Source organism: Magnolia sinica, chromosome 11 (assembly GCF_029962835.1).
Source record: "Magnolia sinica isolate HGM2019 chromosome 11, MsV1, whole genome shotgun sequence".
In the NCBI taxonomy this organism is placed as follows: Eukaryota; Viridiplantae; Streptophyta; class Magnoliopsida; order Magnoliales; family Magnoliaceae; genus Magnolia; species Magnolia sinica.
In genome coordinates this window covers 59,437,437-59,581,615 of record NC_080583.1, presented here as the reverse complement: position 1 = coordinate 59,581,615, position 144,179 = coordinate 59,437,437, and the positions used below count along the sequence as shown (strand labels likewise).

General features: G+C 40.6%; 2 protein-coding genes and 1 non-coding gene across 4 annotated transcripts; all 3 read right to left on the bottom strand.

Annotated features, from left to right (window-relative positions):
* Positions 1–27,616: 27,616 nt before the first annotated feature.
* LOC131219205 (2-oxoglutarate-dependent dioxygenase 33) lies at positions 27,617–90,197 on the bottom strand. 2 transcript variants are annotated; one of them, XM_058214218.1, is made up of 12 exons: positions 90,042–90,197; positions 75,011–75,126; positions 55,827–55,945; positions 55,644–55,707; positions 55,415–55,482; positions 39,807–39,865; positions 39,431–39,596; positions 39,292–39,311; positions 35,083–35,129; positions 28,562–28,642; positions 28,074–28,163; positions 27,617–27,992 (listed from the first exon to the last, which is right to left on the bottom strand). In XM_058214218.1, exons 1-12 carry the CDS (start codon positions 90,073–90,075, stop codon positions 27,864–27,866), a joined length of 993 nt encoding a protein of 330 aa, XP_058070201.1. In that variant the 5' UTR covers positions 90,076–90,197; the 3' UTR covers positions 27,617–27,863. The 2 variants fall into 2 exon arrangements, with proteins under 2 accessions (XP_058070201.1, XP_058070202.1); XM_058214219.1 differs by lacking the exon at positions 75,011–75,126 and having other exon boundaries at positions 90,042–90,066.
* Positions 90,198–96,514: 6,317 nt separating this feature from the next.
* On the bottom strand, positions 96,515–96,622 carry LOC131219674 (small nucleolar RNA R71). The gene has a single exon (XR_009158320.1). It is a non-coding gene; the product is annotated as a small nucleolar RNA R71 (small nucleolar RNA).
* Positions 96,623–110,840: 14,218 nt separating this feature from the next.
* LOC131219204 (uncharacterized protein At5g01610) lies at positions 110,841–123,263 on the bottom strand. Its single transcript, XM_058214217.1, has 3 exons — positions 123,074–123,263; positions 113,577–113,631; positions 110,841–111,472 (listed from the first exon to the last, which is right to left on the bottom strand). The coding sequence occupies exons 1-3, from the start codon at positions 123,158–123,160 to the stop codon at positions 111,093–111,095; spliced, it is 522 nt and encodes a 173-aa protein (XP_058070200.1). The 5' UTR covers positions 123,161–123,263; the 3' UTR covers positions 110,841–111,092.
* Between the last annotated feature and the right edge of the window lie 20,916 nt (positions 123,264–144,179).

The window sequence follows — 144,179 nt, the reverse complement described above, 5'->3', positions numbered from 1 at the left end:
GTGGGGCCACCCTGATATATCTGTTGTATCTGCACCATTTAGAACGCTGGACGGTGAGATCTTCCTTGATGGCATGTGTGGAACGCACACCGTTCAGATCATGGGACCACCATGATGTATGTGCATCATCCTGGACCGTCCAGCTTGTTGGACGGTGGCTGGGCGCTAGACATTTATATTATATATATATATATATATATATATATATATATATATGTATATATATATAAGGTCTGTATATATGTATACAGAGGTATATCTGCACATGTGGGCCCCATGTGGGACCCACCTTTCTAGAGATATTGGATGGCTGGCGTGCGCTGATCAGGAGTTAGCCATACGGCGGCTATACGTGGGATAAATCCACACCGTCCATCTATCTGGTGGGACCCACCACTATATGTGCTTCATCTGCACAGTCCATATGGACAGTGCCATGTTCGGCCTCACCATGATGGATGTTTTCCATCTAACCGTCCATCCACTTGGCAGCAATCTGGCCGTCCATCTGCTGGACGGTCAGCAGCCTCACCATGATGGATGTTTTCCATCTAAAACCATTATTCGTATGGTGTTGACATCCTAAGGCTTGAGACAAAAAGAAAAAAAAATAGATAGATCTAATATCAAGTGGACCACACTACAGAAAAAGTGGGATGAACGTCCACCATTGAAACCCCTTTTGGGTTACAGAAGTTTTGAACAACATAATATTTATTTTTCCTCACTGTTCAGGTCTTTACGAATGAACAGTCTGGATAGGAAATAAATGCTATGGTGGGCCCTCTAAATTCTAACAGTGGGAATTATTATCACCACTATTATGTGTAGTATGGTCCAGATGATCCTTTACATATGATTCTTTTTTTTTATAATGCTCTAAAATGATCTCTAACAATGGATGAATGGCCCATTTGAATCGGCCCATTGATTCGGCCCATTTGATTCAGCCTATTTGAACTGGCCCATTTGTATCGGCCTACTTGATTCGGCCCATTTAATTGATTCGACCCATTTGATTGATTCGGCCCATTGATGTAATTAAGGCACATGATGATGTATATTAAGCCCTTGTGCTAGGCCATGGGCCCCTATCCGATTGGCCCTATGAGCGTCATTCTTTGGGAGCAATGTTGGTTAAATGACCATATTGATGGGCAATGATTGTTGAATGCCCACATTGTGACCTTCCATTAGGCCTTGTTAGGCCCTTCCTCATCATTCTCTTGTGGCTTAACCCAAACGCTTGGGCCCCATTAATTTTAATTGGTCCATCATCGGCCGTCCATCTATGGACCCCGCCTTGCGTCGAGGTTGATTATCGATGCCGATTATCGGTGCCGACTACCGTTGCCGATTATGAGTTTGTGACAACATAGCATTGTGATACATGCCCACACGCATCATCTGTATGTTTGTTATAAGATGTGATTGGCCATTGCATATGCCATAGTGCAGGTAGTTTATGAGACTCCCTGATAGGCAGAGTTACCCCACATGAGCGCACGGTATGCGCAGGATTGATGCATGATTGGACTGCGTGACTCATGCTCATTTGCATTTGTATGATTGAGATTACTGTGCGCCCTAGCGATATCAGGGCTGTGGCCTCCACAGACACATCGTGGGTGGCTGGATTGAATACCGAAAATGCTGTTTCTAGCATTGGAGCGCCATAAATGTCCCTAGGTGAAAATTCTTAAACCCGATGGTACTAGAGGATGACTCCAACGTTGAGACTGAGTGAATATATGAGTGCAGGAGGGCCGAATACCAGAAGGCTACGTCTCCCACTGTGTCGTGGTCAGTTGGAAAAGAGTATGACCTTACCCGCCCAAGAGTAGGGGGCATTACTAAGCTGAGTTTGACCAGCTCATGAATGGGTCCACTATCGATGTGCTGAATATGTATTGACAGACTATTGGCTAGGCAGATAGTGAGGTTTCTTATGCTCACTTAGACTGCGCGCCTGGGAAAGGAATAGTGTCATTTGGAGTGTACTAAACCCCGGTAATTATCCAGAATGAGAACTGTACTGATATTTGATACTCGAGTGATGAACTGCATTGATATGTGGATTTAGATGAGGATTGACATACTTGAGTTGTATCTCGCATCGCATGGTCTTAATATAGCCAATAACATTCATATCTTGCACCGCATAGCCTTGGTATGGCTGATTGCATTCATGTACTCATCAGCATGATTCCGCATTACTTTGACATTGCATTCTGAGCACATTTATATTATGCACACACTTAAACCACCCTCTAAGCTTTTTATAAGCTTATGTACGATTAATGCGTGCGGGTGATGTCAGGACGCAGCCGTAGCTTCGCCGTAGTAGAAGGCGGTCGAGCTTCAGGAGTTTCCGTTATTATCTTGTAATTTTCTTTATACACATTGTACCTTAAAGTTTTTTATCATAGTGGATTGTGTGATGGTTTTCTTGTGGTTATTGTTTGTGAGTTATGCCTATGTTTATGCTTGTACTGAATTAAAATCATGTTTGAAATCCTCCTTGTAGGATCCCAGGATCGGAACCTGGTGTATGGGTGCCGGAGCCGAGAATGGGGTACTATGGAGGTTGTTGGCGCCGGATTCGGCGATCCGGAATTTTGTGAGCCTGGTTTCTGAGTTTGGGGCGTGACAATTCTGCAGAAGCCGGACGACATCAAATTCTTCGGGTTAATGAGCCCAAACCAGGTGTGTTGATCTGCAGGGATCACTCGGGCCCAGTCCACCTGACGCTTGTGGAAGGCAGAGAGGTCAGGGGCCCCCTTTGGTTAAACTGCAAGCATAAATGAATAATAAGACTGTGTACAAGAAAGACCTAAATACCCAATATAATTACAAGAAGTATCCAACGACCTGGATTGGCGAACTTAGTGGGGACTCGAGTCCGGAGCTGATCCAATTCAGAGGCCGGGGCCTCCCATTCACCCGAGGCCCAGAACCATTTCCCCTTCTAGTTTTATTGGAAGAGGGAAGCTGAGTTATTAGACCTGGGAGACATGGGGGCCTAGCCGAGAAGTACCACCAGGCCTTGTCCGTGATATTATACTTGGCCATGTACAGGAACAAAAACTCCTTTGGCGTCAATCTCTGGTTCCCTACCTGATGCCAGTGGACAAAAGTGCAGGCCAGAGTCCTCCAAGAGTTCGGGACAAACTGCCCCGACGCGATTCCTAGCCGCACTGTCAGCTCACGCAAGAAAGGATGGAGGGAGAACTAAAGTCCACACTGAAGGGCGCAGACGAAGATGGCGATCTCCCCCTCTGCAGGAGACCCTGCTTGGTCCGTGGGGGGTGGGGCTCAGATGCGGACTGAACTGGGGATCTGATAATCGTCACAGATCTGAGCCATTTAAGACTCAATTATGACCGATCCCACAGGGACCATTGACTTAGCTCTACCTCCCCTGGGGCCTGCTTTCGACCACCCTGTGGGGTCTTGGAGAGCCCTCTTTGCTCCTTTGCCGTGACTCTTGGCCCTTTAACTTATGGATCCTTGGGCCAGAGCTGGGTTATAGAGGGGTACGACCTCGAGATGACCTTCGGAGTCTTCGGATCCCGAGGTGGTAGTTTCTCGTTCAGCCTCTGAACCAACTCCCAGGACCGAACTCATCTCGTCAGAGTTGCTCAACATAAAAGAAAAATGCGGTAAGTATTGGAAGACTCACAACAATGCAGTCGATATCCCCCAGTGAAAGTTGTTTCCGCTCCAATGTCTTCTCCTCCGACAGTCGGGAATCCTCTGTCTGGCGAAGGCGATTTCCAACGAAGGTGATTTTCAGCAGAAAACGATTCAGAAAGGGGGGACAGGAAAAATGGAATGCAAGAAGTATGAAAGCAAGGGAAGGAGGGGTTTATATAGCCACCTCATCGCTCAGCGCCATCATTGCTAGTGACCGTACTGAGGGCTGATACGACTCAAAATCAGTGCCATGAGACACATGGAAGAGTACGATACGTCCGAGCCCGTGCTTTAAGGTGAGAATCTTCTTAGCATTTAATGATGCAAGCGCCTCCTCGATCCTCTGGTACACGTGGCGCCATTCCCTTCGCCCAACCATCTGCAAAACCTAACCATCGCCACGTGTCCTCTACTGAGAGGAAGGAAACCGAAGGGATGCAGCCGTTGCGCTGCACGCAAGATCAGAGAGAAGCGAATCACATTAATTACGCCCCGATCATTCCAATCAACAAGCAGAGATACGACGGTGCCATCCCATTTCTCCAGGCATTTAATCTCTAAGTCCGAGCTCATACTAAAAGAGTAGGGGGCTTCTGTTATGGGGAAATCCAATTCAACAAGCTAAGTCCACTACCTACCTCGGAGTTCAGAAAGGAGACCTCGGAAGTGCATGATTGACAAGTGAAACCGAGCCCACCCTCAGCCCCAGGCCGAACTCGTCTCGGCTCCTAGCCTCTATCTTTGTTAACAACTAGTCGGGACCGAGGCTTGGGGTGGAAGCATCTTAGTTCGAAGACCTAGAGACCAAGGCCGAAGCTGTATGTATACATTCTGGATGCTGAACTAAGAAACTTCCTTATGCGGACATGACTGGATATCTTGCTCGCAAATATGCTCCTCTAAGACACGATACTCTACGTAATCCCTGGATTGCGGTCAAAATCTCCATGATCACAATATCCAACTGATTGAGTAAATCGTGCCGAGATTAACGGACGCAGATCACCTAACACGTAGGTATAAATATGAGAGGGCCCCATTGATACGGGTATGCAACATCTCGCCCACTCTCTCTACATTCAACTTAGACCCAGATTCCCTTGACTTGACTTAGGCATCGAAGGGTCCCCCAGCTCAGCTAGGGTCTCCTTTGCTCACCACTTATGTAGCACCAGGGTTCGTCGGAGGTTCACCGCATTGAGTGGAGGGTGGTCCAGATTTTGACCTCAACAGAAGACATACCCTTTTTAATCAATTTTAGGTAACTTGGCTTTTAGAAATTTGATGGGTTGGGGTCTATTGAATTCTTAATTCATTTCCTCACATTGATAGGGAATTTTGCCTTCGTGCCAAAAAACTATTTAAGATTGTTTAGCTCTTCACTCATCGGAAGGGTGTTCGGATGGTACGCATCATTGGCTATGTACTCCATCCTCTCTTAGGAATAGATGGAGGATGTTTTCATCGCATATTTCTTCTCCTCAGAAAGAGAAGTTAGCTTGACTGAATTGGTCGAGATAAGAGACAAGATGAGTCAGCCCAACAAATCATTACCCATTGGAGGACCTTAAGCCTTGCTTGTCGTTAACTCCCACTGAAAGAAGAGTAGGTCTAGCTATGCTTAATGAGGATGAATAATAACATGGCTTTCAGCTTAGCAGGGTTAATATCACCACCTTCCGTGAGCTAGTAATGACAAGGGTAAAACGTTAATAGTTTTCCACACTAACATTGCCATTCACAATTAACGTCTCAAACCAAGCATGCCAAGATGTCAAGAACCTCCTTACGAACATAAAATGATTGTGTAAGCGCGAATCGTCCCCGCTCGATTTTCAGGAGTGGAGTCCCCATTAAAACATCTTCTCAGATATGTGAAAGATTGCTCACCTAATGGCCATGGCCCTTAGTTGTTGTTGTAAAATTTTTGACATTCATTAAAAGGACCAGCCAGAGCACAGTATGACTCGGGAGTATTGAAAAGGGTTCACACCCGGGAGTAGTTGCGCAATTTGTTCCTACCATGATTCTGTATGCCAAACTGAGCTATATCTCTACCAGTGCTAGATGAGATATCTTTTTAGGAGAATGCTCATATCGTTATATATTAAAGTGGAGGAACTTGGCATATGTTTCTCCTACACTAACAAACTTCCTTGAACATGATCTCATGAAGGCATGCAAGCACAATGCTAGATTATATATGGAGTGAAGATGCACTCAATGCTCCCTCATCCAACTACTAAGAGAGGCAGCTAATGTGGGGCATTCGGATTTGAATACTCTCCCGACTATCATGCCTCCAACGAAAAACTATCTTACACAAGAAAAACTCTAAATTGGCCCATGTTTCAACTGTTTCGGGAGGGAGAGTGCTCCCCCATTGATATTCTTTTTGCATATGAAAGTGTGGCTTAGTCATTGAGAGAATTGTTGCAGGACTACTTACTCTCAGCCTTCCTTACTCGCTTGTGCTACTGGGCCACGTAATGGCTTGATACCTGAGTCTGCCAGAGCAGACTTTCTAGACATGGACTAAACCTCAAGGAAGCTTTTGTCTTGCGCTTTCACCAATACAATGTGCAAGTCACAAATAAGCAACTTCGGAGGTCTACCCAATACCTTGAGAAGGATGTTCTTGACTTCGTATGCCACTGGTGGAATTTGCAAGGCTATTGCATCCTTAATACTATCACGGAATCTGCTATGGACAAGGAATGCATTGAGGCTATAATATTTAAATGTGGCATGTTTCATTCGATAACAAATATACTAAAGATACTTAGGCAGTTGTTGAAAACACTGCATGAATTTTACCAGTTTGCCTCAACAAGGGGCAATTATTTAGCAGAAACTGACTATATTACATTCTGTTCAAGGAGGTGACTTCCCGGACTAAATGACGGTACACTGCTGCTAGTATTATAAACAGATAATGCACCTCTATTATAGCCTGTAGCAATTAATACGTCCAAAAGAAGTCCCACCCTAAAGGAATGATATATCCACGGAAGGGGACGCTGGTAGCCTACAACATTTTGGCACATCTTAAAAGAATAACTGGCAAATTGAGTATTTATGATGCCTTCAGAGTATGCAAACTCTCTAGGCAAGCTTTAGTCCATGCCCTTTTAGACGATGATACGCACAGAGTATTTGTAGCAAGGGTAGATGTAACAGAGCATGATGATGAGAATTCCATCTAGATTGTGCTCATCGAGATAGCCAAGGTGGCCAAAGGCGTGCTACTATCACCTTCATGGAGGTTGAACTGATGTTAGGGGAATGAGAGCATAATCGCCCTCTAATGATGACATATGTCCACGATATAGAGTTGTACTCGATAGCGGTTCCACGGTAAATCCCATGCCCTAAAGATGCTACATAAGTTGGGTTCTCAACTCTCGTATCTACATAGGAGTGGCATGATAATACAAGGGTTCAACCAAGATGACCAGCATGCCTTGAGAGCAATCACAGTAATCCTGTAAATTGGTGAGCTGGTTGCCAAAGTGAATTGTCAATTTATTATGTAGTGACCACTTGCAATCTACTTCTTGGGAGGCCATGGATGCACCATTATGTACTTGTACCCATATGGCACAAATGCTTCAAATGTTGTGTCAATGACTAACAGAAATGGGTGGTGGCAAATGTAAAACCATACATCGTTGTAGACTCCTATTTCATTGGCGCTTGATACTATAATGAACATGTTTTGAAAGAAGAACCGAATCTTAGACCCACAGAGGCGAGAGATAGTGATAATAGCACTAGTAGCAAGGTGTGACATGGTAAAGGCGTGCTATTGGCAGGCCCTAAAGAGATCGAGGATGTCGACAGGAAAGGAACTTGACTGATCCATAAGATAAGCGAAGACTACCTAGAGAAAGAAATTCTATTTTATACCTACAGCTGTACACGAGTCAAACCGAGTCGAGCTCGGCACCGCTCGGCTCAGCTCGGCCAGTAGCTAGCCCCAGCTCAAACTTGGCCTGGCTCGGTCCTCGAGCTTGTTTGGCCAACTCAGCTTGGTTCGGTTAGTAGCTTGGGCCAGTTCAAACCGAGTTTGAGCCTGTGCGGCATTTTATCAAACACCTGGAATGCATCTTAAATTTCTCATAGAATGCAAAACAGTAACGACACTTTACAGGTATTTCATCAAACACTCGGCGTGCAACATCAAAATCAAGCAAAATCAAACACCCGACATGCAACATCGAAATCAAACAAAAATCAAACACCCAGCAAGTAGCATCAAAATCAAACACCCAGCAAGCAATATCAAAATCAAACACCCAACTTATCCATTCTTTCCTCGCCAACACTTCATTGAGTCATTTCATCAAACACTCGGCGAGCAATATCCATATCAAAATAACCAAATCACCGATCTGATTTGATCCGAGTCGGTTCAAGTTGAGGTTCGATCCGAGTTGAGTCAAGCTTGGGCAAGCTCGAACTCGGCTCGAATTGTTTTTTTTGAGCTCCAAAAACCAGCTTGATTCGGTCCGAATCCAACTTCGAGCTGAGGCGAGTCGAGCTTTTTCGAGTTGAGCTGACCGAGCTAACTCGACTCGTGTATAGCTCTATTTATACCCATGAGTATGTGGCAATCAAGGTAATCAGCATTATGTTGGTCTTCCTAGAGACATTGGATGTGTTAGAGGCCAACTATACGATGCCACTGCCATAAGTCGAGGCGGCTAAGCTCTTTCGTAAAACCCCAACAGTCGGTATGATACAGAGGGCATCGACAAATTGTTTTTGAACCCAATGAATCATAATTAGGGCAAATAGTTAATGATAAATTAGACCTGTGGAGTTATAACGGTACAATTCTGCAAACAACAAGATGATAACTGCCATGTGATTTGATTGCATTAACCTATAGGATTAGGTAATGGTTGGTGTATGTAAATGCCATTGTGAAATGATCGAAGTCGCTCGCAGTGTTGCCTTCAAGGCCCCGCAACCAAGTGAGGCTATGGGGTAGACCTGGTTGCAAATTAAGCCATAAGTGATGGTGAATTTGATTGTTAAACATTGATCGATAGTGATCCCCATGCCAGACTAAGCGAGGCTTGATTATGTTTTACCTTTAAATGTCACTAACCTAGTGCCCGTTAGAGGGGATGAGGCAGCATATATATAGAGCTCTATCACATGAGAATAAATTGCTGTAAAAAAACAAAAGAAAAAAGAAAAAAACAAAAAGAAAAAAAGAGGAGAAATACAAATATCCAAAATTGTATAGTAAATATAGTGTAATGCTTACAATACGGCGAAACGCCTACACTATGCTTGGTGCTGTGTCTCGTAACATACAATAATGCTGCATAATCATGACGATGGCTTGACTGTCACCTGATCATGACGATGACTCATTTTAAAGGCCCTTGGCACATGACATAACTCCAACTAAGGATAAGACTTGAGCAGGCATTGTAGCTTAGATTAAGAGCTAATTCTCATTGGTTTGTGGTACACCACTAATAAGTCTGTCAATCACTGTGGTCGAGGTACCCCGTTCTGAGACCCTTGATAAGCGTCACTCTTATCCCGCTACAAACCTTTGGATTAGAGTAGGCTTTGTCCATTGAGCTTCATATAGGGATTTGACTCTGGGAGTTTTATCCCCAAGGGCATTAAGAGTTCTAATTATGCTCCAACTATTCATGAGCCTAAATTGTGGTTTTACTAACAACTCTCAAGCTTAGCACGAGTCTAAACTAGTGTAGCATCTAACCCATTACCTGCATCTTATGCGTCACAAACACCATATGAACCATGTAGGATATGCACATTACCTTATCTGCACTCTGCACGTTATGATTTAGAATGCTTCGCACAAAGGCGATCACAATGTTCATTTTTATACTATATACTACTGTGGTAATGTGATTACAATATTAATGATTGTATTACGTATTATGATCATATAAATATTTAACATTTTCTTCATAGAATAGTAGCAATAATAATTCAACTATGCATGAAAAGTAAAACAAGATGACTATATTTCATTCATTCAAAAAGCTTTACATTAGGTATGGTATAAATAAAATTTGAATCAATTGAATCAATTCATCATATAAACTTGACGATTTTACTTCCTCACGGGCTATTGTAGATATGCTAGTGCATGTAGCTTCATCCTCATCTTCTGGCTTTCAACATTTGCTTCAAGTCTTCTATTCTAGGTTGATTGGCCTCATATATCTACCGTAGTTCAGTAATTTTGTTCAGCTTGAGCCACTGAGTCAGCTGCAATTTGATGTTTTGGTTGCATGTTACTCTTCTATCTCTAAGGCTGCCAGCTAGTGCCTTTGTCCTTGAGCAGCCTAGGTAGCAATAACCTCAGCATTTAACCTTTTCAATTGATTTGTCATTTACGAGGTTTCATGATGAGTTTGTTAATACGAGCAATATCTATGCCAACACTACCAATGATTATTAGTAGCAAGTTTTGTTAGGCATCTAGACCAATCTAATTGTCAGGATCAATAAGTTTGTCCAAAAGAACATTTGCCAATTGTCGGATCGATGCAATTAAGCATCAACTGTTGAACAACTGAAAAAGACCGCGTAGTAGTGTGGCTTGATTCAAAAGGGTGCATGGTTGAATTGTTAGAGCCCTCCCTGCCAAAGGGTCCTATAGTACAACCTTTTGCAGGGGATAATGCCACTACAACAGTGTCAGATCCTTTAAACGATGGGGTTAGTTTAGTAGTCTCATTGGTAGAGGGGCCATAGAAGCGTTGTGATCATTAACATGAACTTCGTTGGGAACTCAAATAGACCGATATTGCTCACTGCTCTCCTGTATAACTATTTAGGATCTCATCTCCATTTCTATTTTTACACAGACTACTTGTACACTGGAAACAACCTATGTTTCCTCATTTGCATGAGATATTTCTATGGGAGGTCTACAGAGGCCTAAGTTTGAAGAATCACACCACTCATTGAGTGGGGACTTCCTTGCTTATGAGTAAATCCAAAGATCTGGAGCTTCTTCAGAGATATGCACCTCCTCTCTTACATTTTTTGCCACCATCATTTCTCTTTCCCCTGTTGGCATGATGACCAGCGTAATGGATTCAACACCTATCATATCTTCTTGTGCCTCTTCCGCTTGTCTTTTCGTTTCTTTGATCGGGGCATGATTGCTTTTGCTTTCTAGTAACGATGAGAAAATTCATTGCAATTCATTTATCATTATAATTAGATTCCATCTTTGGTTCTACCTAGTCACCTTCAAAGTCACCAAAACCTACTCAAGGGTGTTCCCTGATTTTATTTTATTTTATACTTTACAAGAGCTGTTGATATTAACAGGCACCACGAACCTTAGCTTGGTGCTTGCTCTTATGCCTAAGGAATGAATCCCACATTAGTTTCATGTGAGTGCTGTTAGGTGAGGGTTTCTAGATATTGCTTTTGGGGAAAAACCTCTTGTACACTAAATGAAATTGGTGCACCCACCACCTCATCCACTAGTAAGGAGTTGAATCCACTCAGTTGCGAGAAAAATTATGAAAATTGGCCCAGTGCAAGATGCAAGTAGATGTCTCCATAAATATGCCCAATTTGTGAGTCCAGTACCAAATTCATGCATATCCCAGGTGACTGGGCCCAAGGTTGTGGAATTCCTTAATCCAAACCAAATTAACAAGTGAACCTACTAGGGTAGTAGGGCTCGCACCTGAATTTTGACCCTTCTTTTAAGGGTAAATTGCAAGACCTAATTGATATAAAGTAACTTCTATCCATTCGAGTCAAATTCTTATCGTCCACGGTCTTTGTCTTCCTCAACTTGTGATATATAATAAAGTGGACATTGGTCCTATTCAAAATCATGTTGAACACTCCTCCATTAGTGAGCCCCACCATTGCACTACGTTGGAATAACTCCAGTGGGGTTCTGGCCTTGTGCTCATAAGCCTTGCTGGCTTCCCCATAGGTTCAGGTAAAATAGACACCACACACAGATAGTGGAGAGGAAAATGGATTAGTGCCAGTGCAGGGCCTATCAGGTGATTGCTTCTCTCCTAATCGGCAACAGATCGACCCTAATACTATCGGGGCCAATAATACTCTTGTACCTCAGCCAATGCTCCTGTCATGACAAATGTTTTAGGCCTTACAACATCTATAAACTTGAAACCTTGAGAATATCAGCTTCAGGCAAGTACCAACTAACAATAGTGCAAAAACAGGTATGGTCGTCTTTATCAAGAGATCCTTTTCTAGTTAGGAGATGGTGACAATGTAGCACCTTGCTTATAGTGATGGTATGATTTTCAGCCTAGTTTGGAAAAGAGAGACCATCGACCATCCCATATTCATAGAATCATTGATTTCCTTGGTTCCCTTATATATATATATATATATATATATATATATATATATATATATATATATATATATATATATATATATATATATATATATATATATATAATTTAAAGATCCCTGCGGATACACACAATCACCCACAACCACATGTATCGGGTAAAGCCAATGAGGATAATCGAACTCTCACTTATAGGGAGCAAACCTATGGTGAAGACCATTCGCCCAAACCTCATTGGATGGTTCCTTTGTTCTGTTAAAAGCTTTAGTCTTGTGTTGATGTGTTGATTGTCATGCTTGTGTGGCTTTTGAACCTTAGGGTGAGGAGAGTCATGAGCCAATGAGGCTGCATCGGCAAAGAGACTGGTGATGGAGCGTAACCATGTTTTTCATTCGCTTTTAGTTCCCTATTGTGGTGGGGCCGTCACTTAACCCTCACCTATTTCTAGTAGTATCCTCGGTGTCAAAGACTATATAGGGTTGGAAATGTATTGTATTAGTAGATGCGAAAGGACTTTCCTGAGGTGTTGTTGCTTAGAAGCGCGATCAGAAATTGACTCCATATGATCCGAATAGCTAGTGGGGCTTATATCTTCACCTATAATATTGGTTGATCGCATTGGCCATTTCACAGCCCACTTTGCGTGAACCATGATCTTGTAGCATCATCCAAGCAAAAAAAAAAAAAAAAGTTGATCTAGTGAATACAAATAAAGAAGTGCAAAAATCAACTAAAAGACAATACAAAGTTTAACTCTAGTTCGCACCCTCTTGAAAAGATATCGGCTTCTTGGCTACTTGTGCCTTCTGATAAAGACCATATGATTCTTAGGCACCTACAATTTAATGAATGAATTGAGTTCTGCGCCTTCTTCGATAAAAAATAAAAAATAAATTAAAAAAAAAGGGGTAGTTCGCTCTTTCATCAAATGTGTACCCATAAACAAAAGGCATGATAAAGTGTAAACTCTATAATCTCACGCTTGCTTGAGATATGAGATAGCATGAGCGGATGAAAATTGCAAGGTTTCGTGTTGACTTCAATAGGCTGAAGGCGCAAGAAGTTGATTATGGTTAAAGAGTATTCGAATAGCAAAAGAGCTGTGAGATGGGGTTTCTTGTATTTTCACCACAACCGAGACATCTCTCTCTCTCTCTCTCTCTCTCTCTCTCTCTCTCTCTCTCTCTCTCAAAACACATGTAAACAAAGAGGTGACTCCATTAATGATTGTTCCCAAGATCTCTAGTTTTGCTGCTACTTCTAGTACCAGGGCTTTTGTTTATCATTCCTCTTTATGAACATTCTTGGACATTGCCGATACACTTAGAGCGCATCACGTTAAGAAGCTTTTCAGTGCCAAACGATGCTAAAGAGGTGACTTCCATCGGGAGCATTCCTCCATCTTTTTTTTTTTTGTAGTGATAATAACTTTATTAAGAAAGGCCAAAGCCAAAGAATTACAAAAAAGATATAAAAAGACAACAAGAAACCAACTACAACTCTGAGCAACAAGCAATAAATTGATCAGAGAGCAAAACATTAGCTACTTAAGTCCAATCCATAACATTCAATTTCGCCCAATTGAAGACCTCCAAAATGAGACCCCTTCGATGTCTAAAGCATCGATTATTTCTTTCCAGCCAAATATTCCATAATTTTGCTAATAAACACATATGCCAAATCTGCTTCCCGAATTTACCCTTTCCTCCTTCGTGCCATGCTAGAAAAACTGATCAATCAAACTTAGCACAACCTATGCTAATCCAAATAAGAAGAATCTAGCCCAAATCCTTGATGCTGGATAAAAGATGATTAACTGATTCCTCAATTTGAAGAGATAATAAAAAGACATTTGGACTAATCATATACCACTTGTGCAAGTTATCTACAGCGAGGACCTTATTCCTGCCCACTAACCAAGCAAATGTTGCCACCCAAAAAAGGAGCTCTATAATGCACACATGAGTTGTATGACACTCAACTTGCTCACAGGACTCCCCTTCAATCATTGAATATAAGGATTTAACAAAAAATCTACCAGACTTTTCTTTTAACCATACTATTGAATCTAATTTCAATATAGATGGGTGATGATTTAAGAGCATTTCTAACAACTTGACCAAATCATCTTTTAAATGTCTTCTACATTGAGGCACCCAAATGAATTCTTCTCCATGGATAAGGAAGCAATGAGTGACAAAAGATTAGGCTCTAGGGATATATATGCTAATCGAGGAAATACCTCATTTAACTTTTGATTCCCAACCCATCGATTTTATTTTATTAATTTTATTATTATTATTATTTGGGGGGGGGCGCTATACAACCAAAAAATACTCATTCAGGTGGTCCGACAACATTAAAACCACCTCGGACTGCCAATCATATACCTTAAAAACTAAAAAGAAGAAACCTAAAATAAGTCTCATCCCTCTCTAAAGCACACTAGGCCCACATAGTCAAGGAGGTTCCCGTGAATGGCTCTAGGGAGATTGCATTGAAATTGGAAGGACCTCTTAACCTGAGACTTGTTGCCCAATTGGGCCAAGACATCCGTTACTACATTCACTTCCCTTAATGCGTAATCGATTACAACTTTGACATCCCTCTTAAGAGAATCAACTCGGGCCCACCAGTATTGCATCATCCACATTGTGGCATGCTCCTTGTTAAGCATGTCCACTATAGTTTTTGAATTGCTCTCCAACATTATCTTGGAGAACCCCCGATCAACACATTGGGAAAGGCCCTCCACCAACGCTCGGACTTCCGCTCAAACATTTGAGCCTAGCCCATACCCATTGGAAAAAGCAAAGATGAAATCGGCGTTTCACCATTTGCACACACACCCACCTCTTGAGGGCCCCGGGTTACCAATCATAGATCCGTCCACATTGATCTTTATCCTACCCTCTGGCGGTCTTTCCCATTTCAAAATCGATATGTTTTTTTCTTTCCGGTCTCAAAACAATTTCCAACTCCTGGATGGCCATTTGGCAAGATAGATATCTATCCTTTGTAGGAGAGAGGAACGGGCACAAGAGCCTTAACCACCTTTGAACTATCAAGATGGTTCTCCCCACACTCCCTTGAATATCCTTGAAATGACGTTCGTTTCTTTATAACCAAATTTTCCAAAAAATCAAATTCGAGATAAACCCATGCAAGGAAGAAAAGAAATCTGCAACAGAGGTTGCCCACCACCATTGGGAGGCATGCCCAACTGCTGGCTGACCTGATATAAATGAAATATCAAAAGGCTACTGAAGTGGCTTCATACCTTGGATGCTAACTCTCCCGACACAAAAAGGTGATTAATGGATTCCCTATCGATGCTGCTTCATCTAGCAACACTCGCATCCTGAAGCCAACTAGACGCCCCTTTGATGCAGGACATGAAATTTAAATATGATATGCAAGATTTCAGGCTTAGATCATACTAATTCAGAACAATCACATAATAATTCCACATCCCACACAAAAGCTCAAACATTCAAGTAAAGGGGAATCTGCACGGGTCCAGGCTGACATAGGTTAGGACTGGATCAATAAAATTATAGACCAAACGATGCTCAAAGGGAAATAGAATTCAGCCACACATGTACAACAATCAGTCCTTAATCCAAGGGATTTACCAATTCCAATTCAGAGAACCCTAGGATGAGAAAAGGGATATAAATTGGGGATTTAGGGCAATCTAGAGTTAGGGTTTATGAAAACAAGTATGAGAGAGTAAAAGAAGAAGGAAACTTGAACCAAAAAACAGCCTTCGCGCGCGGACAACGGTTGGGGCCTAACGCCCGTGCGTTAGTGGCCGGCCGCACGTGTGTGGGGCCCACATACCCAAAAATTGCCCTCTTGGGGCTGGTTGGCCAGGTATGGGCTTCAAAACTCTAAAGTTTCACATTCATCCGAGTTGCAGTCTGTGCGTGGTACTTCGCCAAAGTTTCAGCCATCCTGCAGGGTCAGATTCTGGACACTGGCTATAGAGAGCCGATTTGCTGCAAAAACTGGCAGATTCGAATCGAGGATGATTGTAGAAGGGGGGGGGGGGAACATGGATGATAGAGGGTAGGGGCGGATGGAGATAAATGTGGCTTTGCACTACGGTACTTTGCCCTTCGAAAAGGGAGGGCTTCGCACCCACTTGAATTTTTTCACAACTCAGAAACTCAGAGAGTAGGAAAAAACTTGCAAGAATTTTTATTAAACTTCAATAAATCCAAAGAACTACAAGGGGTGCCTATTTATAGGGAAAACCTTATACCCCAAAACTCGCGCCAAGCTATTACTTGGCGATAAAGTAAGCCAAAACAAAAATCAATCAAAAGAATCTAAATTGTTCATGATTTTCTACATAACATAAATAAATAAAACCTAAAATATGAACTTAATCCGACTAGTGGGTTCCGATCATGAGATCTCATGATGGGCTTTACTTGATTATCGAGCATATTCTAATGAATCAAAACTCCGTCTTCTAACTAGGAGGCCCTCCTTGGACGTCGTCATCGAGCCAGATCGACGGTGGGGCCCTCCCTCTCCTTCCATACGTGCGTAGGGGGCGGCATGCGTGTGCATGTGCGCGTAATGTCCCAATCACCCTTGCTTGAACATTCTCGTCGACTGGCACCACATCTTGCATAAATTTCTAGATGAAAACTGAATTTTGGGTGGCATTTCTGAATGCCAGGTCCACTTCGCCCAACCTTTGCACTTGATTGAAGCTCTACGAAATTCCCATGTAGATTTCACACTGGAAACTCCTAAAGAAACAACAGGCCACACACATCTTTCCTTGCTTTGAGTTGTGCAAAAACCTTCATAACAAATGTGCTCCAAGATCATATGTGGTAGGAAAGATTCCAAGGGTAGATTCGAGCGAAGCTATGCTGAACCCAAAACATCCTTAACCTTAAGCTGAATCAGACCCTGTCCAATCTGTAGACCAAAAATTGCAATCCCCATTTCCAACCAACAACCGCACCTAGGCTTGAAGGACTAGAAGAAGTTTACAAATACCTTTCCCCACAAGTTGTTACCTTTGTCAAAGTGTACTGACCACACCGGCTTCATTCTAAAACTTTTCATTACCTCTTAAAGATTCTCAATGCCAAGCCCTCCCTCCAATTTCAACAATGCAATGCTCTTCCAGATAGTCCAGTGGAGCTTTTTCCTCCCATCCTCCTAGCCCCAGAAGAAATCCGCAAAGTCTTTCTCCAAATTTGAAAGAACCCGCGTGGGAACGTCCGAGGTTGCCAAAGTGTGGACAGGAATGCTGTTAAGAACATGATTGATCAATACTTCTTTGCCCGCTTGAGACAAACATCTTTCCTTCCATCCTGTTGTCTGATTACAGATTCTGTCAATCAGCAGCTGAAAGAACACACATCTAACTCTGCCTTTGAATATAGAGACGCCAAGATAGATGAAATGCGTTGATGATACAGCTACACTGATCAATCTTTCAATAGCTCTTGCTCAGCTTGCCAATAACTTATTTGAAGAGAAGTACACACTCTTCAGCTTATTTACCTTCTAACCTGAAACGGCTTGGTATTTAAGTAGAAAATCATTCACCACTTTCAACAACTTGTTGCTGCCATTGATGAAGAGGACTATGTTGTCTGCAAATAACAGATGAGAGACTAGAGGGCATCCCCTACCCACCTTAAAGGACTAACAAAATCCCCTCTCAACTAGCTTCCTAAAGTCCCAACTAACGAGATTGGGTCCCTTAGCCTCAACCCTTTAGAAAATTTAAAGAAGCCACACGCTTCTCCGTTTATCAGCACCGAAAACTAGCAATTCAACCAACACTTTTTCGCTAGGTTTGTCCATTCATGGCTGAGGCCAAACTTCAGAAGAATTGCCTTGAGGAATCTACTCTATCATATGCCTTCTCCATGTCGAGCTTCAAAATGATGTTGTTTTCTCGCACTATCCTACCAATGTCCCCGTACAGTTCTTGGGCAAGAGTTCTGCTTTCTGTTATCGAATGCCTTTGGACAAATGCTCCTTGCTCTTTTGAGATAATCCCAAGAAGCAGTAAATTCAGACTATTCACAATAACTTTCAAGAAAAGTTTGTACACACAGTTACAAAGACTTATGGAGCGAAAAGCAGAAGACTTAGCTAGTGCGAGGATTTTCAGAATAAGATAAATAAGAGATGAAGTGAACGCATAGAGAATCTTCCCTCCTTTTAAGAGAAAGGAAACTGCATTCAAGATATTTCTACCTACAATGTCCCAACAGCTTGAGAAAGCTCCTGAGAAACCATCTGGGCCTGGCGCACCATCCTTCGGCAGTGCTTCCACTGCTTGCCTAACCTCCTCTAGAGAGGGCTCCAAGAGAAGACCTTTGTCGTCTGCTACCGATACACAAGAAGGAATAGCATCTAGAAAGTCTCCCACCTAATTGCAAATTTCTACCTCAAAAAACGAGGTGAAGAAATTTATAGTGCCCTCCTTAATCAAGGCACAATCAGAAATTTTTTCTCCATTCTCCAACTGAATTTCTAAAATTTTCGCTTTCCTTGTACGCTCACTAGTGATGTTATAGAAGAATTTCATTTTCCTATCCCCTTCTTCTAACCACTGATTTCTCGACTTCTATTTCTAGAAAACTTCTTCCCTGGGCTCGAGCTGGGCTGGTTCGTCTTTGGCCGCAATAAGCAGGTTCTGATTATGCAAGTTAGGAGACACTTGGTTGACCTCTTCCTCCCGAATAACTGCCTCTTCAGCTAACTTGATCTGATGAAAAACATTCCCAAACACTTCTCTATTCCAAGTTTTGATAGCCTATTTAAGAAGCTTTAGCTTAGAGAGAAGGATATGCATAGGTTGAACGGACTGACTAACCTTTACAAAATCCCAGGAAGATGTCACCAACGGAAAGAAAGAGTTGTGAAAAAACCACATCCTTTAACAGAAAAAGGGCTTGGGGAAGTTGGGAGGCACTGGAGGAAACGAGAGAAGTAAAGGAGCTCTTTCAGACCCCACTCGAGGCAAGTGGGTAACTTGGAATGTAGGAAACATATTAAGCCAATCCACATTACAAAGAATGCGGTCAGCCTAGCCCAAAATCGTGAGGTCTTAGCTTGATTGTTGTACCACGTGAACTTGTTTCCAATGAAACCCGCATCCTAGTGCAATACTATTAATATCATCTATAATTTCTGATGAGCTTGTTCTATCTCAGCCTCTACCTCCCATTCTTTCTAATTGCTCGACAACTGCATTAAAGTCTCCATAGATAGCCCAAGCCCCCGGTCTACCGCTAGCCAAGTCTACCAAGTCCACCCACAAGGATCTTCTAAGGATCGAGGAGCATTTAGCATAAACCAGAGATAACAACACCTTATCCACTCCTCCCTGGATGGAGACCTTCAAAGTGATCATTTGGTTAGATCATTTGGTTAGAGGCAGATATAAAATCTACTTGTAGGGAATTCTTGAAGAAGATCCAAACCTTCCCACCTTCCCCAACATTAGAAAAGGATGAATGGAACCCCAACTTTAGACCTGTTTGAACTCTTTTTTCTTCTCATAACATAGATTCAATCAGAGCCACAATGGAAGGACTGTGATTTCTGTTATACCTTTTAGTTGTCCTGATAGTAGAAGCATTCCCCACACCACGAGCATTCAAAACTAGGATTCTATCCATCCATAACACACCTTGAGTTCACGACCCTTCGTTTGAGTCTTCTCAGCCACCTTTACCAATCGACTAAAATACTACCTGTGCAATTTTCCTAGTCATAAGCTTCTTATCTCAATGTTCTACTGCCTGCTGATCCTTCTCTACCCCGGGGACATCGTTGTTGTCTTCTTATTGTTCTACCCTCTCCATTGCTTCCTTACCTCCTAGATCAACTTCAATCTCCCCCTCATCGAGAATCTTCTGCTGACTTGCCAAACTATGATCTGATAGTCTATGGTTGCTACTACCCCTCTGAGACTCCTCATTGCTAAAAACCTGGCAAGTGCCAGTGTCCCTGCATAAGGTCTTCTTAGAGAAATAATGAGATAGATTTATAGCCAGATTCAATTCTTCCCCCACACCCCACTGAGTCAAATTCTGCATCCCGCGATGCCTTCCTTCAGTCACTAGGGAATTCAAAACTAAGCTTGGAGACTGGATTTCCCCCCTGCTCTTAGGGGATTGCACCCCACTGATAGGGATCTAAATTTCCTTCTTTGGGGGTGCAGAAGCTTTTCTCTAAACTTTCACCACTTCTGTCTGCTCTGAAAGGAATAGAAGGTTAACATCACCAATAGTAGCTTCCCATAGCTGGAAACGGCGAGCTACCTCCATATCTGATGCCTTAGTAGCTAGCTGGTGAAGAGGATCTTAATCTGCTTTAAGCGAACTAACCTCCCGCTTGCCTAAATTCTGCACTGAAGAAGGTTGCTAGACAAGCCTTGGGACAGTCCTCTGGAGGGAGGGGCGTTCGAAAAACTTCCATTCGAACATTCTGACAAACATCTGGGGGTCGGTCATAGAGAGTAGCCTCAAGAGTGCCTAACTCTAGATGAGCTTCCTGCGAAGGGTTGCAACTAATCAAACACTCTGACAAACACCCTCTAGGTATTCGATAGAGGCATTCTATGGTTAATTAAACGTTCTTTTCACCCATCTCTTGGTGGTCTCTCCCCCTCCCCCCTTGATCGACCTAAGCCTCAAAGGCATCTACAACAAGCCCTGCCTCCATTGAGGCCCCCTCAATAGATGCAAAAACATGGTAGGATCTCCCTAATACCATTAAATCGAGCAACTTGTGGACATCAATTCCTGGACAAAGCCTGACTCTTGCCCTGACTAATACTTGAAAATTACCAAACCTAGATATGCTATCGATCTCAACCACTTCACTGAAATAGCTTCCAAGCTCGGCAATAACTGATTCCAGCCAAGCGTCGCAAGGATGCCGAATAACCATAACCAAATCCCATCATTACCCAACACTACTTCTGGGGACCATGCTTCCACACTCTCATAACCCATTTACTATGGAGGTTTCTGTCGGAGAGAGTCAATTAACTCTTCTTTCTTCTTAAAAAGAATAAGGAATCCGTTGTGAGTTAGCCTCACAAAGTTCAATGCCGAGGCTACAAACCTGGAAGATTGGGTTGCGTTGATCAACTATAAGATAGATACAGAATACTCTGTTATTGCGCCCACAAGGGCCACTCCAAATCCTTCCTTTTCTCCTTAACCGCCAATTTGTCTGCTCTTACAAAATAAACAATGTCAACTCCTACACTAGGTTCCCATCAACTCTAGCTAAGGAGGTGGAAGGACCATATCCTCGAGCAACCTTTAGGAATGATGTCCACAGGGGAGCTGCCAGAGGGAGACCCATCTCACTGGCTTTTAGAGCTCCCGTAGGGAATGCAGGAGCCACTAGCTTCGGGAATATATGATCTTTTGGTTTCACCTCTCAGACCGTAACAATCCTGCCATCAATCCGCCTATCGTCAAGAACCCCTCTCGTTGCATTTGCTTCATTGGCATACATGAATTGAACAAATGCAAATCTCCTGGGACGCGAGGAAATTGGATCCTTGGGTATATAAACATCCACCACCTTACCATTCTTACCAAAGATCTCTAATGTCCTCTTGAGAGCAATTGAAGGGGAGGTTCCCCACAAAGAGGCTATATTCTCCCACGCTAGATCTCTTCCTCTTGATATTTATCCAACGTAAGGAGGGGCTTCTCCTAACTAATCTTATGGAACCTCTTCCAATCCGATAAGCCGCTTTACCAAAGAGCCCTCTCCTAGAAGGGGATCTACCTCTTGGCCGCCCCCTCATTCACTAGAAACCCTAGAGAAGGAACTTTTTCAAACCCTACTATCATCATATCTGAAGAAGCTCAAGTGGGCTACATTCTTTCTAAAGAATTAAATGTTGGAAAGATTCAGAGGGATATTGGAAGGCAGTTGAGCTTGTCTTGGCCTGAAAACGATGAGGTGACTCTCTACATATGTCATGGATCTTCATCCCATCGATCCTCTTAAAAATGAACAATTTTGCCATTTCCGGTGGAAAAACCCACCCCTTCCCAAACCTTGAATTTCAACAATTTTACTAATTTCCATAATGATGAAGCCTTATATAAAGGAGAAGATTTTGTCCATCTACCCCCTTCCTCAACCTCATATTTTCTGCACAACACCTCTCTCCAATAACTACCCTCTTCAACCACAAACCTCCAAATCCACTTTTTCAACAATGCCAAATTCTCTAAACTCCTCATACTAACACCTACACTTACTTGAGACAAAGATTTATACACTTCTTTACACTTTAAGAGAAGAAATTTATGATTCTCTTCCGTCCCCAGACACACCACCTTGGAAAGACTAATTCCCAACAATTCATTTTTATTGATATTGACCTATAATCTTGAAACCACCTTGAAACATATAATAATTGATTGATTGAATTGTCCACATGAAAACCTTTCACCAAGCTAGCTGCAATCCCTTAATCTAACATTCTCCCAAAAGCCTCCATGATCACTACAAATAAAAAATGAGATAATGGATTAGCCTCCTATAGACCTTTAGAGGAAGAGCACTACCCTTTCGGTGCCTCGCTTACTATTATTGAATATTTAGCTGAATGGACGCAAACTTGAATCCATGCCCTCCATTTCTCTCTATAACCCAACCGTCCTAACATGTAGTCAAGAAAATTCTCATCCACATGATCGTATGCATTTTCAATATCAAGTTTACATATAATCAGTGTTTTCAGTAGTGTTGTAGCGTAGCGTGTAGTGTACGCTACGTAACATACGCAAGTAGCGTAACTCCTTGGTAGCGTAAGCTACAGTGCATGTAGCATAGCATAAATAGCGTAAGCCACCCAAAATCTCATTTTTAAAGTGTTTTTTCTATGTTAGTTTAACACATTTTAAAATGGTGATGACTTATACCTACGACACATGGCACTACATTAAACTAATCCAGACCATCCAAATTGTGGTCCATATCATGGATAGAGCACTTAGATCAATTTGGACCATCCAAATTGTGGTCTATATCATGAATTTGTGATGTTTCAATAAATTAAAAAAGAAGTCATGCTTAGAAATGTCTAAAGGCAGAGAGAGAGAGAGAGAGAGAGAGAGAGAGAGAGAGAGAGATTTTACATGGAAATAAGTGGTTGATGATCCAGATTCGTAGTCAAGAACTCATAGAAATTATGCATTTTGTAAATTTTATCATATTTTTGTATTATTTTAATTAAAAATTTAAGGATTGTGTAGCTTACGCTACATGCTATAGAGGGCCAAACGTCATGCTATACGCTAGACGCTATTTAAAACACTGCATATAATACCCATTTTTCCTTTGTTGTGACTATGATCTAAATACATTAATGTGCTATTAATGCACAATCCGCAATTTGTCTCCCTTTCATATATGCACCTTGAGATTTCGAAGTCACATCACTAAGAACTACACTAAATTTGGATGCCATAATTTTAGCTAAAATCTTATACGGCTACCTAAGAAACTTGTTGGTCTAAAATCCTTTAAACTTTTGCCTCTTCTTTTTTAGGCATTAATGCAATAAATGTAGCTACTAATTTTGATGCCAAGCAACCCTAATTATAAAATTCATAAATAAATTAAAATAAATCTTGCTTGACCAACTCCTAAAAAACTTGGAAGAAAGCAACAGGATAGCCATCTGGCTCAGGCGCCTTATCTCTCTCCCAAATTAGATATTGCTGACTTAATTTCCTCTTCTGAAATCAGCTTTTCAAGCGATTTTGCTGCCTCAGAAGACAATGATGCAAAAGAAAGATTATCAGGCCTTGGCCTGGCCCAAACTTCATTAGACGATCTTTGTAAAACTTAATAATTATTGCACATACCTTGTCCAACTGCAAAGACTTCATAACACTTTGAGCGCTCTCTACTTTCTATTGACCGATGACTCCGCCATGGTAAATACTGGCCACTCTCACATTCTCTATGACAACCAAAACCAATGTCGGTGCTAGAGTTGAGACTCTTCATTTACCTAAGGTTGCCCTGGTCATGAAAACATTTATGTAGGCCAAGCTCTACAACAACTAAGGCATTCACTGTGACTAAGGTTGCCATACCAAGGGCCGTGTTCTAAAGCCTTTTGAGTCTGCAAAATCCTTTGGCACTATAGCCTTTGTGAGTGTTGTCTTAGTCTCCTCCAAGCTGTGATGGGGCCCGTAGAGGTCGGTTTTTCCTGTTTCCTATGGTACTCATTGTGACGTCCATGTTGTACTTCACTTGGCCTAGAGACGAGCTCGATAGCCCTGGCATGCCTTGTATATTAAGTGTTGTGTCACCAAGAGAAGAATTTCAGGCACTCCTTCCGTGAAGCCTCTCGTCACCTACGATCAAACAAACTCTCCCAATTCAAGACCAAAAACAAGCAAAGAAAAGAGTGGGGAACACAAATATGGCCTTTCAAATTCGAACTAACAAAACAAAAAAGCTGATAGCTAGCAAAAACAAGAGCAAGAACTGCAGCTTTCTCCTCCCAAAACATCATCATTGACATTGCATTTCACTGGCAATTCTGTAAATTTCAGCACCTTCAAAGATTGCCACCTTTTCATCAATGTGTACCATCACAACCTGGGTCATCTTGGCCATGTCAATTTTTACTTGCAGTCTGTGAAAATGCCCACCAAAGTGTTCTCCGATACCACATCTTTAACTAGACCAGGTACTTGTCTAACACCATCTTATCATCATAGCTTCCTAAAATGGGCTGCCCTCATACACGTCGCTCTCCCCTATTACTCCCAGCCCCGCTGCATACCTCCCCAGACACCAAAATCACCAGCTCTGTCGACTGGAGCCCCATCAATGCTTCCTTCCTTTCAGCCTCATGGGATGGCACCATCAAGCACTGGGTCATCGATCAATGCAGCACCATACACACCTACAACAAACCCAAGGTTTTCTCATGTGCTGCCTGGAATCCCAATCTGACCCACCATGCCTCCACATCCAAGGACTGCACCCTCTGTGTTGGAGTTCTGGACAGCATCGTGCTCATATGATCACAGAGTGGCTCTGTGGGATTATGGGACAGAGGAAGCAGACCCAATAATAAGAAAGTATGAGCATCATAAGGGGTGTATTTGAGCAAGTGTAAGGAGAGGTTGTAGGCCAGCACTGGAATAAATGGCCCTGATCATTCGTGGCTGCATTTTTGGCTGAAGCATAAAGGAGTGGATTCAAACATCAGTTTTGTTTCGGCAGCTGCAGTGAATGTCTTTCATTTTCTTCTTTTTCTTGATATTCTTGAATTGATGCTACTCTTTCCTTTACGTACATACATGGATGCACACGTGAAATGAATTGGCTTTTGGTTTCTGATAGTTTCAATTTGTTCTTGAAATCTTGGTTTTTCCTTGTGACAGCTACCATTGTGCACAGGTTGCGCCCACCTTACAGTGATCCAAGCCATTCATCTGGCTGGCCCCACTTCGGATGGATGATGATGCATTAAGATTCTCCACTAAAGGAGAGCACTACCTTAAACTATGGTAGTCTGGACCTTGTGGAACCCACCATGATGCATGCATGACATCTTTTATGTCCAGCAGGTTCGCCTCCAAAGGTTCACCTTGCAGCCCCAAAATCAACACAACCAAATGTGATTTGGTGGAACTTGTAAAATGCAAAGCCAAGAAAAAAATTCCCCAGCAATGGAACCCTAGGTGTTCATTTGTATGCCTCCAACAAAAGGGATTCAATCATCCAAACATATGATTATTTTGAACCATGGCCCATTCACTACTGGAAATACCGAATAAATACTTTCTATTGTATTTTGAAAACCTGAAAGTTCGACTGGACTCGATGTTCAGCTGGGTTGGGTTGACTCATAGGGGTCAGGTTGACCTAAAGACTCAGATCTGAACCAATGTTTGATAATTATGAACTTAAAAATTTTGGGGTAGGAGTAGATATTTAACATAGTTAAGTAATATAAAATACAAATACGTAGGTTCAATGCCTGCTATTTACATTTTATTCATGCTCAATCGACCAGTTACTGTGGGACCATTTACATTTTATTAATGTTCACAGAATGACGCATGTTCACTCAACCACGTGGTCGGGTCAACTCAACAAATTCATCCTATGTCAGGATTGAGTCAGACCCAAGACTGATTTCATTAATGTTCACATTGTGACCCACTTGTGCTAATGAGTTGTACCATTCAGCATCGAGTCAGACCCAGGACTAAGTTTCCTAGCTACTGGGCTCAAAATCTCTCCAAGTCAAGTTGACTTGGCCAAGTTTCAAGTCGACCAACGGTTTCCATCTCGTCAATGTATGAGGAAATGACATGGAAGCATGAAAATGTCAAGCTTCCAGGGCACCCAATCTGCTCGTATGTTGTAACATCAAAGTTCCAAGTTTCCCTCAAGGGTTTGGTTCCCACTTAAAAATGAGTTCATCTCATTTTAGTTATTTATAATTATGTATTAAAGATCATATTTATTTTTGGTATGGATTAAAGTAATCTTGATAATGTACAATAATGATATCTAATAAATAATTCAGTTAACTAAAATGAGATGAACTCGTTTTTAAGTGGCAACCAAATAGTCCCTAATATTTTAAAAACATTTCCAACACTACCCATATTTTTAGTAAACATTGCTTATACTAAATAATAACCCAAAAATCAAATCATCTCCAAAGCTCTAACTATATCAAGATAATATCCCGTTGTTTACCAAATAGGACCCAATTTCACTAAATTCTAGGCATATTGGCACACTCTTTATTTCAAATCAACAATCTACAAGTTTCTCACAATTTCTATTAGCTAGCAAGCTGCCGACATGAAAATTTCATAGAAGAACTTTCCATCAATCAATGAAAAAAATAAAAATAAAAGAAGAAGAAAAGACTGGTGCTCAATGCTCATAATTAGTTCAATAACTCAATTGAGCAGGAGGCTGGTTCCTCTACAATTGTTTCAGGTAACTGACTCTAGAACTACCTGCACATAGGGCCCATGGTGGGGTGCATATTATGTCCAAACTGTCCAGCAGGGTTGCCCCACCATAGATATGGGACACAGCAAAAATCAGGCCAATCCAATCATTAGGTGGATCACCACCTGAAATTGGAGATTTTGAACTAGTTTTCCATTGTTTTCTACGGTGTGGCCCACCATATGATTTGATTGTCCTGGATTTTCATGCGTTTCATTTTCATGGTAGGGGAAGCCCTTCTAGATGGGTTAAACACCATATATGCAGCATGTTGGGCCCCACATGCATGTAGAGAAGTTCCCTGACGACAGTTGCAGAGGTACCGACCTCATGGGGCAGTTATATACTACTGTGGAATGGAAACCATCCATCAAATGTTTGGAGTAGTGATGTTGATCTCGTTAGGTAGCACATGCTTTTTTACCTTCCACCCCAAATCAATATCCAATGCATTTTAGCTCCTACCTGAAACTAACCGGATATTAATTTAGGGTATTGAATAATACCCTAAACAAAGGACAAAGTAGATTGTACATTAGACCATTCATGTTCATTGACAAAAACAATGAATCTTACACTAGTTTGCATTCTACAATCTTATGCAACAACAACACAATGTTTTTGTTTTTATTTGCACGACCATAAGTTATTTCATGAGGTAGACCTCAGTTATGATGGAAATGCCTTGCAACCACTACAATTCAAACAGGCAAACTTATGGAGAATATATGCTTATAGAAGCTATGAAGGGAGGATAGGGTAGTAAAAACAAATCCTACATCACAAAGTTGGTGGTGACTTTACGTACTAAATGCTCACCATAAACGATCCTTTCAAAATTTGCAGTCCCACCTGTCTTTTCCTTACAGAAATCCAAAGGCTCTACGATAGCATTGAAATTTGGCTGCTCATATGATGCAACAAACAAACATGAGGGACCAGATTGAAGAAAAGAGGAGGGAAAGGATTGACAGAGATGTGGTACCTCGAAAAAGAATGGTAGTGAGACTCGGTATTTTGCGGAGCCGTTGATCACTCGATGCAGTGTTGGTTGATACAAACCATTGGACCAAACCTGCGATCATTCCATATCTAACGTCCAATAATCTCCATTGAATTCACAAAAATAAGGGCCACTTTGGATTGCAGTATTTGGTGGTATTCTAATCCATTGGAGCAATCGTTACATTAATACCATGTTTGTTTACAGTAGTATTTGGGTGGGTTATCCAGTGGTTAAATACAGATGTATTTGGATATACGACTTGGAACAGTGCTTATACACTGTAATCATTGCGATATTAGAGTGGCTATCCCAACACTGGATTTCTCGGTCAAAATACCTCAGGATCAAGAGAGGCATTGTAATATGTAATCATTAGCATAATGCAATGCAATTTTCTGCAATACCACCTAATCCTGAGTTCCAAACATGCCCATAAAAAAACTGCTTCTAAGTGACAAGATAGAGACCTTCAGCATGTCGCCAATGTTGCAGACAAAGGTACCAGGAACTGGAACAGCCCATATCCACTCACCAGATAGGTTTCTCACCTGCAACAGACAAAAAAGACATGTGTTGTACAGGTGAGCATGTGTATGCACAGGAAAATACATGTCAAGTTGGGTTCAACAGCAGTTTTAATCAGGTATTTTATGTGGCATAACAGTGCAACCCACCAGCTGGTAATGTTTTAAACTGACAATGACAGGAACATTTTTATTTTTTATTTTTAATTACTTTTTAGATATTTTATTCTAAACATAGGATGTTCTACTGTATAGCACGATCCCAACCCAGTATAGGTTGAGATAAGGCTATGACAATGATGATGATGATGACCATTAAATGATCATACCCATTAAAAGGCAAGCTTGTGAGGAAATGAAATGAACAAAATTTTAGGTGTGGGTGCATGTGGTTTTGTGTGTGTGTGTATATATATATATATTTTGAAGACACAGGGTGTCCCCACCTCTTTTTTGAAGAGAGACTAATCCCAGAGGATACAAGCAATCACCCACAACCACGTGTATCGGGTAAAGCCAAGGAGGGGAATCGAACCCTCACCTATATTAAGTGTATATGTAAAAACATAAGGTCTCAATCCAACCAGTTGGATTACAAGGTACAGTCCACCCAATGGATAATTTTAAACCTATTAAGTGCATATGAAACCCAACCCTTTCAATAGGTTGGCATGCCACGAGAGTCAGCCTCATGTATTCATCAGGTAGGCCACACCATAGAATTTCAAAGCGAATAAAAAATTTTCCAGATTTTGAGCCGGTTCTCATTTGGTGAGCGTTTTTGCACCCTTATTTTTTTTTTTTAATCATAAAAAATCAGTGCGAAAAGGTTAGAAATTCTTGATTGTTCATGTTTTGCATGAAAAATCAAGGATTTGAACCATTAATTTCGAAATTTGAGAGGTGGGTGATCCAATTTGAGGGAAATTGGGGGAATTCGAAAATTTCCCAAAATCTCCTAAATTAGTTGTAATCTTACACTCTAAACACGAAATCAAACATGTATGAGGCCTGATCTACAAATTCATGGAATTTTAGTGATTTTTAAAAAAAAATTAATATAATTTTTTTTTTAAAAATTTCACTTCTAATAGTGGTCAATTGAGTCAAATTTCACAGTATTTAAGAGTGTTTGATGAAATCATCATCACATACACTCTAATTTCGAAATTTGAGGGTAGGTGGTCTGATTTGGGAGAAATTAGGGAAAATTTAAACCCCAATTTCTCGCAAATTGTTTGCAATCTTACACCCAAACACTCCCAATTTCCAAAAATATCTTCTTATATTTATAACAGTTATGAATTCACTTTCAATATACTTGCATTATTTTAGTGAGACAACGCATAGCTTAGGACCCTATACGAAGGAAATCTATTATGTGCACCATTTTTATGTAATGATTCAAAAGTGTGTATTAAGGTATTTTTAACAATCCTTGAAGTTTCATAGAAAAAATCGACCAATTTCCCAATGTTTCCCTATGTTTCTCAAAAAGTGTAATACATTACCCAATACAAACGATATATCCCATGTGATAGCTGATCCATATCCATATCCCACGGGTGCGATACATAACACGATACTAATACGGTAAATACTAGCACCAACTACTCGAATCGTGGCCCCAAACAATTTCAAGTCCTCCCACTGCGCAAATGCAACCAACTACAATGAGTACACATTACTTTTTGTTCTCCAATGCATGCGCATACACATTATACCATTTAAGCCATCCCATCATCAACACATGATCCAAATGTGCATGCTTAGATTATGTTCACGGCGACATGCACATCCATCATACATATCGCAAATGCACCCATCACAATAATCAGCGCGTGGACAACTAATATCTCATCTGATCCACTGCAACCTTTGAATTCTATTAATCTCCACATTCATTGAACCACATAATTGAATATGATCATCTAGGACATCCTTGGATGTATTGTATGCTTTTGGATGCATCTAGATATTATATGCAACCTAAGCAATAAGCATGCCACATCCCATCAATGTCAATTGGGAAAAGATGTACGAAACAAATCTTGTCGTAACATGCACATGGACCGACTTGTCAAAACTCATATTTTGGCACATCCATCGGATGATCTAAGCCACAAAATGTGTTCACCACATTGACATTAGGCTAGGTTTCAGCCCAATCTGATCTCAAACGAATGAGATCCATTGAAAACAAGATCAACATGCCGGATTCAATCCGAACAAGATCTGATCAATAACATCGTATCCAATCCATCCACATTGTAGAGCTCGTCCAGATGAGTCACCCCATCAATTTTCAAGTCAATCGACTTCAGATGGATGCGGTATCATTGAACAAGTTTTGGACAATCCTGATTGTCCAAAATTGTTTGTGATCCATACACTGATACACTATGGCGTCCACATCAGATTCCTGTACTGCATGAGATCATGCTCCCTCTTACCTAGCATGGCCCAATGATGTGCTAAAGCCATTAAGTAGGGGTGTGTAATGAGCAACTGTCCAAAATGCTTTGATGGAGTGGGCGACACATGTAATTGGGTCCACATGATGTTGTGTAGATATTGGACATGAGGTGTCCACACCATCCATAATTGTGGATGATGGCTAACAAGTCCCAAGGGTGGGTATCCAAGCGTGTACACTTTCTTAATTGGGATCCATCCTAACCATATACAAATTAGGAAATAAAAGCATGATTAATTTAGGAAACACATAGGGCAAAAATAATTCCATCAATTTACTAATTTAGAAGGCTTTTTTTCTCTCTTTGCTGCACTAGGATGAAAGGGAAGTAAGGTTTCTAAATTGGAAAAGTAGTGGAAAACTCAAAACACAACGGGAAAAAAAAAAAAAAAAAAAAAAAGGAAAAAAAAAAAAAAGAAAAGAAAAGAAAAGAAAAAAAGAAAAAGAAGAAGAAGAAGAAGAAGAAGAAGAAGAAGAGAGAGGGTCTGTCTCCATCTTACATCTTTATTGAATATGGATGCACACCCCTAAGAGGGGGTGTCCGTACAACTAGTCCATGCGTCTGCCCAAGGCGGGCCCCTCTCCGATGATATGCTCTGTCCATGCACTCTTCTCATCCCCATATGCTTCAATTGGTACCTCCTTCACAAATCGACATCGTGTACTCTTGGATCTTAATCAATGGCTCGATGTAACACATGTATATTATGTTAAAATCTCAACTAATCCAAGCCATCTAAGATGCTATACACATGACGAGATCTATGAGAGAGAGAGAGAGAGAGAGAGACTTACACACTTTGGACATGGAATGCGACCAAACTGATTGCTTCCTTCTAACCATACAAACTTGTATCTTTCCATAAAACCATTAAATCACAGCCATCAAATAAATTCAAAAGCATTAACCATTACCATTCAACATGCCACAATATCCACAAAGAAGAAAAACCAATAATAATAATAATAATAATAAGCCCTCATGTGTCTGAATTAATCAGACTCGCAAATTTTGGAACATACGTTCCTTGAGACAAGTCCCACAATTTGACTGGTCACGACCTTGAACAGCCATACTCTTCGGCATGATCAAAATTAGAAACTAGTAAATGCCGTCAACAGGACCACTCTAATACCACTTTTTGTTGAGAAATTTCGAAATGCAGTAGAAACATTAACTTTTCAAAAACTCCAAATTTTATTGAACTTTAATTGAGGATCCACGATTAAGCATTAGCAAGTTTCTAAAAAGCCAAATAAAAGGCAATCCATACCTTTGATTTAAGTCACCCGATTTTCATAGAACGATGCCGCTTTTCCGATATTAGAAGTCTCTCCCTGACTAATCCTAGATATTAGGAAGCAAGGAGGAGGGCATCTTGCGTAGGGTAAGGTTAGGCACACACACACAGAGACACCCAAGGTGGGCCTTACATGTGTGGATATGTCTTGTGGGCCCCCCCCCTCTCTCTCTCCTCTCTCTCTCTCTCTCTCTCCCTCCCTCCCTATGGAATAGGATACATTTATAAGGAATCGAGGTTTCAAAGGAGAACATCAGTTATGGTGCTTCTCACCCCTACAAACTTTGGATATGGCCTACACCATCAAAAAGTTGTAAGCCTGTCTTATCCATGCACTCAAATTGATTAAGTCCCTCTATTAATCAATGGCATCCATGCTTAACCAAAATCTCATGCCAATCTAAGAGGTGGACTACAAGATCTCAACCGCTGGATATCCATCAAGTATGATAAAACGCTTTTAACCATTAAAACAAAAGATCAATAGTTAAAAACCTTGATTAAACATTTAAACCTCTTTAACACCAGGCCAAGCTAGAAAACCACTTGATGGATGCTCCAACCACTAAAATCTAAGCCACAAACATGTTCCTCAAAGTAACTAGTGGATCCCATGTTGGAATGTGTGGGCTCCTTATACTATATACTAATGCAATGCACACAATCACCCATATGTCAGTCACTAATGTAACCTCATGGGTTGAGCCAAAGCACACAACACTAAGACCATGGAGTGCTAACACAATCTCAGGTCTAAGGAGTGGTCAAAGCTGATACATAATGAAGTCGATCCAATTCGGGCATGACTAGAGGCTCAATGCGATCCTCCAATGCAAGTGCTCACCTAGGTCCAAACATAAGGATACACACTGTGAACACTCGGACTCCCATGTGAGGTAGGGTATAGGTAGCACCATCTCGTTGAGCTCGATGGTGGAGACATTCCATCTAAATCATCGTTGGTTCCCTTACAGAGGATGACCAATATATCTTTAACGGATTGCCCAATCCCGCTACTATGGCAATGAAATTTAGGGTAATGAGATCAATGAAACATAATTCTCCCTGGGCCAGTGGTTGTTGTGTCAAAACTCATATTTCCCTAGGACAACCGAAGGAACTCCTCCCTTTAACCCATAATATTTCAGATAGTTTAGGTTTTCCACTCAATTATGGCATCAAGATGAAAACCAAACACGTGGTCATTATGCATATGATCATTGCTATTGTCATTGGCATTTTAAGGCACACTATACCAACACATCTCCACAAGGTTGTTAGAAGCTGAACATTGGAAATCCCATGACTAGAATTGCTCGTCTGAGAGATGATAAAGGTCCAATAAGATAGGTCTTCTCTATTCCTATTGGGGTTAGCAATTCCAGTTCTGCAGAATTATTGGCAATCAAAGCAGGTATGCCACTTTTTCTTGAGTGTTTAAGTAGGCCTCTACCAATGGGAGGAGACTCAAGGAATGGCATTGCTTGCTTGGGCCTCTAGAAAGTGTCAAGCATGTGGAAGCACACTTTTATTGTTTGCCAAATTAAAGAGTAAGTATCATCCTCACAATTGGTTTTTAGGTATGTGTTGAGAGTGTACGCCACTTTTTCTTGAGTGTTCAAGTAAGCCTCTACCAATGGGAGGAGACTCAAGGAATGGCATTGCTTGCTTGGGCCTCTGGAAAGTGCCAAGCCTGTGGAAGCACACTTTTATTGTTTGCAAGATTAAAGAGAAAGTATCATCCTCACAATTGGTTTTTAGGCATGTGTTGAGAGATGCCAACAGTTAGAGATGTCTTAGCCGAGCAAGGGATTTATTGGTCTTTCTTGTGTGCAGTTCCAACTATCCTTTCCTACATGGATAGTTGTTTCTTCTCTTTCTTAGTACTATTGAAATTGGCATACTTATGACAAAAGGAGCATAAGAAGACCAAATTGCTCTTGTTACTTATGTGGCATGGTAAAAACAAGTTATAAATTGACCGCATACCTATAAATAACCTACATAACCAACTGATTACTTAAATGCACTATATAGACTCAACATCAACTATAACTTAGATATTACTATTATTTACAAGCACGCCACTGTACACTATGGAAAATGTACACATCTGCCTGACCATCTGTCCATGCATGCAGACAAATGAATCTTGTGAAATTAAAATAAAAAATAAAAAAATCATTCTATTCATTCAAGCTATAGAAGTTACAGAGTTCAAAAAGCAACAGTAAGTATTTAATCCAAGGCGATTGATTTCAAATTGCACCGTACATTTGAGAAGAAAGTTAACATAATAAGAATATGGGTTGCCACTCTCTCAAAGAGAGTGATCCACCTTTTTAAGAGAATCCAATGTAATAATGTAATAACTTTTAAACAGTAAGTGGAAACATCTTTTATTGCTTACTGGTAGAGCCACGAAAGAAAGATAGAGTACTAGAACCAAATGACAAGAAATGTAACCTGAATCACATAACCAAAAGAAAGCTAGAGTACGAAAACCAAAAGAAAACTGGTCATTAACCAATGCAGAAAAGCAAACACAGAAACAATAATATTAGCACCCGGCATGCTATTAACAACGCTGAAGTAGAACTGAGAAACTTTATTCTGGCATTCCACAAGAGAGTTATGTGATGCATTAGGATCATGGAACCTTTGAACAGGAAAACAAGTAAATATACCTGAAGGGCAGCTAAATCATCATCCTGATTAACCAATGTCAAAAGACCTATAATGCAAGATAAACGGGTGATTAGGTTTTATCGGAAATAAATGCAAGTATGCAACGCATGGAAAGTGCTATTGAAACTAGAGAAACTCAACATGTCGATGCATTCTTATAGTTAACATGGTGCTATGAAATGTAACATACAAATGCCAGTTTATAAACGAAGGCCCATCTGAACTGGAGGCATTCTCTAGTTCAGCTCAACTCAAACTAATAGAAGACTAGAAAACCGCTCATACCTGGGCCCAACCACCATTAACTGGTAAAAAACTAGAAAGAAAACGGGAGGAGGAACTATATCCACAAAATCAACACACAATAACCTGCTGTAAAAGGCTGAAGAGATCAATATGTGGGGGTCGGGAGCTGGCTTGCTGCTTCTTTCTCTTCTTACCACTCACACGGGACTCAGCATTTTGGTGAGTCATTTAGTCTTGTAGTCAGAAGCATTATATCTTTAAACCAGGCATGTCATTATTTTCAGGGCCCCTTTTAAAAGCGCAATGGCTTTTCAGCAAGCTTCAAAGCCCCTATTACGCAAGGCCTGCATTGGCCTTTGACTTAATAGTCATCGTTTTGAAGCAAGCTGAAAATCCGTTGCACGCGCAATAGTTGAATTCGACACTAAATTATCTTCAAAAGAGTCATCACCCAGGCCAGGTTTGGATGGTTTGTCTTTTAGAAGCTTGCTTGTGGAGCAGGTGGTTTGGCTGGAAAGGGAGTTTCAAGAAGAAGAGGTGCAAGAAGTGATGAAGGATATGGACAAAGATAAAGCTCAGGGTCTCAACATGTTCTCAGTTGCAATCCTCCAGGAATGCAGGGAGATCATTAAAGATGAATCCATGAGATTTATGAAGGAGTTCCACAGCAGGGCCATGCTTAGAAAGGGGGTTAGTGCAACCTTTATCACGTTAATTCCGAGGGTAGAAGATGCAGCAGATATAAAAGACTACTGCTCAACTAGTTTGGCTGGATGAGTATACAAGATTCTGGCCAAAACATGTGCGTGCAGGCTGAGAGAGGTCCATAGCTCAATTATATCTCCCTTCCAAGCTGCATTTGTCAAGAACAGGCAAATCTTGTAAGGTGTGCTGGTAGCAAACAAAGCTGTTGATTATAGGGAGAGAAGCAATGAGGCAGGGGTGCTTATGGAAAAGGCCTAAGACCATGTGGATTGAGACTTTCTCTTCTCCACACCAGTGAATGGCATTTGGAAGCAGTTGGAACAGATGGGTGAAGAAAATGCGTCAGCTTGGCAGTTGGCACCCTTCTCTATCTTGTTCAACAGGTCACCTATTGGCTTCTTCCCAAGTTTGAGAGGTTTGCACCATGGTGATCCCTTGTCCCCCCCTTCTTTTTACAATCATAGCTGAAAGTTAATGCCTTTTGATGTCCAACGAAGCCAAGTTGGGAATCGCTAAAGGATTTGAGTTGGGCAGGCTGGAATTAACCTTTCCCATCTTCAATTTGTGGATGACACACTAATCCTTTGTGAGGATCCTGTAATCAACTTTGATAGTCAAGAGGAAAGGAATCCTTTGATGTATTGAGGCTGTGTCAGGTCTAAGGATAAATCTACGAAAAAGTGCAATAGCCAGAGTTGCAGCTGTAGGAGTGGACATTAATTTGATGAGGACAGTGTGAGGGTGCAAGGTGGTACAGCTGCCGATGAATTATCTAGGCCACCCAATTGAAATGTTATTGAGATCCGATAATCAAAAGAAGGGAGTCAAGATTAGCACTAGATGGAAGAACTCAAATCTGTCAATGAGGGGCAGAATCACTTTTATTGAAGCAGCTCTAATGAAGTTACAAGTTTACTACCTCTCCCTTTTTAAGATGTGAGCCTGCATGGACATGCAGAAGGACTTTTCGTGGGAAGGAAGAGAAGAAGGGCACAAGTTTCATCTAGTGAAATAGGAGGTGGTCCAAAAGCCTAAGAATGAGGGAGGATTGTGTTTGGGGAAAATAAGAGAAGAGAATTGGTCCCTCCTGGGAAAATGGTGGTGGAGGTTCGGGGAGGAGCCAGAAGCTTTATGGAGGAGATGTGATTTTCCATAAGTATGGTAGTGTGGGGGTGGGGGGCTGGTTTGTGGTTCATCCTGGAACAAATAAAGGCTCAAACATGTGGAAAGCTATTAATAAGGTGGGTAGGAGCCCAAGGCCGGATGATCGCCCTATGCCAGGTAACATATGCAGGCTGTTAAAGGACGGCACAGTTTCTTGGTGGAGAAAGGAAATGGTATCCGTCTTGGGAGAGGTATAGCTTAGGGATACCCTCTTGAGACAGTTTTTTCATCCATATTAGCTTATAGTTACGTTGTGCTGGGAGCAGTTGTGTGGAATATGTGTTTGAGAAGAAGCCTAACAGAGAATGAAATGACAGACTATTCTACTCTTTTAGAGACCCTCTCTGCTGTCAAAATTGATTTCTCAATCGACTATAGGAAATACTGGAAATGGTCCCAAGGAGGCTCTTTTACTCCAAATCCCTAATGTTGAAGCTTTGCAATTTTGAAGAAACCCCATTCCCCCAACAGTCCGGGTGGTGGTTTGGTCATGGCAGCCAACAAAATTCTCAGTGGACAATCTAAAGAACTGGAATATTTGTTTCATGTACAGGAACGAGGAACCATGGAATCATCTATTTCTGCATTGTCCATCTATGCAGGCAGTTTGGGTCTTTTTCTGGCAGCTTTTCAACACGAGCTGAATTTTTTTATTTTATTTTATTCTTTTTTTTTAAAAAGGTGAAATTTTATTGCAAAAAGAGAGGAACAGGAAGCTGGTCCTTTCTGGTTGGCCTGCTGGCGGCCTTTCATCAGTTTTTGAGGGAATAGCTGGTTCGACTGCTGGCTCATTTTCGGCTCACGGTAAGGCAATATGGAAGCTGGTCCTATCTGCCATTTGTAGGGGATATGGAGAGAAAGGAATGGGAGGATCACATCAAATGGGCCATCCTTTCTTGTTGCATAGATTGGATGCACTGTCGGCCAGATTTTGCAGGTCTATCTTGTAGGTCTATTTTGAGAGGTTAGGACTCAATCGTGTTCATATGATCCTCTATCCCTGTCTCTAGCCGTAGTTAGCCTGGGGCCTGGACGGGCTGTTTTATATTTTTATATTTATTTTAGTTTGCATTTGAATCTTCTCCTGAGCCTAGGGAGGGTGATGAGAGTGTCGCCTGTTCAAGGATTTTCTGGAGTCGTATGAGTTTTTGCTTAATGAATCTAGTTCTAGTCATCTTTCACAAAAAAAATAAAATAAAATAAAAAATAATAATAATAATAAATAAATAAATAAATAAATACATACATGCGTGCATAATATTGTTTACGACATGAGATATTGTCAATTTTGGAACCAGGCTTGAACAGACAGATGAAGGGGTTTAGACTGAAGAACACTGCAACAGTTCAACCTCCAGTTTGGCTATTAAAATTGTTTGTTAATATAAAATTATAAATATACCGATAGAAAACATCAGTGTTCTACAAATTGTGTATAAATAAGAGAATTGGTGACCAACAACCAGTTGTCGGTTAACCCATCCCTTTCTGTCCTGTCTCTATTTGTGTGTGAAGAAATTTGGTAGACATCTGCCTCTAAGCCTGCTGCAAGCCAAGCGGACGCGGAAGTCCCTGGATCAGAGCTGGTGTTATCATCAGCAGACTGAAATTACAATGCAATGCAACCCTTTTTTACAAGTGTTTTGCCCTTGAAAATAAATGATGTTTTAAAAAGGTGGAAACCGAACTTGAGTACAAAAATGGTTGTAGTGTTATAGGTGATCAGTCTAATAATACCAGAAATAAAAAAGTAAAGAAATATTCCTTCTTAATATCCAAGTTGACGTATGTTTGACATGTCTGATCTTTCAAAAAAAAAAAATTGTTTGACATGTCCGACTCCCACAATTTTTTAAAGATATGGATTGTTTGACTGGGACTAACTCTTAGTTGGGTGCATAAAGAAGGAAATGGATTTCATCTCAATATGCAAATATGCGAGCAGATAAGATTTAGCATTCAAATATTCGGAGCTACACAACAAAATTATCATCCTTAAACAGATAAAGAAAGAGATAAACATCGTAGAAACAAGAGAACTCGGTTGAAATGTGCTTGAAGCACGTAGGTCACACCATCTTGAACCAACTTACCATAGTCTGTGTGAGCACCGCTGAATTTGTTCACAAATGCACATAAAAAACAAACATCATTAGCATAAGACCATGAAAAAGCCAACAATAGGAGGTCCAGGAACATTAGCCAGTACCAAAATCAGCATTTTCACATTACCATCCTATGCCATTATCTTGCATCTCTGGTCTTTTGGTCCCAGTGGAAGCAGGATAACCTATTATACGCATTCCCCAGAATGAATCCCCTGCTCTCTCGCCATCAAATGTGTTAGGTGACCCACCCAAAGCTAAAGCAATACCCCGCATAATTTTTCTTGAAAGATCTGTAAGTTGTGAAAAGAAATAATTTTACCAACATATACAAATGAACCACATAAGATATATGGACATATATTAAGTATAAAACAAAACAAAAAAAAAAAAAAAAAAAACAAAGAAAAAAAAAAAGAGAAAAGAAAAGAAAAGGAAAGGAAAAGAAAAGAAGAAGAAGACAAGAAAAAAGAAAAGAAAAAGAACACAGTCAGGAAGCTTGCCTGTTAGGAGGCTGACATACTCTTCCATCAAGTGCTTGAAGTTGGGAGGATTATCTGGCCTACGGGCAAATTTTCAGAAATCCTTTTAGTCCAATTGAAGAGAAACCAGATCCCAACAATGTCAGGCACACATGCATACATACAGACATACATATGAGAAATGATCCCCTAAGAACTAGTGCACATGAGAGCTCTCATGCACACCAAACTGTGATGTGTTGCTGATATCTGACCTGACCATGAGATGAATCCCATCAAGTTAGAACCAGGCTTAAAAATCCAGCTGATCTGTGCTTGAGGTGGGACACACCAGGGGGAAAAGTCGTGATGTGGTTGCCCTCCCCTGATTCTGTACAGTGCCCCAGTGAAATCAAGGGTAGGCGTTCCCTCCCAACTGTTTCCCTTGCTGTGGTCCACCTGAATCACAAATCAGCCTGATTTTTTAGGGCCTCGCCATAACTTGATGTGATACATTTGATGGTCAGAATAGAATCAGAAAGTTTGGAGCAGGGGGACCTAGCAGAGCGCTGAGAAGAGGAAAAGTCCCAACTTTCTCTCAAAGATTCAAAGAATATACTTGAAAGAAGAGGAGGGGGACCTAGTAGAGGGGGAAAGAGCTTGGAGGGAGGTGCATCGAGCAAAATACAATGCTAGATTGCATGAGGAAGAGATTAAATGGCGACAAAGATCGAGCGCAACATGTTGAAAGCTAGGGACAAAAACACCAAGTTTTTCCATGTGATGGTGAGTGCTAGAGCGCGTGCAAATAAGATCACATCGTTAATGGTGGAAGGGGAAAGGATTGAGGACAATGGAAAGATTAGTGAATCCATAGTCAATTTGGTATAGGAAAGCCTGATCCAACATGAAATGAATGTGGAATTTGAAAGGGGCAAATTTATGCAATCTTTAAAAACAAATTTAAAAAAAAAATTTTAAAAAATCAGCCTTATACATCATAAACACAAGAAGGAAATAAGGTTAATGCAGCAATGATCATGGCCATCCATCACAAACACGAAGTATTTAATCTTCAAATCTGAATTTAGTTGGATTTGGCAAAAGATACAACTTTCATCTTGCAATAGGTCCGTCTAACGATCCAAGTGGATTTTCTAATCCAAAAAATATGAATTTTCTGGATTGGGAAATCTGGAAAATTCATAATAAAAAATTGGTGGTTCTTCAAATTTAAGACTTTGGGTGATGGGATTTGAAAATTGTCAAAATATATAAATGTGGGGATGAAAATCTTTCAAAAAATAATGATTTAGAAAAAAAGAAACATGATCGGCTTTTAGATTTAAAGATTTTAGGAGAAAAGAAAGAAAATAGGTTTAAAGAAAAGAGTACCTTGAGAAGAGAAAGAATGAGAGAGAAGTAAAGGATGAGAAATCACTTCCCTGGGCCTCACGCCCTCTTCCAATCACTGAAAGTCGAAGACGAAATCATCAAAAGCAAAAGCTCTCCTTTTTTTCATAAGCATAACATAGCATCATTTAGGTTTAGGGCAAAACACCCTTATAAATTCATAATTACATGAAATTACCAAAATATCCCTATTAAAAAAAGTTTAAGAAAAAAAAAATTCACACAAAAAATGTGCACACATTGTCCTAAAACTCAAATAAATCAAATGTTATTAAACTAAATTCAAATTCAAGATGCCCAATGGGCCCCAATGATAGTACCGTGAAGAGGGCACAATGAAGGTAGGCTGTGACGATCCAACGGTCCGATCACACCATCATCGCGATCCAACAGTCCAAATGTCTCCTTTAAGCAACTTACACATGTCATGAATATATGTGTAAGGTCTTCAACCTCTAGAGACCCGACCCACACCCGTCATCTAACCACATTGATACAGGTAACGCACCCCTCCTGCGTTGATATACTTTAAATGGTCTAGTGTCCGCATCAACTCCCCTCGGTTGAGAAGAGCTCAACTCCAGTAAGATAAAACTCTTGTGCCTTTCTAACAAATCTGGATCTAGCCTCTGCAACTTCGCTTCCATCAACCATGTGCAGTCAGATGATGGTCAGTTCTTCCACTTCACCAAGTACCTCTGAAATCCACCGTCTTGAGTAAAAACAATTTGCTCATCCACAATTCCTTCAATTTCTTCTCTTTTCTCAGGTATAGTAGGCATAGGTGGTGTAGGTTGGGAAGAAAATTCAGAAATTGGCCAATGGTTTGGAACAAAATTAGGGTCTATAGGATGGCCTGAACAAGGCATTAGATCCTCCACATTGAATGTTGAACTAATCCCCATGCGAGGTGGAAGATCTATCACATACGCATTAGACCCAATCTTTTTCAGAATCTTATATGGTCCTGCACTGCATGCTTGTAACTTCTTAACAGTACCTTGTGGGAACCGTTCTAGCCTCATCCTAACCATTACATAATCACCCTCATTAAATTCTTGAATTCTACGATATAAGTCAGCTGAAATTTTGTATTGTTCATTGCTAGCATTTATCCACCTCCTAATCTCTACATGCAACTCATGAATGTGATAGCAAAATGCATCGGTTGACTCTGAGGGCCTCTGGATGACTGACATAGGTAACAAATCTATGGGCAGTCTAGGTTTGTAACCACTAACAATCTCGAATGGACTCACACCCGTAGACCTATTTACTGAACTGTTATATGCAAACTCGGCGACTGGAAGGACTAAGTCCCAAGTTTTAATGTGTTCACCCACCAAACATCGTAGTAGATTTCCGAGACTTTGATTCACAACCTCAGTTTGGCCATCAGTTTGAGGATGGTAGGCAGACGAGAAGTGGAGTCTCATACCCATCATGTGCCATAATGTCTTCTAAAAATAACTAGTAAACCGGACATCCCTATCAGACACCATGGTCTTAGGCAAACCATGTAATCGAACCATCCCCTCAAAGAAAATATTGGATATGCTGGACGCATCCGAGGTTTTTGAACACGGGAGAAAGTGGGCCATTTTTTAGAAATGGTCTATGACCATAAAAATGGAATCGTGCTTTTTAATTGTCTTCGGAAACCCAAGCATGAAATCCATATTGATGTCTTGCCACGGTGCATGTGACACTGGCAATGGCATGTACAATACAGTAATCTGCTTCTTCTATTTTGCCAGTTAACATGTTCGACATTGCCCTAAAATTTTGGCAACGTCTCGCATGAGAATTGGCCAATAAAATCGATCCTCCACTAGAGCGATGGTCTTATCTCGACCAAAATGGCCAGCTATACCAATAGCATGAAGCTCCCAAACAAGGAAATCCTGGAGAGAAGTGCGGGGAATACAAAATTAGTCTCCTTTGGAAAGGAAGCCATCTTTGAGCACAAACTCACCCGAACTATGCTTGTTACTTAAAGAGTGACACATATGTCCCCCCAAAATCTGGACACATGGGATACTCATCTTTCAATTGCTCAAACCCGACAACTTCTACACTCAAGGAGTTGAGCAATGTCACTCTCTTATTAAGGGCATTGGCTGGTTTGTTCTCAATCCCGGCTTTATGTTTAAGGGCAAATGAATATTCCTGAAGAAACGCTACCCACTTGACATGCCTCGGGTTGAGCTTCTTTTGGGAACTTTAATACCTTAAAGCCTAATGACCAGAAAACAAGACAAATTTTTGCGATAAAGATAATGACACCAATGACATAGCGACTGCACTACCGCATAAAATTCTATATCATAGGTGGAATACTTTTGTTTTGTCTCATTTAGTTTCTCACTGAAATAGGCAACTGGATGACCCCTTTTGGCTTAGCAATCCTATACCTACACCTGAAGCATCACATGCTACTTCAAAGACTTTAGAAAAATCTAAAAGACGCATGACAGGAGCCTCTATCATCTTGCGCTTAATATCTTTGAATGCCTTATCTGCGGCCTTAGACCATATGAACTCCCCCTTTTTAATGTAATCAGTAATGGGAGCCATAATAGTGTTAAATCTTCGAATGAACTGACGTTAAAATGTGGCCAAGCCATAAAAGCTTCTCACATCATGTATGTTCCACGGTTCAGGCTAGTCAACTATGGCCTCGGCTTTTTCTGGATCTGCTCGCATCCCTACAGATGACACTATGAACACTAAAAGGACAACCCTATCAGACATGAAAGAAACATTTCTTAAGGTTCGCACATAACCTCTCCGCCCTAAGGACATTAAAGACTTGTCTCAAGTGGTCGAGATGCAGCTCTTTAGTGGTACTATATATGAGTATGTCATCAAAATAAACCACTAGGAATTTCCCCATGAAGGGTCTCAAAACATGGGTTATCACACGCATAAAAGTACTGAGTGCATTAGTCAAGCCAAAGGGCATGACCAACCACTCGTACAACTCAACCTTCATCTTGAAGGTTGTCTTCCACTCATCTCCTAGGTGTATGCGTATCTGGTGATACCCGCTCTTGAGTTCTATCTTGGAAAAAATGGTGGACCTGATCATCATGTCTAACATATCATTATGCCTCGGTATCGGAAACTGGTACTTGATTGTGATCTTATTACTAGCCCTACTATCCACGCACATCCGCCACATACCATCTTTCATAGGCATTAATAACACTGGTACGGCACATAGACTCATTCTCTCACGAATGAAACCCTTTCGCAGGAGCTCATCTACCTGCCTATGCAACTTTGCCTGCTTTGCAGGGTTCGTCCTGTAATGAGGAAGGTTTGGTAAAGTAGATATCGGGACAAGATCAATAGCATGCTGGATGTCCCGCATAGGTGGAAGCTCATCTGGTAAATCCTCAGGGAATACATCACTGTACTCTAGAACCGGAGTCACCTCAGGGGGTAACTCTATATGAACCTCAGGTGTAACTTCCCTAGCCATTATGGCGTACACTGTCGAATCATCCCATCTCTTTCTCAAACTCTTTTGCATTGATGATATTTAGAAACTTCAGATTGGATTTCCTCTCTTCCTTCCTTGACTCACTCGTTTTCACAACCCTAGCCTTGTCCGTGTGGCTCTTGGGTAGCAACGGATTAATCTTGATTTTCTTGCCCTCATGTGTAAATGTACACACATTCGAGCGACAAAAAATCATGACATCTCTATCGTATAACCACGGCCTCCCTAGAATGATGTGACCTACATCCATAGGTAAAACATCACACCACGTCTTTATATGAACCGATTTGGATGGGGACTAAATACTGCTGGGACACAGGCATAGAAGACGTGTGAACCCAAGAGACCTTGTAGGGTTGAGGGTGTGGGATCAGCTTCAAACCCAAACGAGTGACTGTGCTAGCTGAGACCACGTTGGTGCAACTACCACTATTCACGATGACTTTGCAATTTTTGTCACCGCTCTTGATAAACATGTAGAAAATTGTGCTTCTGCGCCAATCATCACTCTCCTTGGCCTGTGCTAAAGCACATCTAACTATAGCCAGTGGTGTAGCCTCTAGTTTTTCTTCTTTATAATCACTAGCACCTATCTTTGAGTGATATTCCTCGACTTCATAATCACTCAAGTCATCCGCATTTTCATTTGACTCGTCTATGACTAAGGCTTTCCCGCGAGTCTTTGTCATGCACTGGTATGCGAAATGACCCGTACCTTTGCACTCATAACATCTCAAGTGACTACCACTGTCAGGATTGGTACGAAGGCCACCTTTGCCCTTATCATCCTTAGGCTTAGGCGGTGCACTAGCTTGCGCCCTAGGCTAACTTCCAACGTTAGGCTTAGTTCTTTGAAAACCAGAAATAACAATAGAGTCTCGGGACTCAAAGCGCTCATGATATGAGACTTTAGGTAAAGCTCTAACTCTTGGACAACTTGGTAAGCCTGATCCAAGTCACCCACTGCATGAGTCATAAGCTCACGCTGCAGATCCATACGAAGACCCACCTTGAAATGCGCCAACGTCACTAAGGGATCTTCCTGAATATCACACCGCATCATGTACTCCTCAAATTTTGCGATGTAATCTGCAACTAACATAGATCCTTGGCGTAATGCTTGCCATAAATCTAAGAGCTTTTGACAGTACGAAAGAGGAAGATATTTGTCCTTTAATAACTCCATCTCTACCCAATGCATGACTAGGACACCTCCTGATCTCTTGATCCTACGCTCCGTATTTGTCCAAAACAATTTAGCTTGAGCCACAAGTTTCATCTTTGCAAACTGCACTTGACGGTTCTCAGACATCTCATACAATTCGATATAATGGTATGTCTGCTAACCAGTCAAGGAATGCTTTTGGGTCAAGACGCCCATCAAAACTAGGAGCATCTATTTTAACACTCTTTAAGACTCTCTCATCGGCATCATAATGGTCTTGATACTCAATTGCGAGCTACAGATTTTGTGCCGCTCCACAGCCTAGCCCTCTGCCACGTGCTCCATGACCTCTACCACGATTTCCTACCCATTCCTCAACTACTCCCCCTACGTGAGACTGTTTATCCCCTCCAATGTCAGAGATTTCTCTTAGGGATAGTTCCCTCAATGGCGGCCAAATGTTGGTTAATCGTGTTCATCATATCAGTCAACTGCTCCATGTTCAAGATCGGGTGTAAACCAAACCCTCTACTAGTCCGAGTGGGCATATACTATAAGACTCAACTTAGGTTTCATAAAACACGACTCTAGGAATGTTTTGACGTAAGACTATGGACACCAACAATCCTAACCTTTAGAATGATGCAAATGTGGAAATTTTCAGACCTAAATTTCTTTTTTATGATGCAAATCTGAAAATTTTCAAATCTAGACTCTATATGCTATGCATGAAACCCTAAAATAAAAAATAAAAAAGTAAAAATCTAGACTCTTGATAACTCGATCTAAAACAACCCAATGCAAGAACTTGGCTCTGATACTAAAAATGGGTGTAGGATGGCCTAATCCAACCTTAAATGAATGTTGTATTTAAAAGGGGGAGATTTATGCAATCTTTAAAAAATAAAAAATAAAATAAAATAAAATAAATCAGCCTTATACATCGTAAACACAAGAAGGAAATAAGGTTAATGCAACAATAATCACGGCCATCCATCACAAACACGAAGTATTGAATCTTCAAATCTAAATTTAGTTGGATCTGACGAAAGATACAACTTTCGTCTTGCAATAGGTCCATCTAACGATCCAAGTGGATTTTCTAATTTAGAAAATATGAAATTTTTGGAATGGGAAATCTGGAAAAATAAAAAATAAAATTGGTGGTTCTTCAAATTTAAGGCTTTCGGTGATGAGATTTGAAGAATGTCAAAATATATAAATGTGGAGATGAAAATCTTTCAAGATCTAATAATTTAGATAAAAAGAAATAGGATCGACTTTTAGATCTAAATATTTTAGGAGAAAATGAAGAAAATAGATTTAAAGAAAAGAATGCCTTGAGGAAAGAAAAAAGAATAGAGAAGTAAAGGATAAGAAATCACTTCCCTGGGCCTCACCCCCTCTTCCAATCACTAGAAGTCAAAGACGAAATCGTCAGATCAAAAGCTCTTTAAAAAGAAAAAAAAATTCATAAACATAACATAGCATCCTTTAGGTTTAGGGCAAAACACCCTTATAAATTCGTAATTATGTGAAATTACCAAAATATCCCTACTAAAAAAGTTTCAAAAAAAAAAGAGAAATTCGCGCAAAAATTGTGCGCGCACTGTACCAAAACTCAAATAAATCAAATGTTCATAAACTAAATTCAAATTCAAGATGCCCGATGGGCCCCGATGATAGCACCATAAAGGTGGTGCAATGAATGTGTGCCGTGACGATCCAACGGTCCAATGTTTCCTTTAAACAACTTAAACAAGTCACAAACACATGTGTAAGGTCTTCAACCTCTAGAGATCCGACCCATACCCATCATCTAACCACATTTACACGGGTAATGCACGCCTCCTGCATTGATATACTTTGAATGGTCTGATGTCCACATCACAATTACTATAAACATTTTCTATATAAAAAAAAGGGTCATCATAGGCTGGCCCTTGATGATTTGTACTTCAATGCAATTTCAATAGAAGCAGCGGATTCGTTGGAGCAGGCTTTCTCGGAAGAAGAAATAAAGAAAGCAGTGTCAGAGTTGGGCACTGATAAAGCTCCGGGGCTCGATGGTTTCCCTATGGCTTTCTACCAGAAATTTTGGGAAACGTTAAGGGGGATGTGGTAGGCTTTATGCAGGCATTCTTCAACAAAGGTGTAATAGCAATAGAATTGGGGGCAACGTTCATTGCAATGTTTCTCAAAAAGGAATGAGTTGAAAGTTTACAAGATTTTTGCCTTATTAGTCTGTTAGGCGGTCCATACAAGATTTTAGCTAAGGTTTTGGCCTCCAGATTTCGAAAGCATTGGGAAATGTTATTTCGGAGTCCTAAGGGGCCTTTGTGGATGGTAGGAAGATTGTTGACTGCTCTTTTCTGACGAATGAATGTGTCATTTCTTGTTACAAAAAAACGGGAGAAAGGAATAGTTTGCAAGTTAGATATAGAAAAGGCATATGATCATGTTGATTGGGCGTTTCTTGATTACATGTTCGGCAGGTTAGGATGTGGACCTAAATGGCAATCATGGATCCAAAAATGTGTGAGAGCGGCTAAATTTTTGATTTTGGTAAATGGGTTGTTGAAGGGTTTCTTCACTGCTTCTAGAGGGCTACGCCAAGGAGAACCTCTATCTCCATTCTTATTTGTCACAGTAATGGAGGCTCTTAATAGAATGATTGGTAGAGGAGTTCAAATTGGCTTACTGGAAGGCTTTAGGGTGGACAATACAAATTTTCAGATTTCGTATGTCCAGTATGTAGACGATACACTCTTATTATGCAAGGCAGATGATTTCTACGTGCAAAATCTTTGTTTGATCATAGTAAGCTTTGAAGTCGTATCCGTGTTGAAGGTGAACATTTCCAAAAGTGAGAGTCTTGGGATTGGCATTTCTAAGGAAGAGGCTCAATACTTTGCGTTGGTGCTTGGATGTCAGGAAGACCTTTTCAAGAACTTATCTTGGTTTACCATTATGCATAGGGAGGTCAGTGAAACACATGTGGGACAAAGTAGTTGAAAGATGTGAGAGGAAGATGTCTAAGTGGACATTAAGGTACTTATCAATGGGAGGAAGATTGGTTATGATTAAAGCGTCAATGTCAAATCTTCCAGTCTATTTTATGTCTCTTTAAGTGCCCAAAAGTTTGTTCTAAATGCTTTGGAGCATCGGAGGAGGGACTTTTTATGGAAAGGTTTGGATCAAAATCAAAAGTTTCATCTTCTAAAATGGGGCGAGGTTTGTAAGCCAACGGATCTTGGAGGGGCAGGTATTAGGAAATTAGAGGAGATAAATCTAGCTTTTTTAGGGAAATGGGTATTGAGGTTTGGTTCAGAAAGGGGGGTAAATGGAGGGAGGTGATAAGTAGAAAATATGGGGAACAGGAAGGGGGGTTGGTGGACTAAGGCATCCTCACTGTATTGATGTTCCTATTTATGAAAATTGGTGGCACCCATAAAAGATAAAGTGTGGGAGGGTATAGGTTTCAAGTTGGGGAATGGTGAGAAGATTAGATTTTAGGAGGATACGTGGTTTGGTGACTTGAAGTTGTGTGATAGATTTCCATCATTAGTGGGAATAGCTAGGGACGAGGGGATGAAGGTGAACAATTGCTATTCAATGAGGGGTAATGAAGTAACATGGGCCCCCCTACGTAGAAGAAATTTAGTGGATGAGGAAATCAAAGAAATGGTTCATCTTTTACATATGTTACAAAAGGTTCTCCTCAGTGTTCCCATTGTCAATGAAATGTCGATATTATCGCCCATAATATCGGTGTCGCTAGACTAGAGACATCGATACCCCAATTTTCGTTTCTCTCCGAATAATCGGCAAAATATCGAAGATATCATTGATAATTTTGTGTTATTGCCGAGAATATTGACTGCAACCACCAACCACATAATCTATCACTAGAAGATTGTAGCCAAGAACCTCTTTTTTCGATAAATAGGTAAAAATCAAGAAATAAAATTGGAAGATCACTTTGATTTCGCTACTTATGTAAATATGTGAGAGTGATCTCATACCTGGTTGATCGAAACTCAGAACTCAGAAGAACACTTTGATTAACAACGTCGATTTTCAAACATTGCATAGAAGTAAGAAAAACCTCAAAATTTCCCTTTCCTTTCTCGGTTGGAAGCTCAAAATTTCGACGAAAATCAGGGATTTTGGGAATTTCCTCACAATTTGGGAATCATTTAGGGTTTGAAACCCTCCCTCAAAAATTCCTCTTGCTTTGGTGAGAATCCCCCTCCGAACGAAATTTTATAGCCTTTTTTTTTGAGCCTTTGATGATATAGGGGACGCAGAATAGCTACAGACGGCTTAGTAGCGATTCGCTACATCACCAAGTTCCGTGGACCCCACCATGATATATTTGTTATATCCATATCGTCTATCCATTTGGTGAGATCATCTTATGCCATGAGCCAAAAAATGAGGCATATCCAAAGCTCAAGTGGACCCCACCACAGAAAACAGTGGGGACAGTGACACCCACCGTTGAAAACTTTCTAGGGCCCACCATGATGTTTATTTGAGATCCAACCTGTTCATAAGTTCACACAGACATGGAAGAAGGGAAAATTATAAATATTATCTTGATTGAAAACTTTTGTGGCCCTCATGAACTTTTTAATGGTAGGCATTCAATCCCCCATTGTTTTTTGTGGTGGGGTCCACTTTTGCTTTGAATCTGCCTCATTCTTTGGCTCATACCATAAAATGATCTCTCCAAATGGATGAACGGTTTAGATATAACACATACATCATGGTGGGTCCACAGAACTTGGTGACGTCCCTAGATATAACACATTTTTTCGCTCCGAGTAACTCGTACTCTTAATCGTACTAAATAAACTCTCTTGGGCCCACTATGAATGTATGTGGTTTATCCACGCCATCCATTCGTTTTCCAAATCATTTTAGTGGTTAATCCCAAAATTGAAGCATATCCAAAGCTCAAGTGGATCACACCAAAGGAAACATTGAGAATAACGATTCCACCATTGAAACCTTCATAGGGCCCATAGTGATGTCTATTTGTCATCAAAACTGTTCATAAGATCATTAAGCCATGGATGAAGGTAAAACATAAAACATCAGCTTGATCCAAAACTTCTGTGGCCCCTAAGAATTTTTCAATGGTATATGTTCAATTCACACTGTTTATTGTGGTGTGGTCCACTTGATGTTTGGATATGCTTCATTTTTTACATGAAGCCCTAAAATTATAGGGTAAAATGGGTGGACAAGGTGGATAAAGTACATAAATCATGGTGGGCCCTATAGAGTTTTTACTCAGTATGCAATACGCTTTGGGATTCTTCCCGATGAAGTCATGGGTGTGCAACTTCCATGGCTTGGTGCTCTGTGGGGCCCACTATGATGTTTTTTTGCCATCCAACCTCTTGATTAGGTCATACAGACCTAGAATGAAGCGAAAACACAATTATCAGCTTGATCGGAAACTTTCATGACTCTTAAAAAAATTTTGATGGTGGGATTCAATCAATATTGTTTTTTTGATGTGGTCCACTTGAGATTTGGATCTACTTCATTTTTGGGACCATGCACTAAAATGATTATCTGAAACGGATGAATGGGGTGGATTTGTCATAGCAATAAAATTGGGCCCCACACGGTAAAGATAACACAGTGTTACCCATGTAACATCGAGCGGCTGTGGGGTCATCTTGATGTATGTGACTAAATCCATGCCGTCCATCTGTATTGAAAACTCATTTTAGGGCATGATCCAAAAAATTGAAGCAAATCCAAAATTTAGATGGACCATAGTATAGGAAACAATAGTAATTGACCATTAAAATTTTTTGTGGGCCACAAGCCTTAGATCAATATGATATTTGTGTGGTGATGCAGGACAATTAACCACTTGCTCTAAAAGCTCAAACTAATAGAGCATGGCGAAATAATCCTGGCAGAACCCTCCTCGTGGGCCCTAAATCCATGGGTTCCTCCTCACACCACCCACCCGCCTGACACGGGCCCCAAATCCATGGGTTCCACAAGTTGCCCACCCTGAGTGTGCCCCTGCATCCCACAAGCCACTCCACTCGAGTCCGATGTGAAAATGCCCCCACATTAATCACCCCCGGTGAGGAGTCTCAAACACAAAACATCCCACTCTGATACCAATTTGATGTAGGACAATTAACCACTTGCTCTAAAAGCTCGAACTGATAAAGCACTGCAAATTAATCACTTTATCTCATAGCCCTGGCCCTAAATCCGTGGGTTAGGTCATCGACTAAACCCTCCTTGTGGGCCTCAAATCCATGGGTTCCACCTCACATGACCCACCCACCTCACACGGGCCCCAAATACATGGGTTCCGTAAGTGGCCCACCTCGAGTGCCTGCTTCCCACAAGCCACCCCACTCAAGTCCGGTGTGAAAATGCCCTTGCATTATTTGGTCTCTTCATATAGGTCTTTGTGACCTATAAACAGATTGGATGATAAATAAACATTCCAGTGGACTCCATGAAGTTTTTAGTTGTGGAGATTCAATCACGACCGTTTCCTATGGTGTGGTCCACCTAAGATTTTAGCATGCTTCATTTTTTGGATTATGATCCAAGGTCTCACCTAATCCGCTCTAGGGTAATACCCCTGGAAGGACCCGGATTGCCTACTAAAGTTGTTAGTAGTGCTCCATGGGACCCACCATGATGTTTGTTTTTATCCATGCCATTCATTCATTTTTTTCATATCATTTTAAGGCATGAGCCAAAAAATTAGGAATATCCAAATCTCATGTTAAGCACAATACAGGAATCAGTGGTGATTGAACGCCACCATTAAAAACTTCTTTGGTGTCATAAAAACTTTGGATGAAGCTGATATTTGTTTTTTCTTTCAATCACCACTGTTTCTTGTGGTGTGGTCCACTTGAGATGTGGATCTGTCTTATTTTTGGGCCCAAGCCATAAAATAATCTTTAGAAATAGATGGACGGCGTGGATAAAACATATATATATATATATATATATATATATATATATGATCTCCCGGTGGAAGTGATTAGTGATGTTGGGCCCCAGAATGTCACTACTCCTAGAGGTAGTTGAGGTGGATTCCTTTAAATGGCTGAAGGGTAAGTCTGGTTCATTCTCAGTTTGGTCTCTCTATCATCATTTGATTGAAAATGTAGCTAATGAGGACATCTTCCCTACGTCCCTTCTTTAGCATTAGGGTGCTCCATTGAAGGTGGTGGCTTTTGAATGGCTCGTAGGAAGAAATAAAGTGTTAACAATCGATAATATGTGCAAAAGGAAGATAATTCTTCCAAATATATGTTTGAATTCCTTCAGGGAAGGGCGGAGATTTGAGTTTGCTACCAATTTTTTGGGCTTTATGGTGGGAAAGAAATGAGTGTTGTTTCAGGAATAGAAAAGGAGCAATGGGCGTTTTTTTCCAAAGGGCGATTCTTAATATAAAGAAGTGGGCGGAAGCCTAGATTTCTGAGCGTGATGCATTTATTTTATTGGAGGTTTGAGATGTCTATTTGTACATGGGTCCTTTTTCTCTCTTGCGTTGGAGCTATTTTTGACTCTGGGTTCTCTTGTATATTTGGTTGAGGCCTTGTGTATATGAAATATCATCATCGTTTCAAAAAAGAAAAGAAAAAACATTTGCTTGTCAAAATGAATGTCAACAACACATCCCCCATGGACCCCGATGCATGCACGTGAGATTCCCTTGCACACCAGTTCGTAGTTGAGGCCTTGTGTATATGAAATATCATCATTGTTTCAAAAAAGAAAAGAAAAAACATTTGCTTGTCAAAATGAATGTCAACAACACATCACAATGGGGCCAACCCCATGGACCCCAATGCATGCACGTGAGATTCCCTTGCACACCATTTCGGAGAGGCTCACGTGAGATTCCCATGCACACCAGTTCGTAGAGGAGCCTCTCTCTCTCTCTCTCTCTCTCTCTCTCTCTCTCTCTCTCTCTCTCTCTGGACACACACACAAAAGATCCAATAGGATCAACTGTACCAACAGTCGACCTACTGAGAAGTCCACCATGATTTGTGTTAGATATCACAGCTGTCCATCGTCCACAACCCCTGAAGAAAATAGGACCCCTCAAAAATAAGTTGGATCAGGAACTGTGGTGGGCACAACATCTGGAACAGTGTAGAATTATGTAGGAAACCACTAAATCGTGTGTTCTGGCCCACCTGAGTTCAGGAATGACCTGATTTTTGGGTTTTCCCTAATTTAGGTGGGCTCGGCAGAATGAATAGATTAGATGATGCATAAACTACATGTTGTGCGCCACAGTCCATTTGTGGGCATCCCCTCTTCATTGTTTCCTGTGATGCAGCCCACTGGAATTATGGATCAAGCTGAATTTTGGGCCCTGGGCCTAAAAAGAGGGACGTGCCAGCTAGACGGCTTGAATTTCCAGTCCATATCATGGTGGGCCCCACAGAGGTCAACACCAACACAATTACGGTAGTGTTGACACTACTGGATCGTTTTACACAAACACACATAAGCATTTGCATCCACATTGCTTCAACTTCAGAGTCTATACCAAAGGCATACAAGATATTGTAGTGCATTATGTCATAGAACAAATCAGCACACAAGATACAACGTCAAAAAGATATTCAAGTCTTCTACCAGCATACACTGAATTGCATATGTGAAGGTGGTGTAAATGTGGAATTGGGAGGTGGGTGTGTATGTGTGTGTGGATATCTTATGGTGTGTAAGGTCACTCAAAAGTGATGATCAACATATGCAAAAGGTTAGCTCATCGTGATGGGATTTTGGAAAGATACAAATGGAAGCATACTTTTCAAATTTGAAAATAATTCTCTGAATCTGAATAAGGGTTGACTCAATGAGTAGATTTCCGATTTCTAGAATAAAACCTAAAATGAGTGTTTCAGGTCTTATAACTTAGATCAAAGCCACAAAGGATAACATTATTGATGCCAATCTTCCTCGAACAGAAGAAGTCTCTCCACAATCTATCTTGAATGAAGAATGGATGCCCAAGCAAATCTAGATCTCACTGTAGGACTAAGATCTAGATCAAGGGTTGAGATCAATTCAAAAGATGGAATATAGAAGCAATGAGAGAAGATAAAGAATTCTTCCACTTTCTCTCTCACACTCTCTCTATTCTCTCCTCTTTTCTCCTTAGAAAATGTGCAAGAAGAGGGGGAAGGGTGGGGCTCTCCCTCCTTCCCATCTTCTTTCTCTTTCTTCCTTCTTTCTCCTAGGAGTGGCACAAAGGTTCCATTCTCATTCTTGGTTCCACCAACAACGATAGTTGCCAAATCTACATACATGACAAATTGTAGGTCTCAATACCCACTAGAATATCACAGACCTCATCCTCCTTTGAATCATTAATCCAAATCAGGTTAAAGAATACAAGCAATGCCAAAACATTGTGATCCCTCTCCATAGAAACAACATTGAAATACTGAATAGCCCATCTAATCAGATCCATCTTTTTACAGAGAAAAAATGCTGTAAAAAATCATCTAAATAAGGATTCTAAAGTTACCGTACCACATATTACATCCTTCCAAAGTTTTGCCAAGAGCACCATAGATCCCAGGTTCCACTTCCCTATAGCACTGTAACCAAGAAAAGGGTGTACCACAAGTTTCATTCAAAACCTTTCATTCAGAAGAACATGTTGATAACTTCGAGTGTAGCAAACCATAAAAATGTACGGAGGCAAATTCATTCAACAAAAATATACAACACAATAGGCGATGAACTATAAAACACTTACATCAATAGCTTCATGCACATCAGGCTTGCCTTGGGTTATATTTTCTCCAATTCTCTGATATCCTCTGCTCTCAAGTGTTAGCTTGCAATTGCAAGAAATTACTAGAATACCTGATAGTATAAACTGAAAATAGATTCTCATTCTCAATGCATACATGTAGTATGCTAGTTCCAGGAAGCACACCTGAACCCAGTTGCCACAGACATCTTGATCTTAAGTTTTTCCTCATATGGAAGACTGAAAAACTTGCGCATCACATCTCTAACCTCTTTGAGGAGGGACTCAGGAACACCATGGCCCTTCTGATCAAGAACAATAGCATCAACCAAATAAGAAATAGATTAGGTTAATGAATAAATGAAATTTGTATGGAAAAAACTGAATATTGTGGGGAAAAAAAAAAAAAGAGGCAAAATAATTACTGGATTTTAGCATTTTTACATTATCAACATTGGATGATTTACGTACTACCACTTGATTTTGCAGAAAAAATTAATATGGTGCTTGATGCATCCAAGCAACGCATAAAGAGTCCATGATCAATAGAATCTGATTGGACCTGTGACCACAGCCCCAATCGGGTTGGGATTTCGTTTCTGCTCCTATAGATCATAAATGCGAAGTATTTAATGTGTTGTATAAAAGCATCTTAAGGATAGTGTATGAGGAGATATAAGTGGATTTAAATGTCTTCGGTAGTAGTAAATGACTGTGGACAACAGCCAAATGTGATCCTTTCTGGAGTTTGTGCAGAAAACTATCCCATATGCATGCATAAGGTCCATACTAATGCTATAGAAGGAAGAACACTTGAATGTGGAGTCTTCATGCAATACTGTGAGGTTAGAGGAGATAAACATGTAGACCCAAAGATCATCATACATCTGTGCCAGAAGACCATATGCATGGTTGATGGAGTTAAAGTGATTCAGACCCTTAGTTGTTTGGTTAGCTGTTATCCATTAAGTAGCTGAGTAGAAAACGTCTCTGTAGACCAATAGAATTTGAGCATTGGTTTCCTAATTAGAACTTCGCTAACCACACCACGTGTGCAATAAAGCTGAGGTACACGCCACAAAAATTTTCTAGCAGGGCACAATACATCTGAGATCAATTCCATCCATCAGAACGACACCACTATATTGATGCCCTAGTCCAAGGATCAGGTTGTTCTAATCATCAGATGCGCCATCATTAGCAAAAAAAAATGTACAGTTCTAAAAAACTTGGCTGAAGTTTTCTGACCCATCCACCTGTTTCCAGTATTGAGCCTCACATGCTCAGTGGACTAGATTTATTTTTGGGATAAGATGTACAAAGTCAGACCAATGATGGATGTATAGGATCTTGTACCTATCTATCATGTGGGCACATGTGTGGTGTGTACAATCATGGTGTGCCATAACGGCCGTTGCAGGGCCATAAAGGTTGTTATGTAAAGGTAACGGTGGCAATTGTTACACATTACAGGGTCGTAACGGCTGTTATGGGAAAAATTGTAACTGTCATTATGGCCTCCATAATGGCCCATTATGCCCCCCATAAAGGACTTAACAGCCCCAAACGGTCCATTACAGGGCAGATATAGGTTTCTTGGATTTTTTTTAATAAAAAAAGAGACCACAATGGCCGTTACGGAGACCACAACGACCATTACGGCCCTTATTATACGGGTAATGGTGGTGGCCATTACGGCCACCATTGCCATTATGGAATACCTTGGTGTACATGAGCTTTATTGCATACAAGTATTATGGACCTAGCAAAGCTCTCCTAATTAACTATGCAAGTAGTAGTTTTTGTATTTGTTATTATTATTATTATGATTTGGTTGCAATAACCAGTAGGCTTTCATTCTAGGCATTTGGTTTAAATTGCATACGAACATATAGGGATGGATTTATTTGTTGCAATAAATATTGCTTCCTTTTCTTGATTTCCTGCCATGGGAATTGTTGATCGTGAATCGAGTGAAGCTAATTTGTGGCACACGCATTAAGGATTCAAACTTCCAAATTGGCATGAATTCATCCGTATTAAAAAGTTCAGATTTTTTTTTTCACAGTATGCCAAAACGGTTATGTAATGGTAATGGTAGTAACTGTTATGTATTACGGGGTTGAAACACATCATAACAGTAACAGCGGTGGCCGTGTTTACCATTATGGAACACCATGGATATTTTTTTTCCAGTCTAACTGCATCAATTTTTGTATCAAAGAAAGTCTTTCCAGGGTTTCTTTCTTCCCTTTCCATTCTCTTCTTCAACTAAACCCTAATTAGTCCTTTTCCTTAAATCTGCAATACATTTAACACAGTTACCCCAACCCTATCCCAATTTCATCCCCGAAACTTATTCCCAATCATCCCGACATCTGAAACCCAAACTGCAACCCTCCTATAAATGTAAGACCCTTATTGACAGTCCATCTTCCCTGTAAAACACTAACCACAGCCCCAAGATTCCATCCCCAAACCTTCATAAATCCCCCATTTCCAAATCCTAAAAATTGTACACATATAACCCCACCCATAGCACCAATTCTGCTCCGAAATCTGAAAGCTTATACCCAGTTAACAAATACTAATTTACAGTTTTTACACCCCAAACACTTTGCCCGAGCCCATAATCCAGCTGTACACCTTATAATACATTTAACCAACCCTTTGACCAATTCACTGCCTTCATCCTCAATCCAACTCCATCTGCAGCCACCAATCCCTGTTTTCATGAGAAACTAAATCCTTAGTTGCATGAAGCATGATGCCACGTGGCAACAGATTCAGGCACAGGAATGGGGAAGCGTGTATTTTCAAATGTTAGAAACTATAAATGGCTAGGAAGCAGGAGCAAGAACTCAAGTCAAAAGAACGATTCAAAGCAAGAGTGGCACCTAGTTGGAATAATCATGCAACTTAAGTATCAACCACAAAGTCCTAACCCACAGCCCTAATCTCCACAACTCTACCAACTTTGCCCCTATAACGGTCCTTTTCACACCTAAACCCTTACAGAGCTCATAAACCTGAACTATAACTGCTCAAAAGATCCACCAAACCCAAATTATAAACCTCAACCCATCCTTTCCAGTACCACCCTCACACGGTTCCTTTACCAACCTACAATCTACCTGAAAAATCTAATCAGAGCCAGCTCCTTAAAACCCTAAAACCAATCCTAGCCCTTAAGCCAATCAATCCCAAATCTGTCCACAGTTCACTAAAACCTAACCTGTTGGCATGCAATTCCTGACCTAACAGACAGTCCCAAAATAAATTTAACTTGCATCATATTGCCTATATGAATCTGGAACCGTATATTGGATCTGGACCCAACCGTACTGTATGCTGTAGATAAACATGCAGAAACATAAAAACTGAATTATAGGAACCTGGAACTTGTCATTGCCAATCAAAGAAAAGATCCAAAAGCTTCTCAACAGTCCTACAATGAATGGATAGAACCAGTGTTTTAAGTATCGACGATATCAGCCGATATATCCCACGATATATCTTGTATCCCACCGGTGCATTATGGAAGGCACAAGTAGTGGGATATATCCCACATGTTCCATCCGGTGAGCATTTTCAATTTTTTATCCTTTTTTTTTTTTCTATAAATCATGTTAAATCAGTGTCAAATTGTTACAAAACAATCATGGATTAGGAGCTTCAATTTCGAGATTTGAATGAGATGGGCTGAGTTGCGGAAAATTGAAAAAAAAAAAATCAAAATTTTCCAATTTCTCACAAATCGGTTGCAATCTGTGTCTGAACATAAAATCAAACATGTATGTAGTAGTATTAGTATCGCGACAAGTTTCACTGGCCAGAGATACGGAAACAATATCGATATTACCGATAATATCGCTAATAACCGGAAATGCAGGGGAAACATAGGAAAAATGGTGGAATTTTCAACGAAACCCCAGGATATGTTAAAATGTACATATTTGCATATTTAGAAGAAAAAAATGCAAAAAGAATGCATACATAACAAGTTCCCATTTAATAGGGCTTTAAAAGCATGTGTTGTTGTAAGAAATCAGTCCAACCATCCCATCCAAACATCCATCGATATTGCAAAATATCAACAACACATGATATTTCACCAAGAAATCATCAACAATTGGAAAGAAAACGAAAGATTGTGGTTCAATATTGCACATGTTGCGATATCGATAATATCGAGATATTATTAATATTATCAATGACAAATAAGGTGTTCCATAATGGTAACGGTGGCCGTAACGGCCACCACCGTTACCTTTACAATACGGGGCATAACAGCTGTTATGGCCCCGTAACGGCCGTTACGGTCTCTCTTTTTTATTTTTTTATTTATTGAAAACCCCCCGAAAAACATTTATCTGCCCCATAGTGTTGATTAAAAAGTATGAAAAACAGGTATTTGTCCCGTAATATGAAAGTGCCCTTGTTTGTCAATTAAAGTGACGGTTGAATCATAAAGTCCAGTGAGCCCCACATGGAAGACTACAAGCTGAAGACTCAACGAAGGGGAAGTGTTCAAAGATCTCTAAAACACCTCAGGTAATAATCCCCTTGAAAATGTTCTAATCATTCCCAAAATCAATTAGGAAAACATCTTGGCAAGATTAGAAATATGGAAAACCAAGTTGTAAGAACATCTGGAAAAAACACAAGTTTTCTGCAACTTTCGAGTCATCGAACACTATTTGATTACATCGAAAAATGACTCAATTTTGTCCAGCAACCAAATCGAAATTCTAGAACAAAGCTCGATTACATCGAACAGGTTTCAATGACATCGAACTCACAGGTTCGATGACATTGAACCTATCTCGATGACATCGAAAATGAGCACTCAATGGTCCAGCAAGCTCAAGTTGCAAATCAGTAAAATAATCGATGAATCGAAATACGTTCAATGACATCGAATTTCAAAATTCGATGACATCAAACATGTACTTTTTTTTTCGTTAGCTTGTCAGTACACCCCACTGTCAATTGACACTTCATTGTTAGCCACCCCCACTAGGGATCGATACCAAGACCTCAGTGTTGAAACGAGGTATCTTTCACTCAGTCTACCACTTAAGCTATGGATCAGGGTGTATTGAACATGTACCTAACTTGTCCAGAGAGTTCTATTGAAAAAATCCTGAACTCTTCGATGACATCGAATTCCCTTCAATGACATTGAAATTCAAATTTCGATGGCATCGAAAGTATGTTCGATTACATTGAAAATGAACCAGACTTGTCCAGAGTGTTTTATAGAAAACATATTGAACTCTTCGATTACATTGAATTGCCTTCGATGAATTTCGATGACATCGAAGCATGTTCAATGACATTGAATAATTAAACGAGATTGTCCAGCAAGCTCCAAGCATTTTTAGAGAAAATCCCAATGCCATCGAACTGTCATTCGATGACATCAAAGGTGACCTTCGACGACATTGAACGCATACAGAGTCTGCTCGTTTTTTTACCGTTGGGATTTTTGCTTTTATATTCGGACGCTTGCTTTCTTAATTTGTATTAAGAAAAATAGTGAGATTTAAGAGAGTTATTGCTATCTGAATACCACCTACCATCTTAAATCCCTTTTCTCATGTGAATTCATCCTTCAACCCTATCTTAAATGCAATCATTGAAGAATCAATAGATTGGATTGAAGGATGAACTCCACCATTCAAGGATCTTCTAGCAACTCATTTATTGGCAAATCATTGAGCTGGAATCCTGTGAATGCTTAATATTTGGGAATCTCATCCACACTTAAAGACCGACATTTAATAGAGGAGATTCACCAAAATACCTTGACCCAACAACCGGCGACTTGTATCAGAAGCATCTATAATTGTTGCACATCAAGGGAACTGAAGACTCTTCATCAACAAGGGAGATCATCTTCAGTATATGCTAACAAGGGGCTCACTCACAAGTAATAAAGTCGATAGAGTCTGAAACCCCTTACTTGTGTAAGATCTAGTTTTAGAGTTTGTTCTCAAACTCGCTAAGACCTTTCATAGGCCTCCAATGGGAGAATACATATAGTGTCTTTATGTAGGACTTATGTGCCTTGTGTAGGCATATGATTTTGCCTTGTGTAGGCATATGAGTTTGCCTTATGTAGGCACCTAGTTCATACCTTGTGTAGGTTGTGAAGGTTTATGCTTAACCTGATTTAAAAACCATTTGATAGTGAAATCCGGCACACTCTAGGGTGGAGTGCATCAGCCAGGAGTGGAGTAGGCACGTAGCCAAACCACTATATATTGTTGTGTTTGTGATGATTGCCCTTGCTTATATGTATTGAATATGTGATTGTTTACTTTATGCATAATACATGTTTGATAAAATGCAGCACTCAGAATTCTCAATGTCTTAGAACTTCAATTTAAATGATCTTGTTATAATCCTGCTCAACTTGCATTAGATTGGTAGCATTTATAGTTTAGTAGGATTAAAGTTTTAAAAAGTCCGATTCACCCCCTTCTAGGACACTTTGACATACATCCAGACTTCAATAGTAGCAGTCATACCACAATTTCATAATAGACCATTACAGGGCTATTATGGCCTTTATAGGGGACGTAACGTGCCGTTAATGGCAATTACAGGTCATTTTTTTCCATAACGGCCGTTACGACCCCGTAACGTGTAACGGTTGCCACTGTTACCTTAAAAGTAATGGCCTTTATGGCCCGGTAACGGCCTTTACGGTACACCATGATGACAAATTGAACACTAAATACAACTATGTGCCCATGAAAAAAAAAAAATATTTTTTGAAGGTTGGCGATATTATTGAAATACCTTCGATACACTTATGATTCAAGCATTACCTAGAATTTACATAGTCAAAAATATTGGCGATACATTGGCGATATTGATGCATTGGTAATACAAGCAGCAAGTAGAATTTACATAATTGAAAATATTGACGATTACATTAGCGATATTGATATGTTGGCGATACTTAGTGATACATTGTTAATACCTGAAATTTTTTATACTACCAGCATTATCGGTATCACTACTAGTGTTATCGGTATTGCTGAGCTGGAGATAAGGATAATATCGGAGATATTTCAATAATATCGGAGATAATTCGAACATCAGGCGTATCAAACAAAATCGAAACAATGTGAAATTGATCTCATTCATAAGCTTATTAACTTTTTAATGAGTCCAATGTTATGTAATACAAATGCTATTTGAGTACGTTATGGCCATTTTTTAAGGGATGTGTATAGTTGTGACATAATTACAAGTTAAGAATATGATTGAATCTTATTGGTTGTTGACATTTAAAATCAATTTTATTGGGCAAGACGTTTGTAGACACATCATAAGTATAGGTTTGAGAGTAGTGTTTGAAATATCAGTATCGTGTTATGTATCATAACCTTGGGATCATTGTTTGAATTATCTCCGATATTATTGTTATCTCCAGCTCGACGATACCGATAACACTGGTAGCGATATCGATAACACCAGTAGTATTAGAAATTCCAGGCATCAGTAATGTATTGCTAAATATCACCAATATTTTCAATTATGTAAATTCTAGGTGTCGCTTGTATTGCCAATGTATCGATATCGCCAATCTATCAACAATATTTTTTTACCGTGTAAATTCTAAGTGACGCTTGTATCACAAGTGTATTGGCGATATTTCCATAATATCACCAATATAGAGATATCACGAAAAGTTTGTTTATGAAAAAAAAAATTTATATTTCAAATTTTTTATGAGCACATTGTTGTATGCAGCTTTCAAATATTATCGTTATCGCAACATGCGCGATATCAAGACCATAATTTTTCGTTCATTTCCAATTGTCAATGATTTCTTGGCAAAATATTGTGAGTTATCGATTTTCTACAATATCGATGGATGTGTAGTTGGAAGGTTGCATGGATGATTGGATGGGAGGGATGGGATGGTTAGATTATTTCTTACGACGACACATGCTTTTAAGCCCCCATTAAATGGAAACTTATTGTGTATTCATTCTTTTTGCAATTTTTTTATTCCTAAATATACAAATATGTGTATTTTAGCATCTTCTGAAGTTTCACTAAAAATTCTACCGGTTTCCCCTATGTTTTCCCACATTTCTAGTTATCAGCAATATTATCGGCGATATTGATATTGTTTCCGTATCCCCAGCCAGCGAAACTTGTAGCCATACCGATACTTCGAACACTGGATATGCCAAAAGTTACACAGAAGTGCTGGAAATGGTATTTGGGACATTATATAAATAGCTAAAAACTTGGAAAAAAATATCTAGAAAGAAATTATGTTGAATCAAGAGTCACTAAGAAATCTCATGTGGGACCCACAATGGTGGCCCACTCTTTAGGCAATCATGCTCATGGTTTGCATACCTTCATGTGACGTACTAAAAATCCACACCTTTGGACGATTCGATTGCAGGCTGTATGAAAAGTGACCATTAAGATTGGTTTGGCCGACCTGTGGCCCACATCACATAATTTCAGCGAATGCCTTCGCTAGAAAGCACCTCATACTCCCCATTCTCCACCATCATTTGGATAGAAGGGCCCAATTTCTATACATTACGATCCTTATCTAAAAGCCCGTGGAGGAAGCCATTAAAAGGTGATTTAACCAAATGCAAACCAACTCGTAGCCAATTGTCTTGGCTATTACTTTATACGAACTACTACTTATATTGATTGGCCTGAAATTCCTCACCAAGATGCACCATCACTTTTAGGAATGAGGGTCATAGAATAAATACCTTTAAGGCCCGTTTGGGTTGTGTTCGAATTTTTTTAACACAGTTATCCAACACAATGGTGTTGGAACAGGCTTGTATAAATGGACTATTTGTTAAATTATCTATTGTTTATCAAACATCCTATCTGGACAAGCATATATGGCTCTTGTACACATTAGGCACATTAGCATTTATGGACATGTGGCGCACAAGTAAATTAATAATGACATGCGGAACATATGGGTTACTTCGAGATGCATGGCATGTACAATGGCATATGTGGCACATGCATCGTATATGCACATGGGTATTGGCATATGTGGCGTATGTGGCATATGTGAGGCGCTTGAAGGTCGAATGTGGAACATGAAGGATGGTTGAATATAAGAAGTCTCATTTATGGCACATTCATACATGCGGCTTGTTTGGTAAATGTTGTACATGCACCATGCATGCATACAAAAGATTGCTAATTCATGTATTTATGGAAAATTGGCTAAAACAAACTTTGTATGGATTGCCAAATGCACAATAATAACTAGTTTTTTGGACAGCTATATCTTTGGTTTTATTGGAATCAGTGCCATATCCAAATAATTGTTGTTGACAAAACATAGACATAAGCCCTACCCGAGCAAGACTGTTTGAATGGAACTTTTTCAGTAATTAAATGGCCCCTCACTGATTTAGGCTCCATCCTGCAATTCTCATGATCTTCATCAGCTCATCTTTGACCAAAGCCAAAAGCTTGGTCAACTAGTTCTAGGGCCTTACAACTTCCAAAGTCAAACACCGCTCTCCTTTCAATTTTCTTCTAACAAACAACCATGCCAAACCAAATGGAATTAAAGCACATTTCATTATGTCTGGGTCCTTGACAATGATTTCACCCCAATAGTCATTTTAATGCTACTAGTGTCTTGTCCAATTAGAATACGGTGAAAGAAACATGTAATTCTACCCCTTTCTTGCAACCACAAGTCTCTGATTGTCAGTTTCCATGAGATCTATAGGAATATCTCACGGAACTAATTTCTTGGATCACCTCTTCTTGTCCTCTCCATGTTATAGAGATCCATTATATGCATTTCATAAACCATGTAGGTCATTTTCTTTTGGAATCCACCTCTCCTTAACATCAATCCAGCCAAAACACACATAATTCTATTCCTTGATCTTCCTTTCAGAATTTGGAGCTCTCAAAACAATTTGAATCCCTCACATCTCTCCATTGGATCATTATTCCTCTATTATTCCACCCTCCCACGAAACTTTAAGCATCTGCACCACACAATTTTAAACTTGATAGTCTCCGACATATTTAGAGAGTGCTTCAAGACCAGTCAAGGAAATGAGGACTGAAACCCCTGCAAAGTAGTTCTCCATATGTTAGACAGCACAAATCTGTTGGCCCTGCACATAATTAGATATTTTTCTTTTTTCTTAAGATGGTACATAATCGAATTATCCTGATAGTTTGAACAAAGAAAGCACTTTCTATAGGAAGGTCAATGAGTTCCATATTCCAAACGAATGTTGAAGATTGTCACTACACGAAATATTTTCCAACCACCTAGTCTTTTGTCGAGGAAGTGAAAATAAATAAATAAATAAAATAAAATAAACAAAATACTCCCCCCAAATACAACTGAGCAATCTTCATCTTCTGTAAACTTTTGATAGCTCAACCCAAAAAACTACCTCAAACATTTCAAGATTTAGCACATAGATGATAGACAATCCATTTAAACCCACCTTCCTTCATTACTAATCTGATATAGCCCCTCCCATCAACTCTCCTTCTACACCAATCATTTTCTCCTTCCAGATCAAAAGCAACCTCTCGATTTGCCCGTCACCGGTTTAAATGACCACTGCAAGTTGTCTCAAATATCCCAAACAAACGAATCTTCAAACATTTCCAATTTAGTCTCTTGACCTAGCAGAACATCCTTTTATTAGCAACCATTTATCCACACAAAACTCTACTTGGGAGACCCTAACCCCCTCACTTTCGAATACCCTTTCTTCATTATAGAATATAGATGTCTACCTCAAGCCCCTCTCATTATACAATCACCTATATCCTTCCCTTTGGTTCATTTCTCGTAGTTCACTAAGGAATTTAAGTTACCCAGATTCTATTCTTCTTGAATCCAATGTTTTAAATATCAAAAATATTGGCCGATATGATATATCCCACGATATATCTTATATCCCGCTTGTTCGATATGAAATGCACAAGTAGTGTCAATATATCCCACATGTTCAATCCAATGAAAATTTTCAATCTCCGGTCCCTTTTTTGTTGAAATCATGTTAAATCAACGTCAAATGGTTACAAATCCATTGGTTCTTCATGTTTTGCATGAAAAATCATGGAGTTAGAGCAGATTTGATTTTGATATCCATTGGTTCTTCATGTTCTCCGTGTTTTTTTCGAAAATTTCCTTCAACCAGTTGTCAATTGAGATTAATTTCGAAGTATTTAGGAGTATTTGATGAAATGATCATCACACACACTCTAATTTCGAAATTTGAGTGTAGGTGGTCCAATTTGGGAAATTTTGGAGAAAATTCAAAATTTCCCAAAGTGCTTGCAATGTTGCACTCCCAGTGTTCAAAATATCGATATTGCGTTACGTATCGCATTCATAGGATACAGATACGTATTGGTTATCACATGGGATAGATCGGTTGTATCATGTAATGTATCGCTGTTGTTGGAAACATAGGGAAACATTGGGAAATTGGTTGAATTTTTCAATGAAATCAAGCACGTATGAGGGCTGATCTATTATCCTCATCAATTTTCAGAAAATAAAATTTATTTTTAAATAAAAATAATAAAATTATTTTAAAAAAAAATCAAAATTTCCCTTCAACCAGCTGTCAATTAAGACTAATTTCGAAATATTTAGTAGTGTTTGATGAAATAATCATCATATGCACTCTAAATGTTATGCATTCAATTTGAATATAATGTATAAGCTCAATCAGACAGTGCCTAGCTTAGGACCCTATACAAAGAAAACCTATTATGTGCACTTCTTTTTTGAGATGTTATGATTTAAAAGTGTGTATTAAGGTCTTTTGAACAATCCCCGAAGTTTCATTGAAAAATTCAACCATTTTCCCAATGTCTCCCATGTTTCCCAAAAAAGTTTGACAAATTACCCGATGCAAACTATATATCCCATGTGATAATCGATACATATCTATATCCTAAGGATGCAATACATAACGCGATATCCATATTTCAAACGCCGGCCCTATCTACTCACCAAGTGGGCCACACCATATAAAAGAATATCCAACCATTGATAAATAGCAAAAAACAAGGGCTCCACTCAATGAGTGTCTGTTGTTGAGTTTTCCAAAAGGTGATTCTTATTATGGGGCCCACCTTCAGATGTCATATACGCATGAAAGGTTAGACGTTATTAGCCGGTTGAACCATAAGTCTAATAAGTTGCTCCCTCTGTCCCTCCCTCCCTTCTTCCCTCTATCTATCTACACACACACACACACACACACACACACACACACACACACACACACACACAGAGGGTTTTGCTAACATCCCCACCTTCACAGGGATGTTAGCAGCATCCCAAAAGCCTTTTAAATGGCACACGGGGTGACCTATTGTCGATCCAAACTGCTCATTAATTCATACAACTAGGAGCAAGCCATTGTGCAAAAATCATGCCAAACAAGTGGTTCGAAGCTTCCAATCACTAGCATGAAAATGGACAATCAAGATTGACAAGAGAAACAATAATCATTATCTCAAAACATATAGTAGAGAGATCCCACTTTGTATTTTTTATGATTCTAAACTAACACTTTAATTTGATGATTTGGCTCGTAAACAATGGGCAGTTGTAACATATTGAGGGTTACTATCATCTGATTGGTGTGATTCTTGCACCAAGGCTTGCATCTTTGTATGAATGAATGAATGGTTCAGATTGATGATAGGTCATCTCGTGTGTTGTTTAAAAGGTTTGGGGGCATTGCTAATGCCCCCATGAAGATGGGGGCGTTAGCAAAACCCAATACACACCCACAAACACAATATGAATACATAAAAGTAGCAATCCCTTGCAAACCATACCGCGGAAGACCTTAAGTGTGGTCTTAAGTGGTTGACAGCTCAAGTGAGCCCCATCAAGATGTTTATGTGAAATCCACCCTAACCACCAGGTGTGTCACCCCATGTTAAGCCCAGGGCCCATATATCAGCCCTATCCGTGATCAGGTGTGGGCCACACCAAAAGAAACAGTTGGGAGAGACATGCACCGTTGATTTTTATGGGGCCCTCCATGATGATTATGTGAAATCAGCTTGAGCCATTAGATGACATAAAAAAATTTAGGCATGGGTCCCAAAAACCAAGTGGGCCATACCAAGGGAAACAAATTTGGACGGTGAGTGTCGTTGTATACACTATTTCTAATCATGTGGTCCACTTGAACCACGGATGAGGCTGGTTTTTCAGATCTAAGCCAAATTTGGATTATTCACCTGATGGTTGAGTGGATTGTAAAAGAACATGGTTGTGGGGGCCACCCCAACTACATGACCCTTTATGTAAACGTAAATGGCTTATGAGAGGGCTTCTATAGTGAGGCGCTCACACCATTTACCGTAGTGTGAAGACTCTATGGGGCTCTCTATGATGTATGTCTTATCCATGCCGTCCATCCATTTTGCAAGCACGTTTTAGGGCATGAGACTAAAATTGAAGTACATCCAAAGCTCAAGTGGATCACACCACAAGAAGTAGTGGGAATGACTACCTACCATTGAAAACTTCTGTGGAACCACAAGTTTTAGTTGATATTTGTGCTCTCTTCATTCAAGTCTGTGTGTTTCAAGTTTGTGTGTGACCTAATGAACAGTTTGGATGAAAAATAAACATCATTATGGGCCTTAGGATGGTTTTAGAGGTGGACGTCATTATCCCCACTGTTTCTGCGATGTGGTCCTGTGAATGCTCCTGCCCGAGCAATGCACCTCACTTCCTCAGTTTTCGGAAATGCGTTCATGCCTTGAGGTGTGGTATTGACTCAAGCAAGAGAATGCATATAATCTGGAGTTGCCACAAGCCAATGAAACAAAAAAAATCTATGGCCGGCTAGAAACCAAAGAATCTCTTATGGGTTGGGGAATCGTAAGACTCCCCAACTCGAGTTACTCCTACAATTGGTCAACAACCCAAGATTATAAGGGCCTTGGTGACAAAAAAAAAGGTTAAGCATCCTTTTCCACTAGCACAAGGCGCAATCTCCACTTTACGGGACTTTTGGATTTCGCGATGATTTAACCAAGTTCCAAAAAATATATATACATCTGAATCAACCTACAAAGATGCTATGCTCAAGTCAAGCTAACTAACCAAAGTAAAAGTAAAAGAAAGCGGAAGCAGTATCATAAGATATGCAAGATGAATGTGTAGACTGGAATGTTGGCTTGGTTGAGAAGTAAGAAGGAGAAGGGGCGACCAGATACTCTTCGATCAAAGAGATACTTGGGTATCCCCAACTCCAACCATACTCAAGGACTTCAATGAACTTCTTTCTTTCAGAATTCTCTCTTGTTTCTCTCTTTTGAATCTAGCAAGCTACAAGCGTAGTTGAGGGTGCTTGGAGAATGCCTAAAAGAGACCTCCAAAACACCCTTCTTTAACATCCCTAAGCTTCACCAAGCTTCCTCGAACATTTTTTTTTCACCATACCAAGTGAGGGGAAATGCCCCTGTATATATAGGCAAGACCAGCTGCTATCTAATGGTTGCCAAGGTATTCCGTAACGACTGTGGAAATATATGTAATTTTTAGTGTGTGTATGCATGTTGTGTACTCCAGTGTGTGTGTGTGTGTGTTAATCATTAGACTAACCATAACACAACCCATTGCCCTACCTCTCTCTCCCTCTCTCTCTCCCCTTTCTCTTCCCTTCCAACTACTGTTTTCTCCTACATTAGATTTCTACTTAGTATCAAAGCGTGCGATTTGGGACCTGATCACAGCCTATGGTAGTGGGGCCCACTGCTGACGTCATTCGTACATATAGATGACATCAGCATTATACGGTCGGTAGTCTTTTTGGAGCAAGAAAGTATGGGATCTGGTATATCTGGATTTTAGAGGAATAATAGTGATTTTTTTGAGGTGTTTTTCATGGTGTTTCGAAAGAGAAAAATTGGAAAAGTCCAAATTTCACTGTTTCCTGCTGAGTTGTTTTTTTTTAAGGATTTTCAGGCAAATGTTCCACGTGGGGTAGGTGCGGTTGATCAAGAGAAATCTCCATATACAAGTATCACAAAGTTTCATCAAAGCATGTTTCATGAGAAGTCGTTGTCAACGGCCCTTGTTTTTGGATCTTTTGCTGGGATTTCTTTATTTTCCCTTTTTTCCGATGTTATGGGGCTGCGGTGTAAACTCATGTTGTTGGGATTACGAAGTTGAAGTTCTTGGTCCGTGTCTAAAAGTAAACTGCACACACAAGGTGTTAGATGTAATGCTTCACTCGACTTTTCATAGGGGATTTTTACAAGTGGTGGATCTTTTCTTCTCAGTTCATCATCTCCTCGTTTATCAGGCCTTTGTTGTTTGTTGTGAGTGTAGTTCACTCACATTGTGTTGCATGTGATGCACACGTCTGCACATGCTAATGTATGTGTGTTCTCTCAAGTGTGTGAGTGTTGCACGTGATGCACACTCATTTAATGTGCATGTTGCACTTGTTGTAAAAGAATTTGCATGTGGATGACAAGTTTGTGACTCGATAGTTGTTGAGTTTAGTTATGGCCGAGAACTTGAAGAGAAGATTCAACCGATGAAGGAAGCTCAATCTACAGTTTATATCCTGCCATGTTGTGTTTGAGGGGGGAGCAATGATCCATACTCATCATCACTATCTTCTTTGTATGTATTCCAAGCTGGGCATGCGATATACATGCTCCAACTGGAGGGGGAGTGGGAAAATATATGTAATTTTTTGTGTGCATATGTACGTCGCTGTGTACTCCAATGGAGCATTGTGACCTTCCTTCAGACTTAATATATATATATATGTTTGTGTGTGTGTGTGTGTGTTAGTCATTAGACTAACCATAACACAATTTGTTACCCTAACTGTCTCTCCCTCTCTCTCTTCCCTTCCAGCTATTGTTTTCTCTTGCATCATATTTCTACTATGACCACCATCGTTACCTTTACGATACGGGTGGTAACAGCTATTACAGCCCCCATAACAGTCGCTATGGTCTCTTTTTTTATTAAAAGAAAAAACCTAAAAAAAATGTATTTGCCCTAAAACATTGGAAAAAAATCCAAAAAACCTGTATCCACCCCGTAACAAACCATTGCGGGGTTGTTATGGCCTATATAGGGGGCGTAACGGGTTGGTAATGAAGGTTAAACATCATTTTTTGCATAACGATTGTTACGGCCGTTACGACCCCATAACGTGTAACAGTTGCCACTGTTACCTTTAAGTAACGGCCTTTACAATACACCATTTCGCCACATGTCCTGATTTTGCACTTTCGAGATAGTTTCTGCCAATAACAACGATTGGTACTTGATAAGTGGACTTTCTGTATCGGCAGGAAAAGGATCATGCCCATCTTTTTGTACAAATCTTGAGGTGTTTTGGTCTACTAATCATCCCAAGTACCATCTAGCAGGTCCAAGTGAGACAAGGTGACCAACGGCTATTGGATAGCCTCCAGTCCCCTTTTGCAAATCTAGACAATTGGTTGGCTCCAAGAGGTCTTGGGGAGGCTCACTATATGTCATGTTCTGGTTTGCGATGCTTCTTTGGGTCAATCTAAAGTTCAACTAGATTCCTACGAAGTAGTCTCTCTCATTCTGGGTGGGGTGTCTACCGATACACTTGAGCTTTGGATATGCTTCAATCTTGGGCTCATGGCCTAAATGAGCTAGAGAAACATATGGATGGTGTGGATAAAACACGTACATCATGATGGGCCCCACAGAGTCTTCACAACACAATTAAGGGTGTTGGCCGCCTCACTACACAATTTGCATCCACGTAAGAAACTTTTATGTAAATTTTAGGTAAAGGGTCGTCCAATTGGGGTGGGCCCACCATGTATTTCCAAAATCCACTCCAACCAATATGTGACACTTATCCTCTAAATTGTTTCCCTTGGTGTGGCCCACCTAAATCATAGATGTGTGTGGTGCTTGGGGCCCATGCCTAAACTTTTTTGTGTCATCCAATGGGTCGAGCAAGTTTCGCATAATCATCAAAGTAGGCTTAGTCAAAATCAACAGTGCATGTCTCTCTCCCAACTATTTCCTTTGGTGTGGCCCACCTAAATCACGAAAAAGGCTGATTTTTGGGCCCTGGGCCTAACATGGGGTGACGCACCCGGTGGTCAGGGTGGATTTCACATGAACATTGCAATGGGGCTCACTTGAGCCGCCAACCACTTAAGACCGCACTTAAGCTCTCTTGGTGGTCTCATGGTCGGTTTGTAGGAGACCACCACTCCATAACATACATACATGTGTGTGTACAAACATACATACATATATATGTACCTGTATTTATACTTATATATAATGTACACACGCACACACATATTGTGCGTGTGTGTACACACATGCACACACATATGAGAGGTCTCAAGTCTAACCTATTGGGCTACAAGTTATGGTCCACCCAGTTGCATGTATGTATGTATTTATGTACATTATATACATACATACATACATACATGTGTGTGACATCTAAATGTCACAAAAAAAAAAAAAGGTTGTTCATGGGTGGACCACAAGTTATGGTCCACTGGGCGAATAACTTCCAACCTAGTAAATGTGTGTGACATCTAAATGTTCCAATAGATTGGCTCTTCCATGAGGTCAACATATTGAAAAAATCATCCCTATCTGCGCATTAAGCGGGCCACAGGATGGGAAACAACATCTAGCCAATAATGTGGCCCACTCGGCGTGTGACATATCAACGGCGCATGCACATAATAGGTTTGAGGTTGTCCATTGGGTGGACTGTAACTTGTGGGTTGGACCTAAGACCCCTCCCTCTACTGGGTTAGACCTGAGACCCCTCCCTCCCTCAAGGGTAACCTCTGGCAGCAACATCAACTTGTCCTCTATAGTGACAACAGGCAAGTTCAGCTGCTACAAGCATTGAATATAAAGATCTCATACAAAATTGTCGATGTAGACAAACATAGATGTGTATGTGAAAAGGAATATGATCAAATTGTTTTACAGATATGCATTACCAGCAACATATTTCCCAATCAATGGATCAAATCTATTCATTTTAAATAGGAGCATTTTTCATAATAATTATTTATTGAGAAATGCTCTACTAGTGTTCCAAGAGCACCATAAATTATAGTGCTCCTAGCGGCATTGCAACACTTAGGGACAGTCCAATCCATGATCCAAACTCTTCATTGGGTCCAACATACATTCATGGGCTACCACCACTAAAACATGACACCAATCTGACAAATATTAACCATTTCAGCAATGCCATTCAATATGAAAGGTCAATTGTTTACACCAAGTCCAATCAACAATTTGCTCCACCTTTATATTAGGCCCGTCATGGATAGCTTATGTTTCTCAATACAATTTTGTTAGGCAATTGTAGCCATCCAATATGTGTTAGAAAAAGGACGGGTTAGAAAATAAGTCCAAATCAAGAACGGATTTGATCATCTGATTAGCACGGTTTTTGCATGGTAGTCAATGAAATGTGACAGAGACTCGATCGGCTGATTCCGGTAGATGAATTCAAATTGGATGCTTGTATCAACTAACTACCTCCCATCTTTTCATAGGAAAAGCTACCTTACCCTTTTACATGGTTATTTATTCAGGAAGCTGCAACAAAGAAATTTTGGGCCTGTTTGGTTTTCCAATTTCCTATGAAATGAAAGGTAAATAAGCCATCGTTATTATTTCCAAGTGTTTTTTAAACAAAAATTACAGCTTGTAAATCGAGAGCCAAATACACTTGCAAAGGAAGCAGGTAAAGTAAATTGTAATCATTACATTTTTCACATTATAAAACTACGCTTTTATGGTGATTTCTGGGTGAAACAAACAATTTAGCAACATCATTGCAGTCAACTGTAAGTGATGTCACCACACAATTACAAGAGTAAATAATCATTACCCATTTACAGCCATTTACTGTTATAATTGGAAAACCAAACAGGCCCTTTGAACTCCTTCTATTTCATTGGAAACCACTCCCTATGAGCTTTTACTATTAGCAAACATATTAATTGATGAGTTATAAATAATTGGAATATCATCATTTCTTGTCCAACTCCATTACTCTTTTTCTCCATTGAGAATTGACCTTGTACACATAATTGTAATGCGTTAGTTGTATCATTATTTGTATCCTTGACTTTTTTTCAAGCATTGCTCATGATTAATTCAACATGATCTTTCTAATTTTCCAATTCTCTTATTATTTTCTTTGATTTTGTAACTTATAGTGCTCTGAGAGCATTGAAGCATTTCTCTTTTTTTATTACTGTTCCAAGATTTTGTTGAGAACTGAGTAAAAGTACGAAATACTTGTCCTGTAAAATACCACATAGAAGAACCCCGTCTCTCTACAAGCCTGATCTAACATTCTAACAACTTCCAACACGCTTTGATCTTCAACCATCTTTGGATCATTGCATTTCTTCAAGAGAGGAGAAATGTCTGAAACAAAAGGAAAGAGGGATCAAAGAAAATAACAACAAAATTGGAAAATTAGAAAGATAATGTTGCATTAATCATGAGCAATGCTTGTAAGGAGAAAAAAAAATAGTGATAAAACACATGCATTACAATTTTGTACAAGGTCAATTCTCAAAGAGAAGAGAGAGAGAGAGAGAGAGAGAGAGAGAGAGAGAGAGAGAGAGAGAGAGAGTAATAAAGTTGAACAAGAAACGATGATATGCAAAATATCCATTACTCATCAACTGATATGTTTGCTAATAGTAAAACCTCAATAGAGAGTGGTTTCCAACGAAATAGAGAGAGTTCAAATTTCTTTGTTGCAGCTTCGTGAATAAATAACCACATGGAAAGGGAAAGGTTGCTTTTCCTATGAAACGATGGGAGGTAGTCGGTTGATCCAAGCATCCAATGGAATTCATCAACCAGAATCAGCTGATCAATTCTCCACTTAAAAGGGTATGATTGCCTTTCCTAAAGATGGGAGATGGTTGGTGCAAGCATCCAATGGAATTCATCAACCAGAATCAGCTGATCAATTCTCCGATTAATGGAGGCATCTTCACATGCAAGCAAACAACAAAGAGTGATTACACATAAATTGTGTAAGTATATGTATATGTGTGTGTGCGTGTCTATGTTTATTCTATAACTAGTGGAGTACTGTAACTTTTCCCTTCAAGTAATATATATATATATATATATATATATATATATATATATATATATATATATATATATATATATATATAGGTTTTTGTGTTGGTCGTTAGACCTAACCCAATATAGTTGTTCCTCTCCCTCTTCTCTTCCTCTCTCCTTTCTTCTCTATGTTTCTTCTCTATTTATTTTTCTACTTAGTATCAAAGCGTCCAATCCGAGACCTGACTGCAACCTACAGTAGTTGGGCCCACTACTGATGTTGTCCATACGCATGGATGGCATCAACAGTGCACGTTTTCTGCATAGCTTGGAGTGGTTTTTGTGATGTTTCTATAGGAAATGATGAAGTTTCGTCAAGGTTTGGGGGTACTACGACGTCCTTTGTGAGAGATTTTCTTCTTCATGATTTGATGTTGTAGGGTTGCAAATGACTTGTAAATTCATGTGGGTGGTGATTGCAATGTTGATACTCTCGTCACAGTGCTTAGAAGATTCAGTGCACACAAGGTGTTTGATGAAATGCTTTTACCCAACTTTGCATGGGGGCTATTTACGAATGGTAGCTCTTCCCTTCACTGTTCATCTTCTCTTCCTTTCTTAGGCATGTTTATGGTGTGAGTGTCCCTCCACCCCGTTGTTTGTTGTGAGTGTAGTTGCACGTGATGCATCCTCACCTTGTATTTGTTCTCTCGAGTATTGCACATGATGCACACTCATATTTGTGAGATAATGTTATTGGCTCAATTGTTGTCGAGTTTTCTTATAGCCATGTTCTTGAAGAAAAGATTCCACAAATGAAGTGCAAGCTTAAGTCTATATCTTGCCATGTTGCATTTGAGGGGGAGCAATGTTCCATGCTCATTATTACCATTTTCTTTGTATGCATTCCATGCTAAGCATGATCAATATACATGCTTCAGCTTGAGGGGGAGTGTGGAAGTGACGCAGGACAGCCCTAATTATGATGCATGCCAACAGAGTACTGTAACTTTTCCCTTCAAGTAGTGTGTATGTGTGTGTGTGTGTGTGTGTGTGTGTGTGTGGGTAGGTGCTTGTGTTGGTCTTTAGACCTAACAAAATACAGTCGTTCCTCTCCCTCTCTACTTTCTTCTCTACATTTCTTCTCTATTTATTTTTCTACTTAAACTTGATCATTTCCCGATATTTAAAGAGATGGAGAAACATTTCCCAAACCTGACAGGTTACGCCATTCCCATGCTAGTTGCCAGTTTCCAAACCTGACATGGTTCGATGAACGAGATTAAAATTGCCCCACTAAAGAACCATATTGTGTGTGGTTAGGCTCATCATGATTGTGCCCTTAAAAGAGGAAGAAAATTTGTTGCACACCAACAACTTCAACACATGAGTGAAGTGTGGCGAAGGAGATGTGCAAGTTATAATGTATGAAGGGAGCAACATGAATGCAGCTTTGCAGTCGCAGGACATGGTTGACAAACTGAAACTTGAGACAAAAAAACAACCTTAGCCATATAAATTTGCTAGGGTTGATGGCACATCCATCTCGGCAACTAAGCAATGGTTCATGAACTTCTATTTGGGACAATATAAATAGATTAGGGGCAATGGGCATGGTTTGGACCCGGCCAGGCTAGGCCCAGTCTGGCCTGACACCATATGGCCCAAGGCCTGAGCCTGCCATCAATGTGGCCCAAGCCCAAGCCCAAGCCCGATAAAAATGGTTAGGCTCACACCCAACACATCCTAACCCGCCCAACCTGAAATTGATCAAATCCCAACCCATCGGTTGATCAAGTGGGTCACATGTGCACAAAGAAAATGAAACCAACAGTCTAAATGACTTGAGCCGGACTGGGCTGCGAGTCAAGCTAAAATGACTTGAGCTTAAGCCCAGCCCGAAAATTTATCGAGCTATATGTGCCATGCCCAAGCCCAGCCCTAGGATAAAGCCACTAGGGTCCAAGCCCGGTCCAAAATTGCATTGGGCTTGCCAAGCCAGGCAGGCCATCTGGCATGTTGACAACCTAAAGAAGACCCTATTGTGTGACGCCATCCCTAATTCCCTACAAGGTTAACATTCCTCTCAGTTGAGTCTGGCTGTATGACATGAAGTTTGACCGCTCATGTCAGAAAATTTCTGCGACTCTTTACATATGGGAGTAAACATATTGCACTAAATCCAATGAAATATGAGTGAACCTAGACAGAAAAACATGGCTTCATGCCTTCATCAATGCTTGGAATGCCACAATTCATGGAGAGAGCTGGGAGATAAGAGTGATGTACGTCTTGATGGGGCATGAAGGTAAACCAAAGCAGAAAGAGAATTCTACCACTCCCCCACCTATGCTTTTGTCTCAATTTCAAGATTTGATTCATGAAGAATTGCCAAATTAGTTGCCACCTATGCTTGATATTCAGCATTAAATAGATTTGCTGCCATGAGCACCGTTGCCTAATCTTGCTAAACACTAAATTAATTGGATGAAGCATGCTGAGCTTCACCAACAAGTAGAAGAATCATTAATTAAGGGCTTCATTTGTCAAATCATCGGCTCATGGATATAGTTGCACGAAATGTCAAACGAAGTGGCATCAGATTCAGATGCAAGAGCAAATATATGTCTGCTTCAAAATGTAAATAAGCATAAATAGGTAAGGGAGTGGGAGTGAGAGTTTAAAGTCTGATTCGAAGTATGAGTGGCACCTAGTTAGAAGGATCTTGCAACTAAGCTCGTGCCCAATGCCCACACTTCTAATGTCCAAGAAGGATGGTAGCTGGAGAACATGCATCAACAACCACACCATCAAGAGGATAATGATCTGATACCACTTCCCAATCCATTAAAACCAAATTTTATTAAAAGAAGGCGCAAAGATGGCGCACTGAACACAACACAAACCTCCAACCTAAGGAGAAAATAAAATTTACAAGACTTCATTGCCTTTATGCAGGAAGCCCATTCCACAACATACAATTTGGCCTTGCTAAAAATCTCAAAAGCTGAGGTTCTCGCATTCTAAAACCATCTTCCGTTTCTTTCCCCCAACAAAGCCTAGAAAGTAGCCAAAAGGGCCACCCACCAACACACCTTTCTTTTCTTTCCAAGACAAACCCCATGCCCTGCTAGAAAGAAGTCCCCAACTAAGCCCAACATCACCCAAGAAACATTGAACAAACCACAGAACCTCTTCCAAACTTCTTGAGCAAAGGGGCCATGCGAGAAAAGGTAGTCAACTGATTCTGTTTCTCCCATACACATCACGCATATGTTGGGAATCACAATAGAGCATTTTTTAAGCCTAGAGAGTAGCTGGAAGGGCCAGACACCAGCACACCTTTCTTTTCCTTCCGAGCCAACCCCATGCCCTGCTAGAAAGAAGTCCCCAGATAAGCCCGACATCACCCAACGAACATTGAACAGACCACAGAACCTCTTCCAAACTTCTTGAGCAAATGGACCATGCAAGAAAAGGTGGTCAACTGATTTCACATCTCCCATACACATCGCACATATGTTGGGAATCACCATAGAGCGTTTTTAAGGTTGTCAGTTGTCAGCCCCCTATTTCTTCCTACAAGCCAAGCGAAAGCCGCTATTTTTGCAAGGGCTCTATAATAGTAGACATAGGAAATGCAACTACATCTCTCTCCTCCCGTCGCAGGCTAAAGCACGTTAGAGTAGGATTGGACCAAGAAGCACTCCCCATTTTGTCCACCTACCACACCATTCCATCTCATCCCTCCACCAGTGGGAAGCAACCAACCAGAAATTCCTAAAGCTTCACAAAGTCCTCCACTTCCTCATCCTGCAGATTCATACAACATGGAGGGGACCAAATAGAGACGCTGCCCATAATTGAGAAACACCTGGACAACAAGATATTTCTTTCCAATGCTAGATTAGCCAAACACGAAAACACCTCTTGAAGTAAACCTTCTCCCCTAGCCATACATCCTTCCCAAAGTAAACCTTCTCCCTATTGCCAATAGCATAGCCTATACCTGCACTAAACTTATCCCTTAAGCAGGCGACCGATTTCCAAATGCATGAGGTCCTAATGTCCTATAAATCGAGGAGCCCCTCACCAACCATCTTTCTTTCTGAAACCCATTCTTGTTCACTATAACTCTTCTTCGCAGGGATTCTTCCTCAATTCCGAATCCACAGCCATTTTCCCAAAAGAGTGCCTTTCATAGATATGATGTCTAATGCCCCAATATTTTCAAAGATCAACTTGAGATTTCAGAAATAGGTAACACCAAATCAAGATCTACTTAGGAGATGAATGAAAAACAACATTCAAGACAAAAGGATGAACAATACAAGTAGTTGGTTCTGTTGTTTGGACTAACCAACACTATTGCACGTAACTTCATGTGTATGATTACAGAAATCTCCCAACCAATTGTTGGGAAATTTCTCCAATAAGATGCTCCAGTGAGAACCACTTAAAATCACCTTCAGCAGGTTATGTGGGTCTTATACCAAGAGAATCACTTTATACACCTAGAGAAATGCATCTTCATGAGCCCTAAAGTGGTTTTCATCGGATTTTTTGTGTGTCAACGGAAGGTGTTACAGGTGTCATCCTTGACTAGCCAAATCAAACAAACATACATGAAGTTCGAAGCTTTCATGAATTAGGGTCTTACAAAAGATCTATTGAAAATGTTAGTTCCATTATGGCACCCATCAATGAGTGCATGAAAACAGGACCCTTCGAGGGACCAAAGCAGCAATTATTGCCTTCAAGAACATCAAACAGAAGATGACAGAAGCACCATCCCAGGTTGCCAAATTTTGATAATTTATAGAAGTGGCATACAATGCTTCCCATGTTAGCATTGGTTATGTTCTTAGTCAAGAAGAGCACCTAATAGCATATTTCAATGAGAAACTCAATGACACACTTAATCGATTAACATGAATCTAAAAAGCGATATAGAACCTTTCTCTAGTACCAGTTTTGTAGTCAAGCTTGAACAAATCAACAGCCTCTTAGAGGGAACTCTAAAACATTTGATGGTATGATGGCAATCAAAATTCAAAGCAACCAACGCAATGGAGGTGGGATCTAAGAATACCTCTTGGAGAAGAAGATTCCTACGGATTAGAAAAGATCAACCACCAAACCCGAAAGTATAGTGACCTCCTGCATTTAACACCATACTTCACCAAAGTGCTCCATCCTAAGTGCACGATGGGCACCCCTTTCTCTCTCCGCTCCGAACCTAACTTTTGAAAGGGGGGGGGGGGATGAGAGAGAGAACACTTAGGGCCTGTTTGTTAACACTGAAAATTTTTACTTAATGCGGAATTTGGAAAGAGCTCGGTGTTTAGTGGTGTTTGTTAACGCCGAACGTGGAAAGCGCTCCGTAATTTTATGTCGAACCTTTTTGCCAACTGAGGTCTAGCTTAACGTTGAATCCAGAATGTGCTCCGCAAACTAATTTATAAAATCCAAAATTTACATATGTGAGGGAGATTTTCTCCTTTACATAATACACAACCCAACTTTTAACATGTGGCACTTCTCTAGGCCCACCATGATTTATGTGTTTGATCCACAACGGCCATCAACTTTTCTATATCATTCTAGAGCATGATCCCAAAAAATAGGCACATCCAAAGCTCAAGTCGACCACACCACAGAATGTAGTACAAATGGAACGACTACCGTTAAAACCTTCCTAAGTTCCGCTGTGAAGCTTATTTGCCATGTAACCTCTTCTTAAGGTCATACAAATCTGGATGAAGGGAAAACACAAAAATCAGCTTGATCAGAACCTTCTATGGCCACAACAAGTTTTCAATGGTAGGCACCTAATTTCCTATGTTTCTTGTAGTGTGGCCCACTAAAGCCTTAGATATGCCTTGTTTTTTGTGTTATTTTCTAAAATGATATGAAAAAATGGATAGACGGTGGGGATAAAACATATACATCAGGGTTGGCCCTACAAAGCCCTTTGAGGGGATTGTTTGTCTCTAGCTCGATTCATGAAAGTGGAATGGCTGGTGTACCGCACACCAACCATCTAGCTGGTGTGGGTACATGTCATGCGAAAATGAGAGTTGCCGCTCATCGAGCTCCGAGTTGTACGAACGGTTCAAAGGATATCAAAGTTACATTACATGGCCCCAAAATGATGTATTTATTATATCCACACCGTTCATCCATTTTGTGAGATCATTTTAGAGCATGATACCAAAAATTATTCATATCCAAATCTTAAGTGGACCACACCAAAAATAGCATTGGACAATGACTCTCACCGTTAAAACATTCATAGGGCACACCATAGCATTTATTTTCCACCCATTCTGTTCATAAGGTCACACAGACCTAAATGAAGAGGAAAAACAAATATCATATTGATCTAAAACTTTGTGACCCCAAAAGGGTTTCAATGGTAGACGTTCAATCCCCATGGTTTTTTGCAGTGTGGTCCACTTGATCTTTAGATCTGTCTTATTTTTCGGTTCAAGCCCTAGGACGAGCTCTCCAAATGAAAGGACGGTTGGGATATAACACATACCTCATGATGGGACCCACTGAACTTGCTAACGTCAACACACTAGCCAAATAGGTGGAGTGTGGTGGGGGTAGCATGCAACTCTCGCCTAGATTTAAGGGAGCAGATTAGGTGAGACCCAGGATCCACCAAGGTGGATGGGACCCCTGACTGTGAGGCCCACTTTGATGTATGTGACTACATCCACACCATCCATCCGTATTGAAAGCTCATTTTAGGGCATGATCCAAAAAATGAAGCAACTCCAAATTCCAGATGGACCATAGTACAAGAAACAGTGGTGATTAACCATTAAAAACTTTTTTTGGACCACAAAAGCTTTGGATCAAGATGATATTTGTGTGGTCTCTTCATCTAGTTGTTTGTGACCTTATCAACAGGTTGGATGGCAAACAAACATTTCGGTGGAATCCATGAAGTTTTTAATGGTGGAGATTAAATCACGATTGTTTCCTATGGTGTGGTCCGCCTAAAATTTGTGTCAGCTTCATTTTTGGGATAACGCCCTAAAGTGAACTTTCAAATGGTTGGATGGTGTGGATTTAAGGTACACACATCACCGTGAGCCCCACAGTCTGGGTCCCTCCTACGTTAGTAGATACAGGTAGAGCTGGGCATCGAGTCGAGTCGGACCGAGTTAGGGCTGACTCGACTCGATCCGGTTTTGAAATAGGCCTGATCTGAACTCGATCTGACTCAATCCGAGCTCAGTCTGGCCTAGACTAATCCGAACCGAGTCCGATCCGGTCAGAAGTACGAGTCGGGTCGAGTTGGCACCAAGTCGGATTGAGAGATGAGGGAGGGAGGGAGGGAGTGGAGAGGAGAGAGGAGGAGGAGGAGGAGGAGGGTGATGGTGGTAGGTGGTTATCGGGCTTGGAAGAGGATGAGGGAGGGAAGGAGGGAGTGGAGAGGAGAGAGAGGAGGGGGAGGAGGGTGATGGTGGTGGGTGGTTGCCGGGCCTGGAAGAGGAGGATGAGGGAGGGAGAGAGAGATGTTGGGATCGAGTCGGGGTAGGATTAGAGAGTCAGGTCAAGTCGGGTTTCGGATCGAGTTGAGTCTAACCAGATCAAGTTTCAAGTCAAGTTGGGTCAAGTTACTGGGTAACTCGAACTCGACTCGGTTTGAGTTCGGATTGGGCGAGGCTTACTCGATTCGGACCAACTCACCCGTTCAGTTCAGGTCGAGTCGGATCGGACCGAGTCGGACGAGTCAAGTTAGCCAGATCAAGTTGGCCTGTGGCCACCTCTAGATACAGGGTCTCACCTAATCCACTCCGGTTTTGGGGGTAACAAGGATTTTAGGTGAAATCCTTTCGTAAGAACTTCTCTCACCTAATCCACTCCCGGATTTGGGGGGGACGGGGATTTTATTTGAAATCCTTCCGTAAGAACTTCTTACACTAGATGCTAGGTGGGGTCCACTGTGATGTTTGTAGGAAATCCACCTTGTTCATACGTTTCGAGAGCTCATTTTAGACCATGATACAAAAAATGAAGTGGATCCAAAGCTCAAGTGAGCCACACGAGAGGAAATGGTGGAGATTCAATGACCACCGTTGAAACATTAGTATGGGTAAATGTGTCAAATTAACATATTTCAAACATTTCAAACGTTAGTTAACAAACTGGTTGTTCTAGATTCATTATTAGTTTTCTGACTTCAGATTCAAACTTTATATTCAGATTTCAGATTCAGACTTTAGATTTAGCAAATAGGCCTTTAGTGTATCCCAAATATTAAGAATTCCTCACAAAAATGAGCTCACACTATCCTTCCACTTGATCATCACCTCAAGACTCAAAGTTTCACCCCAAAATACAGAACTTTAAGATCAACTGTTAGATTTACAATCGGCCACAACCCAAAAGAGAAAACCTTTAAAGTAAACAAAAAGACTTTAATTAAAAGATGGCACGCCGACATGTCCCATTGGGCTGATTGTCAACACTATCCTTCCATGGTGAAAATAGTCATCCTCACTAGGGGAACTACTTAGCATGGATCCAAGTCAAGAGAGTGCAGATACACAGCTTTCCTTTTGAAAACCCAGTTGCAGTTAGGCATCACCCTTCATTGGGGCTTACTTGGAATGCATCAAAGTCATCCTAATTCCTAGAGGACAACTTCGGTCTCCACCCACTGTCCAATGGTCAAGGGACTAACAATATGAGTGGTAGAAGTGGATGCTCTCTAAGTTTAGACCAAAAGCATCACTCCACATTACTCCTATCCCATGTACCCACTAGTTGTGTTGTACACATTCAGTTAAAGATCTGAGCACCCATTTCTGGCTAGATGTGACTCAACTAGTCACTGCTAACATTCATCTAGTAAAATGATAATATTAGTATCATTGACCAAATCAATGCACTTGGCTTGCTACAATGGTGCCAAAGTACTCATTGAATTTAATCAACCTATGCAATGATCACATTTCATTGTAATGAGGGTGATTAAGCCTAATCATATGCATTATCAAACATAGTGTAGTATGAAAGGCTATGAATAACCCAAATGTCTTTCCAGGACCCACAAGCCATCAGTAAGAGACCTATTAAATAGGAACGTAATTAGGCATTATGTTGGAAGGATACATTGAGCACCTTCACTATAGGAGTGTTTGTTATCTACAAAAGATAGTAAGGCCTTCTGGCACTATGTAATTGGGAATTAGAGCAACAAGCTTTTGAAGCTTCCCCATTGACTAGATGGGTCTGCATGGTGTCTAGGAATTATTTTATGGTTGCTTAGTATATATTAAAAATGTCTTTAAGTAGCAAGACAGTTTGTTGGGGTTCTACATGTCAAGATCTAACTGGATATGCTTATATGGCTTGGGATATTTACCTAGGCAGTGGGTTCCTTCCCTAGTTAGTAGGTAAACACATATGGAGTTGTTATTCAACGCCCACAAGACCGTGTGGTTAGGTTTTGAGTTTTTTGGGTCATTGTATATTTGGTGGCCATGGTGATCAATGATAGAATTTTCCTTTTATGTTCCTTATCTACAGCAACAGGAAGCCGTAGAGGTGAGACTCCATACATTTTCTAAAGGGTGGTGAGACTCCACCCCACATTAAAGACTTGATGCAACTTGAATCCTCCCAATAATGTAAGAAGCTACGCTATTCATATTCTATATATAAGTGTATTTATACATGCATGCATGCACACATATGGGAAATGATCATATGTAGTCAAGTTCAACACTATTAGTGTAGTCAACCTCAACTGTACACTTGAACAGTCCAATTGATCAATCAAGACTGTCCATTCAGTTGACATAAATTTCATGGGCAGTGTAGAATCATGCCAATTGGACCATTCTCACCATCCAGTCAATAGCGATAACATCCAATCAATCATTCAAAGAAAAGCAATAACATCCAATCAATGGAATATTGATCCTAATCTCAGGAATTAATAAATAAACTAAACTAAAATACGTTCGGTAATCAAAATTGCCAGAAGGTCACATATATGCCTCTCTTTAAAAAAATAAAAAATAAATAAATAAATTATAGAAAACACTACTAGGGATCGAACCCTGGATCACTCACACACACTGCACTATCTCTAGCTGCTCATCAAAAGGTTCCATGTGTGGCTTTATATAATCAAGTTACATAAAATCTCTCAATTTGATGCAAAAACGAAGCAAAGAATTCCACTGGTCCACATAAGTGACCTAATGCTACTGTGCTTGCTATAAAAGCAAGTAAACTAAACAAGTAAAGCTGCAAATAAAAGAGTCCAACGAATCCAACTCTGGGCAAGCAAGACTCATGAAGCTTTACATACAGCTGTATGGCTGGATTATACTACATATGGTTGGTATGCAACCTTCAACTTAGCCATCCGGCTAGCATGTAGAATAATTTAATTCTTTATAGGAAGATTAATCCCATATCCAATTGTAGGATAATTTAATCCTTGATATACAGGTGCTGAAATCATGACCCCATTGAACTTGTAGACCCCACAGCCTAATTGGTTCCTTATTTTGGACCATCTGATTGGACTTGTGGGCCCCACAGTCCAATAAGATGATTTCTTTGCCTCAAAATTCAATTGGCCAGCTTGTGTGGCTGCAATGCTTCCTTTGCTTCATGTGTAATCCTGGATGCATCAGATTGCCATCGAGTAGTTAGTTTGGAAGATCCTAGACTTCCTATATCTTGCCTCATTCATAACAGGTACAAACTCCTTATGGAATCAGTGGAAAAGGTCCTACTCTGGTGTTTATTTTCCATATGCCTGGACTAGGGTTCTTTTTGGGGAAGATGGGAAGTAAAGAAATAATGTATTTAAAAAAAAAAAAAAAAAAAAAAAAGATAATATCTAGGTTCTAGGAAGGGAAATGAGGAACTAGGAGCCATGAACTAATGTAGAACCAAATGAGAGGGAAAATGGAAGAAGGAATCCACTGCCATAGTAACAATGCTAAGAACCTCGCTCCCTCAATGAAATTCCAATCATGGAGAGTTCAAGAAAAGATCTTCATAGAAAATACTCATTCAACTTGACCCAAAAAGTCTCTCCATCCCTCTATTTATCAAGTCTTTAACTGAGAAGATAATACACTATCTCTACAATAGAACTCTAGGATGTAGAAATACCACATGTTAGGGATTCAGTTGGCTGGAAGGACTTCTGCCCATCAATGTTTGCAGATCAATAATATTGGCTGATATTATTGGTGTCGCACATCAGCAATGCGAAACCTATGTGGAGTACAGAAAATCCCATGTATCACATATTGTATCGCAATGTATCACTAAGTATCATTATGTATCGCCAATATCACAAAATATCGTGAAATATCGGCAACTTCTGCTTTCAAAAAGTCTTTGGTATTGATGATTATCTGCCAATATTTACAGATCGATGTCAACGACACTGACAGGAACTCAGCTGCCTCTTGCGAAAAACTCTTCAAACTTTATTTTTTAAGCATTTTTCTTAATTCTTCTCAATATAAACACATTGTGGGTAGATTTCAGTCGATCCTTTGCAACCTTTTAGGAGAAAAACAGAGATTTTAAACCGGAATCAAGATTTTTGCAGATTTGGGGCCAGTTTTCATTTGGTGAGTGATTTTGCAATTTCATTCTTTTTTTATTTAACTCATACAAAATCAGTGTCAAAAGGTTAGAAATTCTTGATTCTCCATATTTTTCATGGAAAATCAAAGATTTGAACCTTCGATTTCAAGATTTGAGGGTAAGTGGTCTGATTTGGGGGAATTTGGGGAAATTTGGGGGAAATTTGGAGGTTTCCCCATTTCTCCTGAATTGGTTGCAATCTTATACTCCAAACACGAAATCAAATTGTTTTTTTTTTTTTTTTTCAGAAAAACCAATTTTTAATTAAAAATAATAATAAATTATTAAAATTATACTTCTTTTTTTTTTTGAAATTCCACATCTACCAGTGGTCAATTGAGTCCAATTTCACAATATGTAGGAGTGTTTGATGAAATCATCATCACATACATTCTATATTTGGAAATTTGAGGGTGGGTATTTCAATTTGGGGGAAATTGGGGGAATTCCAAATTTCCCCAATTTCTCTCAAATTGGTTACAATCTTACACTCCAAACATGAAATCAAACATGTATGAGGCTTGATCTACTGATTCATTCATTTTTTGAAAAAAAAAAAAAAAATTTAATTAAAAAATCCAAAATTAAAAAATCCAAAATTTCTTTTGTATCATTGGTCAAATCAACTATATTTTTAGAGCATTTAAAGGTCTGAGCCACAACTAGACACATCATTCACAAGTATATTCTAAATTTCTACCCCTACTTTTGGTTTGAAATGTATTGGTTGTGTTTCCATAAATTTTTATAAATGTTATGAATTCACTTTGAATATAGTTGCATCAGTTCAGTCAGATAGTGGATACAGCTTAGGACCCTTTACAAAGGAAACCTATAATGTACACTTTTTTGTGTGTTGTGATTTAAAAGTGTATATTAATGTTTTTTTTTAAACCATCGTTGAAGTTTCATTGAAAAATTAAACCAATTTCCCAATGTTTCCCAAAACATGTGATACATTACCCGATACAAACAATATATCCCATACGATAACCAATACGTATACGTATCCCAAGGATGTGATACGTAACACAATACCGATACAGTAAACACTACTGCTCAAATCAATTTCAGGCAGAAAAGAACAGTTTGCCTAATGCAAATTCTGCTTCCCATAGCACCCCAAACACCAAACAGTTTCAGTTAGGGTGCTCTAAAAATGTTTCTAGCAAGCCATCCACAAGAGTGGGAGATTTAAGGCAAACCAGACCCTTCTCACAAATCGAATTTGAGCTTGATCACACTCTGCACTTGCCTTAAATTACTCTCACTTGTAGCAACTCATCAACGTTGTATGTGGCATAGCCAAAGCAGACCATCAAAATCGTGGGCCCATGGTATGATGTATAGGTCTAGTAATCCTACAACCATGTATATCCCACTCAGTGCCAAAATGACACATTTGATTAAAACCCAACATACATCAATTGGCTTGGGCACCCCAATGGGGATTTCCTGGTCCAAATATCATACCTGTGCTCATCAGGTTGGCCACATTTTACTAAACAAATGAATAGCTAAAATACTTGTTCTAAGCTGTTTCAAACAATGTTGCCCACCTAATACATGGGCAGTCCTGATCTTTTTGGGCCAGGCATTGAAAGTAGTAAGACACACATGATGGACGGTTCATCTCGCACGTGTGCTAGATTAGCATGTGCCCCCTTATAGATGGGCTTGACAATACACGGCTGAGGGATTAGCTGGTAGTACGATGACCACTTCATATTGAAATCCCGGATACGGATTGCGTGGTGACCCTGCCACAATGGACATCTGTGGTGACCGGATGCGGCAAAATATGAATGGGTTATGCACTACTGTCAGAGATGGGGCTCACGCAAAGCATGTTTGAAAGTGTTAGGCTGAGTACGTACTCGACCAAGGCCATCTTTGACAGTGGCACATGGCCAAATCAAATTTCCACCACATCAGGTCACCATGGATGTTGTGGTGGCAAGGTCACCAGGCAATCAGCGTCCTGATACCTCTGTATAGGGCTAGACTCCCGTGTAAGTTTTGCAGCATTTTAAAAATGGCTGTGAGCCCTCAAGCATACACATGACATAGTTGTAAGGCAATCCAGACCGTCCAAATCGCTGACACAAGTGCAGATGGAGCATAACCAAAAAGAATATGCACCAAGAAGATAAAGCCAACCATCTGATTTTTTTTCCTTTGAATTTGAACCATCCAATATGTTACTCTTAAAAATCCATTTGAAAGACATTAATTGAATGCTTAGGATTGCATGATCAGTGTGATTTTAGAGATAGCTTTCCATCCACAAATAGGATGGTCTGGATAGCTGTACATCAATGCCATATGCGAGGAGGATGAGTCCCTACCATTTCTTAAATGGCGCAAAACAAACATAAGAATCTATCCTATCTGTGTGCATTAAGTACCAAGAGAGAGAGATCCTATCTGTGTATGAAGTACCGAGAGAGAGAGAGAGAGAGAGAGAGAGAGAGAGAGAGAGAGATCCTATCTGTGTATGAAGTACCGAGAGAGAGAGAGAGAGAGAGAGAGCGCAAAGGATTTCTCATTCCTATATAGATACTGAGATATTAAGGGAAAGAAAAAAGAGAGAAAAGACGGAATTATACCTATGATGGGAATGGATTTGAAATCGGAAGCCATGAAAACAGAAGAGCCGAATCGTAGATGAAAAGGGCAAACGGAAAGAGCGGTTAAGGGCAGTGGTGCTTATCTGTCGCTACCAAATTCAGCTATGTAAATGGCGACAGCGGTTAGACGTTATCAATGACGACACGTCCCTCTGGTTTCGGGAAATTGGAAACGCCTCCCAAACTGGAAATTGTAGAACATCTACCCCATCAGTCAGATGCACCATTCCATGGTGGGCCATGAGCTTAAAAATAAAGTCAATCTATTACTTCGGTGGGCCACACCACATAGAATAGTTGAGAGGGATTGCACTCCCATTAAAACATTCATAATCATTTATTGGGCCCACCAAGTTGTGGATCGTAAATCTAGCCCATCAATTGTGTGTGTCCCACTTGGATGAGGGATCAGACCAAGTTTCAGCCCCATCCTAAACTCAAGTGGGCCCTATCAAGTGCTTTTATATATTTTAAGTATGTCTTCACATGGTTTTAGATGGTATGTCCCTCCTGAGTTCCATAAGTGGCTGATTTTTGAGATATCTCATAACTTAAATAGGACCCATCAAATGCACGGTGTTGATGTTCAACACACATCACGGTGGGGCCACACAGCTCAACATCATGGGAAGTTACCATGACGTCGACCTGGTAGTACCATTCCCATAAATGTATATAGCCGAATGCTCTGGCACAGGCTTTATTTAGAACTCATTAAAGATGACGTGATTCTAAAATCCGAATGGTCCACAGTGAAGCGGAACCTCATCAAGCTCCTTGGGCTCAATTTTTACTTTGATCTGAAACATTGGTGGGCCGTGAAAAATGAAAACAGTTTCTTCCCTTGATTTACATTTTTCTTTGCTATGGCTTACCAGGATTTTAGATCAGGGTGAAAATTTGTTTACTGAGATTTCATGGGATTCCGCATACATGTGCCATTCGAATTAGACGCCTATGACACGTGTGCAAATAGGGCTGAAAGTTGGGCGGGTTCAACCCAACCGACCCATGACCGACCCGACATTGGGTTGGGATCGGGCAGGATATATCGGGTCCGATCTCAAACTTGGACTATGCAAACACTAACCCGATAAAATTTTGGTTGGGCTCGGGTTGATGTCTCGAGTTGCCCGACCCAACCCGAACCTGATCAATATATTAGTTACTTACAAATTATAATTGAGTGTGGATCATTTGTGTCGAAGGCACACTAGTAATGTCGGGTCTCATTTGCCCACGTCATTTCCAAGGACTCAAGCTAACAAGATATGCCGGATTTCTCTCTCCCAATAGATTGCGTGCTATACTACATGACTTTTAAAAGAGTAGTTGTCTTATATTTTAGTTTTTTTTTAAAGAAAAAAATGAAGTTCTTTATGATGAATAATCACATATATAATTAATAAAAATCATAGTTACAAAAAATAAGTGTTATATTGAAATATAATAAACTAATGTAAAATATTAGCATGTATACACCCGACCAACCCGATCAACCCGACCGAGCCCGCCTGGGTTGGGCTTGGGTTGAGAATTCCCAACTTGAAATTGGGTTGGGTTGGGTTAGGGTTGAGCACTAACTCGACCCAACTCGACCCGACTCGACCCGCCCGACTTTCAGCCCTATGTGCAAAGGTGCACAAGTCAGCATGACTATATATATATATATATATATATATATATATATGGGAAGAGGTAATATGCGCTCGACCTCACGATAAGCTCTCGTGAGGTTGAGCTGTGTGGGCCCCATCGTGATGCGTGTCGACCATCAACACCGTGCATTTGATGGGTCCCCTTTAAAATTATGGGACATCCCAAAAATCAGCCGTATACGGAACTCAGGTGGGCCATACCATCTAAAATCATGTGAAGACACCATTAAAACATATAAAAGCACTTGGTGGGGCCCACCTGAAATTTGCATGCGTCTGAAACTTTGTCTGAACCCTCATCCAAGTGGGACACACATAATGGATGGGCTGGATTTATAAACCACATCTCGGTGGGCCCAAAAATGGTTATGAATGTTTTAATGGTGCACGGCCCCTCTCCACTTCTGTATGTGGTGTGGCCTACATAAGTCACAGATTGACTTGATTTTTGAGACTTAGGCCCACGATGGAATGGTGCATCTGACTGATGGGGTAGATGTTCGAAACACATCACGGTGGGGCCCACACAGCTTGACCTCACAGGAGCTAATCGTGAGTTCGAGCGCATAGTACCTTTTCCCCTATATATATATATATATATATATATAACTTAAAGCAATGCTCTAGTACTCCTAGCTTCATTGGTTTGCTATGACAGTTGAACGGACCAATTAAAACCCGCTATTAAGTCCATGACATGCTTCAGGAGCTACTATAAAAACATCTTACTTATTGTCTAACTGAAGAGATTGTTTGGAATCATAAGCAATCGATGATAGGCATTAAAATCGGATGTATCATCAAATTGTTGATTGAATCTATTTCGTGCAAACAAATAGACCATCCGTGTTGAAGTCCATTCATCAAATGGTTAACATTTGTCAAGATGCTATGGGATTTACATGGTAGCCCATAAAATGTGTGTTAGACATAATAAATAGTCTAGATCAATGGATTAGACTAAGTGTCCCAATTCTAGTAGGATCACTATAACTTATAGAGCTCTCATGACAATGGAGCATCTTTCCAAAAATTACCTAGTCCTTGACAAACAAACTTTTTATTTGTTTACATTATTAGATCTAAACTTTTTAGTGGTGATATCAAAGTGGAGCATACTAAAATGAATTTTTTTTCCCAATAAAGTATACTAATGTCTTATTTATTTATTTATTTTATTAAAAACAGCTAATTGGATGATTAACATTGGTTGTTGCTTGAGCAGGCCATATCTTCTTAACCACATATCCTTTTGAATGAGATTTGGTATGAGATTGTACCTTGAAGCGTCTTCGAGATGATTTAGTTTGATTGGATAACAACTGTCTAGATTTGGCCAGATTTAATATCGATCACTCAGATCTTGTTCTCAACAAATATGATTAGTTTCATATCAGATTTGGCTAAAAGTTGCTCTCCAGGGCAACTAGCATCTTCTAAAAACATCTAACAACTTAGATGACTAGATGATGGCCAGATCAAGGAGATCTTTAAAAAGCCCTAGGCTATTATGTGGTAAGATCCGGGCTGCATGACCATATGTTTTGTGATTTGGACATGTTTTGTCTATTGTGTGGTTATTAGATGAATGTGGCTTGATGATCCTTGTTTTGGATATGTGATATTATCATTTTTATCGGTAATAATGATAGCTACATGGGCCCTTTACATGATATGGCCTTCTCAACCATCAATGGCCAAAAATTACACACCGATGGATTACTCTTGTGATGGTTGTGATTGGACATCCACACATGTCGGGTATGGTGGGGCCCATCCACCCTTGGTGGATGTTAGTGGTGCATGTCTAGCCATTAGTGACCTTGTGGGGCCCTTATATCTATGAGCATGCCCCATGATCATGTAATCATAATTCTTTATATTAGATTTTTTCTTAATTGTTCGGTTATAAGCTTAGCCACACTACAGGAGTCAATGGGATGATCTAGCACCCGACACTATATGGGTTGGACACCCTATTTATTTATTTATTTTCTCAAACGTCCACATTTTGAATTAAGGATTTACCTTGATACTTGATTGAACCAGATTTTGCTCATTATAGATCCAATCGACCTGAGATTTTATGAAGAAGCAATATTCCATGAGAAGTAATGACTGGATAGAATAGATCTGACCTGTAATGATCAAATCTATCCAAGATTAAATCTAAATCGTTAGATCCATTTAGATAGCTCTCATTCATTTGAGATCGGTTGTGCTAAAAATTTGACTTGTTACCTAATAACAATATGTTGGGCACATCTATTGGTTTAGATTGAGAGTGAGGAGCCCAATTATGTGAGTTTATTAGGTTTGGCCCTTTTGTGCATGCTAAGGTGTTTGAGGTGTTTGTGGGTTCTTGGTGACTGAGGATGATAATCCCATGACTGTGGTTCGAGTTGCACTCAATAACCTTATAAACATAAAGACGTATCATATACACATTTTTTTAGATGTGTGACCCAATGCAAGAGTGAATATATATATATATATATATATATATATATCAATCAAATGCCTTAAGGCAAGTATTTGATTATGATACATTTTTTGTGGTGATTAACGGTGGGTATATATAACATGGGCGCAACAGCTTTGTACATGCCCATTGTGAAGCTATAATTTATAAATAGATGTATGAGGCATGATTATCATCTATACTGCTTGGTAAAGTAGAAGTTATTGGATCGTTGTTGAGTTTGAAATATTGCATATTTCTCCCTATTTATATTTTAATTTTATAAACATGATAGTACTCAATTGATTTAATTATTTATGTTTTCAAATGCGATGTAATTTCGAAAGCTTAAGGTGAAATTGATGCCAAAAGAAAGATTTATGCTCAAAACATTACTAAATAAAGATTTGAAGATTTGAAAATTTAAAAGTCATTAATAAATAATTCACATGCCAAAGATCCAAAAAAACTAAATGAGAAATGAAGAGAATCAAAGATTTGAAGTGAAGAAAATGAATCCTAAAATTGTACTGAAAACAAGTATATTCCCGAAATTATCCTAAAAAAGCATATTCTGAAACTCTGACTCTATTTTGGGAAACTGCGCAGAGTGCGTAAATTTGAAGCGATATCTAGATTTTTCCAACTCGATGCGAAAGTTGAATTTCCACAACTATAAATAGGACTTCCTATGATGCTCCAAAGCATCTTCGAGGATTTGGAAAGGTCCCAATGAGCATAGCACAAGGGTGGAGCAGCCGCCAAAGGGTTTTTCTTATTCCCTAATTTATTTTTCATCATTTATTTAAGAGATGTAGTTTCAATCATATATACGTATGGTTAGCTAAACCTCTTAGCTAGGGCTAAGAGGTGAAGCTTGTAGCATGTTTGGATGTTTATTTTGCTTTGATTCTTGTTTTTATTGGACCTCATTGATTTCTAATTTGATATTAAAGGAATATTTTCAGTTTTCTATAATTTATTTTGACTCAAATTATAATAGATGATGTGATAACTTTGAATATCTTCTTTTCATGTTTTAAGATTGTGAGATTGGTAAATCATATTGTTTACCATCGTCTCCTAGGCATGGTAGGGTGATGGAATCCCTTCTAATCCCCACAGTTCTCCTCCATTGAGAATTAGGTTAATGAAAAGTTCATATTTGATTTAATTATTTTATCTTCCAATTTGATAGGATAGGATTCCAATTCCAATTGTGTTCCTTTAATTAAGTAAGGTAGCATCTTGGTGGCTACAATTAGATCCTTGGCACCCTAGTTCCCACCTTTAATTGATACTTTAAACATTATTCACAATTACTCTCTTTTATTCTAAAATTCAGATTTAGATCTTCTTCTAGTTCTAGTTCTAGTTCTTTTCAGAATATATACAAGTTTAGTCTCTATGGATTCAACCTCGTTCTCACAAGTTATTACTATATCGCGACCCTACACTTGAGGTTGTGAACAAGTTTTTGACGACGTTGCTGGGGACTACAACTACGTTTTTCTGAAATTAATTGGTATTAGAATTAGGTTTAAAATTAAGGTTAAGTTTTTGCTTTGATTTTAGGTTAAGAATTTTTTTTCTTCGAAATTATTTTTAGAAACTAACATTGTTTTATATTTTATAGGATCCTAACATAGCAACTCCAATCCGGTAACCTCTTTTCAATTTTTTCTTTTTTTTTCTTTTCTTTTTTTCTAGATTTCTTATTTGTTTTAGTTTTTCTAGTTTTCTTTTTCTTAGGTTTAATTTTTAGTTATTTGAGGGCTGAGAGTATTTCATGCCCAAGTGGGTTCGTAATAACACTATACGTCTTTTGAATGAATGAGGATTAGTCGAAGGGTTGAAAGTCACAAGATTAGACAGCACTGGAAATCTTCTTAGTTAATTGAAGTAATGACTGCAAATCAACTTCAACCATCAGTTGAAAAAGTTCAAGATAAAAACGAGGTACATAATGCACCACCACCTCATACTCTATGAGATTATTTACAACTGGTGGGGGTGAGTACACTTTCCTATATGATATTTCCATTGAATGCAGGAACTATGGATATTAAATCAGGGGTAATTCAACTCTTCCTTAAATTTCATGGACTAGAATCTGAAAGTCCATACTTGCATATGAGAGAGTTTGATGAAATCATATCTACATTACACTTCCTAAACGTGTTTGAGGACATAGTTAAACTGAAATTGTTTCCTTTCTCTTTGAAAGAAAAAGTTAAGTCGTGGTTACATTCCTTAAGACTAAAGTCCATTGGCACATAAGCTGAGATGACAAGGGAGTTCCTTAAAAGGTTCTTTTCCTATCATAAAACAAATACCTTAAGGAAAGCAATCATAAATTTTGCACAAAAAGATGATGAGACATTCTTTCAATGTTGAGAGTGATTTAAGGATCTCATAAATTCATGTCCACAACATGGCTACGAAACATGGCATATAACAAGTTTTTTCTCTGAGGGATTGACCTTACTCATGTGCCAATTTGTGGAGATGATGTGTAATGAGGAATTCATGAATAAGGAAGCCAGTGATGCATGTGATTATTTTGATAAACTTGCTGAAAACGTGCAATCATGAGATACCTCTTCAAGAATTACTACTTCCAAGCCTACTCAATCAAAGGAAAGGGGAGGAATTTATATTTTAAAAGAGGAAGATGATATAAATGCAAGAGTAGCCAAACTCACAAAAAAAGTCGAGGCCATGGAACTTAAGAAGGTAGAACCCGAAAAGACTGCGGTAGTTGTTTGTGGTATTTGTACTTATAACATACATACAACTGAGAATTGCCCAACAATTTCTGCTTTTTAAGAGATATTGAATGAGCAATCAAATGCCGTAAACAACTACCAAAAACCTTTCAGTGAACCTAAATGAGCAATCAAATGTTGTAAACAACTACCAAAAACCTTTCAGTGAACCTATTTCAAATACATATAACTTAAGCTGAGGAACCATCCAAACTTCGATTGGAGGAACGGACAAACAACTACTCCTCAAGGATCCTTAACCAATTTCTAGATCAAAAGAAACCTCAAGAAGATCCGGTCTTAAAACATATACAAAACTAAGAGCTTTTTAATCAAGGTAGGTTGCAAGCCTTTCAAGACCTTACAAAGGCCATACAAGGGCTTGAAACAAAAAATTCGATTGGGGAGAAAGGGATCCTTCCAGCTCAGCCTCTCCCCAACCCAAAATAGCAATATGAAATCAGTGACCCAAGCTCTTCAAAATAGATGGAGTAGGCTAAGTCTATCACCACTCTTAGGAGTGGGAAGACAATTGACAAATCTACTCCGGTGAGGGTTGAAAAGCCTAAGGACCCGGAAATAGATGAGAATGATACACCTAGTAATGTTCCACATGGGTTGGAACCAGAACCTCAAAGTAAGCTGATTGCGTCATTCCCTCAACGGTTGATTGCACCAAAACCTCTCTCTAACTCTCAGGATATTCTAGAGGTGCTTAAGCAAGTGAAAGTCAACATCCATCTACTGGATGTTGTTAAACAAATCCCTTCATATGACAAATTTTTTAAAGGTTTATGTACGACCAAAAGACAACAAAACATACAAATGAAAATCTTTTTGACAGAAAAAGTGAGTGTCATCCTCAAGAAAGATATGCCACAAAAATACAAAGATCTCGATAGTCCAACCATCACTTGTGTAATTGGGAACCACCGGATTGAGAACGCACTTCTTGACTTGGGGGCGACCATAAATCTGATCCCATACTCGGTTTACGAACAATTGGGTGTAGGTGAATTAAAACTCACCCAGACCATATTACAACTTGTCGATTGCTCAGTTCGTGTACTGAGAAAAATGATTGAGGATGTGTTGGTCTAAGTTGATAAATTCTACTATCCAGTAGATTTTATTGTCTTGGATACTCAACCTATCATAGATGTGAGCACTCAAATACCCGTCATTCTTGGTCACTCATTCCTTGCTATATTAAATGCTATCATTGATTGTAGGAATGGAATTATGAATTTATCTTTCAAAAATTTAACATTGGAGCTCAATATCTTTTTTAACATGAACAAAAAGCTAGAGGATGATGACAATACCCACGACATTAATATGATCGATTCTTTCATGTAAGATAGAGCACTCCGGACTTTATACTCTGACACTCTAGAGACGTGCTTGGCCCACTCCCCTGATTTAGATGATGACATGATTAGGGAGATAGATGCCTTGCTTGATGCTACTCCTGTACTTGAAGTTAACCGGTGGAGGCTACAATTTGAAAAATCGCTCCAAACCGATGTAGTGCCTCTACCGTATAACCTCAAAGCACCGATGCTTAACCTAAAACCTTTGCCTGCCAATCTTAAATATGTCTATTTAGGTCAAGAAGAGATATACCTGGTGGTGATCTCTTCCCACCTTAAGAAAGAACAAGAGAGTGTGTTTATTTCCACTCTTATTGAGCATAAAGGAGCTCTTGGATGGTTGATTGCGGACCTCAAGGGAATTGACCCTTTGATTTATTCTCAACGCATCCATCTTGAGGATAACACGAAAACCTCCCGACAACCTCAATGTCGACTCAATCCAAATATGAAAGAAGTGGTTAAGGCTGAGGTACCCTATATCCGATAGTCAATGGGTGAGTCCAACTTAGGTAGTTCCTAAGAAGTCCGGAATCACCATCATAGCTAATGCTGACAATGAACTCGTGCCAACTAGAGTTACTATTGGTTGGAGAATGTGCATTGACTACAGGAAGTAATTGAATATAGCCACAAGAAATGACCACTTTCCTTTGCCCTTTGTAACGCCTCAGAAAAATCCATACAACGACACGAGTACCACCTTAGGTAGAAATCACTAAGAACTGAATCCTTTAGAAATTAGACGAAAATTAATTAAGTACTAAACTGAATTAGTCGGCAAATTAGTTCGAATCGTTTTTTATATGAACTGCAAGACCCATAATCAGTAGGATCGCTAGCGCTACGTTGCTTAAAAACGTAGGATCAATCTCAAAATCTAGTTGCTCTCGAGAGCATCTTGAAACTCCACATCAGACCTGGACCGCCCGTCGAAAGTCCGATTAACGCGAAACTATATGGTTATGACTGCCTTAGTGGACTTGACAACCATCTCGGAAATCAAGTCCAAATAGTATCTAGAAATGCACAAGTTGAGCTCGGAGCGAAGTGTGTGAGAAACGCGAATATCTTTAGAAAATGAACTCAAACTTAAGTGAATTGAGCCGTTCGCTTGCAGGCCAAATTTAAGGTTTCAGACCGTCAGATTCTGACTCAACTACACCCTCGGATCTGGGAAATTTTTCAACACATGTTAGTATACTTGTGGCCCTGATCGAGAGACGATGACCGTTGAACTGAAACTGGTCCTCCGCGGTCGATCTACAAATCCAAGCTTAACTTGACATAGATCCATTGTTAGGGAACTTTCTCCGGACCGTATGAAGAAAATGACCCTCCAAATGAGCTCCATTGGACCAAAATAGCCACTCTTTGGCTATAACCTAAGTATACCATGGCCCTGGGACCATTGACATCAGTTCCGGGCCTATATAAGGGCCTTAACTCACCCCTCTCTCATTCCATACGAAATTTCAAACCCTAGGAGAGAGACTAGAGAGAAAAGAGAAGGAAAAAGTGAGAGATTGAGAGATAGTTGCTGCGATTCGATTCCATCGCACCACGTGCCGAATCATCCTATCTGTGTCACTATACCGGCGATTTCGACGCCGTTTTTGGGTAAGAAATCCTAACCCTAATCTGCGTTAGGTATACAAATAGAGTAAATGGTGACATATCTAACCTATTTCATGCTATAGATTGTTGTTGTGCCGTAGACAAAGGCATAGTGTTCGAACTAAGTTCGATACGAGTTTACCAATAGAAGGTGTGGACTATAAACATTTAGTTTATGGTTATCAAGGTTTTCAATGTTAGTTAATGATTTATGACTAACTTGATTGTTATTACATATGCTTAGATACGATGTTTCCATGTATTACACATATATATGAACTATGTTGAAAATAATGCATTCTATGTGTTTGTTTAAATGTTTGTATGAATACAGAATTATGATTTATGCTTGCTATAATTATTGTTAGGGAATACATGATTGTAGTACGTGTGGCAACTCCCTTGTGAAAAGATTTGCTGTAATATACATTATAACTAATTTATTACACGTATGTGATATGTGTAGTCTAAGTGTTTGATAAAATGCCTGAATGAGAAAATGTTTGTTGAAATGTACTTAATGAGGGTGTTGAGATATGATTCTCAATTCCCTTACTATAGCCATAGTTTCTTTCATTTAACCTATATGCTACTATGTGCTTTATGGTTGAAATGCCTATATATGATAACATGTACACTATGTGTTTGTGAAAATGCTCATATAAGATTTATATTTGTATTGGTTGTCACATGCTGTCTTTGACTATCACATGTGAATGCTATTGTTTTGGAGTGTGATTGGGGCTACGATGTAGTCCAGGCAATCGGTAATGGTTTACGATCAGTGGCCGAATTAGTTTCGCCACCACGGACACGTTCGATGAATTCGAGTCGTACGGTGATTATCGACAGTGGTTAGGCCACAAGGAGTGCGTATGCACTCCATGTCGATTAATTCAACGTACGCTCGTACCAGTCGAGCTTGTCAAGTAACGCGATTAACTCAATGTATGTTTACCATGTATGGATGCTACTTCTTGAATCTAAGTCACCACTTACCATTGAAAAACCCGTTTAACCTTGGTACTATGATCCGCTAAGACTCATGAGTCGGGTATGGTGGTATGGGACACCGTGGTTGAGTTGTCGGCCTACGCTGGGGTGACGAGCCTCCCCGTAGTGTCCAGTGAACAAACCAAACTCGTGAGCCAAATACGGTAGTATGTGACACTATATTCGAGCTGTCGGCCTACCCCGGCGTAGCCTGACTGTGATCTCCAGTCGGGTTGGTGATGAGCCTTCGAAAATAGACTGTCAGTTGGTAGGGCGTCGATGGAGTAACCTCGAGTATACACTAGGACCGCGATCAGGTGACAAGCCTTTCCATAGTGACCTCAAGTATAAACTAAGCCTGCGCTGAGGTGACGAGCCTCTCCTTAGCGACCTGGAACTGCCTATTGTATGTGACTAACTAGGATTGATGACCCTAGATGGATCATCATTTGGGTAAATCATATAAAAGGAGGTACCTTAGCTTTCCGAATCTGCTGTATGAATAGATATAATTAAGAACTTGGCTAATCACGCACATGTACCACATTGCATGTGCCTTTAGCGTTGAAGTTGAGCACAGCGGGAGTGTTGCATGCCGCGACCGTGAGATGATGTCGTAGAAAGAGTGCAGGTGAGGGCATACATCATTATTACATATCATCCTTGCATTAACCATAGTACTTAGGAATGCTTATTGTATTGCTTTATCATTACTGCTTGACTGAATTGATAACATGTTAGCCTTTACCTTATAGCTCCACTGAGTTGATTACTCACTTCCACTCTGGGATAGTGTTTTAAAACACCAACCAGACTCTTTTGTAGTTTTAGGTGATGTCGAGGCTTATGAGGCGAAGCTTGACTTCTACGATTACGAGGAGTTCTCCTACCTGTAACTCTCTGGCGAGTCTATATAGACCTGGAGTTGCGTCACCGGGGCTACAGGGATATGGATTAGATGACATTACACTTCATCATTTTGTATATTTTGGAACTAAACATGTAATTATTTAACCTGGTATCATGTTCATACTCTAGGGACTTACAATCACTTATATGCTCTATATATATTTATCACAGTCATCTACTTGCATAATTTAACTGTCTCTGGAGTATGATATGCTGTTTTGGTGTAATCTCATTCGTGTTTAATGCATTAATATGGACGACATTTAATCAACATTATCTATGTTGCATAAGTGATGTGTTGAAACTTGGGAGTTGGGTATCTACTCGACCCTCGATTTTCAGGGCGTTACACCCTTCATTGATCAAATTTTAGAAAGGCTAGTTGGCCATTCTTACTATTGCTTCCTTGATGAATATTCGAGCTACAATCAGATAGAAATAACCCTTGAAGATCAAGAAAAGGCAATATTCATATGTCCCTTTGACACATTTGCTTACCAAAGGATAACATTCGGATTATGTAATACCCCTGCCACTTTTCAGCGATGTATGTTGAGTATTTTTTTTGACATGGCGGAGTAATATTTAGAGGTCTTCATGGACGACTTCTCTGTCTTTGGTCCATCCTTCAGCGAGTGTTTGGAAAATCTTAAATATATGTTGAAGCGATGTGAGGAAAAGAATTTGGTTCTCAATTGGAAGAAATATTATTTCATGGTTCCCAAGAGAATTGTGCTTTGACACATAATTTTGTCTAAGGGAATTGAGGTAGACAAGGCAAAAATTGATCCTATCTCTAACTTACCTCCAGCCAAGAGCGTACATAACGTGTAATCGTTCCTAAGACACGCTGGATTCTGTAGATGATTCATAAAGGACTTTAGTCATCTCTCTCGTCCTTTATGCAATCTACTTCAAAAGGATGTACTATACGAGTGGACTGAACAATGCCAAGAAGCTTTCACTAAGCTCATGTTAACTACCGTACCTATCATGCAGCCACCCGATTGGAGCATCCCTTTTGAGATTATGTGTAATGCATCTGACTATGCTATTGGGGTGGTGTTAGGCTAGAGAAAAGAAAAGAAGCCCTATGTTATTCACTATGCAAGTAGAATTCTAAATTATGCTTAAGTGAACTACTCTACTATGGAGAAGAAACTCTTAGTCGTAATGTTCGCTTTTGACAAATTTAGGTCCTACCTGATTGGATATAAGATCATCATCTACACGGACCATGTGACGCTAAAGTATCTTCTTTCTAAGACAGATGTTAAGCCCCGCCTGATAAGATAGATCCTCTTACTCCAAGAATTTGATGTTGAAATATGAGATAAAAAATAAGTAGAAAACGTAGTGGCCGACCACCTTTCTCGACTTGACCTCCCTGGTTCCCTTGAACCGACACTGATAAACGATATGTTCCCCTACAAACAATTGTTTAAACTCTCCCAACTACCTTAGTTTGCTAACATTGCAAATTACCTTGCTACAGGTTTCACGCTAACATATTGGACTGGGTAAGATAAGAAAAAATTCTTCGCCGAGGTACGTAAGTTTTTCTAGGATGATCCTTATTTGTTTAAATATTACCTATACCAAATTATAAAGAGATGTATGCCAGATAATGAACATCAGAGTGTCATCTACTTTTGTCATTCTCAAGCTTGTGATGGTCACTTTTCTGCTAAAAAGTCCATGACCAAAATTCTACAGTGTGACTTTTACTGGCCCACGATATTAAAAAATACTCATGAGTTTTGTAAAGCTTGTGAGCATTGTCAGAAATTGGGAGGGTTGTCCCATCGAAATATGATCCCTCTGAACTTCATTCTTATCATTGAAGCATTTGATTGCTGAGGCATCGATTTCATGGGACCATTCCCCCAATCTTTTGGGAATATTTACATTTTGTTAGCAGTAGACTGTGTCACTAAATGGGTTGAAGCGATCTCGTGTTGGAATAATGATCATAAAATTGTCATTTGATTCTTAAAAAAAAATATCCTTTCCTGGTTCAGAACGCCTCGGGCCATCATTAGTAATGGAGGTTCACACTTTTATAATAGGCCATTTGAGAACTTAATGAAGAAATATGACATCTCTCATAAAGTGAGCATTCCATACCACCCGCAGGCAAGCAGGCAAGCCAAGATTTCTAACAATGAAATTAAATAAATTTCGAAAAAAACAATTAACCCCGACCATAAGGATTGATCAATCCATTTAACCGATGCTTTATAGGCTTACCATATAACTTTTAAGACCCCCATTGGAATGTCTCCCTTTAGACTTGTTTATAGGAAAGCCTGCCACTTGCCTGTGGAGCTAGGGTATAGAGCCTACTGGGATATCAAAAATCTGAACTTTAACTTAGACAACACTGGCTCGCTGCGTAATCTCCAACTAAATGAACTTGAGGAAATCCGGAACGACACTTATGAGAACTCGAGAATTTACAAGGACAGGATGAAGGTATTCCATGACAAGAACATCCTTCGGAAATCATTCATAATCAGTCAAAAAGTCCTTCTGTATAATTATTGGTTACATTTTTTCTAAGTAAACTTCAATCTCATTAGATCGGCCCTTTCACTATTACTAATGTTTATTCTTATGAGGCCGTCGAGATAAAGAATCTTACAAATGACAATGTTTTCAAAGTGAATGGACATTGTCTCAAGCCATTTGTTGAGAAGTTTGATTCAGAGGACATGCCCATGCCTCTGACTGATCCTGTGTACCAGGATTGACCTCCTAGTATGATGGAAGTGTAGTTAGGTTTATTGCTTTCATAGAATTTATAATTAGGATAGTTTGATTTCAGTTTGTTTAGTCTTCGTGCTAATCTATTTACATGTTAAGAACTTTGGAAAAGCTTCAATTCTCCTTCTTCGGGTATTATCTTCCCATTACTTCTCATTTCTTTTCGTTGTCTCATGTGCGTTACATGCTCATATCTTTCACATTGAGGACAACGTAGGTTTTAGATTGGAGGGTGTGGATTAGGTAAACTAATTAGTGTTTTCTTAGTTTTGAGCAAAAATTATGAAACTTTTCAATTTTTCAAGTTAAAAATATGTTTGGAAAATGATAATTTGTGGAATTAAGAATGCTTTGAGTATGATGATAATATGGAGATTGAACTTTGAATTGTTGAAGTTTGATAAATCGAGTAGACTGTCGTCTAAATTCTTGCATTTAATTGATTAAGAGAAAGTTTGAATATTATGTTAATCTACATCACAAGACATGTTCAATTTGCTTTCCGTGAATAGTACTAGAATTTTTGATTGTTAGTATGTGTATCATTGAAAGATATTTAGAATTAAGTCTAGAGAATTTTATCTACCTTAAAAGATGAAAAGAACCAATTTAAAAAAATAATGAGATTAACAAAAAGGTCATGTATGATGAAAAGACTGGAAAAGAATGAAAAAGAATGTAAAGTCTGAAAAGAAGGAATAAAAAGGGACCGTTGATATAAAATCAAAAACTGAAAAAATAAGGTAAATGGGTTAAGTACGGAATCAACACTTGATTATTCAAGTAATCCTGAGATGATGAGCATGACTAACATCATGAAATGATGGTATTTTTATAGAAAGTAAGTTGGAAATCATTGAGCACGTTGGAAAAACTTGATATATGAACTTATGCTCGTAATTGATTGATGAAGAACTTATTTGATTAATAGCTCATTTGATTCGGCTTTAGGTTTTCAAATTTTCACTCTCACATCTTTGGATTATACTCATTCATATTTGTTTACACAAAAGATTGTTTTCTTGAAGAACTTTGAACATTGAGAATTAAGGATCACTTCACACATGTTTTGCTCGGGACTGGCAAAATGCTAGTTGGGGGGTGTGTTGAGTGTGAAATATTACATATTCTCCCCTATTTATAACTTGGTTTTATAAACATGGTAGTGCTCAATCGATTTAATTATTCATGTTTTCATGTGCTAGGTGATTTCGAGAGCTTAAGGTGAAATTGATGTCAAAAGGAATGTTTATGTTCAAAAGATTACTAAATAAATATTTAGAGATTTGAAAGTCATTGATGAAGAATTCACATGCCAAATAACTAAGAAAATCAAGTGAGGAATAAAGAGAATTAAATATTTGAAGTGAAGAAAATGAATCTTGAAATTGTCCTGAAAACAAACATATTCTTGAAATTGTCCTGAAAAAGCATATTCTAAAACTCCAAGTCCATTTTGAAAAACTGTGCAGAGTGAAGTCTATTTTGAAAAATTGTGTAGAGTGAAGTCTATTTTGAAAAACTACGCAGAGTGAGTAAATTTGAGGCAGTTTCTAAATTTTTCAAACTCGGTGAGAAAGTTGAAGTTCCATAACTATAAATAGGACTCCCTAGGATGCTCCAAAGCATCTTCGAGGGTTTGGAAAGGTCTCAAGAAGCATAACATAATGGTGGAGTAGCCGCCAAAGAGTTTTTCTTATTCCCCAGTTTATTTTTCATGCTTTGTTTAAGAGATTTGGTTTTAATCATGTCTATGCATGGTTGGCTAAACCTCTTATCTAGGGCTAAGAGGTGAAGTTTGTAGCGTATTTGGATGTTTATTTTGCTTTGATTCTTGTTCTCATTAGATCTCATTAATTTCTAGTTTGATATTAAAGGAATATTTTCAATTTTTTATGATTTATTGTGACTCAAATTGTAATAGATGCTATGATAACTTTGGATATCTTCTTTTCATGTTTTGAGATTGTGAGATTGGTAAATCCTATTGTTCACCATCATCTCCTGAGCATGGTAGGGTGATGAAATCCCTTCCAATCTTCACAATTCTCCTCCATTGGGAATTAGGTTAATGAAAAGTTCAGATTTGATTTAATTGTTTTATCTTCCAATTGGATAGGATAAGATTCCAATTCCAATTGTGTTCCTTTAATCAAGTAAGATAGCATCTTGATAGCTACAAGTGGATCCTTGGCACCCTAGTTCCCATCTTTAATTGATACTTTAAACATTATTCACAATTACTCTCTTTTATTCAAGAATTCAGATTTAGATCTTCTTCTAGTTCTACTTTTAGTTCTTTTCAGAATATGTACAAGTTTAGTCCTTGTGGATCCGACCTCATTCTCGCGAGTTTATTATTGCATCGCAACCCTACAATTGTGCATTGCTTTGTGACTTAATAGACTTTGCGTTTGTGTGCCTAAAAAGAAAAAAAATGTGTGTGTGTGTGCGCGCCTTGACATAAGATGAAAGGGATATTCGTTAATTTAACCTAAGGTGTAATGATTATTGTTATAGGTAAAAGTGGACCGACTAGGATGACTCAAAATGAAAGGACAATCTCCGTGGAGAGGATTGCTGAATCGGGACCTCAAAGTCAGACCATATCAGGCTACCATCGACTATGACCTTAATCCAGGACCGACCTTGAGCTTAGTCTGACCGACCTCGAGCTCAGCCTGCTCGACCTTAACTCCAATTCGCATAAGTTCGAGATGGGCTCGGCTAAAGTTTGAAGAGGAGCTCAGTCCCACACTCCGACCTTAATCCAGAACCGACCACTACCTGAGGTTTACCGGGATATCCCCTGGATTTTCTCTACGAATCTTGGGATATCGATTGTGCCCCCTCCAAATCAGCTTCTAGACATAATACGACACGGGGTGACAAATTCATTGTTGTATATGACACCACCTTCAAGGGCTATATATACATATCCCTTCTGCAAAGAAAGGTACACACAATTCTAAGCCTAAAACCCTACTTTCGACTAGACCCAGATTCCTTAGCTTAACTTTGACATCGGAGGGTCTCCTGTTCAAGACAGGGTCTCATTTATTTGTTCCTTGTGCGGGCATTCAAAGGTCCAGGGAAGGCTAACCAGTTTTTTGCATCAACGGTTATGTTAAAATTAAACACCATCTCTAATATCATTAAGTCAAAGAAGTTTACTAGGAAAAACTTCTTCCACTGGTTTCAAAAGCTTAAGCTTGTACTCACCTTAGAATGAGTACTGTATATGAGAAGCCTCCTTCTACCCCTAACCCTACTAATGCCGAAGAAGTCCTGACCGTGTATGTATGTACACACACACACCAAATGGAAAAAATAAAAATAAAAATACAATGAGCTAGCATATGTGCTACACAATTAATTACACAACATGTTGAATGTCGGGGGTAATATAAAACCTTCGCTTAAAGGGTATGTTCAATCCTCTAGTAAATGTTCAAATTCAAGTCCTTGACAGACAACTGTTGTCACACTCTGATTTTGGTTTAATTTGGGCACATGTATGATATAGATTTACAGACTTCTGATGATGTATGGCATATAGAAGTTTGTATGGATTAGGAGTCCCATAACGGATGCATCCCGGAAAGCCTTGGACATCTAGCTCATGAGACATCTAACATGAGAGAGAGAGAGAAACCGGAAAAGAAGAAAAGTAGAGAGAAATCTCTCTCCTCACTACCTTCCTTAACATGTTTAAACCTGTAGGAGATCTTTTGTAATGAGATAAGAGAGTGGAAAACGGGCGTGCAACATTGCTTTCCACTCTCATTGCGAAAAATCGCGAGTGGGCAACTCTCTAGGCTCTCTTGATTACACAAGGATGCTCCCCTGTGCTACAACTCGGAGGGGAGCATCTTTCTAGATGTGTGTGTATGGGTTTTGATTAATCATATTGTTGCCACCAACATGCTAAGTTACCAAGTTGGTGCCTCATACTCTATAGACATCAGGATTCCTCCCGTCATCCAGCCCACAAAGTCAGTTCAACTTCAATCCAATGATCTAGTTGGCCGTATCATATATAAAAACAAACAAACAAACAATGGAAAAAAAAAAAACAAAAAAACAAAAACAAAAACAAAAAAAAACTGCCAAATTAATGAGATCATCCACACGATAATGGATTGGCCTGACTTTTGGCGCATCCCATTTTATGGTGGGGCAACTCTTCTAGATGTGCTGGATGACGCACAAGCTCCACAGTTGGCCCCAACTGAATTCAGAGTTATTCGGGTGGTCGGCCATGTTTTTGAAGAAGTGGCTCAGATGATGATTGGACATGTCTGTTTGTTGCACTTGGGAGTTCTTCGTGGAAGAACTTGATGCACAGTTTGGATGTCATAAGCATGTTGGTGGGCCCCGCATAAAGTGACAAGCACCAATAGGATCATTCCATGTGTACTTGATGTAGAGCAGGCCGTGGAAAGTTTCATGGTCAAGACGGATCAGAAGATGCCCGATTGCAAGCGGAAGTGATCCGGACCATCAGGTCCTTAAATCGGGCTATCTCGCAATTTGGAATGAATTATTCGGTGTACCATATATGATTTTGGGACAGGACAAGCTACTTTATCCACCCAACCTGCTATGCCGGGTTGCGCAAGCTGAATTTGCAAAATACCATCAGATTCACAATTGAATTACCATTTTATTTTTGTTTTTACTATTTATAGTAAGTTTTAGTTTGAGTATAACTCTTCATTTGTTGGGTTTTAGGAGTTGCGCCCAACATGAAAAGTGCTTAGAATAATTAGGAGAACATCGTGGTTCAGCCAAATAGGCCACTTAACTATTTTTGACCAAAAACCATTGCACTAGTAGACATCACGACCATCTATAAATAGTTTACTATTTATATTAAGTCGTGATTTCTAAGAGTTTTAGTTGTAGTTTGATTCCGAAACTTCTCACATGGCTTGATATCCCTATTTAAAGGGTTATCAACTTGTTTATTTTCATCAATCAATCAAATTACGAATTTTATAGAATTTTATTTTCTATTTTCCTTGCTTTTTCCCGGTGGATTCGACCTCATCACGTTGATCCCTGTGTCAGTAATTCAATTTAGGAACTGCCCACCGGAGTAGGTTTGTCCACATTGTTTGATTTAAAGTTTCCAGGTCTTCATCACTGGCCTGTTAAGTGGTCCGTTCGACCACCCCAGCAGGCAGTCTGTTGACATTTTCATTTTATTTTCCTTTTTGGTTGAATCTGGTCCATTTTTTAGAACTCTGAAACACACACCTCTTTGGTACTCCGGCAGAATGCGATGGATGATATGCAGGCACTTAAGGATTGCTTAGAAATTGCGTAAGTTGAATAGAAGAAATTCTCAAATTAAATAATGGAACCCAGTCTGGGGGTATCATGAACCAAAACTATGGAAATGATATACATATATTGGATGGAAATTTTCAACAAACAAGCATTCACGAATTACGGTTGGAATAGTTCAACCAATATGGTTTTGGGACTGAGTCATGGTCTTATTTCAAGGACCAATATGGGAATTGTTCAACCAATATGGTTGTGGGACTGAACCATGGTCTTATTCAAGAACCAACATGGTTGTGGGACTGCGAATCATAGTTCTAAGACTTGCTGACATGGCTCAAAACTCAGTCAACTTGGTGAGATTTCAAGCCAAGCCTCTTGGAAACTCCGTATTGGGTCTGACACGATACTGACTCAGGAAAACCTGTCAAGTCAACTCAACATGACTCGCAGTGACTCAAACCAAGTCACTCAATGAGTTGAGGTAAATGGAGAAGGAATAGAACCCACAAGCTTGCCCACACTATTAAAGTGATGATCTCAACCAGAGCCAACCAACAATTTCATGACAATCTTTCTGTTTTAATTACTCATCTATAGTTTCTGTTTTTGACATCTATTGATACACAGTAATTTTAGTTGTAATATTAGCATCCGGGTTGAGTCCTCAAGTCAAACCGACCTGAACATTGAGTGGTGATTTTGGGTTTTCGAACTATGCTGAACTATGCTGTAAACTGGCAACAGTGAAGTAGAATCCACTCGGTTTAACTAAAGGTATACCACTGAACAATTTTTTATCGACTATATGTATCAAGTGTCATATGCATCAGGAGATGTAAACACCTTTTAATTGGACTGAGCCCCTGTTTGAGTTGGATTGACTCCCAGGTTCAAAAGAAATGAGAATGGGAAAAAAAAAAAAGAAAGAAAGAAAGAAAGAAAGAAAAAAAGATCATAAAAACCAAGTTAATGGTTGCAGAATATAACATAAAATGTTCTTCTCAAAGGCTGCAGAAAGACTTAGGGGACAATATATCAATGGACAACTGATCTTGTATTAGAAAAAGCATGCCTAACCCTTGGCACATAGAGTTATATGCACCTGCAATGCCACAATGATGGTAGAATGAAGCTCGATACATATACATTTCTCAAAGGCAGCAAGAACAGCATAAGAAATGCCTTTCGCCTCAAAATTCCTCTACTTTGATAGCATCACGAGGCATCTCGTACGCGTCTTTGGGCCTTGACTTCTTCACGCCAGCAGTGAAACAGACCTTGTCAGACTTGTAGCTCTCAACAGCAACATTGGTAACTTTGACCCACATCAAGACTTTTGTTTTCATTCCTTCAATCCCACTGAGTTTGCCTCTCAACAGAATCCCTTTCACACGAGTTGAGTACCTTATGACAGAGGAGTCTTTGAAGCTGACTTCGCAGATGGAAGGGAGGTAGACGACGAGCTTTGCCTTCGACTCGTCAAATTCGTAGCAGGTTATATTCTTGGGGAAGAGGCCTGGTGGTAGGTTGTACTCTCGGAGGAGATCTGGCAAGCATTTCTGTGGTTTACCTTCACAAACAAATAGAGGAATTAGCTCTTCCACCTTTGTGAGCATGAATGTGCAAGCAGCATTCAATTGTTTAAGAGCATTTGTAAGAATGTGGGTGGATGGCAAAAGTGTGGATGCATGAATTTAACATAAACATGCTTGCATATAGAAGACTCATTGATTGTAATCGACCTATGTAATAGACTATTAGATGGCACTTGATCGTAATCACTAATCAACATATGCAAATAGTCTATTACATTGCGCCTGTGGGAGTTTTGTGCTCCCATTGCCGGTCCCCAGGGCAGATGAAGTAGGATTGCATCAGGTCGGCAAATGGTGTCAAACTTATGCCATAACTTTAATCATGAATCAGATGGAACAGGCCAATATCTAGAAGCAGTTTCAAACCAAAGACCTTAGACATCTTAGGTACTTCCTTGGGATCAAGGTGGACTGATCAACTTCTGGAATTATCCTGTGTCAAAGAAAGTGTGTTCTGAACCTTCTTCAAGAGACCCAAATGTTGAGATGCAAGCCTAGCGACACGCCAATGGAAGGAAACTCATCAATCTGATTGTCACTTGACCTGACATCTCATTTGCAGTCAGAATAGTGAGCCAGTTCATGCATCAACTGAGGATAAAATATTGGGATGCCGTTTTGTGACATTTGCAAATAGAGAGTTATGCTGACGCAAAGACTAGTTTTGTGACAGACTGAAGATCCACCTCAGGATATTGCACATTTATTGGAGGAAACCTTGTCACACAGAAGAGAAAGAAGCAGTGTAGTTGCTCGCTCTAGTTCAGAGGCTGAGAACAGGGCCATGGGACATGTTGTTTGCAAACTAATTTGGATACGGTCCCTTCTTCAGGAGCTACACCTATTTAATGGAGAAACTATGACACTATTGTGACAACCAAGTAGCAATTAGGGTTCGAGCCTGTAGCTCAATCATAGACAGGGTGTTTCAATGTTGAGGTCTTGGAGGCAAACCCAGATTAACTATTTAAAAAAAAAAAAAAAAACCCAAGCATCAATTCACATTGCCAACAATCCTATCTTTCATGAGAGAACATAACATATACAGGTTGACTGCCACTTCATTTGAGAAAATGTCATCTCCAAGGAGATTGTCACAAAGCACATGCAATCCAAATCTCAGCTTGCTGACATTTTCACCAAGTCATTAACTAGCAGTCAATTTCTATTCTTAGTACCAAGCTGGGCATGATAAACATCTATGCACCAGCTTGATGGGGAGTGTAAAAAGGGTTTATATTGTTTGTGGGCTGCTTGTGTAATTGGACCTATGGGCTGATGGAATCATTGTAATTTTCTATTCCTAATAATAAAAGGAGAGGGAGAGGTCTCCCTCCCTCCCTCCGTTTTCCTCTCTTCTCCCACCTGCTCCTTTCACTGGGTGTGTAGACAGTGCAAGCTGTCCACCGGGTCATGCAGTCCATGATTGGTGGACAGTTGCTGTCTATCGATCAGGGGCCCACGGGCAATTGCTGTCCACAGTGAGAAAGGCCTGTTTCTACACAAGCCATGAAAGGAACAGGAAGGGGATGCAAGCAACCTTATGGAGAAGTTTTGTGCAAGTATAGTTTGGATTCCTTTATCCTCTTCTTATTTATAGTTTTGACTCTTGGGTTCACTTCACCTTTTTTTGTTGAATTTCTTGCAACTCGATGCATCTTAAAGTCCTGCACAAGCCCAATATCACATAAAGACAGCTGTTGTGGCATATGCCAATGTCAATAACTGTGATACCTATTTCTTGAAATTCAATGAAAATGGGATGTTCATGAATAAGCTTGCATATATACCCCATAACTACAATTTCCAGCAATCTTAGAAGCTCAAACACCAGACATAATGGTCAACTTTCTTTATTCTTCATAGGCATTATATGTAGTTGTAGAGTTTTATTCACTTCAAAGAGGAGAAGACATAAAATTGATATATAAATAAAGCAAATACACTGGAAAATAACAAGGACGCCTCCCATCTGTATGATTGATTCTATTAGTTCTGTAGAAATTAGGACAAGGTTGTGGATAATTGAAGATCAAGGCCATAGCACAGATAAAATGTAAATGCAAAGTAAATCCACACCTTTTAGCTTGTTGAAGATCCATTTCGCCTTCTCTTCCACAGTATTTGAGAAAGACTGTCAACAGAAGGAACTTTTCAGTAAAAATATTAAACGATATTAAGATGTAGAGTCCACCATAGTCATGTGCAACTAGCCTTTCCATGACTAATCATGAAAGTTCAAGAGAATGGAATTCCTCAATTGTAGAAAAGAAGTGTGAAACTACAGCTAAGTTTGAAAGAAGCTGCACACGGTTGCTTTGATGGGGAGTGATTTCATGCTGTTATGCTGTTTTACATGTAGCCTTGTGGATTTTATTCCATTCTATTATTTCTTTCCTGGCGGGAAATCAGAGAGTGCATATGGGCTTGTTGGTTTGTGAGATAGGTAACAGAAAGCATCCTATAAGATTAAAAAACAGCATTACAAACAATTTTCAAATAGGTAAAGAACTTCAGCATCACACCCAGTGCCGCAGCAAATATACAGTTTGCAAAAGCTGAGGAGTTCGTATATGTGCAGCCTGTGATTGTGGTCCAGACTGATGATCTGATCTGATAGGCCCCATTGTGGATAGCAGACACCCCAAAAGTCTCTTGGATTGGAACTAATTTGAAACAGACTAAACAGTCGATCTCTTTTGCTAGAATTGACAATTCGGTACTAGTATGAATACTCATAGGATAGTTGTAGGACATGTTAATCAAATTCAGTTGCATGAGGTCCATATTCTTAAAAGTCCAAACAACTTTCAAATATTTTTTGCACATAAAATGTATATAAGGAATATGTTGTATTAAAACTCCGCAAATGGTAGTAATTTCACCAAAATCTAGCATGGTAGAAAAGCAAAGCTAATGCCCTTTTTAATGGAGATTATAAATTTATTAAGTAGAAAGAGTGGAAAACCAAATCTGATCAAGAAAGCAAACAAAAAGGCTGACATGATGAGTCATCAACAGCTAGAACAAAGCAGAGTCTAGCCCAAGATACATATAATAATAATATTATTATTATTAAAAAAAACACTATCTATTACAACCATTAAAAACATTAAGACTCGAAGCCCAATTGATAACTGTTAGAGTAGATTAGGGTAATCTTCTGAATTAGGATATTTCCTTTTGTTAAGATGTGTATTTATTAAGATCTCTGCAGATCTCCCTCCTCTTCCTTTCATGGGCATATTATGTAAAGGCACTTACATCTGATAATCTCTCCTCTTTTTTTGAGTTGTAAAGTCGGGTTGTATTCTTTTCTAGGCCTTTGGTGTGTTCTTTAATAAAATTCAGCTCTCTCCCTCTTAACAAAAAAAAAAAAAAAGGCTTACATGACCAGGATGCCCTATAGAAAGGGAAGCAGATTGTGTTCGACCTTGCTTGGACAATAATCCGTCCATATAGGGGCTCCTGTGGGGCCCACCATGATGTATCTGTTTATCCACGCCATCCATCCATTTTCTCAAATCCTTTTAAGGTATAAGCCCAAAAATGAGGCAGATCCAATGCTCAAGTGGACCACACGAAAGATGACTCTTTCATTTAATGCAACTCAAGCTCACTATTTGGTGTGGTCCACTTGAGCGTTGGATCTGCCTCATTTATGGGTTCATACCTTAACATGATCTGAGAAAATGGATGGACGTAGAGCTGGGCATCGGTCCAGGTCGGATCGGATTAGGTCCAACTTGACCCTACCCGAAATCCCAAAGGCTTGATCCGAACCCGATCCGATCCGTGCCCGGATTCGGGTCACATGATTCAGACAGATCCGATGCATGGTTTTCGTGACTCGAACAGTGTCCGACTCGGTTAGGAAAACCAAGTCGGATCGGGTTGGGTAGAATTCGGATATATAAATTTAATTAAATTGTTCCATGTGGTGTGGTCTACTTTAACCTTTAATATACCTACTTTTTGTAGTCAATGGCTAAAATAATATGTAAAAATTGATGAACGGCTTAGATAAAACATATACATCAAGGTGGGCCCCACGTAGCTATGAAAGAACTTTCAATCTATCGTATATAGCGTTTTTATTGAATCTTTGACGTGCAGTGCACGAAATCGAACTATTTGCCTTTCACGCAAGCAGAGCCTATACGGGGTGATTTCTTAATCCACGTGAGTGAGGTCTATAGGTCTAATCATAGGGTATGTGTTATATCAAAACCGTTCATCCATTTTCCAAGCTCGTCTTAAGGCTTGAGACGAAAAATAAGGCGGATCTAACTATCAAGTGGACCACACGAATGGTTTAACAGTGAAAATCATTCTCTGCTGCTATTTGTGGTGTGGGCCACATGATCTTTGGATATTATTTATTTTTTGAATAATACTCTATAATTATCTCTGAAAATATATGAACGGTGTAGATATGATAAATACATCACTGTGGGGCCCATATAACTTTGATCTCCTTTGAACCGTTCATACAACACGGAGCTCGAGGAGGCCAGATGTAGTACAGCTGTATGCTGTACTGGAAACGGACTGGCTACTCCCCTTGCCACCGGACGTCGGTGCTCTGTGGGCCCCACCAAGATGTATGTGTTTCATCCATGCCCTCCATCTATTTTTATAGATCATTTTAAGCTATTAGAAAAAAAAATGAGGTATTTTGAAATCTCAAGTGGACCACATTATAGAAAACAGTGTTGAATGAATTTTGACTATTAAAAACGTTATGTAGGCCATAAAAGTTTTCGATCAAGTTGTTATTTATTTTTTCCCTTCATCTGGGTCCTTATGACCTGATCAACATATGTTTTATCCACACCATCTATCCATTTTTAGGAAAGTTAGGGTAAAAAATAAAAAATATATTCTATACTACCCGCTCGCCTATCGGTCCTGGTCTGTTCGGTGTGGTTCGGGTTCCGGGTCAAGTCGGTCCGGACAGAGGTCTATCCGGACCCGACCCGAAAAAAATCGGATCTGGAAATCACAACCCAATCAGGCCCGATCTTGGGCGTTGGTTCTGTTCGGAATGGGCCGAATCAGGTCACAAATGCACACCTCTAGATGGACAGCATGGATAAATAGGTACATCATGGTGGGCCCTAGATGAGCTCCTATATGGATGGATTATTATCCGAACAGGGGTCGGACGCAATCTGCTTCCTATAGAAGGAAGTATCCCTCGTGTACTAATCTCCAAAACTAGAGCCATATTTACAAGATATTACATGCCTCCACAAGTGATCTTCTTCCATCCCAAACCTCAAAGCCACTTCCCGAGCAACAGAAAATTCAATATCTTCAATGATTTGTATACCCCTCCCTCCTAACCTTTTTGGCTTGCAAACTTCTCATTCAAAAAAGGGTACTTGTGCTTATCACCGATACCTTTACAAAGGAAATCTCTTTTGAATTCTCTCCACACTATGGATCACACTAGCCGGGAATTTAAAAAAGAGACATAAAATAGATTGGTAAGGCCAAAGTGGTGAGGGTGATATGCCATCCCAAAAACATCTTTTCCACCCTGATAGTTTAATTTCCACCCTCTCCACGACGACATCACAAAAATGAATGTTCTTACCAACACATAAAGGTAAGCCAAGATAAATCCACATGAGCTTGCAAACCTTGCACCCAAATCCCCTAGAAAGCGTGGCCATGTCCTCCACTCTCACATGGATCCCAACATTTCACCTTTCAGCAAATTGATTTTTAAGTCTAACACTACTTGTGAACCGTCTGCCTAGAATCCACATATTATCCACATGCTACCTATTCATTTCACAAAACAAAATCACATTGTCAGCAAACTAAAGATGAGAAATATGAAAAATGGCATTTCCCACCCAAAATTCATAAATAAAATCTTCCTCATTTGCTCTTGCCAACATCCTGATAAGAACTTCTATAACCACCACAATGAGGAATGCAGATAAGGGATCCACCTGACACAACGCAAGCTGCTCAATACCCCCAAAGAACCCCTTTGGAGATGCATTCATAAGAACAGCAAAGTGGGCCAATTTGATACGTGCTGATGTACACATCCCCCATTTGACTCCAACGCCAAGCCACCTCATCATGTTACCCAAGAATCCCCAACCAACCCTGATTATATGCCTTCTCCATATTACGCTTACATATAATGCTCGGCCTACCCTCCCTGTCTCTCAAGTCGATGCATTCATGCACAGTCAAAACCCCATAAGAAAATGCCTCCCACAGACAAAAGCACCATCAGAATGAGAGATTATCTTGCCAAATTCTTGCCTTAATCTCTTGCTAAGAAAATACTAGCTTAATCTCATAACCAAATCTTTGCCAAAATTAATTTAAGGACTTCAAATGAGACAGCTTGGCCTAAAATCCTTGAGACTCGACTTCATCCTTCTTAGGAATCAGGGCAATCAAGGAGGCCCTATTTAGATAACCTTCCGCTTCATAGAATTCTTCCATGAAATTAGCATGCCACCTTTCACCTATTACCAAACCAATTGAAAGCAAGTTTTAGAAAAACTGCAGGGTCTCGATGCCCATATAGTATACCAACCTATTTCTTACAGAACCAATTTAACCTCATCCTCCTCGATTGGTCTCTAATAACACCTATCTACCTCTTCCTTAGAGATTTGATTTTTTTTTTTTTTAAATGATTATCAAGCTTCGGCCTCGAGAAATCTTTAGCAAATAAAATATTGAAATGAAATTTCACTATGCCCCCCCCCCCCGACAACCAAATTGGTGATCATATTGCATCTTCTTCTCACATTGTCTTTTTTTTCTTTTTTCTTTTTTTAATTTCTTCTTCCTTTGCTTTCTTTTTGAACTCCAATTTTAATTTGTTCATCCAAGCTATCTCCTACTCTGATAAGATCCCGATCAATCTCTTCAATTTTCTTTAAAGCTGTCTTTATATGTCGTGACTTGACGAAGATGATGGTTGAATAGTTGGTAAATAATCACAATATCATGTATCATACAATTTACAACTATATTAAAAATTATAGTTCAAAGACTTAGCATCACAGTTTACAAGAAGAGGGATAAATTCTTAAACATCTCATTTTTTATTTCCATTTTCTGATAACTTTCCATAATTTTTTGGCTTAAAGAATTCTGACCAGTACAGTCCAATAAGAGACCAAAACTGATACATGATGGCTGTATCATATAAGTTCTTGGTCTGGCCGATTTGCCCGCCTAGACTGATATTCAGAACCATGACCAGACCAAGAAGAATGATAAGAAAGATCAAATGGTTAGAACAAAATCTAATGTGTGAATTCAATGTAGAAGTGTAGTGTGGCTCACTCCATGAGCATACTAACCTGTTTTTTGATACATGCCATGTTCAGAATGCACCCAACATGATGAATGACCTAGATCCTTAACAGATGGGCCAAATCTCCACATGTGCCATCAGACAATGGGAACTAGGTCTCATTTGATAACTCTTTGTGAAAGATGAGAGGGGAGAGAGAGGGTTAACTGATGACACATTGACACCTATCGATGGATGCCATCTCAAGGAATAAAAAAACAATTTATATACATTCATTTTTAGAAAGTTGGAGACAAATAATAAAGAAATAGTTCGCACCATTCATTTCAAAAAAAAAAAATTGGAGAGAAATAAAAAAGAAATGATTTATTTAATTCATTTTAAAAGAGGTGGAGAGAGAATAACAAATAGTTTTCATCTATTAAAAGTTGGAGAGAAAAAAGGAAAGAAGTGGAGAGAAATAGTTAAAAATATCCTTTCATCATTTCATCTAAAAAGGGATATAATAAAAACAGTAGCCCCTCCCTCTCTTAATAGCCTTTCAACATGTATGGGGATGGATGGAGGTAAAAAAAAAAAAAAACATTTAATTGATTTTTTTAGCAACTCATCCTGCATCAAATGAGTTGTGTCAGTATCCATGATATGACTCGTTTCGATAAGCAGATGAGTCACACTCTGAAACCGAGACGTTGAAATCCATGGTTGTGATCTTCTCTCCAAGCTCTCTCTTGAGCCAAAGCCCTATAACTTCCCCCTGAAATTCAGTCACCCTAGGGCTGACGCCTCAGCCTCATTTGAATGGGATCCAGACCCTCGGCAAGTTTGGGTTGATCAAACCAACCTTTTCCTTAGCTTTTATGGAAGTCCAAACCCTGCTTGTCCCTTCTCACCCAGATCTTCCTACCTCCAACCATTTTACCATTACAAAGGCTAATGGCTTTCTACGCTTCTTCTAATGAGTCATACATCACAAACAAAATCCTCAGGGCACCACTCCTCATCTAGCGACATGCCAATCCCTCATGAATCCAACCCGTAGAAGATTCTATGGAGATAAGGTACAGACTAAACCTGTTCGGCAGATTCAAGACATGCGAGAAGTCCATTTCTACAGGGCACCAAATGGTACACTCCAGTCCATCCTATACAATCATCAGTTATTTTTCTCGGCTCCTGAAATGGCTATGAGCCAAACAGAGCCTGCTAGATGTTCACAAAGCTAGTAAGTTGTTTATCATTTTAAATTGAACTCATTAAACTATATATGAGTAGCAAGTCACAAATGGAATAATCACATCCTCATACATGTTTGGCTTCTCGAAACTGAGTTGTATCATTTATTCCATATTAGTATTATATACGGCCATCAAAATGTGGTAACATTGGCATAATACATTATGAATCATACATCAATGCCAAACTCAATGGTAGAAACAATTCCTTTAGTTGCAAAACCTGGGCAATGTAGACCAAATCTCATGTTGTGTAGTTGTATCCAAAGGCTAATGGCATGCCAAAAAGTTTCATCAAAATTATCAGACAAGCCAGCTTATCTTTCACTATTCAAACAAAATACAATGAGAAAAATAAAAGCATGGAATTAAAAACAGTTACATTACGACTGTATCAGAAGTTCCATAAAGGAAACAGTCACTCCTGTTATGCGATAAGGGGGTGAGTTGGTCCTTTACGAAAAACAAAAAAGCAGCTAACAAACTTATATAAGGGCCGACACACCCCATATCAGCAGTGTTATGGGCTGATACAGCCATGAAGGGCCTAATTTGAAAAATAATAATAATAATAATAATTTTTCTCTCATTTTTTTTGGTTTTGTAATCATTTCAACCATGAAGAAGCTTAGAAACTAATTTTAAACTAGATCTAGGCCTATTCTAAGGATCAAAACACAAAATTTGAGTGGGATTCAATAACCAAAGTGGACTGGACCATTTTGGAAAATATTAGGAGTAAACCATTATTTTTTCCTTCATTTTTCCATCTTTTTGTTGTATTTATATGTAATGGGTTTTAAGCCGCCAAATTATGCTTAATTATTGTTCAATTAGGGCCTATTTTGTCGACTTTCAGCACATCCATTCTTACCAAAGAATGGTCCATTACACCATCAAATACATGTACAAACCAAAAAAGAACATATATTTGGGATCTTCACATTTTTAAGAAAAAAGAACAGACTGTTGTAGGGCTGTGTATCAGCTAATACAGGGGCATATGGCTAATGTCATTCATTACGTAATCCCATATTTTCCCAACAAAAGATTCAAAGTTTTTTAATTATTATTATTATTATTATTATTATTATAATTTTCTTCAGCTTCCCAACAAAAAATTGCATTTCATAAGTCGAGAAAGTACAAAATGAAATTTAATAGTCAAGGCTCTTCCAGTTTAAAAGGAAAATGAAGATAAAAGAGAACAAATCAAAACATGCCTAAGCCCTTTCACTCAGTTTCATCAAAACCCATTTTTCTCTCCCTTTTCTATCACTCCCATGTTTTCTTTCTTTCTATTATTTTTCTGCTTCTGATGAAACCATATCCTGAATGAGGCAGTTTGGGAAAAAAAAAAAAACAATTGAAGATTAATTGGGTTATCATAAAATGGGCACGATTATGAAATATCATGACAAAAAAGATTAAAAAATGAAAGAGAAAATAAATGATAAAGAAATCCCTTGATGTATTTTTGCCCACTTCAAGATTCTTAACCCATCCATTTCCTATTGTTGGTGCTTTGTCATTTAAGAAGGCTTACATAACATGAGACATTGTGTAGAAACAGTACACAATTCAGTGCAAATTTACTGTATTGTGTGGATAGAGAGGCATTATGTCGAATCTAGAACAAACATGTCAAAAATCACAGACATATGTAAAAGAACTAAGGCATGCTCAGAATGCCATTTATCTCTGTTTTCATTTCCACTACAATCCATTCATCTCTTTCTCCATTTTCCTACTTTCCCGAAAACATCTAGCATTGTATACTATATATTATACAATGTTCAACCCAAACTACCAGAGTTCTTATTTGCCCAAGCATTCTACACGGTGGAGCCACATTCCAGTTATCCACTCTAATGAAAATGGGCCAAGAATCTTTCCCATCAAATAATCCCAGCCAGTGGAGCTGCATTCCAGTTATCCACATGGTTTATCTATCCAACCCCACTCTGATGAAAATGGGCCAAGAATCTCTCCCATCAAATAATCCCAGCCATCCGATCAGTGCACAAATGGATCATCAAATACATGTTATGTTGAACCATCCATTTGCAGCCCAAGAAATGGATGGCTGGGAAAAGGGAAGATCTGTGGTCCATTGCCAAATCTTTCGGGCACCAGATGAACAGTATGAATCACTGAAACATAGGCTCCTCATGGTGTAGAATGTTGTAACAGATAAAGGCATTAGGAATCCTGCAGAGTATTATTTGTTTCAGGTTAGGTAAAACAGTTTTGAGAAACAATAACTAAAAATCATCCACTACATTGCGTTGGAACTAACATCATTATGCGAGGTCAAGATCCAGAAGATCTTATAACTTGGATAAAAGAGAAACAAATCGAAGGAGGATCGAGATCCCCTTTCATCTGTTTCATTTCCATCACTACCCATTTCTTCACTTATTTATTCACTTGTCTTCATTTATTGAAGAAAGAGTCATTATTCAAAGGGAGGCCCAGAACACGTGTCAGTGATCCATGCCATTCATCAGGTAGGAGACACACTGAATATGAAATATGGACCAAAAATAGAGTTAGTCTGCAGATCAGGCATGTCAAAATTGCATGAGATAGACAGTCGAGAAAAAAATCCAACCGTCCAAATTCAACGTACATGTGTGGCTCATTTGATGAACGTATTACTATGATTTTTGGAATATGGGCATGTCCACGGTGTATCCTAACTGATGAATGGCCCAGATCCCAGACACGTTTGCCGTCGGCCCAGATCTTTGCCCCCATGAAGAAATCTTGCATTTTATATAGTTAATCTGAGAAATGTGAAGTGGGATGTGGTGCATTCATGTAGTGAATAGGCACAATGGAGACCGGAAAGACCATAAAAACAGAGATAAAAGAAAATGGGAAAGTGGTTTGGCTAAGATAAGAGCAGTGTTGCACAAGATCAAGATGGAGAATTTGAAGAGAATGCAGATGAAATAAGGAAACAATGAAGATGAGAAGAAGCTAGATCTATGGTTATATAGAAAAAAGAAGGAAAGAAGAGAGGTTTTACATACGGAGAGATCTTCGCCTATGGAAGAGATTTCCTCTTTGGCTTTCTTTGATATCCAAAAGCTCCCCACTCTTGTCAAAGCTTTCTCCATTCTACCCCTCTTTTCTTCTGAGAGAGAGAGTTCTATTCTCTGCGGTCGTGAACTCTCTCTCTCTCTCTCTCACTACACTGCAGTAGCACGCAACTGAAGAGTATTAGAGAAGAACAGAGGGTTTAACCTTTTTTTGGTACGGTGCACCGTACCAGCTAACCGTCCGGAGGCCGGTTTCCAACTTTTCATTGCGTCCCTGGATTGATCTGAACCGTTCATGTGATGAAGCAACGGTCTTATAATTCCCTTTCATTGAGATACTGAACTTTGAATCTTGGATCTGAATGTAAGCCATTAAATATTCCTATTCATAGGCAATCACCCGTTCAACAATTTTTCTTACCATGCCCGGGTAACAAGGAATCCAAAACATCAACGGTTCAGATCATCAATTAAAATGCAACGGAAACCGGCCTCCGTACCAGACAGTGGAAAACTCGAAGAAAGAATCGAGGTGATGGAGGGCATTTGACGCACGGTCTCCCTCCGCCAGTCACGTACAAACGGTGTCACACGTGTGTGACAATCCGAAACGGACACGTACGAAGTTTATGCCGTACCAAAGAAGTTTGCATGTTTAACGGTGGTGTGTTCCACTTGAGCTTTAGGTCTGCCTATTTTTGAGCTCATGCCTGCATGAGCCGGCAAAATGGCAAAACGAAGGGAAAAAAACAAGGAAGCGGATTGGCTGGTGTACCACACACCAGCGATCTAGTGATGGGTTGACGTCACCAAGTTATGTGGATCCCATCATGAGGTATGTGTTATATCCAAACCGTCCGTCCAGTTGGCCAACTCGTCATAATGATTGAGCCTAAAAAATGGACAGATATAAATATAAAGGGAAACACACTGCAAAAAGCTGTAGGGAATTGAAGGTCTACCGTTGAAACTCTTGTGGGTGTCACAAAAGTTTTGGATCAACATGATATTTGTTTTTCCTCTTCATCCAGGTCTTTGTGGCCTTATGAACAGTTTGGATGGAAAATAAATTATGAATATTTTAACGGTGAAAATCATTATCCCTGCCGATATTTGTAGTGTGGTCCGTTTGAACTGTGGATACAATTCAGCTTTTCGCTAATGCTCTAAAATGATCTCGGAAAAATGGAAGGACGGTGTGGATGTAATAAACACAACAATTTGGAGTCGTGTAACTTTGATCTCCCTTGAACCGTTCGTACAACTCGGAGCTTTGATGAGCGTCAACGCTCGTCTTCGCAGTACACGTACCCACACCAGCTATATCGATGGTGTGTGGTACAAATCCGTTTCCATAAAACACATGCATCATGGTGGGGCACGCATAACTTTTCCACCAGCTAGCTGACTGGCGGAGGTTCACCAGCCTAACCGTCTATGGAAGCCATGTGGGGGGCACACCTCGGTGTCACTGTGATGTATGGGTTTCGTCCAAACGGTTCATCCATTTTTTCCATTCATTTTATGGTGCAGTGTTAAAAAATTGAGACAAATACAAAGGTTAAGTGGACCAAACACTGGGACTAAACACTTACCGTTGAAAACTTTTTGAAGGCAAAAAGAAGTTTTGGATCAAGCTAATATTTTTGTTTTCCTTTCTTCGAGTCTATCCGACTTTATGAATAGTTTCGATGACAATTAACCATCATGGTGGGCCCTAGGAAGGCTTCAATGGTGGGTGTCATTATCACCTCTGTTTCATGCTGTGTGGTCCATTTGATTCTTGGATCTACCTCAATTTTTGGCTTGGGAACATAAAATGATATAAAAAGTGGATGAACCGTGTGGATGAAACCCATAGATCACGATGGCCCTTCAGAGCCTCTGTCGGCTAGGGACGGGCGTGGTAATACCAATCATCGTCCCTGTTTCACTAAGTAGGCGTATGCGTTAGGTTCTGGGCAGGCGGATCCAGAACTTAAGTGCGGCGCACCACAGGAAAGAAAGGGAATTAGCTCACTCCTTTGAAAGGCAACGAAAGTTTTCGATGGGACTAATACCTGTGTTTTCAGTTGGTCCAGCGGGAATTGTTATGGGAAGATATCAGCCGACCACCTTCAGGGAAAGCTCGGTCCGGCCACATTCAAGAACGGCTCGGCTTGATCATATTTAATGTCAGCTCGGCCATGTGAATGTTTGTTCCCGAGATACTTTAACTAAGAGAATTGGCATGAAACTGGCAAACATGGCCTTCAGCGGGATGAGGCTTCAAGTGTCTGGCCGCAAAACTGGATAACCTGGTGTGATGGAATAACCAATGAGAACAACTAAGTCGAGCTTTAATAAGCCCAATCTGAGTTATCCTCGGCCGTTCAATAGAGCTCCGCTCAGATCGCCTTTGTTCAACCAGAAGGGCTCGACCAGATCAACTAGGCGCGAGATCCTTGCCAGTAACGCACGATAAAAATAACCACTTGACGCACGATTCTAGGGTAACCGACAACATCACCACTCACGCACATTTCGCCTAATGATTGAGATCGTGCCTAAGATGACTAGCCACCTTGTCCTATGAACGTTATAAATAAGGGCCCACCTACATAAATAGGTACGCAAAATCTCTCGCCCAAAAATCCTTCTACACAACTAGACCCAGATTCTCGGCCCGACTTTGGCATCGGAGGGTCTCCTGCTCTAACTAGGGTCTCCATTGCCTTCCTCTCATTATGCAGGTGCTCGGAAGTTCAGGAGCTTGGTGAGTGTAGACCAGATTTTTGCATCAACATTTTGGCATCGTCTGTGGGACACGACGTGAAAGTCGTTCCTGCTTCACTAGAAAGAGTTATGGCCAAAGGAAGAAAGAACACACTTCCTCCCACTACCGCTGCTAGCCCTGAACCTGCTGGGCAATGCAACCTTCAAAACTCGTCTTCTTAGCTTCAAGCCGAATCGGCCCCTATAGGCTCGACGCAATGATCTTGGAACTAAGGAGGCCACTATCTTTCTCTGCAGAACCAAGTCGAAACACTAGCCAATGAGATCGGCCAAATGAGACAACTGCTGGAGAGGCAACTCCCCCTCCCTAATCAAGAGGCGGTGGCCCCAGTAGCTGTTGAAGATTCAGAACATTTTGGTCCTCGGAGAGAGATATCACGGGGCGTATCCGCCTGGGCACCATCCCACGTTTTAGGGACATTGGTACTAGCACCTCCCGACTTGCATCATGAGTTGGAAAAGCAAAGGCGCGAAAAAGCACGTGAAGAAGATTTGGCCTCCGAAATTGTCGCCGAAAACAAAGATCCTTGAGAGGCTCAACTCGATGAATTGCGGGGCCAGATCGGTGTCATACATCAGACTTACCAGGCACAAGCTCCGACGACAATAGATATGATGATGGAGGAGACAGATCCACCATTCACCAGTGAAATCATGAGCTCGACTATGCCCTCAAGGTTCCAGATGCCGCCCATCCCCTCATATTTAGGTTCCGGGGATCCAACCGAACACATAGAATCCTATAGATCTTGGATGGAGCTCTAGTCGGCATCCAGCTCGGAAGGACGAATAGCCGAGCAGAACCACCAACACCAGCATTGAAATTCGTACCATTTGCGGTGGACCTGCATGAGGCGGAGATTTAAATCGAGCCCGGAAGGCTCATGCCCGGAGCACTGATCCAGACCATTACGTCCATCTAGCCAATAGGTCGTGCAAGGAACAACGAATGCATTCATGCATCTTAACGTTTTTCGAGGAGGACGCCCATGGTATCCAGCACCCGCATGACGACGCTCTAGTCGTGGCCATGACCATAGCCAACCAGAAGGTGTATCACATTCTCGTGGACACGGGTAGCTTGGCCGACATACTCTTTTCCGAGGCCTTCGATAAGATGGGGGTCGAAAGATCGCGTCTTCGACCTGTTAAGACCCCGCTGCACGGCTTTGTGAGGGACAAAGTCATCTCCGAAGGTATTATTCTCCTCCCTGTCACAGCCAGGGAAGGACAGAATCAGATCACCACAATGGTCGATTTCCTGGTGGTAAATTTCCCTTCAACCTACAACATCATCCTCGTACAACCCTCTCTCAACTCCATAAGAGCCGTGGTATCTACATACTACCTTATGATGAAATTCCCCATCGAGGATGGGGTCGGCTACCTTCGAGGAGATGTAACATCTCGGAAAAATCTGTACAAAGACCCGAGTACCACCTCAGGCAGAAATACTAAGGACTAAATCCTTTAAAAATTAGATAAAAATTATTAAGTGTTAAACTAAATAATCAATGGAATTAGATTGAACTGCTTTCAATACGAACTGTAAGGCCCAAAACTAGTAGGATCGCTAACGCTACATTACTTATAAACATAAGATCGATCTCAAAACCCAGTCACTCTCGGGGGCACATTGAAACTCCTTATCGGACTTGGACTGTGCGTTGAAAGTCCGATTACCGCGAAACTATATGGTTATGACCGCCTTACTGAGCTTGAAAACTATCTCGAAAATCAAGTCCTAATAGTATCCAGAAGCACATAACTTGAGCCCGGAGCGAAGTGTGTGAGAAACGCGAATATCTTTAGAAAATGAACTCAAACTTAAGTGATTTGGGCCGTTCGCTTGTAGGCCAAATCTAAGGTTTCATACCGTTAGATTCTGATCCAACTACATCCTCAGATCAGAAAAAATTTTCAACAAATGTCAGTGTACTTGTGGCCCTGATCGAGTAACAATGACCGTTAAACTAAAACAGGTCCTTTGTGGTCGATCCACAAATCCGATCGGACTAAAAACTTAACCTGATGTAGATCCATCGTCAGGGAACTTACTCCGAATTGTATGCAGAAAAGGGCCTCCAGATGGGCTCCGTTGGACCGAAACAGCCACTCTTTGGCTATAACCTAAGTTTACCATGGCCCTGAGGCCATTTGCGTCAGTTCTGGACCTATATAAGAGCCTTAATCCACCCCTCTCTCATTCTATACGAATTTCAAAACCTAGGAGAGAGAAGAGAGGAAAAAGAAAAGGAGAAAGTGAGGAGAAGAGAGAGAGAGAGAGAGAGAGAGAGAGAGAGAGAGTTAGAGATCGTTGCTGGGCTTCGATCCCACCACTCCACGTGCCGAATCATCCTTCCTGTATCGCTATTCCAGTGACTTCGACTCCGTTCTTGGGTAAGAAATCCTAACCCTAATTTGTTTAAGGGATCCAAATAGAGTAAGTGATGAAATAGCTAACCTATTTCATGTTACAGGTTGTCATTGTATCGTAGGCAAAAACATAGTGTGAGTTTACCGATGAAAGGTGCGGACTATGAACGTTTAAGTTATGGTTTTCAAGGTTTTCAATGTCAGTTAATGATTTATGACTGACTTGATTGCTGTCACATGTGCTTAGATGCAATGATTTCCGTATATTACATATATATGTGAACTATGTTGAATATAATGCATTCCATATATTTGTTGAAATATTTGGATGAATATGGAATTAGGATTTGTGTTTGTTATGATTATTTGATTGAGAATACATGATTGTTGTACTTGTGGCAACTCATTGTGAAAGGATTTGCTACAATATATGATATAACTAATTTATTATATGTATGTTGATATGCGTAGTCTAAGTGTTTAATAAAATGCCCAAATGAGAAAATGCTTGTTGAGATGTATTTAATGAGGGTGTTAAGATAGGATTCTCAATTTCCTTATCTATAGTTAAAGTTTCCCTCATGTAACCTATCTCGCTATTTCGTGATTTATGGATGAAACGCCTATCTATGTTAACATGTGCACTATGTGTTTGATAAAATGCTCAAATGAGTATTGTACTTGGATTGTTTGTTAAATCCCTATATGATTATCACATGTCTCCATATGCTGCATTTGAGTATGATTGGGACTACTATGTAGTCCAGGCAATCGATAACAAATTCTGTTTAAGTGGCCGAATTAGTCTCGTCACATTTGATGCGTTTGGTGAATCCGAGTCATACGATGATTGTCGACAGTGGTAACATGTCGATTAATTCAGCGTATGCTCATATCAATCGAACTTGTTAAATAACCCGATTGGCCTACTGAGTGTTTACCATGTATGAACACTACCGCTTGAACCTAAGGTACCCCTTACCAATGTAAAGACCCGTTTCAACCATGGTACCACGATCTGCTAAGACTCATGAGCTGGGCATGGTGGTATGGAACACCGTGGTCAAGTTGTCGGCCTACGTTGGGGTGACGAGCCTCCCCGTAGTGACCAGTGAGCAACTCAAACTCGTGAGTTGAATACGGCGATATGTGACACTATATTCAAGCTGTCGGCCTACATTGGCGCAGCCTGGCTGTGGTCCCTAGTCGGGTTGGTGATGAGCCTTCAAAAATAAACTGCCAATTGGTAGGGCATTGGTGAAGTGACCTCGAGTACAAAATAGGCCCACCCCGGCGCAGCCTGACTGTGGTCCCTAGTCGAGTTGGTGACGAGCCTTCAAAAATAGACTGCAAGTTGGTAGGGCATTAGTGGGGTGACCTTGAGTATGAATTAAGCCTACACTAAGGTGACGAGCCTCCCGTAGCAACTTATAGTGTAAACTCGCGAACTTGCCTATCGTATGTGATAAACTAGGATTGATGACCCTAGATGGATCATTGATTGGGTTAATGATATAAAGGGAGGTACCTTAGCTTCCTGAACCTGTTGTATGAATAAACCTAATTAAGAACTTGGCTAATCACGTACATGCACTGCATTTGCATGTGCCTTTGGTGTTGGAGTTGAGCACAGAGGAAGGGGTGTATGCCGCAATCGTGAGATGATGTCGCAGAGGGAGTGTAGGCAAGGGCATGTATTATTAACTTATATCATCCTTGCATTAACCAGAGTACCTAGGAATGCTTGTTTTTATTGCTTTATCATTACTGCTTAACTGAATTGATAGCATGTTAACCTTTACCTTATAGCTCCACTGAGTTGATTACTCACTCCCACTCTGAGACGGTGTTTTAAAACACCAACCAGACTCTGTTGTAGTTTCAGGGGATGACGAGGCTTGCAGGATGGAGCCTGTCTTCTATGATGACGAGGGGGAGTTCTCCTACATGCAACTCTTTGGCGGGTCTATGTAGACTTGTAGTTGCTTATCAGGGCTATAGGGATATGGATAGATGACATTATACTTCACCATTTTGTATATTTTAGAACTATACATGTAACTTTTTAACCTGGTGACGTTCATACTCTGGAGACTTACAATCACTTATATGCTTTATATACATATCACAGTCTTCCGCTTGCATATACTAATTGTCTCTGGAGTATGATATATTGTTTTGGTATGATCCCACTCATGTTTAATGCACTACTATGGACAACATTTAATCATCATCATCTATGTTATATAAGTGATACATTGGAACTCGGGAGTTGAGCTTCTGCTCGACCCCCGATTTTTAAGGCGTTACAAGTTGGTATCAGAGCATGATTTGAATTAAACTGGACCTGGGTTATGGTCACATGATGCACACTGACGTATTCTGACTTCGGAGGTGCGATGAAACGTAGAAACAGTCATCGGATGCCTAGTTTTGCCAATCAAAGGAAGTGATTGAAATTGACCGTTGAAATTGGGCCTGTAGGCCTCTGTGATCATGTGAGATGGCCTCAAATCCTTTCCCAGACCGTCAATCAACAAGTTTAGACGAGGATTTGGTATATTTCGCACTCGAAGAACTCGAAAGGTGTGAATATACGTGTGATGGGACCCGAAAACACCTCAAACAGACTCGGGGGCCCAAACGGCACAAATCGGGGGATCTGAGGTAGGTCCCCTGCACATCCGGTGTCCCGGGGGGGGGGATAGCATCGCCAGTTCGGGAAGGCATCGCCCTACTGTCCAGCGACCAACGATGCTATCGCCAGTTCAGGGATGCATCCTCGATTCTGAACAGTGGGCCTGTCGGGCCACACTGGGCCGGTCGGGCGGACAAGTGTAAATGGCTATGGGGCCCACGAAATCATGTGGGACCCCTTCTATTACCCTTATTTGCTTCTTTTCTTTCACTTCTACCCTTCCAAGCTTTCCAGATTTCTCTAAACCTCACATTCCTCTCTCAAATCTCCCTCCATTCTTCTATCTTCTTCATTCTCTTCACTACATAAACTCTTTCCCTCATCCTCCTCAAAACCCTATCTTCTACTATTTTCATTTTCCCCATTTCTTACTCATTTGGGCACAAAGTCCATAGCTTTGTATCTCATCTTTCAAAAAGCCTCCAAATCCACCTTCATTATAAGGCTATTTGGTTTTCACTGCTCTTTTGAGCTTGTAGTTGCCATTTTCTCTCTCCATAGTTCTTTCCCTTATGGAAAAGAAGAGAACTCCTGCGAATGAAGCTGAGCCTAGCCGCCCAACCCGTCCGAGGAAGAGATCGGGCGTAGAGCTAGATATGAGCGCCACACAAGAGTTGAGGATAAAGCGGGAGCTCGATCCTCAGGTTCCCATTGAGAGAGCTCTACATCCTAGCATTGCACATGGTAGATTTTAGGGTCGTAGGGTTCTCTTCGAAGCGCATGTGGATGAGAAGTTGTTTGGGCTTTATCTGTTGATGGACCACCTGTCGGACTCCGGAAGGGGCCCCGTATTTGAAGGCAAGTCACGTGCGACTGTGGACACTGTCCGAGCCTTCTACGCCCATATACGGGACCCATCGCTAGATCCTCTGCAGTTTAAGATTCCCGTGGTAAGCCGGAAGCAGTAGTCGATGTCGGTTTGATAGCTCGGATCATGGGAATACAGCGTGGTGAGGTGCATGCTGATGAGAAGTATTTCAGGAGTGCGCGTGAAAGGGATCGCCGCACGCGATATGTCCACTGGAACCACGGCAACTGCCTCCCAGTGACCAAGATGACTCCTGATTTTCGCCTACTCCACCACATATTTGCATATAATGTATATCCCAGGTGGAGCAACTGCACCGAGTGCACGCGCTTGATGGTAGACTTCTTGTACCGTGTTGGGCAGGGAGAGAACTTGTGCCTGCCTACCTTCGTCCTACGGGAGATAGTCCTGACCGCGCATTCCACTAGGACGGCTACTTCACTTCCCTTTGGCCGACTCATATGCAAGCTTGCTTGTAAGTTCGGCTATAGACTTAGCCCTAACGAGTTGGTACCGATTCACTTTATAAATGACACCACACTTGCCAACATGAAGATTGGGCCATGACCGCAACGTGATGGGTCTGAGGACGAGGAAGGCAGAGAAGAAGATGAGGGGAGTGAAGAGGAGGGGAGTGAGGAAGAGGAAAGTGATGGAGGCTCGACGGTGTTACTTGACTGTGCTAAGGAAAAGAATAACCAAGCAAACCCTTACGATCAACTTGCTTGATCCTAGGGAAGATTCCTCGGAGAGGAATTCCCTAATAGAAGATCTCCTAACCTTCCCCCTTGATGAGGCCAACCCGACCAGAACAGTCCAGATTTGGTCATTGTTGACTCCTGATCATCGCGCACGAATGAGGAGCTTCCTCCGACAGAATAGTGATGTATTCGCCTAGTCTCATCAAGACATGCCAAGCATTGATCCCGAAGTGATGGTCCACAAGTTGAACGTGGAAAGTTGCAGACCAATCAGGCAGAAGTGAAGAATGTTTGAATCAGAGCTATATGCTGCGATTGCCAAGGAGGTCAGCAAACTATTGGACGCAGGGTTCATCGAAGAAGTGTACTATCCCGAATGGATCACCAACGTATTTTTGGTGAAGAAGTCAAACGGGAAATGACGAGTCTACGTTGACTACACCGATCTGAACAAAGCATGCCCCAAGGACAACTTTCCTCTCACCAGGATCGACCAGCTGGTCGACAGCATAGCTAGGCACGAGCTATTGACTTTCATGGACGCGTACTCGGGATATAATTAAATAGCGATGCCCCCGTCAGATAAGCAGAAGAAGACCTTTGTCACGGACAAAGGCCTCTATAATTATAGGGTCATGCCCTTCAGGCTAAAGAATGCAAGAGCCACATATCAGCGGCTAGTAAACAAAATGTTTACCTAATAAATCGAATAATCCATGGAGGTCTATGTCGATGACATGCTAGTAAAGAGCATTAAGGCTGACGACCACCTCACTGACCTCGGCGAGACTTTCTCCATCTTAAGGAAATACCAAATAAAGTTAAACCCGGCCAAGTGTGCGTTAGGAGTTAGCTCGAGTAAATTTCTCAGTTTTCAGGTCAGCCATAGAGGAATTGAAGCAAACCCTAATAAGATTAAAGCCCTGTTATACATGGGGTCTCCTCGAACTGTGAAAGACATCCAATGTCTCACTGGGAGAATCACCGCCCTCAACCACTTTGTCTCCAGAGCAACTGACAAGTGCCTCTCCTTTTTTCAACAACTAAAGGGTAACAAGAAGGCAGAGTGGACTCCTGACTGTGAACGATCATTCCAACAATTAAAACAGTACCTGGGGTCACCCTCATTACTATCGAAGCAGGAAGCAAGAGAACCCCTGTTGCTCTACTTGGCGGTATCAGCTTCAGTAGTAAGCTAGGCTTGGTCCGAGAATTTAAAGGGAAGCAGTGCCCAATATACTTTGTCAGCAAAGTCCTAGCCCCAGCCGAGACTCGATATCCAAATTTGGAGAAACTTGCCCTAGCCTTGGTAATCTCGTCCCGACGACTCCACCCTTACTTCCAAGCCCACACCATAGTGGTCCTTACCGACCATCCTTTCCACCAAGTGCTTCAAAGACATGAGGTGTCAGGGTGGTTAACTAAATGTGCAATTAAGCTCAGTGAGTTTGATGTCAAGTATCAGCCTAGGAATGCTATTTAGGGCCAAGCGGTGATCGATTTCATCGTAGAACTTACTGCTCGGGAGAATGAAACCAACCTGGCCAGTTTAAAAGAACCTCTCAACCAGATCGAAAGATTTGATTAAGACAACGAAGTCCGCGAAGATGACTAGTCCGCGGATAGTCCAAGACTCACCCAGTTCGAAGATGATCTAGGACTCACCCAGCCAACTGAGAATGCTCAAATGATGGAAGTAAATCCGAGCACTTGGACATTGTATGTGGACAGATCATTCAATTCTAAATGCGGTGGGGCTAAAATCATCCTCCTAGCTCCCGTCTTGACAACCATCGAATATGCCCTAAGGTTCGGCTTTTGCTCCTCGAACAATATGGCTGAATATGAAGCATTGTTGGTAGGGCTCAGACTAGCGGCTACCATGGGAGCCTGAATTCTCAAGGTCTGATGTAATTCCCAACTCGTTGTCAACCAAATTTCAACAAAATATTAAGCAAAGGAGGCTCGAATGATTGCATATCTGAATGAAGCTTGGGAGTTGATTAGTAAATTCCAGAAATGCAGCATCAACTTGATCCCAAGGGCAGACAATTCATGGACAGATGCCCTAGCAAGACTAGCATCTTCAACCGAAGGAGACATCCCGAAGACTGTTCCGATAGAATTCCTCACCGAGCCAAGCATTGCTCGATTTGGTAGGGAAACCTTCCTGCCTATGCATATAGCCCTAAGCTGGATAGACCCGATCATGGAGTACCTCGAGGAAGGAAAACTCCCCGAGGACAAGCTAGCACGACGACTAAAATTCAGATCGGCTTGGTATGTAATTGTCGAAGGCACCTTGTATAAAAAAAGGGGTTTTTCCTACCTTACCTCAGATGTCACCAACCAGAAGAGTCAAACTATGTCTTGCATGAGATTCATGAAGGGATTTGCGGTAACCATTCTGGTGGCCGAGCTTTAGCTCATAAGGTCATCCGGTAGGGTTATTCTTTTCCTTAGCGCAGTTCAAAAGAACCTCTCGACCAGATCAAAAGATCTGATCAAGACAGTAAAGTCCGCGAAGATGACCAGTTCGCAGATAATCCGAGACTCACCCAGTCCGAAGATGATCTAGGACTCACCCAGCCAACCAAGAATGCTTAAACGACGGAAGTAGATCTGAGCACTTGGACATTGTATGTGGACGGATCGTCCAATTCTAAATGTGACGGGGCTGAAATCATCCTCCTAGCTCCCGTCTTGACAACCATCCAATATGCCCTAAGGTTCGGCTTTTGCGCCTCGAACAATATGGCTGAATATGAAGCATTGTTGGCAGGGCTCAGACTAGTGGCTACCATGGGGGCCTAAATTCTCAAGGTCTGATGTGATTCCCAACTCATTGTCAACTAAATTTTGACAAAATATCAAGAAAAAGAGGCTCAAATGATCGCATATCTGAACGAAGCTTGGGAGTTGATTAGTAAATTCCAGAGATGCAGCATCAACCTGATCCCAAGGGCAGACAATTCATGGGCAGATGCCCTAGCAAGACTAGCGTCTTCGACCAAAGGAGACATCCCAAAGACTGTTCTGAAAGAATTCCTCACCTCACCGAGCTTTGCTCGATCTGGTAGGGAAACCTTCCTGCCTGTGCATATAGCCCCAAGCTGGATAGACCCGATCATGGAATACCTCGAGGAAGGAAAACTCCCCGAGGACAAGCTAGCTCGACGACTAAAATTCAGATTAGCTTGGTATGTAATTGTCGAAGGCACCTTGTATAAAAAAGGGGTTTTCCCTACCTTAGATGTCTCCTACCAGAAGAGTCAAACTATGTCTTACAGGAGATTCATGAAGGGATTTGTGGCAACCATTCTGGTGGCCGAGCTTTAGCTCGTAAGGTCATCCGGCAGGGTTATTTCTAGCCGACCCTCCAAGAAGACGCCAAATGCTTTGCTCGGAGCTGCGATAAGTGTTAAAGATTTGTGGCTATCCCTAGGCACCTCGTTAAAGAACTGACCCCCATGAGTGGGCCTTGGTCGTTCACTCAATGGGGGATCGACATCATTGGGTCGTTGCCTCAGGGCAAGAGGCAAACTCAATACGCGATTGTCGCGGTCGATTACTTCATGAAATGGGTGGAAGCCGAGCCTATGGCCAGGATCACCAAGCAAAAAGTCACCGACTTCATATGGAAGAACCTTGTCTTCCAATTTGGCATCTCACACCATCGTCTCGGACAATGGGAGACAGTTTGACAACAAGTTCCGCGGCATATATCAGAGGCTCGACATCTGAAATGCCTATTCGTCACGTTGGCATCCCTAATCAAGCAAATAAGTTGAAGCAATCAATAAAATAATAAAAAATCATCTCAAGACTAAGCTTGAGAAGGCAAAAGGCACATGGGCCGAAGAGCTCCCTTTCGTACTTTAGGCCTACAGGACTACGCCCCGATCCTTGACCGGAGAAACTCCATTCTCTCTTTCTTATGGAGCCGAACTAGTTATCCCAGTCGAAATAAGGCTCCCTATAGCACGTGTACAGTCCTACTTAGAAGATCGGAATACCGAGCAGATGGCCATGAGTCTCGACCTTATCGAAGTAACAAGGGAGTTGGCCAAGCTCAGGATTGCAACTCGGTAACAACAAGTCGCTTGAGGAGGGGGCTGGTCGGATGGAGGAGCTTGCTCGAAAGGCTCCTCCATGGCATCATCATCGATAAGGGCGGCCAAGTCCAAGTCAGGATGCAGGCACTTGACATCCTCGACGCAGGCGTCGTACTCGTAGTTGTAGAAGATGTCGGCCTTAACATATCTTTCTGCTGAAGTCTTGTATTCTTCTATGATAGTAGCCTTAATCGACGGTAAAGATGCTTCAAACTCGACCTGTCGATCAGCCAAGGCCTTCTCAACCTCGACAGCAGAATCGACCTTCACCTTCTTCAGATCGACCATCAACTTGGAGGCATCGTCGATGATAGATGAAAGGTTAGCCTTCACCCTCTCTAGCTCAGCCCTTGCTGAACCTAGGTGAGATTTTATTCCACTCAGCTTGGCCATCACCAGGCCCTCCTTCTCCCGGGTTTCTGCCAGCTGGGTTTTCAGAGCGTCTCGCTCCTCCCCAGTGGACTTCAGCAAAGCCGTAGCCCCAACCATCTCCTCCCGAAGGCTCCTAACCTTTGTCACTTTCTTCTCAAGGGCCTTATTCAGGGCCTCGATCTCGGTTGCCCGCTCCTGGAGAGTCACCTCTGTCGTGTCCCTATCCCTAGTCATTTACACCACTTTCTCTCGAGTGGACAGTAGCATAGGGACCATCTGAACAAGAGATCAAGAATAAATAAGCCTGTAAATAAAAAAGAAGAGGTTAAACAACGTGAGGGGATAGTTTACCTTATAACAAACTGATGCAAAATTAGTCAGGAAGGACTCCGGACAAAAGGTCAGTAGCTCAGCAATCTCTGCCTCCGGAGCATATCTCATCACCCAATCGACCAGACATGACATGTGGTAGTCCAGAGGAAATGTCCTCGCCTTGTCTGAAGTCTGGGGAATCGACCCAGCAACTCCGCCAACTCCACTAACAGCTAAAGAGTGGGGCTCGGCAGCTGGCGCCTCAGCACTTGTCACGCCCCAAATCCAGAAATCGGATTCACAGGAATCCCGATCGCCGAACCCGGTGCTGACAACCTCCGTAGTACCCCATTCTCGGCCCCCAGTGTACATATGCCAGGTTTCGATCTTGGAATCCTACAAGGAGGATTTTCAAATGTACATTTGTCTCATGAGAAGCATAACCACAGGTATACCCAAATCATAAAGGCAACATCATCATCACATATCCACTAATATAATCATTTGGATACAATGTAGAAAGGGAAATACATATATATCAAAATCAAAGCTCCAAAGGATAGCTGCACGCTCTAAGCTCAACACTGCTGCAACCTAACGCCACCTGCACGCATCTATCGTGCATAAGCTTACAAAAGCTTAGAGGGTGGTGAAACTGTATGCACAAGATAAGTGCCAAGTATACCATAAAGCCCATAAATCATACATCATTGGAATAAGTGGAAATACTAACAAGACATGAATCATACGATATCAAAGTAAGTGAAAATATATTGGTAAGTCCATGAGTGCTATTAGTCGTACCAAGGCTATGTGATGCAAAACATAATAAGACAATAACAGATGCTGAGGATACAATGCAATATGTAAATCCTGACGAGCCACGAATACCATCAACTTCATGCAAAAACATAGTAACCCAAAATGCTAATTACTGCGGATGCAATGTAATATGTGGTGCGAATGAAATGGCCATGCTAGAATGTGAAGTCGGGATGATAGTGCGTAGTATCGCAGGCTACGGGGTTCACCACAAGGGACTTCTATTCAAACCAGTCTCATACCTAAATTTAGATAGTCCGACTCAATGTGGTAAACTCCTGATCTCAGGTTAGTCGCGCGCCTAACCAAAATCCTGGCCATACGGAGGTACACATGACAAATAGTTACGCACCACCAGCCCGAGTGGATAGTGAATGAATGAATGAATGGATATGCAATTCCTGCTCAATAAATCCACATATCAGTGCGGTTGCTCTCTGGAAAAATTACCGGGGTCTATTACACTCTACTCCGACTGCCTCCTCCCTAGCTGCACAGCCCAGTGAGTGGAAGAGACCTCACTATCCGCCTGCCAATATCGGGCCCGGCTCGTCGATAGCAGACCCATTTACGAGCTAGTCATACTCAGCCTAGCTTATAGCCCCCTCACTCGGGCGGATAAGGCCACACCCCCTTCTAAGCAACCACAACATAGTGGGAGACACGACCTCATGGTATAGGCACCGACGCTCATATTTCACTCGGTCTAGATGTTGGAGCATCTCCTGGTACCAAGGAGGTTCTGAAATTTTTACCTAAGGACATCCTACGTGCCCATAGTGCTAGAACCAAGCATTTTCGGTGTCCCATCTGGCCATCCACGATGTGTCTGTGGAGGCCACGGCCTTGATGTCGCTAGGGTGTACAATGATCAAGTCACATATATGTGAGATGCATGAGTCACACTATCCAATCATGCAGCAATCCTGCGCATACGGCGCGATAATGTGGGCACTCCATCTCTTAAGGAGTCCTGTAAATAGTCTGCCCAATGGCGTATGCTATGATCAAACATTCCTCATATCAGGCATCCATATGATGCGTATAAGCATGAATCATGGAGTTATACTAAGCATTTTATATGGTGATGAACTATCCTCACAACGAAGATGGGCCTTGATGGCCTACACACAACAAGTATGGGCCTATCAATGAGCCCTAGGGAGAGTTATAATGCGGACATTTAATCAACATTATTCTTATAATGTGGACGTCAAACCAACATTGCTCTCAAGGCATGGCCCGCTATAAATGTCATTACATAACCCATGGTGGAATCACACAATGCAATAGACTTGTATACATCCCATTGGGCCTCAACCCATAGGCCTCAAATACATCAAATGGGTCTCAACCCATAGGCCTTAATACATCACAATGGGCCTTAACCCATGGGCCCTAATACATCACAATGGGCCTCAACCCATGTGCTCCAAATACATCAAAAGTGCCACATCATATGGGCCTCATATACATCAAGTGGGCCTCAACGACGAGCCATAAACATATCAAAGGTGGGCCTCACAGATGGGCCATAAACATATCAAAGGTGGGCCCCAATGGATGGGCCATAACTACATCAAGATGGGCCTTAGAATACATCAAAATGGGCCTAATCACATGGGCCATATGCATATCATATGGGCCTCAATGGATGGCCACAAATAAATCAAGATGCGCCTCATACACATACCAAGGTAGGCCTCAATGGACGGCCATAAATAAATCAAAATAGGCCCCATACATATACCAAGGTAGGCCTCAATGGGCGGCCACAAATAAATCAAAATGGGCCCCATACATATACCAAGGTGGGCCTCAATAGGTGGCCACAAATAAATCAAAATGGGCCTCATACATATACCAAGGTGGGCTTCAATGGGTGACCACAAATAAATCAAGATGGGCCCCATACATATACTAAGGTGGGGTCCACTTGAACTATAGATCTGTCTTATTTTTAGTCTCAAGCCTGTAATACAAGCTTGCCAAATGGTGGATGGTTTAGATGCAACCCATGCATCATGGTGGGGGTCCACATGAACTATGGACCTGACTCATTCTTTAGCCCATATCATAAAATGAGCTTTTAAAATGGGTGGATGGTTTGGATGTAGCACATGCATCATGGTGGGGGCCACTAGCCGTCCAACAGCCAGCCATATGGCTGGACGGCATTGATAAAACACATACAGTCTGGTGGGTTCCACCGTCCACAGTAGTGGACGGTGCGAATAAAACGCATACATCCTTGTGGGTCCCACCCTACTGTTTATATGCCGTCCAATTTGTTCATACAGTCACAGAGACCTGGACGAAGAGTAAAAACAAGTTTCATATTGACCCAAAACTTCTGGACGCCTAAACGGGTCCAATGGTAGCCGTTCAATCACCACTGATTCCTATGAAGTGGGCCATATGAGTTTCAGATCGGGCCGATATTTGGAGGGGGCTCACTTCAGGAAGGGGCCCACCAAATGAATGGATTGGATGACAAATACACATCATGGTGGGGCCCACGGCTGGGACCGTGGGTCCCTGCCTAGTCGTCTGCCTGTGCACCTCTAGCAGCAGCAGCGTCTGCTGCCTGTTTTATTATTATTATTTTTTTAAAATCGCATTTTTTGAGGTTTTTCGTGTGTGGGGCCCGCATTGAAAGAATCCACCCGGCCTATTAGTTCTCATATCTCAAGACAAGCCTAACAAGCCTAATATCAATATATTTTGGTGTGTGGACACATCATGTGGATTTTTAACAGTGAAAACCACCATTTTCTATGCTATAGCCCGCCAGAAGGTCAAATTAGCCCCATTTTTCGGCTCAACGCCTAAAATGGTTTGAGGAAAAGGATGGACAGCGTGGATTGAATACATACATCAAGGTGGGGCCTATATGAGTGGGCCACCCCATAAGCTTGGAAACTTTCCCAGTTCAAGTCCAGCGTCCTAGGGACGCTGGACGGTTGGGCATAACACATCCATTGAGGTGGGCCCTGCTTAGGTGGGCCACCAAATGGTAGATGGTGTAGATACAACACATATATAAGGTGGGGTCCATCCAAGTGGGCCAAACAACTATATCATCACAAAAAGGGAGAGAGAGAGAGAGAGAGAGAGAGAGAGAGAGAGAGAGAGGCATGTGTGATGGAGGGCTCCACCACTATGAGCCCTCCCTTGCATTCAATCATACATCAAGTGGGTCCTAATACATGTGGGCCCACCAAATCAAAGATCAACGGTGGAGATCCCTTTTCCACCCCAAAATGGATGGTCTAGATGACCTCTTTTCATGTAAGGAAAATAAACATCATGATGGGGTCCATGGAGAATGGCCCCATCATGAAATGATCATGAGCATCAAGGTGGGTTATCGGCCATACCTAGGGTCCAAAGTGAGATCCATACCATCAATCGGTAGGCCTCACTTGGCCCATCATCAAAATATGAAAAATCTAGCCTAATAAGCACCCACCTTCGATTTTCTTGGTCCGTTGGAAAGCCGATCTCCTTGTGCTTCACTTTAACGGTGGAAAATGAGAAATAAATAGCTAGGATGAAGGTTTATGGGGATGGGAAAGTGGGCCACAAAGATCACTTCTCTCCTTAGAAATGCATGGACGTCCACCTCTCTTCTCTCTTGGAATTGTTGCTTGTAATTTGTGTTGAGAAAGAGAGAGAGGTGTGGTGGTTGTAAGAGAGATGTGAGTGATGGATGTGAGGTGAGTGATGGGTGAGGTGAGAGATTGCTTGACTTTAGGGTTTGCTTGACTTGTGGAGAAAGGAAACATGGGTTGTTCTTGTACTTTACATGATGTGATGTGATTGATTGATGGAGTAATAAATTGATGGGACATGTTGAAGAGATTCTCTTAGGATTTGCAACGCGCGGTATGTTTCCTCGAACTGAATGCAAGTCCACATTTTCCTGCTAGGGTATTGGATCAGTCCGCGAGTCGCGGCATTGGAATCGCGGCGATGGTGCGATCGCAATGGTACAAGTCTCGAGTCGAGTCGACTCTGATATACGGGACACGACTCAGGATCACGTGCAACTGCTGTCTACACATCGCAGGTCACCGAAATTCGACCGGGAGGACGCGGAAGCCTAAGGAACAGTATGGCTAGGATACGGGTCTTACAACACTCCTAGCCGGCAGGTCAACCTCATCGGAGATGAGGAAGGCAATCTTCACGGCCGTTAGACCTGGTGAAGTCTGCCCTTCGACCATGGGTGCATTGGGGGCGGGAGAGTTCTCCCCCATACATGCTTTGACACCGCCTTGGCTCTTGGCCGAGGAGGGGTAACTAGTCTAGGAATCTCTCCCCCACTGGCTCCTGCGAGGGATGTTCGATCAGCAAAGGGTTGCCCCGTCGGAACCTCTAACCTAGGCTCGGCAATGGAAGAGACCACCCGGGCAACAGAGGGATTCCCCTTCTTCCGAGCAGTGGTCTTTGACAGAAGCATCTCCTTGACGAAGGGACGCTTCCTCTTCCCAGGCTTTTGAGACTTGGCCATACCTACAAAGCAAGATTCAAATCAGCGAGGCACTAACATTAGAATTCTAAGTGGCAAATGAGCACTTACCAATGGAGGAGAGAGAATGAATTGATGGACAAAGCCCAGATCGGTGTAGCAAATCTTGTAATGAGCTTGTGCCAAAGATGAAGCTCCTGCTTGATCACTATCGCCTTGTCTACCTAGGCTCGGAGGAAGGGAGAGAGCTTGGGTGGCCCCTTTGGAAAAACTGTAGAACATCACGAGGAAGTAGGTCAACTTGGTACTCTATGAAAAGAGAAGGAGAATTAAAAAAAGAAAGAGAGAATGATGTCTTCTCCCAAAGTTCGACCTGGGAGAGAAAATTTAGTGGGCACTCTAACTCGAAGACTGGCAAGCTCGGCAGCGGGCGCCTCCCACTCCCCTGACGTTCAGAACCATTTATTTTTCTAATCCTTGCTGGAAGATGAGAGTTTAGCGATGAGGCTCGGACCGCGGTGTGTCCTCGACGAGAAATAGTACCAGCTTGGCTCCACGGGGTTATGCTTGGCCTGGTACAGATACATGAATTCATCTGGTGTCAACTCTTTATTCCTTAGTTGATACCATATGATGTAAGCCCCAAACAGTGACCTTCGGGCATTTCAGATGAGCTGCCCTGGAGCCAACCTCAGATGTGCAGTCAGCGCTCTCACAAATGGGTGGATCGGAAGCAGGAGTCCGCACCGGAGAGCATAGATGAATATAGTGACTTCCCCCTCAACTGGATTCCCGGGGACGTCAAGCGAAGCCAGAGCTTGGATATCAATAGAGTCCAGAATCTGGAAATCAGAACGGACTTCAGCCATCTCAGCATCGGTCATGACCAACCCCCCAGGGACGAGCTTGGAGGGTTGTTCGGCCTAGGGCCGAGCAGTTACCCTCGCGCCCTTGGGCTGCTTGGCCCAGGTCCGAGCGGACGTCTTAGCAGACCACAGGGGCACTGCGGAGGGTCGTTCCACTGAGACTTCAACCCTAGAGCTTGCACTCCTTGGGTCAGTATCGCCTTTGAAGGCATAGACCTCGCGCACTTCATCCAAGCCGTTTGATATTAGACCCTTAACGGAAAATGAAACTAAGGTGAGGAAAAAGAATAAAAAACGAAGTTGGAGAAGGAGAAAGACTCATCGGAAATTGCTTACTCTGGGAGTCTGTCAGTAATGGAAATCTCTAAGCAAAAGCAAATGACAAGGCTAGTGAAGGAGGCAGCCACTTTTATATCATGCTTGGCCAGAAATAATCATGACAAGCTTTAATTATTGGAGGCGAAGAGCCGTCCTACCGAGCACCACCTCAAACATGGCAGCATCCAATTAGCTTGGTCGATACGAATTCCTGAGCTGCACACAAAGCTTTAATGAACAATATTAAATGAGACGAGCGAAGAGCCGTCTCCTCATCCACTACTTTACATGCGGCAGCTCCCTATTCATTCTTCCATTACATGTTCTCAACCTTTGCCATGCATTCATCCACCATAGGCTTGCAGTCGGACAACTGCCATCGCAGAGTACGGTGCCTCAATTACGCCAGGCCATAATTACAGATCCTCCTCGATTCTGCTATCATTGCTAACCACCCCGA

Coding starts and splice junctions, on each gene's coding strand:
- LOC131219205 (XM_058214218.1), bottom strand. CDS start 90,075: ATGGCTTCCGATTTCAAATCCATTCCCATCATAG. Junction 75,127..90,041: donor CAAATCCATTCCCATCATAG/GTATAATTCCGT, acceptor CTTTTGTTTCAG/ACATTTCTCCTCTCTTGAAG. Junction 55,483..55,643: donor ATGTGCATGAAGCTATTGAT/GTAAGTGTTTTA, acceptor TCTTGGTTACAG/TGCTATAGGGAAGTGGAACC.
- LOC131219204 (XM_058214217.1), bottom strand. CDS start 123,160: ATGGAGAAAGCTTTGACAAGAGTGGGGAGCTTTTGGATATCAAAGAAA. Junction 113,632..123,073: donor CCATAGGCGAAGATCTCTCC/GTATGTAAAACC, acceptor TTCTGTTGACAG/TCTTTCTCAAATACTGTGGA. Junction 111,473..113,576: donor GATCTTCAACAAGCTAAAAG/GTGTGGATTTAC, acceptor TTGTTTGTGAAG/GTAAACCACAGAAATGCTTG.